This window comes from Lolium perenne, chromosome 3 (assembly GCF_019359855.2).
Source record: "Lolium perenne isolate Kyuss_39 chromosome 3, Kyuss_2.0, whole genome shotgun sequence".
NCBI lineage: Eukaryota > Viridiplantae > Streptophyta > Magnoliopsida > Poales > Poaceae > Lolium > Lolium perenne.
The window spans coordinates 228959522-229103700 of NC_067246.2; the positions used below are offsets into that span (position 1 = coordinate 228959522).

At 45.6% G+C, this 144179-nt stretch overlaps 1 protein-coding gene across 3 annotated transcripts; it reads right to left on the minus strand.

The window, feature by feature from the left end:
- Positions 1-12535: 12535 nt before the first annotated feature.
- Positions 12536-112141, minus strand: LOC127339853 (uncharacterized). 3 transcript variants are annotated; one of them, XM_071828363.1, is made up of 3 exons: positions 111061-112141; positions 13199-13290; positions 12536-12677 (listed from the first exon to the last, which is right to left on the minus strand). In XM_071828363.1, exons 1-2 carry the CDS (start codon positions 111713-111715, stop codon positions 13247-13249), a joined length of 699 nt encoding a protein of 232 aa, XP_071684464.1. In that variant the 5' UTR covers positions 111716-112141; the 3' UTR covers positions 12536-12677; positions 13199-13246. The 3 variants fall into 3 exon arrangements, with proteins under 3 accessions (XP_071684464.1, XP_071684463.1, XP_071684462.1); XM_071828362.1 differs by lacking the exons at positions 12536-12677; positions 13199-13290 and adding exons at positions 104291-104595; positions 110183-110274; XM_071828361.1 differs by lacking the exons at positions 12536-12677; positions 13199-13290 and adding exons at positions 104291-104600; positions 110183-110274.
- Positions 112142-144179: the final 32038 nt, after the last annotated feature.

Consider the following 144179-nt stretch of genomic DNA (forward strand, 5'->3'; position numbering starts at 1 on the left):
GGAAGACCATCGAAGGCATGTTCAAGACCGCTGCACGCTCCAAAGTTCAACAAATTCGCAGCGAACTGAATGACACAAAGAAGCTTCAGATGACTGCTGATGAGTACTACACCAAGATGAAGGGGTTTGCCTCTGAGCTTGCTGCGGTTGGAAAAAGTCTTGATGATGATGAGCTGATTGGCTACATGCTCCGTGGTCTGGATGTGGATCACTACAATGCTCTCATTACAAACATCAATGGTAAACCAGAAACAACACTCGATGAATTTTACAGCCAATTGTCTGCCTATGGCATGCGCAACACACCCAAGGAGTCTCCAGAAGGGTTCACTTCCTCTGTTAATCTTACTCACCGTGGTGGTGATGATCGTGATGGTCGCTACCGTGGTGCACGAGACGGCCGCAGCCCCGAGCGTGGGTGTGGAGGAGGAGGTGGATGGTCTCGTGATCGCTGAGACCGCCGTGATGGACCTTGGAGACGTGATGACCGCCCATGGCAGGATGGTGGTGGTGATCGCCCACGCCGTCGTGATGATGATGACCACCGCCGTACTGATGGTGGCAAGGGACGCCGCCGCTCTGACCGTGCTCCCACGCCCTTTGTTGACACCACCTGTCAAATCTGTACTATTCATGGCCACCCTGCTAAGGATTGTTCGTGGTGCTATGAGGATGATGATGATCGTGGCAACAAGGGCGACAGGGTGCAAACTTTGCATCCTATGGTGTAGACACCAATTGGTACTCTGACGCAGGTGCCACCGACCACATTACCAATGAGCTGCACAAGCTCTCTACACATGAGAAGTACAATGAAAATGACCGTGTTCGCACAGCTGAAGGCACAGGTATGCACATTAGCCATATTGGTCATTCAAAATTTGCACACCCACATGGTTCCTTTGATCTCAATAATATTCTTCATGTTCCTAATGCATCAAAAAATCTCCTTTCTGTACATCGTTTTACCCTTGATAATCATGTGTTTATTGAGTTCCATCCTTTCTTCTTTTTGATTAAGGACCAAGCAACACGAAGAGTTCTGTTTAGAGGACCCTGTCATGGTGGTCTCTATCCCTTGCTTCCCATGTTCAATGAGACCTCCAAGCTCGCCTTCATCGCAATAAATCCGCCATCCTCTACATGCATCGGCGTTTAGGACATCCATCTTCCTTTGTGGTTCAACAAGTTCTTAGGAGAAATAAAATAGCTTACACCCCAGAAAGCACACCATATGTTTGTGATTCTTGTCAGTTAGCCAAGAGTCATCAACTACCATATCCCATATCCACTAGTGTTTCTACTGCTCCCGTGGAGCAAGTGTTATCTGATGTATGGGGCCCTGCTCCTCTTTCTGTGGGAAAACATGCATACTATGTAAGCTTTATTGATGATTTTACTAAATTCACATGGATATATTTGCTCAAAAAGGGCTCTGATGTTTATCAAGTCTTTCTTAATTTCAAATAGTATGTTGAGCGCAAGTTTAATAGAAAAATTGTTACCATGCAAACTGATTGGGGAGGAGAGTATGAAAAATTGAATGGTTTCTTTCAGAAGGTTGGCATTACACATCATGTTTCTTGCCCTCATGCTCACCAGCAAAATGGTTCCGCTGAAAAAAAACATCGCCACATTGTTGAAGTTGGTCTTGCATTGCTTGCTCATGCATCCATGCCTCTTAAATTTTGGGATGAAGCCTTCCTTACCGCCTCATTTCTTATCAATCTTCTCCCAAGTAAAGTTCTTGATTTTGAGTCTCCCACTGAGCGTCTCCTTAATGTGACACCAAATTATGATGCCCTTCGAACTTTTGGTTGTGCTTGTTGGCCCAATCTTCATCCATATAATAAACGAAAACTCGCTTTTTGCTCCAAACGGTGTGTTTTTCTAGGCTATAGTCCTCTCCACAAAGGTGTTAAGTGTCTTGATATTTCTACAGGTCGAGTCTATATCTCTAGAGATGTTGTGTTTGATGAGAATGTTTTTCCTTTCTCCACATTACATCCAAATGCCGGCGCTCGCCTCAAACAAGATATCTTGCTTCTTCCATCCTCCACATCTTGCTCTCCCATGGATGATGCAAATTTTGATGATCATATTGTGCCTGTTGTGTCCTCTAATACTGTGTCGTAGGATGGGGAAGCTGCAGGAGAAAATGGAACTGAAAACGGAGCTGAAATGGCGACAGAAACGGAAGAAAACTACACATTATCGCATGCTGCAGAAGAAGACGAAACCAGCGCTAAGCTCGAGGAGGAACATTCCTCTGCTCCGCCTGATCCCGAGGCCAGTGATCCCGAGGAGGATACGCTGTCAGCCCCAGCACCTGCGGCAGGCGGGGCAGGTGGTCCTGCTGCTGCTGCTCCTCCTTCGCGTTCTGTGCACATGCACGGCAGAGAGGAGGAGATTCCCTCCTCGGGTTCCACGCCAACGCGTGCTCGCCACACGCCTGCCAGCTCTGCGCCCGACAGCTCCGCCACACGTCAGCCGTCGCCTGGACAAGGATCCTCTGTGCCAGAATCAGCAGCTTCTGGTGGATCTTCTATGCCACATGATTCTGTAGCACATTCTACACCCAGCTCGTCACAACCTGCTGGTTCGGCGTCTGCTTCGCCGGTGCAAAGTGTTGCACCACCGGCACCTCCATCTCCTCCTCGCACTCGTCTACAGAGAGGTATAACAAAACCGAAAAAATATACTGATGGTACAATCCGCTATGGTCTGTTGTCATCCACAGGTGAACCATGCACATTGGGAGAAGCTCTAGATGATGAAAATTGGCGGCTGGCTATGGAGGAAGAATACAAAGCATTGATGCAAAACAAGACTTGGCACCTTGTTCCTCCAAGCAGAAATAAAAAATCTAATCGATTGCAAGTGGGTTTATTGAATCAAGAGAAAAGCAGATGGTACAATTGACAGATATAAGGCACGTCTGGTTGCAAAAGATTTTAAACAAAGGCATGGCATTGATTATGAAGATACTTTCAACCCTGTGGTTAAAATTGCTACTATCAGAATAGTTCTGGCTCTTTCTGTTTCTCGTGGCTGGAGTCTAAGGCAGCTAGATGTCAAGAATGTGTTTCTTCATGATATTCTGGAAGAGGAAGTATATATGAAACAACCTCCAGGTTTTGATAATTCTCACACTCCACACTATATTTGCAAACTTGATAAAGCATTATATGGGTTGAAGCAAGCTCCTCGAGCCTGGTATTCTAGACTGAGTTCTAAGCTTTGTGATCTTGGTTTTGTACCTTCAAAGGCTGATACCTCATTGTTCCTTTTTCACAAGTCTGGCATTACAATGTTTGTGCTAATATATATTGATGACATCATAGTAACAAGCTCTTCTGATCATGCTAATTCTGGTTTGCTTAAAAATCTTAATAAGAATTTTGCTATCAAGGATTTGGGAGATTTACATTATTTTCTTGGTATTGAGGTTACAAAGACACATAATGGTTTGCTCCTGACACAGGGAAAATATGCTAAGGTCCTGCTTCAGAAAGTCGGCATGCATGGTTGCAAGCCATCCCCAACATCATTGTCATCCACTGAACAGTTATCTCTTACAGCTGGTACACCTCTAGGTTCTGATGATAGTATTCAATACAGAAGCATTGTTGGAGGACTACAGTATTTAACATTGACAAGACCATATTTGTCATATTATGTTAACAAGGTTTGTCAGTATCTTCATGCTCCAACTACAGAACACTGGACAGCTGTTAAATGTATCCTCAGATATGTACAAGATACCTTACATACTGGAATTACTTTTGTGAGATCATCCTCTGCACTTCTTAGTGCCTTCTCAGATGCAGATTGGGCAGGATCTCTTGATGACAGAAGATCTACAGGAGGTTTTGCTATATTCGTTGGACCAAATTTGGTCTCCTGGAGTGCCAGGAAACACGATACAGTATCCAGGTCAACTACTGAGGCAGAATATAAGGCTTTAGCAAATGCTACAACTGAGATGATATGGGTTGAAAAGTTACTTGATGAACTTGGTGTTAGATTGAAGAGCAAGCCATGCCTTTGGTGTGACAACTTGGGTGCTATTTATTTATCTGCAAATCCAGTTTTTCATGCTCTCACCAAGCAGATTGAAATTGATTTTCATTTTGTTAGAGAAAGAGTTGCAAAGAATTTGCTAGCTATCAAGTTCATCTCAAGCAAAGATCAAGTTGCTGATGGTTTTACAAAGTGTTAGATGTATTTCTGTATGCCTGTACGTCGTAGGTATGGAGGATTCCTCCACCCTACCGTACTCTCTCTTGTATCGATGATGCGCTTAGTCCCAATATATAAACACGTAACCGTGTGAAGTCCAACACACGTTCAAAGCCAAAACCTAATACTCACGTGACCCAAGTGATCCAAATGACCATCTACGGGTAGTTTTGATGTCGCAGGTACGGACGTCCTTGTCCGCCTAGTTCGTTATGTTCCTATATATACACTGTTGTGGTAATGAATTAGCAACAATCAAACATAGGCTATCGCTTGGAAAATTCGAGGAACATATAAACCAGACACAAGCAGAATTGTAGCCGGTGACCATAAATTTGTATTGTCGCGGCGTGCCTGGAGTGTCAAAGAGTTTAGTTTTGAGCCTTTGACAAACAAGAACCATGGTAAACTCCGTACATACAAGAACTGGTCGTTTCATACCATCGAAAAAACCATACTTGACATCATGGTGGCACCCGGGTTGGATGGTTTTAATGGCAAATTTTTCAAAGCTTGTTGGAAAATTATTAAACTTGACATCATGGCGGTTATACAACGCTTCTCCAACCTCCACACCAAGAATTTACACTGGCTTAACACAGCTAATATTTTCCTTATTCCGAAGAAAGAAGGGGCGGAGGACATCACCGACTTTAGACCCATTAGCTTCATCCATGGTTTTGCAAAGATAGTGGCTAAAATCCAATCCCGCCGCTTGGCCCCTCACATGAACGACATTGTGTCCCGTTCCTAAAGTGCTTCATGAGGTCGAGGAGCATACACGACAACTTCATGTTTGTTCGCAACTACGTGAGATGGCATCACCGAAGAAAGAAGGCGACACTTCTCTTCAAGCTTGACATCAAGAAGGCTTTCGATCATGTTCGTTGGGACTACTTCCTTGATCTTCTTCAACGCCTTGGTTTTCGTCCCCGCTTCCGTGATTGGCTCACTGCCCTTCTTTGCACCGCTTCATCGAGAGTTCTCCTCAATGGCATCCCTCGGGATCCTATCAAGAATGAACATGGACTACGACAAGGGGACCTGCTCCCCCCTTACTTTTTGATATCATGATTGACCCTCTCCAACGCATCCTTCAAGTGGTCACCGGCCACGGCTTTCTTAGCCGCCTCCCCGGAAGTGGGGAAAGGTTTCACACATCTCTATACACCGACGATGCGGCCATTTTTATGGCCCCAACCATGCGGAGGTATCCAACCTTGCGCATATTTTGAACAACTTTGGCAATGTTACCGGCCTCTTCACTAACTTTGAGAAGAGCCTTGTGAAACCTATCTGATGCAATGAGGTGGACCTTGTGCATGTTCTACAAGACCTTCCGGCTACCACCATGACCTTTCTTATGAAATACCTTGATCTCCATCTTGCGGTGAAGCACCTTAAAACATCATATTTCCAATACATCAAAGATAAAGCAGCGGCGCGCATTGCTCCCCTTCATGGAAGATATTTCAACATCGCCGGGAGGAAGGCACTTGTCAAATTGGTTCTTTCCTCGCAAGCCATCTACCCTATCACAGCCCTTGAGGTCCCCATGGAGCCCCTACAAGCTATCATAAAGCTAATCCGAAGCTTCTTTTGGGCGGGCAATGAAAATGCCACCGGTGAAAAGTGCAAAGTCAATTGGACCGCGGTTTGCCGCCCTACCTACCTTGGCGGATTGAGTATTCTTAACATGGATAAATTTGCGATAGCATTACGCCTACGTTGGCCATGGCTAGCTTGGACTTCACCGGATAAGCCTTGGGTTGGAATGGAGAATCCTTGCAACAAGGAGGACTTGGATCTTTTTTGTTTGTTGACCAAAGTCACCATTGGTGATGGAAATAAGGCTAGCTTTTGGGATGATCCTTGGGCCGATGGCCTATGCCCAAGTGTATTGCACCTTCCATCTATGCTATCTCAGCTCTAAGAGGAAAACTTGGAACATCCGAAAGTCAATCAACAACGATGCTTGGATCCTCCATCTTGAAGTATCTGCGGGCCTTTTGGTCCAAAACCTCCATGAATTTACCTTGCTTTGGCAACATACCTCGCAAATCGCTCTCCAAGATGATGTGCCAGACTCTGTTGTTTGGAAACTCACCGCGTACGGGGCATCTCTTGCTCATCGGCCTACAAGGCGAAATTCGTCGGAACTATCCGCTCCTCCATGGAGATAGTCGTTTGGAAGGTTTGGAAGGTTTTGGCTTATCATATAAAACCGGGTTTGGATGGCGGACCGCCTTGAGAGACGCGGGTGGCCTAATGGGAGGATTTTCCTCTTTGTCGTTGCCATGACGAGTCGGCGGCCCATCTTTTTTTCAAATGTCGCCTGTACATTTGTATTTGGACTATGATTAGGGATTGACTTCACATTCACGACTTTGACCCCGCCTCTTGGAGTGAGCTTGATATGGTGGAACTTTGGTGGGCTTCCAAGGTTCTTGCTCATGGCGGAAGAAGTAAAGCTATGAACTCTCTCATCATGCTAGTCGCTTGGGAGATTTGGAATGAGAGAAATGCGAGAACCTTCAAAAACGAGAGCACTATGCCAACCATCATCTTCGATAGAATCAAGTATGAAGCTAGAACTTGGGTTATAACCGGTGCGAAACATTTAGGTCTTTTGACTGCGGAAGAGTAGGCTTTTTTCCTCGCTGTGGTTGTAACTCTAAAGCTTGGTTCTACGACTTCTTCTTATTTAATGAATTAAGGCAAAAAATTGCCTTTCTTTCAAAAAAAGGCATATTTATTCAAAGAGTATCCGCTGAATACTAGCTACAATCTTTTATTTTCGTTTATTGACAATGGTCTATTAGTCCCTACAGAATTAACAATAAAAAAGCGTCAGTTAGTATGGAACATTCTTTTCGCTTAGAGCATCTCCACCGGCGTCCCCCAAATAGTCGCCGGCAGAGGCGTCGGCACCTCCGTATGGGGTACGCCGGCACTGCATCCTCTATTTGGGGAGTTGTTTCCACACTGACGTCCCCAAACCGGCGGTCCCAATAGATGTTTTGAATTAAAATCACAAATAGAAGCATAGAAAATCAAATAAAGAGAAAAATATTCCATTCCACAAATTAATACATAATTGGAAACGTGGTTTATACGAAGATATAGTTTGGAACATGGTTTTCCACAAACTAATACACAGTTTGAGCCATGGTTGACACAAATATAAAATATTGAAAAAAAAACCTAACTAGGCCGATCATTTTTGCTGCCAAGAAAGAACACTCAAGGGCACACCCAGTCACCCACACTAGAAAATCCAGTTGGCGAGGGTGCCCTGTTGGTTCTTTCGATGAAGAACATCCAAAAACATACTTGCCGATATTCGCTGCGAAGAAACAACACTCAGTCGTCGTCCTCCTCGGCACTGTCGCCGTGGTAGTGGCGGCGGCAGCGCGTCTCGTCGAACACCTTGACTCTCATGTCCCTCTCGCCAAAGTAGGAGAACACGAGCACGAAGCCGGCTTCGAGGCGGTGGTAGCGCGTGAACTTCTCCCAGCCGATGTGAAGGTACATCTTGCCGCGCGCATCGTAGATCACGTCGACGATCCACTGGCAGCAGCCGCAAGCAGCCTCCCGCAGATGCAGCGAGCCCAGGCGCCCGTCGCCGGCGACGAAGTCGGCGAAGGTGTCCAGCAGCCTCTGGATGGCGTGTGGGTCGCCCTTGAGGATGACGACGAACTCGAACAACACTGGCCCCTCCTCGTCCTGCATGTCCGACGATGAAGACGACGGCGTCGCAAGCGATGGCGAGCGTGCAGCTCTGCCGCGACCACTACCACGACCACGGCCGCGACCTCAGCCTCGACCAGACATGGCGTCGTCCCTTCAGATGGTGGCGGCTAGGGTTGGGGAGAGAGTCGCTAGGGTCTGTGTGTGTGAGGGACGATGAGAGGCGGCCCTTTTTATAGACCGGAGGGAGGCGGGGGAGCAGTGGCGCTCATTAACGCTGGCACGAAGAGCAAGGCGCGACGGGACGGTTCGCTGCGCCTCTGCGGAAACTGCACCGCCGCTGCGTCCCAATAACTCCCGTCGCGAGGTAGGCGACGGTTAGGTTAAAATTGAATGAGCCGCTGATGCGTCGGCCCTGCCACTCCCCGCTGGCGTCGACTTTTGGGATGTGTGGCTGACACGTGGCTCCCACGCCCAAAATTTTCAACCTCGCGAGGGCGCCGGCGCGCCTGATTCGTGCTTTTGGCGAAGGAGCCGGCACGGGGTTGCTGGTGATTCTATTGTGCTCGAAAATTAGCCGGCGCCGTTTGGGACCGGTGCAGGCCCATTTTCGCTCCCGGCCCGAAATCGCTATCGAAACCGCTATGGGGGACGCCGATGGAAATGCTCTTACACGCCTCATGTATACTGAGTAAAACGTCTTCTATAGATATGACTCTAGTAGCTGGGTAAGATGCACGAGGCAAGAATATATCATGCAACAGCAGCATTGTTGGCTCTCTGACGATGGAATGGTTCCGAGAACGAGATGACGAGAGAAACAAGATGTTGAATATTGATATATTGTCTAGCCATTTTGATAAGTTTGGACTTTAATAGTACTACATCAATTGTATGACTAACTAATTCTCCTACAGCAATTGTATATGTTATCAGAATCGAAAGGTCTCGAGTTCTATGCTTCTGGATAGCATTGACACCAGGGACATCGCTAGTGGTATTCGTAGGTACCAATGATTTTGACGATGTTAGCAAAAACAGTGACCATTTTGGCAAAATAAATACCAAGTTGGAATTTCATAGAGCTGCCATTGATTGACACGGGCGACTATGATCAAGGAACGAGAAGATACACTTGCCTAGTAACCATCAAAGTGATCGAGAGATCCACTTCAGTCTGTCTGGAGTGAAATACAAAAAGTGGCTGGGCTGGTCTCCCACAAAGACGAGCACTGAAGCTACCGCAAGTCCGTTAAAAAGAAAGCTACTGCAAGTAGAATCAATCGTCCGAAGAAGCTGGAAAACATTTCAATCTCCATGGCTCGTATCAGTGCTCCGACGCCTTTTCGCCTGACGGCGACGTGGGTTCCTTTCTGCCGGGCTTCTCGTAGCTCGCGGGTGGAGGGGAATAGTCTTCTCACGGGTCCGCCCAAGCACGTGCGCACCGATCGATCAGGATGAGGGTCGCAGAGCATCTCTAGTCACCTCCCCAAACCGTTCCCTAAATATATTTAGAGCGTGTCGGACAAAATAAAATTCTCAGCCGCGTGCCCCAAAGGCTTTTGTCCTGCGCGACTCAATACGGTGTCCGGCATTCTGAGTCCGTCCCCGCTATACAGGGGACGCTCCGGCCTCCGGGCACGCCGGACATAACGAAATGAGAGGCGAGGAGACGCGGGCCCGACGCGTCAGCAGCTCGAATGCTCAACTGCCGCCTACATAGCGATGGTGCAGTTGCCGGGAAGCGGTGGCAACCGCGTCAACCGACGCGCCAACCGCTGAAATGGAGCGCGGACTCCTCGACACCGCTCTCTTCGACTTCTGCGCCACCGTTCATCCGCGTTCAATAAGGCCCGTACGTAGATGCTTTCGGATCTTAAACCATCCGCCATTCATCCAAGCTTCCATCCGACACCTCCAGCGATGATGAGCTACATCTCTCAGCTTCCATCTGACACCTCCAACGAGGGCAAGTCTGCTGGATGGCGCCATTGGTGGGGCAGAACCCGGACGCCCAGCGGCGACGACGATTCCCCGCCGGCAGTTGACAACGAGGAGGAATGGCTGGGCGTGAAGGAGGACGCGGAGGAGGAAGGTTAGAGGAGGCGGCGGCGGCCCGTTCAAAGGCGGAGGCGGACGCGAAAGCGAAGGCCAAAGCCAAGGCCAAGGCGCAGCCGGCGAGCACCGACAACGAGGAGGAGGACACTAGTTCCTCTTCGGAAGATGAGACGAGCAGGAAGCGTCACCGTGATGACGACGACGAGGCGGGGCCATCATCGAAGAAGAAGAAGAAGAAGTAGTAGTTTAAAATAATTTATATGTAAGTTAATTATATTTTTTGAAGTTTTATGTGTAATTTGTTTATGTTGAACCGATTTGAATATTAGTACAGAATTTTCTTCTATCTATTTAAATTAGTTTTAATGTTTGGGGGCGGTGTTTGGGAGACGCGGCTGGAGAGCGACATCCTCCAAACGCGGCACGAATAAAACACGTCCCCCAAACGCTCGATCCGGCGTAGTTTAGGAGACGATTTGAGAGACGCGACCGGAGATGCTCTCAGTCCGCTGCAACCTACCGTTTTAGTACTATACTACTATCTGTAACTTTCGGCCAAGATCTTGTTTCCCAATTCGTAGATTTCGTCTGCTTGCTTGCATGTGTAACTGGCTGACTTCCGGTGGTCGCCGTCTCAGTACTATCTGTAACTACATGGCAGAGAAGCATGCCGGTATACTAATCTAGTGGACCTTACGAAAGCTGCCTCGATTCGAAAGCCTTCCTCCCACCACCGTTTCCGAACCTTCTAGCTACCGCCTCAGCAAGATCCGGGAAGAAGGGTATGTATAATAAGCCTCATGCGATTCCGCAAGACAGTATCTCTATCTCTAACCACCATCAGCGTCAGCGTATCTTACTAGTCTTTGGCTTCGCCATCGAATTCTGAACTAAGCAATGCAACAAGTGCAAATATTATTGGTTTGGTGAAGCTACAGCGAATATGAGGATACGAATATGACACCAAGATTACCACAAGTCAGCTGACAACTTCCGGTTGTGCTGTGTTGTGTTGTGCCAACTTGGTCAGAGCAAGTTGACTATTTCGGGTATCACTTGTCAAACCAAAGCTTAAGTCGAAGACAAGCTTGATCTGCTAGGTGTTTGTTAGTGGTCAGAGCTGAAATCTCAACAAAAGTTAAGCATGTTACCTTGGAAGAGAACACACATATGGTCAGAATGAACAGCGCTGCCCCTTGTTCAGGAAAAAAAGTACTACTCCTATCCAAACTGTTTGAGGAGTTATCAACGGTGCAACCTAACCGCCGTCCAATATGCTGGCTCACTAGCCAAATATATCCACACATTTACACTTTGCGCAGACGAGAAATGGACCACAAATGCTCATGAATCATCTTGGACATGGAGAACCAATATGCTTGCGACATCAATTAGTTAAGTTATTACAGCTGACCGAATATGCTGAGGCTTGGGCGATTGACTGTTGAGAGAATGAGAGGTCATAATCCTAAATTGTATCAGTAGGACCACTGCGTACTCTTATTGCCCAACTGAAGAAACATGGCTCCTCGTCAGTATTCATTCAGTGTACCCAAACCATAGTCACCAACTTTTTTTTTTTTACCGGAACCATAGTCACCAACTATCTTACAGGGGATACAAAAGCGAATTAACTGGCTGCACAGGTACCCTAGTGTACATCATCAAACCAAAAGGAATGCCCAGCATCACTTGAAAAAATATCACATACAGTAGGCAAAAAACTGGAAGGGACAAAGATAACTACTCCCTCCGTTTGAGATTATAAGGCGAGAGAGCCAATTCACTAAGACCAAGAGAATCAATAACTTTCCCTCATTAATTACGGAATGCACCAATTGTTTCAAATGCACGAAGAGAGAGAGAAAAAAATTAACATGCATTGGGGAAGAGAGGACAATAAGTGAGAAATGCCTTATAATTCCTAACAATTATAAAAAGCTCGCTGCCCTTATAATCCCTACCGGAGGGAGTAACTACTAGCATACACATCCGCCTCTCTGTTCAGTCTCAGTGATAGGATCTACAACTGTTTGGAAGTAGCTGAATGTCAGAAAAAGAGCTTGTTAACAAATAAAAATACAACATTAATAGGTGCAGTGTAGCATCTGTTCCATCTATGTTGCGCCAAGGTAATGGTACAAAATAAAACAAAAGCTAATGGTAAAATCTTCAAAGAAGTGCAGATCTACATTGCACCAAGGTAATGGTACAAAAGAAACAAAAGCTAATGGTAAAATCTTCAAAGAAATGCATTCTTTTAGTCCAGATGTGTCATCATCATACGAGAATTGCTCCGTACGAAAATTCAAGCAACATCAATAACATAAAAGATATCACCAAAATAAGATTTCATCTAAGTACTACCATGCAGAGTCTTAAGGTTAAGAAAACAAAGTTAGAACCAACGTGAAGCTACGAACACAAGCTTATAAAATCATACTACAAAGTCTAAGACCACCAGAAGCCTTACACATGCCATCTATACAATTTTCCAAATAGAAGTTGCCCACAAAGAATAGATGAAGAGTGCAGATACCCAAGGTACGAAAAATTATTCAAGAAAGACATCATCACGTATTCACGGGATAGGCTTAGTCTAGAGTATAAAAAAAAGAATGCAGATAACATGTTAACACTGCCGACCGCAATAGACTCGTCGAGAACTGCAGCAGCCATCCCTTCATCTGGAGAAACAAACTCATCATCAGCTCAACAACATGGAAAGGAGCTCTGTAGCAGATATCATATGACGGTCTGTAGCTCATAGGAACACGATGACAACCGAATAAACCTGTCAGTCATTTCACACAAATTTGTTGTGCAAATTGAATGATGTGACTGATGTCTGTAGTAACAAATAGGACACTTATATATTGCTTTCAACTTAACAATTATGAAACAGCTAAACCAATAGAGAACTCTGGGCATGGCCTAGGCGTGAGGACATTCCAACATCAACACCTACAACATTTGGATGATATGGAATCATTTACAATCTAATCTAGAGAGTATCTTCTTAGTTTTTACTTGGTATCACCTTCATTTTAATTGTTTGCCTCGGTCATTCATATACGTGAATCCATATTGCCGAATGAAATTAGTTTGAGGGTGCATGCTACCCATATTGGTGGCCAAGTATTTTCCAAAAAAAAAAAGGATCACACATGACAAATCTCACAAGCTATATTTAGAAGATGTTCCTTACCTTCAGACCATTTCAGCACATTAGCACACCAAACCAGACATAGTCGTCCTATGGATCGTGCAACATGTCAGCTTCGCCACCTTCGTGAATCTCTGTGCCAAGAAGCATAACAAGTTAGACAATTCACAGTTTTGCGGAAAAGACAAATGGATACGAGAAGTAACATTGAGTCAGTCACATAGATGAGCTGACAAATAAAACTTGAGCCAAACAACTCACTTTTTAACTCATACTTTATAGACAATCTATATTTCGCTTTTGATACTAGCAATAGAAATCAAAACTACATCTATTGTAAAATGCAAGCCATATTTCTGAAAGTATTATAGTTAGCTACCTCATAATGACGAATTTAGCTGATAAGAAAAAAAGGACTCTAGTATAAACTATCCCCCTTAATGTCAGGCAGACAAAATTAAAACATGGCAAAGCTAATAAACTCGAGCAATAGAAGACCTTGGGCATTCGATTTAAAATACATGGACCTTAATTCAAGAGAAGAAAAACCATTAATTTTTCAGGATCTTCATCAAGTGACAAGGAAAACAATTATTTCAGAGGGTATGGATTCAGTGAAAGTAGAAAGACTAGAGCCGATACAAGTAATGGATAAAATAATACAACTAGCAATGAGATTCCAAACATACCAACCAAGTTATTAATTGACATTTGATTTTATATCTTTACTCATTTGGCATTTCATTTAGATCTACCATGAATAATACAACTAATAATAACATATAAGAATACAGTTATAAGTTTGATTGTCTAGCAAATCGATAATTGCTGATAAAACTTAAGTTGTTAGTGACTTGAGAAGCACAATGAAGGTATCCGAGCAATCATGTAGAAAACATAACCATACTAGGTTAAGCCTACAATTTATATAAGGACTAAAGATGAGCAATCACCTGGTGTGTAGAAACTCTTGAAAGGATAGTAGGGATTGACACCATTGGACTCATAAAGTTTCCTGGACTGCATCAACTTTAGTTGAACCCCATAGACATTGGCTCTCACAAGTAAAAATATTTCATCAGTATCCTCATCATACCCCAGCAACCATCCCAACACTGGCCCAATCTGAGAAGGGAGTCCTAGAAATGTATGCATGTCAATGGTCTTCGAAGGCAGCCATATGGCAACACCATGACCATTGACGTTCCTCTGCCACATTTGTAAGCAAGGATAAGACAATATGGTGAAGCCAATGGCGCCATCCTCAGCCTGGATAACTAGACGGTTTAGATCGTAGATATCATCTGTAACAGGAGGCACACTAATCACAGCTAGGATGTGCTCATCCAAATCAAACTTAATCATGAAATCACTCGAGGACAACCAGTAGAGCACGCTACCGATAAGTGTCGGACGAACACCGGTATAAAAAAACTGACATGGAGCCTGTGCTGAGATGATATTGCCCCATCTGGCAGTCTCCGAAGAGTAAACACAGGCGAGGGGTTGTTTATCACTTCTAACCGTGGACACCAAGACCACCTTGAAGGGGTTCGGGTGGCAGCCGCCCTGGACGTGGCCATGGTCACACGCAGCGCAGAGCACCGCCCCTCTGAGGTCGCCCTTCTGTAACTCGGACGGAACAGCCAAGCAGCGGTGGTGGCCGGTGATGGGGTCGCACACAACAACCTGATTCTGCGTGAATGTTTTGACGAGGACGAGACCGTGGCGACAATCGAGCAAAATGTAATGGCGGAGCAGGCTGATGCGTCCAAGGTTGAGCCGGTGGGAAGGGATGCAGTCAGGAGGGTCCAGGATGGGTTTGAACGCGATCCACCCGTTGCGGAACTGGAATAGGCCGAGAAGTGGGGGCTTCCCGTGGTGAGCGCGGAACTGGCGGTGGAACTTGGGGTCGGTGACGAGTCCTCGCCAACGCTTGCAGACCGCGGAGGCGCGGGGTAGGGAGGACGGCTGCGGGGGAAGACGGAGGAGGATCTCCCGCAGCATATCGTCGTCGTCCGGCAGGGATGCAGACTCCACCGGCGAGGTGCGGGTCAATCCGGCGCCATCCTCGCTCGCGTGGATTTGGGGATGAAGACGCGGGCTGCTGCGGTGGGCTATTCCGCCGCCCTCCTCAGTCGCCTGGATTTGAGGATGGAGGCGCGGGTTGCGGCGGCGGTCCACTCCAGCTCCCTCGTCTCTCGCTTGGATCTGGGGATGCAGGGGCGGGCTACGGCGGCGGGGCATTCCGGCGCCGTCCTCCATCGGCTGGATTTGGGGCTGGAGATGGCTAGCGGGCACAGGGTAGTGAAGTGGGATTTGCGCTTGCTGTCGACAAGGGTTTGGTGGCTTGGGGCTACACTAGAAGACGCATTTCGGCGCATTTGGGGCTGTAGCGAACGTGGATTTTCAGTTTCGTCAGGCTATATGGAGTTCAGTAAGTGCCCACCATCTGAAAAACGGAAGTTCAGTTTTCCGAAAATTAATTTTCAAGCGTACTCGAAGGTGACACAGAACAACACCCGTGTTCAAAACCGAAAAAACAAAATTTAAATATGGCAGTAGAATTGATCATCGCAAACAAACTGAAATCGAACTGCATAGGTGCATAGTTGCGATCGCAGAATGCATTTACATATAAACTGCCCCGGTCGTGCGACCTAATTTTCGGCCCTACCAGGACCTCTACGCGTGGTGGAGGACGCCGCCGTTGGTGACCTACTCGGAGTCGAGGTCGATGACCTCCTGCTTCAAGCAGCGGATAGCGGCCTCCTTCTGCGCCTCCTCGCGGCGGAAGCGTTCGCGCCTCGGCCTCCGAAATGACGGCGACCTATTTGGATCACCGTTGCCTCCTCCTCGTTGTTGAGGATGTAGTCCGCCGAGTTGAAGACGGTGTGCGCCGGCGCCGCCTCCTCCTCCTCCTCATCCTCCTCGTCGTTGTTGTCATCGATGGGCGGCGCAAGGGCACGGCCCGACGCGCCGGAGGAAGAACCCTCGCCGCTATTGGCGTAGCGGGCGAGCTTCCCCGGTGGCGTCAGCCCCCAGTTTGTCCACCGGCGCGCGCTTCGCTTCCGCGTGCCCTCCGAGCGATTCCATTTCCGTTGTTGGGCCTTCGAGCGGAAGACGGTGGCGGGGGTGGGGGTGCCGGCGAGTTGCTGCCGCCAATCCGCTCGTCTCCCCTCCCGCCGCTGCCGGTGCCGGCCATACGGTCGTGGTGGAGGTCGCGGAAGAGATGATGCGGCGGCGGCAACGACGGGATTTCTCGCCAGAAGTGGAAACGCACAGACGGCGGAGGAAGCTGATGCGGCAGCGGTGAGTAGGGTTTTCGAGCCCTACTCCACTCCGCTCACCTTCTCGAGCCCCCGAGAAAGTTTTACGGGACGGACCTCCGATTCAGGCGCTGTTCTACGACGTTTTCGGCCCGAACTCGTAAATCCGCTGGAAAAAATCAGTTTTACGGGCTCTGTTAGAGTTGCTCTTAGAGCATCTCCATTCGCGACCCCAAAGGTATTTAGAGCATGCCGGACATTTTAACCTCCCCAGTTGCGCGTTCCAAAGGCCGCTTCAGTCCGAACGTGCCCCAAATATGTCGGGCGTCCCCAGCCCATCCTTGTGTATAGATGACATAGGCATCCCTAATGGGCCTGCCGAAGATGGTACCCGAGGTCTATTGAAGGCCCACGACCCGAAGGATAAGGAGAATTCGGAAGCCCAACTTGCTAGTTAAGGAACGCTAGAGTTGTATTAGGAGAGAACACTTGTAATATTACGGGAGGAGTTGGAAACCTTCCCGGACTCTGTAACTTGTACATCACGAATCCCTCGGCTCCACCTCCTATATAAGGGGGAGTCGAGGGACAAAGAAAGCATCGATTCATTGTCTCACAAACCTTAGTTTTCATATCGTCGAGTACTTTTCGGCTGAAACCTTCGAGATCTACTTGCCCTCTACTTCTAACTAAACCCTAGTCTACAACCCGTAGTCATTGATAAGTTAATCCCTTGCCAATTGGCACCGTCTGTGGGAATTAGAGGCGTCAAGTATCTGATCTCGATGGCACGTTCAAGATCGTCGACTTCGTCAACAGCAAGCAACGCGATGGATCGAGGTAAACAGATCGCAACTGGTCCTGTCGATTTTGTTCCTCACCCGCCCTCCCGTTTGGATGCATATGCGTATCTGGAGGAGCCTATGGAGATGACGTTCGGAAGATTCCACTTTCGCGTCGAGAAGGAGGGAGCGTATCGTCTCGAAATTCCGATCTCGTCGGGATTATCGGCGGTCGATTCCGATTCGCACTCAACATCATCAATCGAGTCAGGCGAAGAGCAGACTTCATCGCCATGCTTCATCAGCACCAGGGCAAGCGAAAAGCTCGCCAAGATATTCAGCGACATGTCTTTCGAGTCATCCGCGGACTCAGATATAAGCGATGACTCGAATAGCTTCGACAGCTTCAACTTCATCGACAGATCCACTACCATTGGCGAGGTCTTCACCAATCTCTATGATGGTGTCACCAAACCCAACATGGTTCAGTATCCAAAATATCATCAGATCTATGCAATCGGAGATCCGAGTCGCCCACAAGAGGAGACATCAGAGAACTTCGACGAGGCAGGAAATCCATATGTCGATCCTGCAGATCTCACGAGAGGTCTAGGGACAAAATATATCGGACCAGGGACACGAGAGATGGTGCGATTTCCACAAGAAGTGTGGGATCGAGTCGCAAGAGCTATTAATGGTACAGAGCCAATGACTGTAACGGCGACACCTGAGGAGTTACAAGCATACCAATATAGGCTCGCACGTACCAGGCGGGAGCTCGAGAAGCAAAAAATCGAGTTGGACAGAAGGCAGGAAGCAGCCTCCGCATCAAGCAGGCGAAGGACGGAGTTAAGTCGACACTCAGGAACTTCGGGAGATAGCCACAGGGAAGCTCGGAACAGAGCAAGATCAAGGCTGCAAAACATATCTGAGGGAGAAAGAGAGCACTTGGTTCAAAACCTCGACATGTCTTTTACGTCGATAGACATGAGAGGGAACATTATCCCCAAGACACCAGAAGCTGGGTATATGACGACACATGCCTTTATCCTTGCATCCAGGCCACCTCCCGTAGATTCAAGAGAGGCATTGTACAACATGGCGATGGCAGGAGTCGGGGTCATGGGAACGGCGTTTGCAGCAACACCTCCCGAAGGAGCAGCAAGGCAAAATAGTCCACGGCCTGCGGCAGCAGCACCAGTTCCCGAAAGAACAAGTGGAGCAAGAGACACAGCAGCGCAAGCAAGGGTGGACAGAGCACGACAAAATAGAAGGGAACATCAGCATTCCCCAGAGCTAGATGACGAGGATATGTTTGGGCTGCCGTGCTTCAGAAGGAGGGTCCGAAAAACTCGAGTTCCTTCGGGGTTCAAACTACCCGATAACTTCAAAAAATTCGACGGCCTGCAAGATCCAGAGGATTGGCTAGTCGATTATCTCGAGACAGTGAAGCTGACAGGAGGAACCAGAGCAACAGCTATGCAGAACATCCAGGTACATTTGAGTGGAGCTGCGCGATCTCGGATAAAGAAGCTTCCTCCAGGATCTATCGACAACTGGGATAGCTTTGAGGATGTGTTCGTCAAAAATTTCCGGTCCACTTGCAAAAAACCTGCATCACTAGAGGAACTAAGGGCGTGTCGACAAAAGCCAGATGAATCAATGCGAAAGTACATCCAAAGGTGGAATATCATCAAAAACTCGGCAGAGAATATATCTGACGAGAGAGCGATAGATGCGTTTGTCGCAGGAATCAGGCGGGAGATTTTGTCGAAGACTTGGGAAGAACTAACCCAAAGACAGTATCCGCATTAATGGAAATAGCAAACAGATGGGCAGATGGAGAAGATGTTGTTCACAACAAACGGCATAGGTCACCAGAGGAGGACCGCGGTCGAAATTATCAAAATAGGCGACGATTTCCTCGGCAGTACTCGAGCTATGATGCTCCTGGACAAATTTCGGCTGACTTTCGGGCAAGCGCTGGAGGAAACAATAGAGATGACTATCAAAGGAGCAACGAGCAGCAAGGCGACAATAGAGATGACTCCCGAAACAACAGGCAAAATAATGGGCTAAGGTTTCAGAGACCTTTCGTGTCCCCCGAGGAGATGATGAACGGGCCGTGTCAGATGCATTTTTATCTCGACAACAACGGAAAGAGACAGTCAGGACACTTGCAAAAGGATTGCCGAAATTTTCAGGCAATGTTAAGGTGGGCAGGGCACGCCAATGCTCAGGCGACGCATAGAAACCCTCAAGGGCCTAGGAGTGAGATCCACTTGCCACCTCCTCCCGCAATTACGGACGAAAATCGACACCAGCTCAGAATAGCGGCAGCACCTGCACCACCACCTTACGTTGATCCCAATTCCAACGGAGCGATCTCGATGATTCAGAAAGGCAGGCCATCCAATAGAGATCAGAAAGTAATCTCGCGACAGGTGTTCATGGCAGAGAAAATGCCTCCACCAACGGTTGAGTACCTTAATTGGTCAGGGCAAGACATTGGCTTCACAATAGCGGATCATCCACATCAAGTTCCTCGACCAGGGCAGTCAGCACTTGTCTTACCAGCAGTAATTGCAGGATTCGACGTATCTCGAGTATTCATAGATGGAGGCAGCAGTTTAAACCTTATGTATGCAGATACACTAAGGAAGATGAATATATCTCTAGCAAATCTGAAACCAACTGACACACGTTTCCATGGCATCACACCGGAGAGTCCAAGTTATCCGTTGGGGAAGATCAATCTCGACGTTCAGTTTGGGACCCGAGAAAACTACAGAATAGAGAGGCTGAAATTTGAAGTCGTGGATTTCCCATCACAGTACCACGCTTTGTTGGGACGACCAGCATATGCCAGGTTTATGGCGGTACCACATTACATGTACCTGTTGTGGAGGATGCCTGGACCTAAGGGACCAATCACAGTCAAAGGAAGCTTCGCGCTAGCCGATAAGTGTGACAAGGATTTTCATCGACTATCAGAAACCTTCGGGATGCAAGCAGAGTACATGGCGTCAAGGCTCACGACTGATTATGATGTGCTGCCAGATGTAGGAAGGCCCAACAAAAAATCAACCTTTAACACTAAGAAAAATTCTAAGGAGGTGCAGATTCACCCGACAGATCCAAAAAAGACGACGTCCATTACGACAGACATGGACCTCGCATAGGAAAACGCGCTCGTCGAGTTCCTCCGTAAGCACTAGAAAATCTTCGCATGGTGTCCAGCTGACATGCCAGGAGTACCCAGGGAACTTGCCAAGCACCACCTAAACTTGGATCCACTAGCGAGACCAATCAAACAACCTTTGCGACGTTTTTCGGAGCCAAACCGCAAAGTTATGCTGTCAGAAATTGATCGACTGAGAGAAGTTGGTTTCATCAAGGAGCTGCATACAGAGGCCACGTGGGTAGCAAACCCAGTGTTGGTGTCGAAGAAAAACACTAAAGTCCTTCGCATGTGTGTCGAATTTACGTGTCTCAATAAACATTGTCCAAAGGATCACTTTCCCCTCCCGAGGATCGATCAAATTATCGACTCCACGGCAGGATGTGAACGTCTTTCCTTTCTGGATGCTTACTCTGGTTATAACCAGATCAGATTGAAAGAAGAGGACGAGGTCAAAACAGCGTTCATCACACCTTATGGCGTGTTTTGCTATCGAACAATGCCTTTTGGTCTGAAAAACGCGGGAGCAACATATCAGAGGATGATGCAGAAGTGCTTAGCAACACAGATTGGGAAAAACGTCGCATAAGTGTGACAAGGAGGCTCTATCAGGGACACTGGATACATTTTTTACACTTGCTTTTTTTGCTTGGAAGTCACGTTTTGGTGGACGCGGCTGGAAACGGGAGCACCAAAATGCGGCACCATGTTGCAGGGTCCCCCAACTAACTAATATGGCGCTTCTCCTAGAGGGTCGTTTGAGGAACTAGTTGACACTCCGCACGTTGCTGCGGAAATAATAGATGATTTTTGTATATACACAAAATGTGGTACTATCATTCTGAAATTTCGAAGATATGAAATGACCTTTGGTTAGCATACAAGAATGTAACAATCATTTGGTATGAAGATATGAGTTGCTGGAAGAAGGGTATAGTAGGCACTACAATTCTAGGAGAGCATGACAATTCTTTAATCATGGTAAACAACCCATGTAAAGTGTATCTTTTGGCAACGCAGAATACAGAGTGACGGTTAGAAAACGTGCGTAGAAGACATACACTTGGAACATACTTGTTGGACCAAACAAATTAACTGATGTAGACATGTCGACTGCTAGAAAGAAATACACCTAAAACTACTACAAACAGAGCTGCAGAAAATACACGGATGATTGCTTATAAGGAAAAAAGTAGGGACACATGCATGTAAAAAGCTCCCAGAAACATGATTGCTTATAAGGAAATTTTCTTACCTTCCACCTAGGCCACAACTCCAGAACCCATGCATTGTTGTTAGGGCATGTACAGCGGGGGCGCCAAGGGCAGACGCTAGGATCTAGGATCTATTTCCAGGCCAACGAACAGTTACATCGTACGATCCCAGGCTGTGGGCGCTTAATTTCTTGCCTGGACGCAAAACGATGCACCGGCCGCTTAGATAGGATTTTGCCTCCCGCATAAAAATCAGGATGGTTCTGTTGGAGAAATAAGCACCTCAAACTAGTAGGCCTGCGTTGGAGATTTGGACCGTCTCGATAGACCCCAGGATTAATCTCTGTTATTTCTCCACCTAAGCGTCTACTTAGGCGCCTGCCATTGGACATGGTCTTAGCCTGTTCTGATTATTTTCCGGTGTCAGCCCTGGTGGAAAGGTAGAGAAACAAAAAAGAAAAGTCTTTATCTGGAAGTTCTACCGCTCCAGGAGTTCATGGGGGAGATCGTTGGACTGGTGGTAGCTGCTCCTGCATGTGCATAACAGCGTGTCCTTCATGTTCGAGTTGGCGCTGCACTTTTGCCAGCTGGATCTCTTCCCCGACCAAACAGTGGCCAGGTCCAATGCATACGCCGCTCTTTCCATGGATCTTCTGTCCTTCTACTCATGGAAGCAATTCCAACAAATTTGACGATGTGGAGAGAAGACAGAAGAGCAGGCTTAGAGTCCGACTCCCAGGTTGTCAAAGAGAGGATTAAAAAGGGTGTGGGGCTGTTGTTTAAACCCTCGCCCTGCCCTGCTCAAAATAATTTAGACAAGTGTCACTGTTAGACACCGCTGTCAGTTTCGTCAGTTTTGTCAGTTAGGGAGTAGCTAGTCGATTTCTGTTATCAGCTGCGCTTTGCACGGCGCAGGACCAAGTCTAGATCGTGTAGCACGAAGCTCGGATCATGGGATGGCATGATCGGTAGTGGAGCACGTTGCTCACCACGTTTTCCCTTTGCATGAATAAAAGGAGAGAAACAGAAAAGCTGCAAGCAGTTGAGCGCAGCACAAAATTCTCTGTGTGTTCGTCGAGTTCATCCTCCTTCTCCCTTAATCTCTTCCTCTGATCGAGTTAGGAGTTTAGGGAAACAATTGGTATCAGAGCGTTGCGATCTTGCGGCCATGTCAAGCGGATCACCGCACCAGTCACGGACCCCTCCACCCGCGGAGCGACGGCGATCGCAGAGCCGCGGAAGGGACCGGTCGCGACGCGGCGGTGGCGAGGTGGTGGTACAGCAGGTAGTGCGCGAGTCCGGCGGCGGCTCCGGCGCAAACCTGCACTTCCCGATGCTGACCCGGGGAGGGTACACGACCTGGGCAATGGTCATGAAGGTCAACCTTCTGGCGGCGTCTCTCTGGGACGCCATCACGGATGATCACGTCGCGCGCGTCGACGACATGAAGACCCTAGCGGCGCTGCTCCGATCCACGCCGGAGGACATGCATTGCATGCTCATCGGGAAAGGATCGTCCAAGGCAGCGTGGGAAGCGATCCGCACCCAGTTCCAGGGGCCAGATCGCGTCCGCGACGGGCGCCTCCGACGGCTCCGCACGGAATTTGAGACAGTGTCGTTCAAGAACGGGGAGAAAGTCCAGGACTTCTCCCTCCGCCTCTCCAACCTCGTCGCCGGACTTCGCTCACTGGGCGACACCGTCGCCGAGGAAAAGATCGTCCGTAAGTTCCTGTCCATCGTCCCATCGCAATTCATTCAAATTGCCTTTTCCATGGAGACCCTCCTCGACCCTGCCACAATGACTGTCGAGGAGGTGACCGGGCATCTGCGAGCGATCGAGGAGCGCCTGGATGGAGATCAAGGGAGCGACGCGCCTGGCGGCCAGCTCCTGCTCACTGAGGAGCAGTGGGAGGCGCGCAAGCGCCAGCCTCGCGGTGGCGGTGGCTCTTCAAGCAAGGGCGACGACCGTGGGAAGAAAGGCGGTAAGCCACCGCCCACTGGGGCGGGCGAGCCCGTCGACAGGGACAAGTGCCGCTACTGCGGCAAACCCGGGCATTGGGCCCGCGACTGCCGGAAGAAGAAGCGCGACGAGGCCGCCAAGCGCAAGGCGGCTCCGGCGGCGGCGAACCTCGTCGAAGCCGAAGAGGAGGACGGGCCAGCGATGATGATGGCATGCGTCGAAGAGATCGTCGAGGCTCCCACCGTCGTCATGACGGAGGCACCTCGAGCTCACGAGGGCGCACGCATCTTCCTCAACGAAGAGAAGGCCATGATCACCCCCTCGCGCGTGGACGGTCAAAGCGGCGAGGTCTGGTTCCTCGACACAGGGGCCACGAACCACATGACAGGCTCCATCAACGCCTTCGCCGATCTGGACCGTTCGGTGTCTGGAAAGGTGCGCTTCGCTGACGGCTCAGTGGTGGACATCCACGGACGCGGCACCGTCGTGTTCGCCGGCAGCAGCGGTGATCACCGTGCGTTCACGCAGGTGTTCTACATCCCCGCGCTCAAGAGCAGCGTGGTCAGCCTTGGGCAACTCGACGAGAGCTGGTTCGACATCAAATCCGCCGTGGAGTCCTGACCATCCACGACCAGCATCGACGCCTCCTGGTCAAGGTAAAGCGATCTCAGAATCGGCTGTACAAACTGACCTTCACCCCTGTACATCCAGTGTGCCTCGCCGTAGGTGACGTGTCCGAGGCCTGGCGCTGGCACGCCCGGCTCGGGCACCTGCATTTCGACGGGATGCAGCGGATGGCTCGCGGCGGACTCGTGCGTGGTCTACCTCCAATAGATCACGCCGACGAGCTCTGTGACGCGTGCCTCGCTGGGAAGCAGCGACGCTCTCCGTTCCCGCAACGGGCGAAGTACCGGGCGGAGAAGCCCCTCGAGCTCGTCCACGGCGACCTGTGTGGCCCGATCACGCCACAGACGCCAGGAGGGCGCCGATACGTGCTGCTGCTGATCGATGATCGCAGCAGGTACATGTGGGCAGAGCTGCTCGCATCCAAGGACCAAGCAGCACGGGCCATCGTCAAAATACAAGCGGCGGCAGAGGTGGAGTGCGGGCACAAGCTGCGCGTGCTGCGCACCGACCGCGGCGGCGAGTTCACCTCCGCCACATTCTACCAGCACTGTGAGGAGGCAGGCGTGCAGCGGCATCTCACAGCTCCGTACACGCCGCAGCAGAATGGCGTCGTGGAGCGCAGGAACCAGACGCTCCTCGGCATGGCCAGAAGCATGCTCAAGGCCAAGCGGGTGCCAAACAGATTCTGGGGAGAGGCCGTCCTCACGGCCACGTTCATCCTCAACAGATGCTTCACCCGCAGCGTCGACGCCATGACACCGTACGAGGCGTGGCATGGGAAGAAGCCGGACGTGCGCTTCCTCCGCGTCTTCGGCTGCATCGGCCACGTCAAGGTGACGCGCCCAAACCTTCAGAAGCTGGAGGACAGAAGCCACCCGATGGTGTTCGTCGGATACGAGACGGGCTCAAAGGCGTACCGCCTCTACGATCCCTCCACCAAGCGCTTGCACGTCTCCAGAGACGTCGTCTTCGACGAGGGCGCCTGCTGGAACTGGGACGCGCCGGGGGAGCCGCCGGCGAGCAGCGTGTTCACAGTTGAGCACCCTGTCTACGTGACACGCCCAGCTACCGGGGGAGCTGGGTCACCGGCCTCGAGCAGCGGCGCGTCGACACCACCCACGCCCCTCTCAGTCTCGACGTCGACCACGCCATCACCGACACGCGGCGGAGGAGCAACTGCGACACCCACGGGCGGCACGCCGTCTTACTTCGTGTCGCCACCATCGGCACGCTCCGCATTATTCGACGCGGCGGACAGTGCCGACGCCCCTCACCGTTTTCGCCTCGTCTCTGACCTGGTGGGTGGACCTGCTGGCCCGGCGCAGCTGGCACCGCGCCCACAATCTGCGGAAGATGAAGAAGAGGACGATGAGGCACTGCACCTCATGGTCGGCGAAGAACCAACGTCCTTCGCAGAGGCTGAGAAGGAGGGCTGCTGGCGTCGAGCGATGCTCGACGAGCTGCAGTCCATCGACGAGAACGAAACCTGGACGCTCACCTCCCTCCCTGCAGGCCACCGTGCGATTGGCCTCAAATGGGTCTACAAGGTGAAGAAGGACGAGAACGGGCGCATCGTCAAGCACAAGGCCCGTCTTGTCGCCAAGGGATACGTTCAGCGTCCTGGGGTGGATTTTGAGGAGGTGTACGCGCCAGTCGCTAGGCTCGAGTCCGTGCGGCTGATCCTTGCACTGGCGGCGCACCGCGGCTGGGAGGTGCACCACATGGACGTGAAATCCGCGTTCCTGAACGGTGAGCTCGAAGAGGTGGTGTATGTGTCACAGCCACCGGGCTTCACCGCCGATGGACGTGAACATGAGGTGTACAAGCTCCACAAAGCTCTGTACGGGCTGCGCCAAGCTCCGAGAGCATGGAATGCCAAGCTAGACGCAAGCTTGGTGTCTCTAGGCTTCAGGCGCAGCTTGTCAGAGCACGGCGTGTACGCAAGGGGCAGTCATGGCACACTGCTCATCGTCGGCGTGTACGTCGATGACCTGGTGATCGCAGGAGCAGAACAACAAGAGGTGAACAAGTTCAAGCAGGAGATGAAGAGCTTGTTCTCCATGAGCGACCTTGGTGCCCTCCGTTACTACCTCGGACTCGAGGTGAGACAGGGACAAGGGCGCACCTCTGTGTCACAGGGAGCTTATGCAAGCAAACTACTGGAGCGGGCTGGCATGGCGGACTGCAACTCCACACGCACGCCCATGGAGGCTCGATGCCAACTGAGCAAGGACAGTAAGGAGGCGCCCGTCGACGCCACCTTCTACCGCAGTATCATCGGCAGCCTCAGGTACCTGGTGAACACCCGCCCTGATATCGCGTTCGTCGTGGGCTTCCTCAGTAGATTCATGGAAGCACCGGCGGCGGATCATCTGGCGGCAGTGAAGCATCTCCTGCGGTACATCTCAGGCACACTGAACCACGATTGTGTGTACAACCGCGGTGACGACGAGACGCTGATCGGGTTCACTGACTCCGATCACGCCGGCGACATTGACAGCAGGAAGAGCACCTCAGGGGTTCTGTTCTTTCTTGGAAGCAGTCCTGTCAGCTGGCAATCTCAGAAACAGTCGGTGGTGGCAACATCGTCCTGCGAGGCGGAGTACATCGCGGCGGCGACAGGAGCTAGCCAGGGCGTGTGGCTTGCTCGTCTGTACGGCGAACTACTGAATCGAGCAGCAGCGCCGGTCACCATCTACATAGACAACAAATCTGCAATATCCCTGTGCAAGAACCCAGTGCTGCATGACAAGTCCAAGCACATTGATCTGCGGTTCCACTTCATCCGTGATTACGTGGAGAAAGGCATGATCAGGGCAGAGTTCATCGGCACAGGAGAACAGAAGGCAGACATTCTGACGAAGGCTCTTGGTCGTGTTCGATTTGAAGAGCTTCGCGGCAAGATTGGCATCATCAACACTCAGGGCATGAGCTCGGGTTGAGGGGGAGATTGTTGCTTAAACCCTCGCCCTGCCCTGCTCAAAATAATTTAGACAAGTGTCACTGTTAGACACCGTTGTCAGTTTCGTCAGTTTCGTCAGTTAGGGAGTAGCTAGTCGATTTCTGTTATCAGCTGCGCTTTGCACGGCGCAGGACCAAGTCTAGATCGTGTAGCACGAAGCTCGGATCATGGGATGGCATGATCGGTAGTGGAGCACGACGAAGCTCGGATCATGGGATGGCATGATCGGTAGTGGAGCACGTTGCTCACCACGTTTTCCCTTTGCATGAATAAAAGGAGAGAAACAGAAAAGCTGCAAGCAGTTGAGCGCAGCACAAAATTCTCTGTGTGTTCGTCGAGTTCATCCTCCTTCTCCCTTAATCTCTTCCTCTGATCGAGTTAGGAGTTTAGGGAAACAGGGGCATCCGATAAAAGAGAAATAATTGCAAAGAGTTGGGTCCGTTACAGGAAATAGAAGGCCGGAGTAATATGAGATCGTAAGGGAGTGGAATGCTCTTCCAATTCATGGGGGGGGGGGGGGGGGGGGGCTCTATGGTTGGTTGGCCGTCCCTGTGCATGTTTGGTTCCTAGCTAGTAGTATAAGAATCGATGGCTGGTATCAGCCCAAGACTCAATGTAATGGTTAAGGCTAATTAGCTGACGTGGATACCTTGTATGTGTAGCTTGCAAACATTAAATGAATATAGTGAGGATAAATTTTATAGATATTATAGATAAGACTGGAGATGCTCTTACTGTCACCTGTGTTTTATTTAATACACGTGGATTAGCCTTTGTAACCCAAGTAAGCTCATGACTTTCGATTTATGTTTGTAGTGCCAACTTGGAGAGCAAGTTGAATGTTTTGACTTTTAAGATATCATTTGTCAAAACAAACTAAGAGCATCTCCACTCGTCTCCCCACAGAGCCCCCCACGGCCACTTTTTTTCATCCGGACGGCGAAAAACGGCCCAGTCAGGCCCCCGGTTCCTCGTTTTGGTCCGGATTTGAGCCTATTTTCGTCCGGACTCCCCATGCCATCCTCGGTTTCCCGGGGGTCTCCCGGGGACTCCGGATGAAGCTAAACCAACCGCCCACGCCCACGTGTCTCCTCTTTCGTCCGGATTCCCCGAGCCATCCTCTTTTTCCCCGAGAAACGCCGCTTGGGGAGCACACGACTGGGAAACTACTCCTCCCCACGCCAAATCTTCCTCCAATCCGGACGAAAATTTCGCCGGATTTAGGCGTGGGGAGCGCCAACGAGTGGGGATGCTCTAAAGCCATAAAGTCACGCTTGATCTCCTATAGGTTAGAGTATCTCCAGTGGCATCCACCAAATTGTTCCCCAAAAATATTTGACTGACGTCAGCCGCGCTCTTCAAAGACTGATATGGTTCGGTGCGGCTGAATAAAATGTCCGGCGCCCCGAGCCTGACCCCACTACATATGGGTTATTGGGGGGCGTCGGACGCAACATTGTGTCATCGGTACTGAACCGAAGCGCCATAGCTTTTCCTTAATGCTGGCGACGATTTACGAGGCGGAAGCAGGCAAGACGTCTCGTCGGCGCTGCCCCTTCTTCACGCGTCGCCGCAACCCGCATGTTCCCGCCCTTTTCCCTACTTCTTTCCGCCCTTTCACCGACTCTTCCTGTGCCGCCTCCGCCTATAAAAACTCAATGTTCCTCTCTAGCGGCATCACAGCCCGCTGTAGTTCTTCCGCGCCAGCCTCCACAAAATGTCGCGCCTCCATGCCACAACCTATGCTATGCTCGGCCTCAACGGTCGCGGCAGACCGCCATGTCCACCTCCACCGCCACCTCCCCTGGCCGAAGAACTTATGCCGCCCCTCGAGCTCAAGTTCGACGAGCCCGGGTTCGAAGAGTTTGAAGCCGATGATGGAAATGACACGTAAGAGTACGGGTAGATGGACGCGCAATTCTTGGTTGACACGGAGGAGGGGCGCCCGCCGAGGGAACGATGGAAGCGACGGTAGACGCGAAAGTGGCGACGGCAACGGAGGAGGCAAAGGCGGACGACGACGGCCTGGAGAGATGGAGCGACACACTAGACCCGGAGGAGAAGGCGGCGAAGCAGAGGATCATTCTTGAGTCTTATGAGACTCTGAAGAAGGGGCAGGCGCCCACGCCTGCAACGAGGCCTTCGAGGAGCAGTGGCATCACATCATTGGCATCTCCATCGAACAGGCACCCATTGAGGGGACGCGCTGCCTCATGGAAGATGAGCGGCGACGACTCCACGAGGAGGAGCGTGAACACCGGTCTCTTGCGTCGGCAATGCGGAAAGAGCGGCGGGCGCAAGAGAACTGAAGGAGGGAACCGGAGTGGGACCATCGAGCACACCGAAGGATAGCGAGTAGGATACAGGCTACTCCTAGTTTTCATTCAACTTGTAATATATAACCACAATTTAATTGAAAACTTTAATTCCATCATATTTTAGTGTTTTGGGGCTGCATTTAGGGGACGCGCTGGAAACAAACGTCCCCTCAAGACAGCACCACCAAGCGGCATCTCCCATCCAGTCTTTTGACGGGCGTTGTTTGGAGACCCAACTGTGTTCTTAGCTAGTAGTCAGAGCTGAAATCGAACAAAATTTGCATTTATATTACCTTGAAAGAGAACACAGAAACAGTCAAAATAAACAGTGCTGCCCCTGTTCTAAAAAGGCTAACATTTCTATATGTTACTCTAAAAGAGAGCACAGAAATAGTCAGAATAAACAATGTTGCCTCTTGTTCTAAAAAAGGCTAATATTTTATTGTTGGCAGCATTAACTTGACCTTCTTTAACATCCTTTTATACGGTCGATACAGGTTTCCAAGCTGTATTCTGGAAGAACATTTCGGATCGGAGGTAATCTTTGAGGTGTTCAATCAACGGTGCAACCTAGCCGCCCTGTGTATGTGAAAGAGAAAAAGTGACTGAACTTACTGGATTTTCGGTCTGCGGTTGGTTGGTCCAAAAAATATGCTGACCCACTAGCCAAATACACCAGCACATTACATTTCACGTAGATTAGAAACGGATTAACAATGTTCATGAATCATTTAGGACATGGAGGACGAGACTGAATAGAATGAACTCGGCAACATATGATCCGGCGTGAACTCGAGGTTTCATTGGTCCAGCTCAGTCCAACAACATGGGTGGGGTCTAGTGCCGAAAGATGTCTTTCCCGTATAAAGTGTTAATTTTTTTTTCCAAACGATCCAAAAGGATCGAATTTTCATTATCAGCAGATAACGAAAATACACCAGATTCTGAAATAAAAAACGGCGAGGGATCGCCGCCTAATGCTAGCGTTCAGGCGAAAAGCTAGAACAAGTTTATAGGGGAGACAAAGCATAAGGCCCCTGCCTATTACAAAAGGGATAGTAACCAGGACAAAAGCAAAACAGCTAGCCAACAGGAAGCTAGGCAGCAACTTCAGATTCTGTAATCCATCGAGGAGGGACTTCTTAACGATTTCCATCAGCATTTCTGTCATCAGGGCTCCTGTTCTCCAGGCGAAGACGATTTCCATTTCTAGCACTTCCAGAAGAAGCTCCATCTGTTCCAACAGACGCAGCAAGGCCATCAGCACCAGCACGAAGCTCCAGTGCATCTTGTTCTCCATGAAGACCTGACCAATATTTCATAAAGACAACAACATAATTGATTAGTTCAGCAGGCGAACTAATTAGTTTTTTTCTCAAAGCAGGCTCTGTTCCTAAGCTTCCAGATGGACCAACATATAGCTGCCAGCCCAGCAATTTGAGTGTTGCGGCTAGCAGGAACAAATTGGGGAAACCACCAAAAAAATTGGGAGAAACTCCCAGGACGCGTGGGAGAATTAATGGCAGTAGCAACAGTGCTCCAGACAAACTTGGCAGCAGAGCAACCAAAGAAAATATGATTGATAGTTTCCTGTTCATTGCAGAACTGGCAAGTTGGATTACCAGACCAATTTCTTTTGAGCAGATTATCTTTTGTAGCAATGGCATTATGCCAAATTAGCCAAAGCCAGATTTTGATTTTAAGGGGTATCTTGCTTTTCCAGAGATGCTTAAAAGATCTATCCAAACCATTCCTGCACAAATGCTTATACACAGACTTCACAGTAAACTCTCCACTTTTTGACCACTTCCACCGGGGAGAGTCTTTTTCCTGTGACAAGTTGATCTGACTCATCAAACGAATCAGACCAGCCTCCTGGATGATCAAATCAGGTGTCAGCCATCTTCTGTAAGTGAATCTCCAGCCCATACCAGCTGCCTCAGCAACAGTAACACTTTGATTATTGCAGACATCAAACAGAACTGGGAACATATCCTTGAGAGGGCTAATACTACACCAAGAATCACCCCAGAAGCTAGTCAGCTTACCATCCCCAACTCTCATTCTCCTGCCACAGAGATAAATACTCCTAACTTGCAACATGTCAGACCAGAGTGAAGAGTCTCCAGGTCTATGCTTAGCATAGTACACACCTTTGCCTCTCAGGTACTTTGCTCTCATGAAATCCTGCCAAGGACCAATATTCTGTTCCAGTTTCCACCACCATTTACACATCAGGCTGATGTTGAATTTGAACAAGTCTTTAACTCCCAAACCACCTTTCTGTTTAGGTCTGCAAATCCACTTCCATTTTACAAAATGATACTTTCTCTTATCAGCACTACCAGCCCAGAAGAAGGATCTAATTGGTTTGTCAATTTGCTCTAAATTTGTTTTATGCAAAATTCTCAGAGACATCTGGTATACAGCAGTACTGGAAAGACATGCATCAATCTTGACTAACCTCCCACCAATAGACATAGAGTTGCCAATCCAACCACTCATTTTTTCTTGGTTTTTTCTCCCAGAAACTTCATCTCAGAAACAGAGGTTCTCCTGGCACAAACAGGAGTTCCTAAGTACTTAATGGGCCATGTGCCCTTCTGGCAATTGAATAACTCAGAATAGAAATTCTGCTTGTCAACATCTTCCAGAATCATCAACACCTCACTTTTTTCAAAGTTGATTTTCAAACCAGACATAGCCTCAAAAATATACAACAACAATTTCAAATTCACAGCTTGTTGAGCAACATCCTGAATGAGAAGAATGGTGTTATCAGCATACTGAAGGATTGCAGTACCATTGGTCACAAGATTTTCTGCCAGACCTGTGATCAGACCATTGGATTGAGCCAACTGAACCATTTTTGCTAAGCTGTTGGCTGCCATATTAAACAGGAATGGGGCAAAGGGATCCCCTTGCCTAACTCCCTTATGACTAGTGAAATATGGGCCCACTGTGTCATTAACTTTGACACTGAGGGTCCCACCAGCAACTGCTTTTTTAATCCAAGTCAGCCAATTGCTACTAAAACCTTTTTGTTTACAGCAGTCAAACAAGAATCCCCAATTTACCTTATCATAAGCTTTCTCAAAGTCAATTTTCAGCACCACACCTTGGTTTTTCCTAAATTTCTCTTCTCTCAACACCTCCTGAAGCAGCATCACACCATCTGTGATGAATCTCCCCTTGATGAAGGCTGTTTGGCATGGCAGAAGAAGCATGTTCATAACAGGATTTGCTCTAACAGTCAAGGTTTTTGTTACAATCTTGAAAAAGACTTGCAACAAACAAATGGGTCTAAACTTCTGAATGATATCAGCATCATCAGACTTAGGAATTAGAGTAACAACTCCATAGTTGATTCTGTCAAGATCAATATTGTGATCAAACAAATCATTGAAAACATGCATGATATCAAACTTGATGATTTCCCAGCAAGATTGAAAGAACTCAATGGGAAAGCCATCAGGACCAGGTGCTTTGTTCTTCTCCATATGATCAATAGTTTCTTTAATTTCCTCCAACGAAAAGTGTTTATCCATAACAGCACAGTCAAGGTTATCCAGTTTTTCATCAGCTGTCCAGACATCATCTCTCAATCTAATACATGTATCAATCACAGGACCAAATAACTCTTTATAAAAAGCAGTAGCATGTTCCAGAAGAGCTGCATCCCCTTGAATAATAGAATGACCTTTTCTCAAAGAGAAAATGGTCCTTTTCCTTTTACAGCCATTAGCTGCTCTATGAAAGAAAGCAGTGTTACTATCACCCTGAAGAAGCCAGTTTTCTCTTGATCTCTGTCTCCAGAAGGACTCCTCATTCTCCAAGACTTTCATCAATTCTTGCTGAAGGTGAATCTTCCTATTCCTCTGGGATAGGGATAGAGGCCCCAACTCCTCCATCCCTTCCAGCTCCTTCAGTTCATTGGAAATGTCTTTTTTCTTTTTAATATCAGCACCTCTCAAATTGGCACCCCAACCTTTTAAAGATTTCTTGACATTTTTAAGCTTTTTCAATAACCTATCCAAACTATCTTTGGCAAACACTTGCTGCTCCCAGCACAACTTTACTTTATCAAGGAAGCTGTCCTCTGCTAGCCACCTTTTCTCAAATCTGAAATCCCTTTTTTAAATTCTGATATCTAAAGTATCAAGAATTAACACTACAAGAAAAGTTGCCATGGCCGACGAAGTTGAAGTCGCGCCGTGGTTGCTGGTGTACCATGGCCGACGATTTTTGGTCCCTCCGTGGTGCATGTCAAAACTTTTTTTTCTCGTTTTTGAGGCCACCTAGCCCGACGAAAGCGGCCAAAACGTTGCGTATGGTGGCCCGGGACGTGGTGCATCTCGAAATCTCGGGTTCGCCGGCCGAGTCAACGCAAATCCGCACCGCCGAGGGATGTAGGGCCCAGATGGCAGCCTCTCTGGCATTGTTTTATTTCTCGATCGCGCCATCTCGTTCAACGTTCTCCGATCGAGCCGTTTACGATGCAGGATCATGGGTCCCGCATGTCATCCTCTATGAACCAAAATTCTTTCTATTCTTGGATTTTTTTGACCCCCTGATTTCTGGCTACTTCCTTTTTCTTTTTATCCCTTGCCGCCTTGGAAACGTTGAGACCGCTGCTGCTAAATGGGACCCGCATGTCATCCTCTATGTGCAATCAACTTTCTTTTCTTGGAGTTTTTTTTGGCACCTCAAATTTGGTCACTTGCCTTTTTCTTTCGATCCTCGCCGCCTCTCAAACGGTGATACCGCTGTCGCTTAACTGGGACCCGCATGTCATCCTCTATGTACTATATAACTTTCTTTTCTTGAATTATTTTTGGCACCTCATATTTGGTCACTTACCTTTTTCTTTCGATCCCCTGCCGCCTCTCAAACGGTGATACCGCTGCTGCTAAATGGGACCCGCATGTCATCCTCTATGTACTATAAAACTTTCTTTTCTTGAAATATTTTTGGCTCCTCATATTTGGTCACTTGCCTTTTTCTTTCGATCCCCTGCCGCCTCTCAAACGGTGATACCGCTGCTGCTAAATGGGACCCGCATGTCATCCTCTATGTACTATAAAACTTTCTTTTCTTGAATTATTTTTGGCTCCTGATATTTTTTCACTTGCCTTTTTCTTTCGATCTCATGCCACGTTTGAAACGTTGAGGAACCTGCAGGCTCATGGGACCCGCATGTCATCCTCTATGTACTATAAAAGTTTATTTTCTTGGTTTTTTCACCCTCTGATTTTTGGCAATTTCTTTTTTCTTTTGATCCCCCGCGCTCTCAAACGGTGATACCGCTGCTGCTAAATGGGACCCGCATGTCATCCTCTATGTACTATAAAACTTTCTTTTCTTGAATTATTTTTGGCTCCTCATATTTGGTCACTTGCCTTTTTCTTTCGATCTCATGCCACGTTTGAAACGTTGAGGAACCCGTCGGCTCATGGGACCCGCATGTCATCCTCTATGTGCTATAAAAGTTTATTTTCTTTATTTTTTTTTCACCCTCTCGATTTTTGGCTATTTCCTTTTCTTTCGATCCCCCGCCCCCCTGGAAACGTTGAGTAAGCTGCCGACTCATGGGACCCGCATGTCATCCTCTATGTACAATCAACTTTCTTTTTCTTTTGATCTCAAGCCGCATTTGAAACGTTGAGACCGCTGCTGCTAAATGGGACCCGCATGTCATCCTCTACGTACAATAAAGTTTCTTTTCTTGGATTATCTTTGGCTCCTGATATTTTGTTGATGTCTACGTTCCCCCTCCTTTCCTGTAGACAGTATTGGGCCTCCAAGAGCAGAGGTTTGTAGAACAGCAGCAAGTTTTCCCTTAAGTGGATCACCCAAGGTTTATCGAACTCAGGGAGGAAGAGGTCAAAGATATCCCTCTCATGCAACCCTGCAACCACAAAGCAAGAAGTCTCTTGTGTCCCCAACACACCTAATAGGTGCACTAGTTCGGCGAAGAGATAGTGAAATACGGTGGTATAAATATATATGAGCAAGAGTAACGGTGCCAGAAAATAGCTTGCTGGCGTGTAGTTGATGGTGGTAGTATTGCAGCAGTAGTAGCGTAGTGAAACAGTAAACAAGCAGTAGTAACTCAGCAGTATTTAGGAACAAGGCCTAGGGATTATACTTTCACTAGTGGACACTCTCAACATTGATCACATAACAGAATAGATAAATGCATACTCTACACTTTTGTTGGATGATGAACGCATTGCGTAGGATTACACGAACCCTCAATGCCGGAGTTAACAAGCTCCACAATTTGTTCATGTTTAAGTAACCTTTAGTGTAAGATAGATCAACAGATTAAACCAAGTACTAACATAGCATGCACACTGTCACCTTCATGCATATGTAGGAGGAATAGATCACATCAATATTATCATAGCAATAGTTAACTTCGCAATCTACAAGAGATCATGATCATAGCATAAACCAAGTACTAACACGGTGCACACACTGTCACCTTTACACACGTGCAGGAGGAATAGAACTACTTTAATAACTTTGCTAGAGTAGCACATAGATAGTAGTGATACAAAACTCATATGAATCTCAATCATGTAAAGCAGCTCATGAGATTATTGTATTGAGGTACATGGGAGAGAGATGAACCACATAGCTACCGGTACAGCCCCGAGCCTCGATGGAGAACTACTCCCTCCTCATGGGAGCAGCAGCGGTGATGAAGATGGCGGTGGAGATGGCAGCGGTGTCGATGGAGGAGCCTTCCGGGGGCACTTCCCCGTTCCGGCAGCGTGCCGGAACAGAGACTCCTGTCCCCCAGATCTTGGCGTCGCGATGGCGGCGGCTCTGGAAGGTTTCTGTGGTTTTCGTCGAACGCATCAGGGTTTTCGCGACGGAGGCTTTATATAGGCGAAGAGGCGGCGCAGGAAGGCTGAAGGGCTGGCCAAACCATAGGGGGGCGCGGGCCCCCCTAGGCCGCGCCAGGGTATGGTGTGGTGGGCCTGTGCCCCCCCTCTGGTCCCTCTCGTGTGTTCTGGATGCTTCCGGGGATTCTAAGATCTTTGGCGTTGATTTCGTCCGATTCCGAGAATATTTTGTTACTAGGATTTCTGAAACCAAAAACAGCAGAAAACAGGAACTGGCACTTCGGCATCTTGTTAATAGGTTAGTTCCAGAAAATGCACGAATATGACATAAAGTGTGCATAAAACATGTAGATAACATCAATAATGTGGCATGGAACACAAGAAATTATTGATACGTCGGAGACGTATCATTTGTCACTTGCCTTTTTCTTTCGATCTCATGCCGCCTTTGAAACGTTGAGTAAGCTGCTGGCTCATGGGTCCCGCACCGCATGTCATCCTCTACGAACAATAAAAGTTTCCTTTCTTGGAGTTATTTTTTACCCCTAATTTCTGGCTATTTGCCTTTTTCTTTTGATCTCCTGCCCCCTCTGAAACGATGAGGACGCTGTTGGCAGGTCGGTCCCACATGTCATCCTCTATGAACAATAAAAGTTTCCTTTGATGGATTTATTTTAAACCCCTAATTAATTTCTGGATATTTCCCCTGCCGCCTTGGAATCGTTGAGGATGCTGCTGCCTCATGGGTCCCGCATGTCATCCTCTCAGAACGGTAAATGTTTATTTTCTTGGATTTTGTTGACCAAACGATTTTTGGCTTATTTTTTCTTTCGATCACCTGCAGCCTTTAAAACGTTGAGGACGCCGCTGGCTCACGGGTCCCACATGTCAACCTCTATGAACAATAAACGCTGAGGATGCTGCTGCCTCATGGGTCCCGCATGTCATCCTCTCGTAACGAAAATGTTTCTTTTCTTGGATTTTTACCAACAGATTTTTGGTTTATTTTTTCTTTCCATCCCCTGCCGCCTTTAAAACGTTGACGACGCTGTTGGCTCATGGGTCCCCGATGTCAGCCTCCCCGTACAAGAAACATATGATATCTTGATTATTTTGCAGACAATAAACAATGTATTTCGCTCTGAGCTATTTCAAACGGATAATTAAATATTTATTTTTACATAAACAAACTTATATGTTGAATCTCCTTGTTTTTTTGTCTTTGCGAAGCATAGGACTTTCCTGTTTTTTTAGAAAATTCGGAACTTTCCTGTTTTGGAGTGGGCTGAAATTGTACGAGTCAAAAGGCCAAGCAGGATAGTTCGAAAGCCCAGATGTCCAGATGCAGCCCAATTGAAATCTTTCTTCTTGGATTTTTTTCACCCCGATTTCTCGGCTACTTCATTTTTCTTTTGGTTCTCAGGTCCGCCTTGGAAACGTTGAGATCGCTGCTGCAAAATGGGACCCGCATGTCATCCTCTACGTACAATAAAATTTCTTTTCTTGGATTATTTTTGGCTCCTGATATTTGGTCACTTGCCTTTTCTTTCGATCCCGTGCAGCCTCTCAAACGGTGATACCGCTGCTGCTAATTGGGACCCGCATGTCATCCTCTATGTACAATCAAGTTTCTTTTCTTGAATTATTTTTGGCTCCTGATATTCGGTCACTTGCCTTTTTCTTTCGATCTCATGCCACGTTTGAAATGTTGAGGAACCTGCTGCTAAATGGGACCCGCATGTCATCCTCTATGTACTATAAAACTTTCTTTTCTTGGATTATTTTTGGCACCTCATATTTGGTACTTGACTTTTTCTTTCGATCCCTCGTCGCCTCTCAAACGGTGATACCGCTGCCGCTAAATGGGACCCGCATGTCATCCTCTATGTACTATAAAACTTTCTTTTCTTGGATTATTTTTGGCTCCTGATATTTGGTCACTTGCGTTTTTTTCTTTCGATCTCATGCCACGTTTGAAACTTTGAGGAACCTGCTGGCTCATGGGACCCGCATGGCATCCTCTATGTGCTATAAAAGTTTATTTTCTTTGGTTTTTTTTCACTCTCTGATTTTTGTCTATTTCATTGTTTCTTTTGATGCCCCGCCGCCTTGGAAACGTTGAGTAAGCTGCTTACACATGGGACCCGCATGTCATCCTCTATGTACAATCAAGTTTCTTTTCTTGAATTATTTTTGGCTCTGATATTTCGTCACTTGCCTTTTTCTTTCGATCTCATGCCACGTTTGAAACGTTGAGGAACCTGGGCTCATGGGACCCGCATGTCATCCTCTATGTACTATAAAAGTTTGTTTTCTTGGATTTTTTTCACCCTCTGATTTTTGGCTATTTGCCTTTTACTTTTGATCCCCTGGCCCCTTTGAAACGTTGAGTAAGCTGCTGGCACATGGGACCCGCATGTCAACCTCTATGTCCATCAACTTTCTTTTCTTGGATTTTTTTTTGACCCCCTAATTTCTAGCTACTTTCTTTTACTTTTGATCTCAAGCCGCATTTCAAACATTGAGACCGCTGCTGCAAAATGGGACCCGCATGTCATCCTCTATGTACAATAAATCTTGGATTATTTTTGGCACCTCATATTTGGTCACTTGCATTTTTTTCTTTCGATCTCATGCCGCCTTTGAAACGTTGAGTAAGCTGCTGGCTCATGGGTCCCCCATGTCATCCTCTACGAACAATAAAAGTTTCCTTTCTTGGAGTTATTTTTGACCCCTAAGTTCTGGCTATTTGCCTTTTTCTTTTGATCCCCGCCCCCTTTGAAACGATGAGGACGCTGTTGGCGTGTCGGTCCCACATGTCATCCTCTATGAACAATAAAAGTTTCCTTTGGTGGATTTATTTTTTACCCCTAATTAATTTCTCGGCTATTTCCTTTTTTTTTCTTTTGATCCCCGCCGCCTTGGAAACGTTAGGATGCTGTCGCCTCATGGGTCCCGCATGTCATCCTCTCGTAACGATAAATGTTTTCTTTTCTTGGATTTTTTTACCAACTGATTTTTAGTTTTTTATTTTATTTTCGATCCCCCGCCGCCTTTGAAACGTTGACGACGCCTTTGGCTCATGGGTCCCCGATGTCGCCCTCCCGTACAAGAAACATGTGATATCTTGATTATTTTCTAGACAATAAACAGTGTATTTCGCTCTGAGCTATTGCAAACGGATAAATTAAATCTTCATTTTTACATAAACAAACTTATATGTTGAGTGTCCTTGTTTTTTGTTTTTGCGAAGTATAGGACTTTCCTGTTTTTTTTTTTGAGAAAAAACCGAACTTTCCTGTTTTGGAGTGGGCTGAAATTGTACGAGTCAAAAGGCCCAACAGATAGTTCGAAGGCCTGGATGTCCAGATGCAGCCCAATTGAAATCTTTCTTTTCTTGGATTTTTTCACCCCCGATTTCCGGCTACTTCATTTTTCTTTTGGTCTGTGCAAAATGGGTCCCACATGTCATCCTCTATGTACAAAATTTCTTTTCTTGGATTATTTTCGGTCCCGATATTTGGTCACCCGCCTTTTTCTTTCGATCTCATGTCGCCTTTGAAACGTTGAGGAAGTCAGCTGGCGCTTGGGTCCCGCATGTCATCCTCTATGAACAATAAAAGTTTCCTTTCTTGGAGTTATTTTTGACCCCTAATTTCTGGCTACTTCCTTTTTCTTTTGATCCCCGCCGCCTTTGAAACGTTGAAAACTTTCTTTTCTTTGATTATTTTTGGCACCTCATATTTGGTCACTTGCCTTTTTCTTTCGATCCTCGCCGCCTCTCAAACGGTGATACACCGCTGCAAAATGGGACCCGCATGTCATCCTCTATGTACTATAAAACTTTCTTTTCTTGGATTTTTTGGCTCCTAATATTTGGTCACTTGCCTTTTTTCTTTCGACCTCCCGCCGCATCTCAAACGGTGATACCGCTCGCTAAATGGGACCCGCATGTCATCCTCTATGTACAATAAAGTTTCTTTTCTTGGATTATTTTTGGCTCCCGATATTTGGTCACTTGCCTTTTTCTTTTGATCCCATGCCGCCTTTGAAACGTTGAGGAAGTTTGGCTCATGGGTCCCGCATGTCATCCTCTATGAACAATAAAAGTTTCCATTGTTGGAGTTATTTTTTACCCCTAATTTCTGGCTACTTCCTTTTTCTTTTGACCCCTGCCGCCTTTGAACGTTGAAGAATCTGCTCGCTAATGGGTCCCACATGTCAGCCTCTATGGACGATAAACCTTTCTTTTCTTGGAGTTATTTTGACCCCTAATTTCTGGCTATTTTGCCTTTTTTTTTGGATCCCGTGCTGCCTTGGAAACGTTGAGGATGCTGCTGCCACATGGGTCCTGCATGTCATCCTCTCAGAACGATAAATGTTTCTTTTCTTCGATTTTTTACCAACTGATTTTTGATTTATTTTTTCTTTCGATCCCCTGCCGCCTTTAAAACTTTGACGACGCTGCTGGCTCATGGGTCCCGATGTCAGCCTCCCCGTACAAGAAACATGTGATATCTTGATTATTTTGCAGACAATAAAAAGTGTATTTCGCTCTGAGCTATTGCAAACGGATAAATTAAATCTTTATTTTTACATAAACGAACTAATATGAATCTCCTTGTTTTTGTTTTGTTTTTGCGAAGCATAGGACTTTCTTGTTTTGGAGTGGGCTGAAATTGTATGGGTCAAAAGACGTCCAAAGAGGTTAGAAGGCCCAGATGGCCGTGCAGCCCCAATTTATATCTTCCTTATCTTGGATTATTTTTTGATCAAAAGACCCAGCAGGGGTACATCCTTTTTCTTTTGGTCCTGTGTGCCGCCTTGGAAACGTTGAGGACGCTGTTGCCTCATGGGACCCGCATGTCATCCTCTATGAACTATGAACTCTAAAAGTTTCTTTTTTCTTGGATTTTTTTCACCCTCTCGATTTTTGGCTATTTCCTTTTTCTTTTGTTCCCCTGCTGCCTTGGGACCCGTATGTCATCCTCTATGTACAAAAAACTTTCTTTTCTTGGAGTTTTATTCCCCCTAATTTCGGGCTACTTTCGTTTTCTTTTGATCTCAAGCCGCATTTGAAACGTTGAGACCGTCGTCGCAAAATGGGACCCACATGTCATCCTCTATGTAAAATAAAAGTTTCTTTTCTTGGATTATTTTTCACGCTACGATTTTTGGCTATTTCCTTTTTCTTTCGATCCCCCGCTGCTTGGAAACGTTGAGGATGTCTGCCTCATGGGTCCCACATGTCATCCACTATGAACAATAAAAGTTTCTTTTCTTTGATTTTTTTCACCCTCTCGCTTTTTGGCTATTTCCTTTTCATTTGATCCCCGCCGCCTTGGAAACGTTGAGGATGCTGCAGGCGTCATGGGACCCGCATGTCATACTCTATGTACAATAAAAGTTTCTTTTCTAGGTTTTTGGCTCCCGATATTTGGTCACTTGCCTTTTTCTTTCAATCTCATGCCGACTCTCAAAGGTACAATAAAAGTTTCTTTTCTTGGATTATTTTTGGCTCCTGATATTTGGTCACTTGCCTTTTTCTTTCGATCTCATGCCGTCTTTGAAACGTTCAGACTGCTGCTACAACATGGGACCCTATGTCATCCTCTATGTACAATGAAAGTTTCTTTTCATGGATTATTTTTTGCTCCTGATATTTGGTCACTTTCCTTTTTCTTTCGATCTCATGCCGCCTCGGCCCTCTGAAACGACGAGTAAGTTGTTGGCTCATGGGACCCGCATGTCATCCTCTATCTACAATAAAGTTTTTTTCTTGGATTTTTTACCCCCTGATTTTTGGTCACTTGCCTTTTTCTTTCGATCCCGTGCCGCCTTTGAAATTGTGGACGCCGCCGGGCTCATGGGTCCCACATGCCAGCCTCTATGAACAATAATATTTCTTTTCTTGGATTTTTTTACCCCCGATTTACGGCTATTTGCCTTTTTCTTTGGATCCCCGACCGCCTTTGAAACGATGAGGACGCCGGCGCATAGCTCCCACATGTCACCTCTAAGAACAATAAACATTTCTTTTCTTGGATTTATTGTTGACCCCTAATTAATGGCTACTTCGCTTTTTTTCGATCCCCAGCCGCCTTAGAAACGTTGAGGACGCTGCTGGCTCATGGGTCCCATATGACAGCCTCTATGAAAAGTAAAACATTTACTTTCTTGGATTTATTTTTGACACCTAATTAATGACTACTTGGTTCTTTTCTTTTGATCCCGTGACGCCTTTGAAACGTTGAGGGCCCCGCTGCTCATGGGTCCAACATGTCACCTCTATGAACAATAAGAGTTTCTATTGTTGCATTTATTTTTGACCCCTAATTTCTGCTATTTGCCTTTTTTCCATTGCTCGCCACCTTAGAAACGTTGAGGACGCCGCTGGCCGGGTCCCACATGTCACCTCTTTGTACGATAAAAGTTTCCTTTGCTGGATTTATTTTTGACCCCTAATTTCTCGGCTATTTGCCTTTTTCTTTCGAACTCCACCGCCTTTGAAACGTTGATGACGCTGCTGCAAACTGGGTACAATATGTCAGCCTCTTTGTGCGATAAACCTTTCCTTTCTTGGATTTTTTGGACACCTGATTTCGAGCTACTTGCCTTTTTCTTTCGATCTCCTGCCCCCTTTGAGAAACGTCGAGAACGATGCTGGTTCGTGGGTCCCACATGTCATCCTCTCTGAAGGATAAATGTTGAGGCCGCGGCTGCAAGATACGTCCCACATGTCAGCCTGACTGTTGAATAAACGTTTCCTTTCTCGAATTTATATTTGACCCCTGATTTCTGGCTACTTTGCCGTTTCTTTCGATCCACTGCATGTCTGCTACTCCACCGAAAAACAGACCGGCATGTATTCATCACAATACTGGTAGCTAATTTAGGAAAAATGTGTTCATCACGGGATTCAAACAAAGATCTTCATCTCTGCTAAATTTTGATTTCACCAAAAACCGAACAGTGTGTGTTCATGACTTTAAGTTCACAAACACTATGGTTTCTCTATAAAATAAGGTCACCATCCGTTCCTTTATTGAAGGCATTTGCGAAAAGTGTCTTTGGCTAATGGGCACCAAGGTTTCTCATTGCTTTAAAAAAAAATCAAATATCATACATATTTGTTTCAAAAAAATCTGAAAATGAATGTAGACATAATAAATAAAGTAACCTACAAGCGTGTAAAATTTTAATATGACATTCTTTATATTGTAGACTACACAAAAAAGACAAAATCTGTTGAAATTCGGAGATTTGAAATATGCATACCCAGATCCACACGTTTGTTACTTTTGTGTAGCACAGAATTTTTTGTATTTGAAACTGAAATTTTGCACGTTTATGGGACAATTCATTAGCTACTCCATGATTTTTTTTTTCTAATTTTCTGAACAAATAAATATATTTTTTATTTTTTCTAAAATAGCAGGAGCACTGGTGCCCAAGAGCACCAAATCTCTTAATAGGCATTTGCGCCTAATAGCGTGAGCTTAGCTAATTTTTGAAGAAAAAAATATGTCCATTGTGGTATTCAGGACAAAGATCTTCATGTCTGCTACTGCACCAAACAACAAACCAGCATGTATTCATCACAATACGGGTAGCAAATTTGTGAAAAATATGTTCAGCACGGGATTCAAACAAAGATCTTCATCTCTGCAAAATTTTGATTTCAGCAAAAACCGAACAGCGAATGTTCATGAGGTTAAGTTCACGAACACTATGTTTTCTCTACAAAATAAGGTCACCATCTGTCTCTTATTTCTCAAGGAAAAACAGGTGAAGTGTTGGGACGAACCACATGGGTGCTTCGGCTCTATGTTCAATCTTCTCTTTTTTGTACTGCAATCTTGAGCCTATGGCAGGACCTCCATTGACGTGCATTCTGCACCAATTTGGCCTTGGACGTATCCATGTATCACGGGCGCGATTGTGGGTAGCAAAGACACAGTCAGGTTTGAACAATTGGAAATCTGGTTCTGCAGCCTCTGCGTCGATTGGCGGGGGTAGCATGAAAATTGGGTGATTGAGTCCAAGAAATAAAGAACGCCCCTTCAAATTGTTCAATCTTTCCCACCTTGCCTCTTCTACAGGGTCCAAGGTATGGGCAGATCTCAAGAAAACGTAGCACCGTACCAAAGGATAAGACCTCAGCTTGTTACCCATATGTAATATTGAAGGACCGAGGATGGGCCGATAACCTTTAACCTGAATCCACGCGAGATTAGATTCACCAGTAATGGACTCTGCTCTCATTGGTGCCAGGAACCAAGTGCGCTGGTCAGAAAATCCAAGAAATACATCTTCATCTTCATAATTATGATTATCACCATCATCATCTAATTCTTCATCATCTAATTCTTCATCATCGAATTTGTCTTCTTCTAATTCTTCTTCTTCTAATTCTTCTTCATCAGCATCATTATCTTCATCGGCACCTCCATCGCCTTGAGCCACATTTGCTTCATCATCTTCCATGACAGCATCTCCCTCGATTTGAGCGAAAATTGCAGCCACTTCTGCTTCTTCATCTTCAATGACAGGGGTGTCAATGAGACGCGGGGCTGCATGTGTCCCTGCAATGCACAAAGATCAACCACAATGCAGCAAGTAGGAACTACACTGAAAATTATCTCTTCTATCTTCTATTTTCTACTACTATAAGGCACCAGTTTTTAACAAGACATGTAGCAGCAATTCCAACTGTTGGTGTCCAAAATCTAAGGGTTAGGATTAGAGGTATTCGCGTGAAAAAAATACCACACCAGTGTCCACTGTTTCTAGAACCGTCATGTTTCCATTATGAAGAAAAATCAGAGCAGTCTCACACCGATATCACACGTCCCACTTGATAGTGATTAAGAAAGGTTCCAAATTTTTGTTCATATTTATAAACTGTATGCTCACACTTATTTTGATGGTATAACCAAATTATTAGTTGTATTGAAAGTTTGAACAACATTTAGAACGCAACTTTTATACATCAGTATTGCGAATCGTAATTGGTCCAACATGTGCAGCATGCCATTTACTAGTTAAGACATAAAACAAAGACTCACCACAGGTATATGGTTCCCAAACCAGAACATCTCCATACGGATATGTAACTGCGTATACACGATGTAGGTGTGAACTTGTACCATATCCAGGAATGCCCATGGCATCGACATAGCTGTTTCTATCAAAGAATTCAGGGTTTCTCAGGATATTCCACTCCTTTTCTAGGGGCGCTTGTAGGATAGCGATCAATTCGTCAAATACAACGATTACCTCGTAATGCCATGGCCCTGCTAGATCATCTTTGTACGGCCTCTTGACGATCCGTACTTTGAGCAGTTCCAAACTTTTATCTATTTTGTATTTGAACAGGAATGGTGGGCTGCCATGCCACCATTCACCAGTGCATGGGTCCATGTCCATCCAGTTCCTCCTTGGTATGGATAAATGCTGGAACTGTCGGCTTGTCTAATGGCATCAGCAACGCGTGAATGCCCTGCAAATAGGATTTGTTTCAAAATTGTCTATGCATGCAAGGTATTCGACAGAATGAAGAGCGGATTGTGCAGAACTGAAGCACAGATGTAATGGATAAATAAAGCAATTCCGAAGAGTACATGTGCATAGTGAAGGCAGCAAACCTTACAGTACTCCCAAATCAGGTGATGATGTTGAGTCTAAATTCATGCATGATGTTTGGCAATAAGAAAAGTTGATTGAAAAAACACAAGCTGAAACGAGATGAGTAAATAAATAAATACTCTTACAGTATTGTCGCGGTCGTCTGGCCATGTCTCGGGGTCGCAGTGGAGCAGGCTCGGTAAACCGAACGGAACCTTATGCGCTCCGCGGATGGCATGCCGCATGCCGATCATGCCTCGAGCGAGGCGACCAGTGCTGAGGATATCCGCCCGCTCGGCTATGTTCTCCACCAGTGGGTAGTGGAGGTTGCCCCACCCCATGGACTGGTGGTAGCAATCAGGAATCTTCTCAACCTTACGCTTCTGCTTCATTGGAGTCAGTAATCTAATGCAAGGGAGAGAGGGGTGAACGGGAGAAAGAGACAGAAGAGGTTTTTTTTAGAAGATGCAGTAGTAGTACTACGATACTAGGAGGTGGAGATGCGGGGCATGTTTCCGGGGGGAGAGGAACCACTATTTCCCTTTAAAAAAATAACAGCACTTGCGCATTAGAACTTGGGGCGGGGATATAGCGGTAAGAGGTATTGACCAACTTTCCCTCACCTTGACCCCACGTGGTTGTGAACCCGAGATAATTCTTTTTGATGAACCCGATATACTTATTATAGTACTAAAATAGTACAAGTATATACCTTGTACTCCTATATACTAACATTACTATTTCAAGGACTTTTGTTCCATGAGCAACAACTTCCCCCACTCCGCTCATCCGAAATCCTAGCCCCTCCAACTTCAAGGACCAATCAACATAGCTATGGCCTTCTAATTTGGCTCAAGTCGCCGCACACATAGTCCTCCCGCCGACAAGGAATAGGAGCATCAGCCCTTTCGTCGCTTGTTGTTATACATAATCATATACAGTACCATATATATTTCAAATTTCCATATCAAAAAATAGTTCAAATCTGAATTTTAACATCTCAAGCTAAACCCTCGCTTGCTCTTAAACATAAGCATACCATAGTTCTACTTTTGTCTTCACCGAACAACAGAACACAATGTGTTCATCACAACATAGCCAACCGGAGTACCTAGTAATGTAACTAGAGAAGTGAACCTATAGTTGATCAAGCCTTCAACTTTAACACAATAATACCCCCACATTATGTGTTGAGGAGCCACACCCATATATTTAAGAGTACCATCATGTAGACCACAAATGCATCAATGAAGAGAGGGGTATACTTATAGACCACCTCTTTACAAAACAGTTGTAATTAGTAGACCACAATTGCCTCGTTCATTAGCTATGAAATTACATACTATCAGTAGCTACAATGGCTGCAGGCCTGCTTTGAAATTAAACATCACACTTGTTCCAATCCGGGGCGTTGGCGAAGTTTGGGATGAACCAAAGCGGTGTCTTTACCAGGTACCTATCTTTTTTGTTTTGCATGTTTTCTCCAAGGCGTTGGTTTGGAAACCAACGGCGCAATCTTCACGATTCAGACTGAATCGGCATATTTCAGGCAGCTGCAAATTGCGAAGCCATGCTTCATTCGGCAAGGTGTACACACAATTTCTTCTCGTCAGACATCCTGGGACAACATCTGCACCGCCTAATGGCAGCATAATCGGATAGTTCACTCCAAGGAAAAGAGAATATTCTCCAAGGTCATCAATCTTTTCCCATGGAATACCTTCATTTAACTTACTAGTGTCCTTCGTGAACACCAGGCAACCAAACCCAGAAGCATAGTTGCCAACAGTGCGACCATGATGAACACGACGATCAGAAGCAGTATGGCAAACTTTACAGGAATATTCCCTTTCATCAGCAATGCCCAGTGTATGGATCAGAAGAAGTCTAGAACCATCTATAGATCTTGCTAACCACCACATGCCATAATCGACCTCGTGATCATGGCCAAGAGCATCATCAAGTGCACACCGCCATTCAAACACAATGGGCGGTGGCTCTACGATCAGCGAAGGACCTGCTTGAAAACGAAATTACTGTTAAGAAGGGTATGTTTGGTTTGCACAAATCTGAAAACGTAAGAATTGGGAAAACGCATTAGGATTCAGATGGGATGATATAATGGCATTTCCATTCAATAATACAGCATATTGGTGTATTTGAGTACATCACATGGGAAACCAAAGGATTCATTTCAAGAAGTTCAAGTAGAGGTCAAAATCCAACATAATTCAATCTGAGAATAAAACTCCTAATTATACAATCCTCAAATTTTTCTATGGTAATCATCTCGAATAAAAAGTCTAAATACCAATGAAATTTCATCCGAAGCAAATATGCCCCAAGCCTCCAAGTCAGATCAGTCAGGTTCGAAAATTAATAAGTTTGTGCATTAAAATTATCTTTACAGCCATGAATAATGAAGCTCATCATACACTACGTCCGGAGGAAAATTACCAGCTTGCTGAGGATTCCATGCGTGAACAGTGCCAGTATGAGTTGTGGCAAACACAAGCCCATTGTGGAGAATTGCATCGCTGTAATTGTAAAAGATGTGGGACTTGGGCTCTGTAAGAACTGTCCATCCAGAATCTTCGCCGCAAAGGAGGGCAACTCTGATGTCAAAAACAGCAACAAGAGAGAAATTTTTGTACCCCCCAAAGAAATGTGGTAACTTGGCAAATATATATCTTGTGAAATATAATAGCACGAAGGTTGTGGTGGTATATATTTGGAATGTGGGTGGTTTCAAACGGAACAGGGAGAGGAATTTCACGGCGAGTGTAGACGTTGACAAGTTTCCATTTGCAAGCAGGAAAGCCAGTGTCAACCATGGCAACCCAATCTCCATTGGCACCTACCCACTGCTTACCCGTACCGTCTGGCATCACAGCGTCGGAGGAGAACCTGTCCAGCGGCGTCAGCTTGCAATCCCGTGCTACCTTCGTCGGGTGAGAATGAAGAACACATGGCAGGCCAAACGGGAGAGAAAAAGATAGAGTTGCACTATCATTTGCAGAGTCGAAAAATAGTTTGGACGAACCGACGAGGCTCGCGGTGGTGATGACGTCGCATCTTGTTATGAGTTCTTCAAGGGGACCTTCGGAAAAGACCTTCTGAAATAGTTCAGAGTCATCATTTTCCTTGTTCGATGCCGCCATCGCAGGGCAGGGGGTGGGTCTATGAGGTTTGGGTTCAACTGATTGGAGTTTAATTTGGGTTCGATGGCGGCAGGTGGAGGGGAAGATGAAGAACGGAGGCTCTCAAACTGGGCGGTGGAATTGATTCTAAAGCTGCATGGCGGCGGCACTGGCGCGTGCTATGGAAGGTGGTCGATTGGTGCGGGCGGGGGCGGAGGTAGACGATGGAGGTGAACCGAAATAGGGCAGGTGGGGGCGGGGCGCTTGACTTCGCTCCTCTACACTCTACAACATCTCCTCCTGTTTCTTGGAAAGTGTATAGACCCATAATAAAAAGTCACTGTTCCCTCTGAAAAGGTGAAGAACAAGTCACTGGTCTAACGTGCAAATTTGGACATCCCAAGCTATGTGTTGTCATGTCAATTCAATGTCCATGGCAGTATTTTGAATTTTGCGTGACCAAAAGAAGTACGCCTTTCACAATCGGGGTTTCTTTAGAGCAAGAACAATAGAAGAGCCAACAGCTGGCAAAAGTACCACGTAGGCGGGCTATAAGCGCCCACTATTGTCCTACTTCCTCTTGGCGTGATACTCCCTCCGTCCACAAATAAGTGGACGTGCGGGATTTTCAAGGTAAATTAGTAAAAGGAAAGAAAAAAAAGCATTGGAGCACTCGTATCTTAAGAAACACATGTACTCAACCACGGTTGTAGATTTTCTCGGCGCAAGACTTTTCCCCAGCAGTTGTGGCTTTCAGTTATTCGTGGGTGTGGGGAGGAGCTCCGCCGCATCGGTAGAAAGCAAAGAGGGACGGCGGCTCTCGATCGTGCGGTGTACTCGTAAATCACGTGCGACCCATGCCCTAATAATTCACAATGCATTTATGAGGGCTATCACTTCATCATCCAATAAAATGTACTTAGTAACTATGGTAATAATATTGTCTTCTCGCAAAAAAATGGTAAAAATATTGTCTCTTAAGCCATGTACTAGTACAGTGCAAGATGCTTTAGAGAAATAAACCTATATTTTATTGCTACTCCGTAATACACATGGTTATTTATTCTAGGCAAATGCCTACCGAAAGATGTAGGAATAGGGAAATGTAGGATTGCAATGTCATGTCCACTCCAATCCTATAGGAATTCATAGAATCCAAACTTTGTTTGATTCCACCATAGGAAAAGTAAAGCATTCTTAAAAAGAGGCATGAGTAGATGTTTAATTTTCTATGGAATCTGTGCAAAGAAATCCTTAGGAAAAATTCCTATCGGAAACAATCCTACAAATCAAACAGCCAAGGATTCAATTGTACCAATTTCCTATGCAAATCCTTGGTGTTCACCCAATCCTCTCGAATACTCATCCAAAAAATGCACTAATACTTTGATGGGGAGTTTTTGTATTCTAGGCAAGAATAGAGGGTTTATGGGATCACTTGAGAAGTGTATTAACCAAAGAAGGCATAAGTAATACACCAACACACACTAACATGCCCTTAATGGATGTATCTCCATAAACTCCCTCTGTTCTTTATTACTACTACTAGTTTATGTACTTCTTAACTAATATGGGATAATCATGAAATATATTTTCTAACATTCAGCCAAAATATAGTGTTTCGACTTTTTAAAATACTGAAAAACTAGTAATTAAAAATATTTGAGCTATCAAATCTAGGAAGTTTGAAAATATTTTGTATTCCGTTCGAAAGTTGTGTTACTTGGTGTAAGATTCACACAAAAATGATGAAAATATCAAACCTTCAAAAAAATTGTAGTAATTCAAACGTTATGTGCGTTTCATAATTTTGCAAAATCGATTCTATTTGCAATTAAAACTATAGTAGTTGGTGGTCCCCGATCATCTGATTTGCTCTTAAACAGCTCAATCCTAAATTTGAACCTCCTCGCAACAGAACACGATAGTTGGTGGTTTGTGCGGAAAAAAATTACAGTTTAAAAAGTGTTTTACGCAACGAAGGCAGCAATAAGCGGTAGTTTGTGCAATTTCCTCGTGTAAACAACATGTAGCGTCGAAGTAATAGTACTAGGAGTACATAAATCTTGTGTAATTTCTAGTTCTACATATTACTAGTGTCCACTGTTTGAGAGTTGATGGTGAATGGGTCTAATTTTCAATCGAATGAGAATTAGCAAATTGATTTTTATGACAAAAGCATACAAAGGGAGTAAAACAACATACCCGCATTCGCCGCTGCTACCAGCATGCGATGCCTCCACGAGTGCATTGACGGCTGCTGCAAATCCTCGGAAGGCATCTAGGTTTTGCAGATCGTCGATTGCCGCTGTCTGGCTAAGCTTAACCAGCATAGGTGCCGCCAAGATATCTCGGATTTGGACCACAGGCAGAAGCTGATTGGGGTCGAAGGATTGCCTGATTCGGAATTTGAAGTACCAAGCCCTCGGCTCCGATGATGGAAGTTTGGAACTCGGCCCGCCGTAACCTCCCAAATCTGTGTGTGGCATTGGATGCCCATCGGCATCCCCAATGCTGCCGACGTCGTGATGTGGTCGGTCGCACTTTGGTCCCCACTAAAGGCCGGGGCTGCAAGACGTCGCCGCCGCCCCGACGTCCCCACGACGGCAACGCCATGGACCGAGGCGCTGAGTTTGTTGGCGAACCCGAAGCCCTGGATGGCAAGTGCTTCTTCACAATGGAAGCATCCTCACCCGGCGAGGTTCGCCCCCGGCGCATGCCTATGCTCCGACCAGCCCACTTTGCCGCCGTCGCCCGGGCTGCCGCCGATACCTGGGCCACCGCCGCTTCATGGGACCCCCCTCCCTCCTCTCCCTCTCCTAGATCAAAGGGCGCCAGGAGTCTAGCCACAGCAAGACACAGAGCCGCCTGCTTCATCGCACACCAAAGGCACACAGACATTTGCGAGCTTTTAGCGCACACCCCTCCGAGGCTGAGTCGTGGAGCCTGGGTGCACGGGGCTATGGCTGGAGGATTCGCCATGGGACGAGGGGTGTCGAGTGCTCGGGTAAGTACGGGAAAGGCGAAGTTTTGCATAACCTTATATGATCACATCAATGCTTCTCAAGGAGCCAAATACTGTATGAGAAACCGGAAAAGTTTGAATGTTTGAAAACTTTGCCGGCATAATGCATCCTTCCAATGCACGCCTACTAAGGTAGAAAGCCAACTCAATTGCTACTTTGTTGGCAAAATGTACCATGGCTCAATCTTAGGTCACACACCCATGAAGCCAAGTTAACACATCTATCAATTGGTATATTTTGGTCATATTAAAAAATTTACTTGAAACTTGTTGGTCATGCCATTCTACTACTCGCCTAACACTTCTTCTACGCGGGAAGGAGGGGGGTATGATGCTACCCTGAATTTTTATGCCCATTTGTATCTTGGTCAAATCCTAGGTTTGACCAAAATTTAAAACATGAAAATGAAAAATTAAGCCTGGATCCACTACAAGAAAAGTTGCCAAACTTTTCTTGTAGTGATCCTTCTTAATTAGTAACTTCAAAATGAAGCTTTTGGAAGGTTTTTGAAATTTCCATGTCTGAAACCCAAAACACCTCTTCATGATTGACTTCATAAGACAAATCGAGTTTAGGGTTAGGGGTAGATACATGATTTTTCTAGTTTGAATATGTCTAGACCAGGGTTATCAACTTGAATGCTTAGTATATGACATAAGAAGATGTACTATGTGCATTGGTTTTTCATTTATTTGATTTGTTTTGAAATTTTATGCCGAATCAAATTTTGGTCAAATCATAGGTTTAACCAAGATTTAAACAAGTTTAAAACATTAAAATGAAAAATTAAGCATGGATCCTTCTTAGTCACTCCAAAATGAAGCTTTTGGGAGGCTTTTGAAATGTCTATGTTTGAAACCCAAAACCACTTCTCTTCATGCTTGACTTCATAAGACAGATGAGTTTAGGGTTAGGGGTAGATACATGATTTTTCTGGTTTGAATAGGTCTAGACCTTGTTATCAAGTTGAATGGCTTACTATGTGACATAGGAAGACTATGTGCTTTGGTTTTTCATTTTTTATTTTTTCGATTGTTTTTATGCCCATTTGAATCTTGGTCAAATCCTAGGTTTGAACAAGAATTTAAACAAGTTTAAAACATGAAAATGAAAAGGTAAGCATGGATCCTTCTTAGTCAGTCCGAAATGAAGCTTTTGGGCGGTTTTCGAAATTTCCATGTTTGAAAACCCAAACCACTTCTCTTCATGCTTGACTTCATAAGACAAATTTAGGGTTAGGGGTATAGATACATGATTTTTCTTGTTTGATATGTCTAGATATTGTTTATCAACACTTGAATGCTTACAATATATGTGACGCAAGAAGACTATGTGTTATGGTTTTTCATTTTTGGGGGTTTTTTCGAATTTTTTATGCGCACTTGAATCTTGGTCAAATCCTTGCTAGCTAGGTTTGACCAAGCTTTAAACAAGTTTAAAACATGAAAATGAAAAAGTAAGCATGTATATATCCTTCTTAGTCACTCCAAAATTAAGCTTTTCGGAGGTTTTTGAAATTTCCATCTTGTAAACCCAAAACCACGTATCTTCATGTTTGACTTCAAAAGACAGAGTTTAGGGTTAGGGGGTAGATACATGATTCTTCTTTTAATATGTTTAGATCTTGTTTTATCAACTTGAATGTTGACTGTATGACATAAGAAGACTATGTTTTTGAATTTTTTATGAATCTTGGTCAAATCCAAGGGTTGACCAAGATTTAAACAAGTTTAAAAAATGAAAATGAAAATGTTTCAAGTTCACCTTTGGTTCGATCTTTCAGTAACCAGGCGCATATATATATGGATGCAAATTGAGATAATTAATTCGTGAAACATTGGAAATGTCCATCGTGTGTCATGTTTCCCCCTCACATGAAAATTGGATTGGTGGCAGAGACAAGTAAAAGCACATTTATGTGCGACAACCCAAAATGCACATATTTTGCTGAGTTTTCATGCATGCATTAAAAGTTGTGAATATATACATAAAATGCATGTGGGTCATGATTGAAAAGTTTGACATGTATATGGTTCTTGTGTAGTAGTACTATAGTAGGTACGCAAACTCCCAGCCATCTTCTTTGTCAAGAGAAGACGCGCACCAGGATGCGTAGTGGAAGTCGTCTCTGGATCCTTCTGTTGTCCCTCTCACGGAAAAGAAAAAGAAAAAAACATCTCTCTCATTCTCGGCCTCGCTCGACTCGCTCGCTCGCAGCCTCGCACCTCCTGCGCATCGACAAACGCTGCACAACAACAACATCACCGTAAAAAGATATACACCATAAATAATAAGAGGGGCCCCGTGACTGCTATCCCTTCTTCTCCTTCCATGTGATCCCTCTTCCTCCGAGTTTCACTGGACGGGCAAACACACATGTGCTGCATAGTAATAATAAAAAAGTAAAAAATCGACCTATGAATCTATGATTAAATAGGTAAAATCCTGGGTTTTATCAAGGTTTAAACAAGTTTAAAACATGAAAATGAATAGGTAAGCATGGATCCTTCTTAGTCACTCTAAAATGAAGCTTTCGCGAGGTTTTTGAAATTTCCATGTTTGAAACCCAAAACCATTTCTCTTCATGCTTGACTTAGAAGACAGAGTTTAGGGTTAGGGGTAGATACATGCTTTTTCTGGTTTGAATATGTCTAGACCTTGTTTATCAACTTGAATGCTTACTATATGACATAATAAGGCTATGTTCTTTTGTTTTTAATTTTTTCTTTTTTTTTCTGATTTTTTATGCCCAATTAAAAAATGGTCAAATCATTGGTTTTACCAAGATTTAAACAAGTTTAAAACATGAAAATGAAAAGGTAAGCCTGGATCCTTCTTAGTCATCGTAAAATGAAGCTTTTGGGAGGTTTGTGAAATTTCCATGTTTGAAACCCAAAAGCACTTCTCTTCATGCTTGACTTCATAAGACAGTTTAGGGTTAGGGGGTGTAGATACATGATTTGTCCGGTTTGAATATGTCCAATTCTTATTTATCAACTTTTGAATGCATGCTACTCTCTCAAAGAAAAACTTTTGAATGCTTACTATATGACATAAGAAGACTATATGCTTTTAAAATTCAAACATATGGTAAGCATTCTTATGTCATATAGTAAGCATTCAAGTTGATAAACAAGCAAGGTTTGGACATATTCAAACCAGACAAATCATGTATCTACCCCCTAACCCCTAATTAAATTGTCTTATGAAGTCTAGCATGAAGAGAAGTGGTTTTGGGTTTCAAACATGGAAATTTCAAAAACCTCCCAAAAACTTCATTTTAGAGTGACTAAGAAGGATATACAAGCTTCCCTTTTCATTTTCATGTTTTAAACTTGTTTAAATCTTGGTCAAACCTCTAGGATTTGACCAAAAGATTCAAATGGGCATGGAAATTCATAAAAAATCAAAAGAATGAAAAACCAAAGGACATAACATTATTATGTCATATATATATAGTAAGCATTCAAGTTGATAAACAAGGTCTAGACATATTCAAACCAGAAAATCATGTATATATCTACCCCTAACCCTAAACTCTGTCTTATGAAGTCAAGCATGCATGAAGAGAAGTGGTTTTGGTTTCAAACATGGAAATTTCGAAAAAACCTCCCAAGAGCTACATTTTGGAGTGACTAAGAAGGATATATAGATGCTTAATTTTTCATATTCATGATTTAAACTTGTTTAAACCATGTTCAAACCTAGGATTTGACCAAGATTCAAATGGGCATAAAATTTTAAAAAAATCAAAAAATAAAAAACAAGTCGCATAGTATTCTTATGTCATATAGTAAGCATTCAATTAAGTTGATAAACAAGGTCTAGACATATTCAAACCAGGAAAATCATGCATCTACCCCCCTAACCCTAGCTAAACTTTGTCTTATGAAGTCAAGCATGCATGAAGAGAAGTGGTTTTGGGTTTCAAACATGGAAATTTCAAAAACCTCCCAAAAACTTCATTTTAGAGTGACTAAGAAGGATATACAAGCTTCCCTTTTCATTTTCATGTTTTAAACTTGTTTAAATCTTGGTCAAACCTCTAGGATTTGACCAAAAGATTCAAATGGGCATGGAAATTCATAAAAAATCAAAAGAATGAAAAAACAAAGGACATAACATTCTTATGTCATATATATATATAGTAAGCATTCAAGTTGATAAACAAGGCCTAGACATATTCAAACCAGAAAATCATGTATATATCTACCCCTAACCCTAAACTCTGTCTTATGAAGTCAAGCATGCATGAAGAGAAGTGGTTTTGGTTTCAAACATGGAAATTTCGAAAAAACCTCCCAAGAGCTACATTTTGGAGTGACTAAGAAGGATATATAGATGCTTAATTTTTCATATTCATGATTTAAACTTGTTTAAACCATGTTCAAACCTAGGATTTGACCAAGATTCAAATGGGCATAAAATTTATAAAAAATCAAAAAATAAAAAACAAGGCACATAGTATTCTTATGTCATATAGTAAGCATTCAATTAAGTTGATAAACAAGGTCTAGACATATTCAAACCAGGAAAATCATGCATCTACCCCCTAACCCTAGCTAAACTCTGTCTTATGAAGTCAAGCATGCATGAAGAGAAGTGGTTTTTGGTTTCAAACGTTTAAGCCAAAAGCCCTTTTCAAATATTTCAAACTTATTCAAATTTGGTTCAAATATGAAAGACATACAAGTTATAGCACACATAGTGCATACATTTTCACACATACTGCACTAGATGCTAACCCTATAGTTTGAGGCCATTTGGGTGACCTAGGTCGAAAAAATTCTTGGATTAGAATCGTGTTGTTCGAACCCCGTAGTTGGATTTTTTTGAACCCTTGATCTGTAGAATTGGGCAAAACCCTAGTTTAACCTATTTAATTACAGATTCGTATATCGATTTTTCTACGAGTACTACCTTTTTATTATTACTATGCAGCACATGGGTGTTTGCCCGTCGAGTGAAACTCGGAGGAAGAGGGATCACTCGGAAGGAGAGAAGAAGGGAGAGCATTATGGTGTCTCCCCTTTTTTGGGTGATGATGTTGACTTTTGTGCAGGGTTTGTCAGTGAGCAGGAGGTGCGAGCGAGCGAGCGAGCGAGCGAGTCGAGCGAGGCCGAGAATGAGAGAGATTTGTTTTTTTTGTGAGAGGGACAACGGAAGGATCCAGAAGGACCCACAGACTTCCAATACGCATCCTGATGCGTCTTCTCTTGACAAAGAAGATGGCTGGGAGTTTGCATACCTATTGCACGTGACTTGTGCTCACTGAAGTGTGGGACCTCAAGCGTGGGCACCACACGTAAGTGACAGACCTGTTGGTGTAAAAACTCGATTGATTATTATAGTGCATTAGAACAAAGTTTCCTATGGATTCAAGGGTAGGAAATCCAAGTTAACTCATTTACATGACATTATTATTTCCATGAAGCAAAGTTAACACATCTATCGATTGGTACATTTTTGAGTGACTAAGAAGGATCCATGCTTACTTATTCGTTTTCACGTGTTAAACTTGTCTAAATCTTGGTCAAACCTAGGATTTGACCAAGATTCAAATGGGCAGAAAAATAAAATAAAAAACAGAAAAATGAAAAACCAAATCACATAGTCATCTTATGTCATATAGTAAGCATTAAAGTTGATAAACAAGGTCTAGAAATATCAAACCATACAAATCATGTATCTACCCCCTAACCCCTAAACTATGTCTTATAAATTAAGTCAAGCATGAAGAGATGTGGTTTTGGGTTTCAAACATGGAAATTTCAAAAACCTCCCAAAAACTTCATTTTAGTGTGACTAAGAAGGATACACGCTTCCCTTTTCATATTCATGTTCTAAGCTTGTTTAAATTATCTTGGTCAAACCTAGGATTTGACAAGATTCAAATGGGCATCAATATTGAAAAAAAATTAGAAAAAAAGAAAAACCAAAGGAAATAGTTTTCTTATGTCATATAGTAAGCATTAAAGTTGATAAACAAGGTCTAGACATATTCAAACTAGACAAATCATGTATCTATACCCCCTAACCCCTAAACTCTGTCTTATGAAGTCAAGCATGTGAAGAGGAAGTGGTTTTGGGTTGCAAACATGGAAATTTCAAAAACCTCCGAAAAACTTCATTTTAGAGTTTCTAAGAAGGATCCATGCTTACCTTTGCATTTTCATATTTTAAACTTGTTTAAATCATTATCAAGCCTAGCATTTGACCAATATACAAATGGGTGGTCACAAAATTCAAAAAAATCAGAAAAATGAAAAACAAATTAAAGCACATAGTCTTCATATGTCATATCGTATGAATTCAAGTTGATAAACGAGGTCTAGGTATATCCAAACCAGACAAATCATATATCTACCCCCTGTCGATCTTATGAAGTCTAGCATGAAGAGAGAAGTCGTTTTTGGTTTCAAACATGGAAATTTCAAAAACATCCCAAAAGCTTCATTTTAGAGTGACTAAGAAGGATACATGCTTCCCTTTTCATTTTTATGTTTAAACTTGTTTAAATCTTGGTCAAACCTAGGATTTGACCAAGATTCAAATATATGGGCATAAAATTCAAAAAAAAAACAGAAAAATTTAAAACCAAGGCACATAGTCTTCTTATGTCATATAGTAAACAATCAATTAATTAAGTTGATAAACCAGGTCTAGACATATTCAAACCAGGAAAATCATGTATCTACCCCCTAACGCCCTAGCTAAACTCTGTCTTATGAAGTCAAGCATGCATGAAGAGAAGTGGTTTTTGGTTTCAAACGTTTAAGCCAAAAGGTAAGCATGGATCCTCCTTAATTAGTCACTGTAAAATGAAGCTTTTGGGAGGTTTGTGAAATTTCCATGTTTGAAACCCAAAAGCACTTCTCTTCATGCTTGACTTCATAAGACAGAGTTTAGGGTTAGGGGGTGTAGATACATGATTTGTCTGGTTTGAATATGTCCAAATCTTATTTATCAACTTTTGAATGCATGCTACTCTCTCAAAGAAAAACTTTTGAATGCTTACTATATATATGACATAAGAAGACTATATGCTTTTAAAATTCAAACATATGGTAAGCATTCTTATGTCATATAGTAAGCATTCAAGTTGATAAACAAGCAAGGTTTGGACATATTCAAACCAGACAAATCATGTATCTACCCCCTAACCCCTAATTAAATTGTCTTATGAAGTCTAGCATGAAGAGAAGTGGTTTTGGGTTTCAAACATGGAAATTTCAAAAACCTCCCAAAAACTTCATTTTAGAGTGACTAAGAAGGATATACAAGCTTCCCTTTTCATTTTCATGTTTTAAACTTGTTTAAATCTTGGTCAAACCTCTAGGATTTGACCAAAAGATTCAAATGGGCATAGAAATTCATAAAAAATCAAAAGAATGAAAAACCAAAGGACATAACATTCTTATGTCATATATATATAGTAATTAAGCATTCAAGTTGATAAACAAGGTCTAGACATATTCAAACCAGAAAATAATGTATATATCTACCCCTAACCCTAAACTCTGTCTTATGAAGTCAAGCATGCATGAAGAGAAGTGGTTTTTGGTTTTAAACATGGAAATTTCGAAAACCCTCCCAAGATCGACCTACATTTTGGAGTGACTAAGAAGGATATATAGATGCTTAATTTTTCATATTCATGATTTAAACTTGTTTAAACCATGTTCAAACCTAGGATTTGACCAAGATTCAAATGGGCATAAAATTTTAAAAAAATAAAAAAATAAAAAAACAAGGCACATAGTATTCTTATGTCATATAGTAAGCATTCAATTAAGTTGATAAACAAGGTCTAGACATATTCAAACCAGGAAAATCATGCATCTACCCCCTAACCCTAGCTAAACTCTGTCTTATGAAGTCAAGCATACATGAAGAGAAGTGGTTTTTGGTTTCAAACGTTTAAGCCAAAAGCCCATTTTCAAATATTTCAAACTTATTCAAATTTGGTTCAAATTTGAAAGACATACAAGTTATAGCACACATAGTGCATACATTTTCACACATACTGCACTAGATGCTAACCCTATAGTTTGAGGCCATTTGGGTGACCTAGGTCGAAAAAATTCTTGGATTAGAATCGTGTTGTTCGAACCCCGTAGTTGGATTTTTTTGAACCCTTGATCTGTAGAACTGGGAAAAACCCTAGTTTAACCTATTTAATTACAGATTCGTATATCGATTTTTCTACGAGTACTACCTTTTTATTATTACTATGCAGCACATGGGTGTTTGCCCGTCGAGTGAAACTCGGAGGAAGAGGGATCACTCGGAAGGAGAGAAGAAGGGAGAGCATTATGGTGTCTCCCCTTTTTCGGGTGATGATGTTGACTTTTGTGCAGGGTTTGTCAGTGAGCAGGAGGTGCGAGCGAGCGAGGCCGAGAATGAGAGAGATTTGTTTTTTTTGTGAGAGGGACAACGGAAGGATCCAGAAGGACCCATAGACTTCCAATACGCATCCTGATGCGTCTTCTCTTGACAAAGAAGATGGCTGGGAGTTTGCGTACCTATTGCACGTGACTTGTGCTCACTGAAGTGTGGGACCTCAAGCGTGGGCACCACACGTAAGTGACAGACCTGTTGGTGTAAAAACTCGGTTGATTATAATAGTGCATTAGAACAAAGTTTCCTATGGATTCAAGGGTAGGAAATCCAAGTTAACTCATTTACATGACATTATTATTTCCATGAAGCAAAGTTAACACATCTATCGATTGGTACATTTTTGAGTGACTAAGAAGGATCCAGGCTTACTTATTCATTTTCACGTGTTAAACTTGTCTAAATCTTGGTCAAACCTAGGATTTGACCAAGATTGAAATGGGCAGAAAAATAAAATAAAAAATAGAAAAATGAAAAACCAAATCACATAGTCATCTTATGTCATATAGTAAGCATTAAAGTTGATAAACAAGGTCTAGAAATATCAAACCATACAAATCATGTATCTACCCCCTAACCCCTAAACTATGTCTTATAAATTAAGTCAAGCATGAAGAGATGTGGTTTTGGGTTTCAAACATGGAAATTTCAAAAACCTCCCAAAAACTACATTTTAGAGTGACTAAGAAGGATACATGCTTCCCTTTTCATATTCATGTTTTAAGCTTGTTTAAATTATCTCGATCAAACCTAGGATTTGACAAAGATTCAAATGGGCATCAAAATTGACAAAAAATCAGGAAAAAGAAAAACCAAAGCAAATAGTTTTCTTATGTCATATAGTAAGCCAATTAAGTTGATAAACAAGGTCTAGACATATTCAAACTAGACAAATCATGTATCTATACCCCCTAACCCCTGAACTCTGTCTTATGAAGTCAAGCATATGAAGAGAAGTGGTTTTGGGTTTCAAACATGGAAATTTGAAAAACCTCCCAAAAACTTCATTTTAGAGTGACAAAGAAGGATACATGCTTCCCTTTTCATATTCATGTTTTAAGCTTGTTTAAATTATCTCGGTCAAACCTAGGATTTGACAAGATTCAAATGGGCATCAAAATTGAAAAAAATCAGGAAAAAGAAAAACCAAAGCGAATAGTTTTCTTATGTCATATAGTAAGCCAATTAAGTTGATAAACAAGGTCTAGACATATTCAAACTAGACAAATCATGTATCTATACCCCCTAACCCCTAAACTCCGTCTTATGAAGTCAAGCATATGAAGAGAAGTGGTTTTGCTCCCAAAAGCTTCATTTTAGAGTGACTAAGAAGGATCCATGCTTACCTTTGCATTTTCATATTTTAATCTTGTTTAAATCATTATCAAGCCTAGGATTTGACCAAGATACAAATGGGTGGGCACAAAATTCAAAAAAATCAGAATAATGAAAAACAAAAGCACGTAGTCTTCTTATGTCATATCGTATGCATTCAAGTTAAACGAGGTCTAGGTATATCCAAACCAGACAAATCATGTATCTACCCGCTGTTGATCTTATGAAGTCTAGCATGAAGAGAAGTCGTTTTGGGTTTCAAACATGGAAATTTCAAGAACATCCCAAAAGCTTCATTTTAGAGTGACTAAGAAGGATACATGCTTCCCTTTTCATTTTCATGTTTTAAACTTGTTTAAATCTTGGTCAAACCTAAGATTTGACCAAGATTCAAATATATGAGCATAAAATTCAAAAAAAAAATGAAAACCAAGGCACGTAGTCTTCTTATGTCATATAGTAAGCAATCAATTAAGTTGATAAACAAGGTCTAGACATATTCAAACCAGGAAAATCATGTATCTACCCCCTAACCCTAGCTAAACTCTGTCTTATGAAGTCAAGCATGCATGAGGAGAAGTGGTTTTTGGTTTCAAACGTTTAAGCCAAAAGGTAAGCATGGATCCTCCTTAGTCACTGTAAAATGAAGCTTTTGGGAGGTTTGTGAAATTTCCATGTTTGAAACCCAAAACACTTAAGACAGAGTTTATGGTTAGGTGTAGATACATGATTTTTCTTGTTTGAATATGTCTAGACCTTGTTTATCAACTTGAATTGTTTACTATATGATATAAGAAGGCTATATATGTGCTTTGGTTTTTCATTTTTTGATTTCTTTTGAATTTTTTATGCCTATTTAAATCTTGGTCAAATCCTAGGTTTAAACAAGTTTAAAACATGAAAATGAAACGGTAAGCATGAATCCTTCCTTACTCACTCTAAAATGAAGGTATTTGAAAATTTTATGTTTGAAACCCAAAACCCCAGTTCTCTTCATATGTTTGACTTCATAAGACAGAGTTTAGGGTTAGGGGTAGATATGATACATGATATTTCTGCTTTGAATATGTCTAGACCTTGTTTATCAACTTGAATGCTTACTATATGACATAAGAAGGCTATATATGTGCTTTGGTTTTTCATTTTTTTTGAATTTTTCTAAATTTTTACTCCCATTTGAATCTTGGTCAAATCCTAGGTTTGACCAAGGTTAAAACAAGTTTAAAACATGGCAATGAAAAGGTAAGCATGGATCCTTCTTAGTCACTCTAAAATGAAGCTTTTGGGAGGTTTTTGAAATTTCCATGTTTGAAACCCAAAATCACTTCTCTTCATGCTTGACTTCATAAGGCAGAGTTTAGGGTTAGGGGGTAGATACATGATTTGTTTGGTTTGAATATGTCTAGACCTTGTTTATCAACTTGAATGCTTGCTATATGACATCAGAAGACTATGTTCTTTGGTTTTTTTCCGTTTTTTTTTTGAATTGTTATACCCATTTGAATCTTGGTCAAATCCTAGGTTTGACCAAGATTTAAACAAGTTAAGAAATTGAAAATGAAAAAGGTAAGCATGGATCCTTCTTAGTCACTGTATAATGAAGCTTTTGGGAGGTTTGTGAAATTTCCATGTTTGAAACCCAAAACCAGTTCTCTTCATATGTTTGACTTCATAAGACAGAGTTTTTATCAACTCCAGTGCTTACTATATGACATAAGAAGGCTATATATGTGCTTTGGTTTTTCATTTTTTGATTTTTTCTGAATTTTTATGCCCATTTAAATCTTGGTCAAATCCTAGGTTTGACCAAGGTTTAAACAAGTTTAAAACATGAAAAGAAAAGGTAAGAATGGATCCTTCTTAGTCATTCTAAAATGAATGAAGCTTTTGGGATGTTCTCACAAATCGATCTAGTCTACATGACTTTGATAAATTTTAATTAAGAAGCAGCAACTTAACAATAATTACCCAAAATCTAACAGCTGGTTCGACAACAACCTGGACGTTACGCTAAAATGAATCGAAAAAACAACGAACGACACTTTTGTAGTATCGTACTCGGTACTCCGTACTTGCTCCAGAGATAATCCCCATTGCTTCACTACTACGTAGTATTGTACTACCCTGGCTCGCATTCATTGTTTCCCCGACTATTCGAGCTTTGGACGTCCATCGAGTTGTACTCCAAAGAGTACAAGATCGCTAGCTCGATTAATGGCGTGCTATAAAATTCTATACTAGCCGACAGATGTCCATTCCTCGGGTTGCGCGAGAGCCTTCGAAGAGAAGGTAGCCGCTGTCTCCGTTGATTTATGGTGGACGGACAGGATACTCCGGACCGCTCTCGATTCATTTGCTTCTGCTCCCGCGTCCCGACCTTTCATGATGAGATCCAGTGACTTCACTAAGAGAAGTCACCATACGACTTTACACACGTGAGCCATTCGATCAAGATCCAACGCTCGCGGTTGATCCAAATTTCGAACTTAAACTAAACTAATATTTTAAATGGACTGGAACTTTCCGAGAATACGTCTTAATGTAAAGTTTTTCTGTTTTTTCTGAGCTACATAAATTTTAATTTCAAATTTTAGATCGACCATGTTCGTTGGATCTTAACTCGATGGCTCGTATAGGTAAAGTTCATGGTAACTTCGTTGGGTAAAGTCACCGGATCTCAGCTTGTAAGGGAGCCCTCTCGGCCGTTGATTTAGGATGGGCGGACCAGGTTGCTCGAAGCGAGGGCAGGAGACGGTTGTCTGGTTTTAATAGGGGGTACTTCTTCCATCCCCTTCTTGCTTCACTTCCGCCTCCTTCCACTTCCAGCGATGCCTCCGAAGTCAAGGCCACCATCTCGCTTGAAGAAGCACCATCTAGTGTTGACCAAGGACGCGGAGAGTTCCCGCCGGCGGTCTATCCAGATGCTGGCCGCGAGAAAGGGCCCGCCGAAAACGAAGGCCTGCTTCGCGCTCGTCTCGGAACGGCGTCGCCGTGCGGTCGAAGATTCCTGGTTGGTTTCCATCGCCATGTTTCTTGATTCTTCCTGGCCCGGAGGTCCCAACTCTTTATTCCGTATTAATCCTTTTTATACATATCTCAGTGCCCCACGACGCACCCTGACATCTTCTCATGATGACTTCAACCCCTGTCTCCTGCGCTTAGAGGTTACCACTGATTGGACATTTTCGTCTTCCTCTCGTCACTTTGTTTGATCGATGATATTGCCATGCAGAAGCATCGGCGTGTTTCAGAGATGAGCTTAAAACTCTCGTGGAACTCGCCTCCAACTTTCGCGATGATGTCGATACTTTGAAGGACGAGGTCACCGGCCGGGGCAAGCTGCATGATGTGAGCGTTCCATCAAGTGAGGAAACGAAAACTGTCATCAAGAAGCTCAAGGGCGAGAATTTGATGCTTAAGATCGAGTGCGGCTTTCTTCGCGAAGAAAACGTCGAGCTATCAAACAGGTGCGTTCAAGCTCTCAACGGGAGCCTCAACACCCAACATGATGCGGTGAAGAAGATGATGGATGACAGCATCTTGAAGAAAAACAATATGGTGGAGGACACGCGCGGGATGGTCGATCCAATCCAGGCACCGCAGAAGGAAGTCGATGCGCTCCGAGTCCAGCCACCTTTGCGTAGGTCGCCGAGGCGCCCTCGCGCAGGTCACTGAGGAGCGCACGTCGCCGAGTAGGCTGGGGGATAAGGAATTCCAACGAGAGAAGCGGAATCACCACCTGTCCTGATGGAGGGCCACTCCGCCAAGTAGGCTGGGGGAGAGAAACACTGCCTCTCATTGTTCTTTAGCTAGTCGTCCGATCCATATTACTTGATGTTAAAATGGATGTATCTACAACTAAAATATGTCTAGATACATATATTTTAGTATCACAAAGTAAGTATCAACGTTTATATTGCCCAAGTCTTATTATCCATCCCTAAGGTGGGTCGCTTTTGTAACTACTGATTGTAGATTCGACTCTTCTGCAGACCGAAAGATTTTTAGAGTGACTAAGAATGATTCATGCTTAGCTTTCCATTTTCATGTTTTAAACTTGTTTAAATCTTGCTCAAACCTAGGATTTGACCAAGATTCAAATGGGTTTAACAATTTAAAAAAATCAGAAAAATGAAAAACCAAAGCACATAGTATTCTTATGTCATATAGTAAGCATTCAAGTTGATAAACAAGGTCTAGACATATTCAAACCACACAAAACATGTATCTACCCCTAACCCTAAACTCTGTCTTATGAAGTTAAGTATGAGGAGAAGTGATTTTGGGTTTCAAACATGGAAATTTCACAAACCTCCCAAAACCTTCATTTTAGAGTGACTAAGAAGGATCAATGCTTACCTTTTCATTGCCATGTTTTAAACTTGTTTTAACCTTGGTCAAACCTAGGATTTGACCAAGATTCAAACGGGCGTAAAAATTCAAAAAAAATAAAAAAAAAATGAAAAACCAAAGCACATATATAGCCTTCTTATGTCATATAGTAAGCATTCAAGTTGATAAACAAGGTCTAGACATATTCAAACCAGAAATATCATGTATCATATCTACCCCTAACCCTAAACTCTGTCTTATGAAGTCAAACATATGAAGAGAACTGGGGTTTTGTGTTTCAAACATAAAAATTTCAAGTACCTTCATTTTAGAGTGACTAAGAAAGGATTCATGCTTACCTTTTCATTGTCATGTTTTAAACTTGATTAAACCTTGGTCAAACCTAGGATTTGACCAATATTTAAATGGGCATAAAAATGAAAAAAATGGAAAACCAAAGCACATATATAGCCTTCTTATGTCATAAGCATTCAAGTTGATAAACAAGGTCTAGACATATTCAAACAAGAAAAATCATGTATCTACACCTAACCAAAAACTCTGTCTTAAGTGGTTTTGGGTTTCAAACATGGAAATTTCAAGAACATCCCAAAAGCTTCATTTTAGACTGACTAAGAAGGACACACACTTCCCATTTCATTTTCATGTTTTAAACTTGTTTAAATCTTGGTCAAACCTAGGATTTGACCAAGATTCAAATAAGTAAAAACATGAAAATGAAAAGGTAAGCATCGATCCTTATTAGTCGCTCTAAAATGAAGCTTTTGGGAGGTTTTTGAAATTTTCATGTTTGAAACCCAAAACCACTTCTCTTCATGCATGCTTGACTTCATAAGACATAGTTTAGGTTTAGGGGTAGATACATGATTTTTCTGGTTTGAACATGTCTAGACCTTGTTTATCAATTTGAATGCTTACTATATGACATAAGAAGGCTATGTGCTTTGGTTTTTCATTCTTACGATTTTTTTCTTAATTTTTATGCCCATTCAAATCTTGGTCAAATCCCAGGTTTGACCAAGATTTAAACAAGTTTAAAACATGACAATGAAAAGGTAATCAATCCTGGATCCTTCATAATTAATAAGTTAGTCTAATTAAAATGAAGCTTTTGGGAGGTTTTTGAAATTTTCGTGTTTGAAACCAAAAACCACTTCTCTTCATGCTTGACTTCATAAGATAGAGTTTAGGGTTAGGGGTAGATACATGATTTGTATTATTTGAATTGTCTAGACCTTATTTATCATCTTTTAAATGCTTACTATATATATGACATAAGAAGACTATGTGCTTTAGTTTTTCATTTTTCTGATTTTTTAAATTTTATACCCATTTGAATCTTGGTCAAATCCTAGGTTTGACAATGATTTAAACAAGTTTAAAATATGAAAATGAAAAGATAAGCATGGATCCTTCTTAGTCACTCTAAAATAAAGCTTTTGGGTGGTTTTTGAAATTTCCATGTTTGAAACCCAAAAGCACTTCTCTTCATGCTTGACTACATAAGACAGAGTTTAGGGTTAGGGGGTAGACACATGATTTTTCTTGTTTGAATATGTCTAGACCTTGTTTATCAACTTTAATGCTTACTATATGACATAAGAAAACTATGTGCTTTGTTTTTTCATTTTTCTGATTTTTTTGGAATTTTGATGCACATTTGAATCTTGGTAAAATCCTAGGTTTGACCAAGATTTAAACAAGTATATAACATGAAAATGAAAAGGGAAGCATGTATCCTTCTTAGTCACTCTAAAATGAATTTTTTGGGAGTTTTTTGAAATTTCCATGTTTGAAACCCAAAACCATGCACTTCTCTTCATGCTTGACTTCATAAGATAGAGTTTAGGGGTTTGCGGATAGATACATGATTTGTCTAGTTTGAATAAGTCTAGACCTTGTTTATCAACTTTAATGCTTACTATATGACATAAGAAGACTATGTGCTTTGGTTTTTCATTTTTCTATTCTTTTATTTTATGCCCATTTGAATCTTGGTCAAATCCTAGATTTAACCAGGATTTAGACAAGTTTAAAACATGAAAATGAAAAGGTAAGCCTTGATCCTTCTTAGTCACACTAAAATCAAGCTTTTGGGATGTTCTTGAAATTTCCATGTTTGAACCCAAAACGACTTCTCTTCATGCTAGACTTCATAAGACAGAGTTTAGGGGTTAGCGGGTAGATACATGATTTGTCTAGTTTGAATAAGACTAGACCTTGTTTATCAACTTTAATGCTTACTATATGACATAAGAAGACTATGTGCTTTGGTTTTTCATTTTTCTATATTTTTATTTTATGCCCATTTGAATCTTGGTCAAACCTATATTTGACCAGGATTTAAACAAGTTTAAAACATGAAAATGAAAAGGTAAGCCTTGATCCTTCTTAGTCACACTAAAATGAAGCTTTTGGGATGTTCTTGAAATTTCCATGTTTGAAACCCAAAACGACTTCTCTTCATGCTAGACTTCATAAGACAGAGTTTAAGGTTTAGGGGTATAGATACATGATTTGTCTGGTTTAAATATGTATAGACCTTGTTTATCAACTTGAATGCTTACTATATGGCATAAGAAAACTATGTGCTTTGGTTTTTCATTTTTCTGATTTTTTTAAATTTTGATGCCCATTTGAATCTTGGTCAAATCCTAGGTTTGACCAAGATTTAAACAAGTTTAAAACATGAAAATGAAAAGGGAAGCATGTATCCTTCTTAGTCACTCTAAAATGAAGTTTTTGGGAGGTTTTTGAAATTTCCATGTTTGAAACCCAAAACCAGTTCTCTTCATGCTTGACTTCATAAGACAGAGTTTAGGGGTTAGGGGGTAGATACATGATTTGTATGGTTTGAATATGTCTAGACCTTGTTTATCAACTTTAATGCTTACTATATGACATAAGAACACTATGTGCTTTGGTTTTTCATTTTTCTGATTTTTAAATTTTAATGCCCATTTGAATCTTGGTCAAATCCTAGGTTTGACCAAGATTTAAACAAGTTTAAAACATGAAAATGAAAAGGGAAGCATGTATCCTTCTTAGTCACTCTAAAATGAAGTTTTTGGGAGGTTTTTGAAATTTCCATGTTTGAAACCCAAAACCACTTCTCTTCATGCTTGACTTCATAAGACAGAGTTTAGGGGTTAGGGGGTAGATACATGATTTGTATGGTTTGAATATGTCTAGACCTTGTTTATCACCTTTAATGCTTACTATATGACATAAGAAGACTATGTGCTTTGGTTTTTCATTTTTCTGTTTTTTTTTTAATTTTCTCATTTATTTGAATCTTGGTCAAATCCTAGGTTTGACCAATATTTAGACAAGTTTAACACGTGAAAACGAACCGATAATCCCATTTGTTGACTCATTTAACTAGTTAATCCCATTTGTTGACTCTCTCGTTGACCAGGCACTTGAGGTAAACCGAGTATATTGCACTAGCCGCATTAGTACTCAAGGGAAAACCGAGCACACAAAAAATGCTACAAGTATAAGACTCGAGAGTATATCTAAATTTCCAGGGTTAGACTCGAGTACGCGTGTTGCGGTGCGAAGTGGAAGACGTGCAATTGTTGACGGCATCGACGCGAGTCGCGGTGCAGAAGTCGAAGACGTGCAATCGTGGACGCGTGTCGCGTTGCGTAAGCCCAAGACGTGCGGACGTTAAATGGTGGACGCGTAGGACGCGGGTCGCATTAACCACCCTCGCCTTTATAGACGCCTCCTCGCACTATCTCTCGTCACTCTCACTCGCTCATGCAACGCCGCCTCTCACGTCCCATCATCTTCTCCAAAGCAAAACCCTCTCCCTCTCTGCAGGCGAGATGGACATGGAGAATGCGAATCCCATCGTCCATGACGCCGTCGGCTCCAAGCGCGACGCCTCCCTCTTCGACGTCGTCCCCTCAAAGGCCGTCGCCGCCGCCGGTGGCGGTCGTATCCCGCCGGGATGGGACCCCTATGAGCCGGTGCCGTACATCTCGCCTCCGAACCCCTACGACACCTGCATGGACGACCCATGGAACGAGGTAACTATGGTTTGCTCCCTTTTTTGTTCCCCATTCCTTTTTGAACCCTATTTTTGCTGGTTCCCTTGTAACTATTAGTGCCGATCTGTAGATGGTTGAGTATTGGGTTAATATTTGCGCCGATTTTATTCCATTTTGCTTTGATCCCTTCTTGATTTCGTTTAAGATTTGGAGTTCGGCCGTTCGGTTAATTTATGCAAGTAATAATGGGATCTCAATCAGTTAATTTATGGGATCTCAGTCTGTTATTTTATGCACGAATCAAAAGATATCAACCGTTTAATTTTGCAAATATTCTGGAATCTGTTCAAAATCAGATCTGGAATCTGTTTCTTTGCCTATGATGAATCTTTGGGCACAAATTTTTACAGAGTGGGTTCAGCGAACCATTGCTGTGTACAAATCTGTTGTGCATGAGCTATGGGTCGCTGACTCCATCCCTCAGACATATAATCGTGTCCACTCTAACTGAGGCTGGCTCTATTTTTCCTTACTTTGTTATCATGCACGTTAGTCATCGTTGCATCTCATTCACTAATAGTTCCCGTTTGATATGGATCAGCTGTCTGGCAGCGACGTCGGCAGCGACGACGAGCACCATGACGTCAAGACTCGCCAGGTGTTGCGGAGGCTGCAGGTCGGCCAGTACGTCTCCTACTTCGCCAAGGGTGTCTACAGGTGCCCCTTCTGCACTAGGAGGCTCGGCCGCACTGACTTCAATCGCCTCCTCACGCATGCCGAGAACATCGGCAACACCAACCCCAAGGTCGGCGCGTCGGTGAACCCCCACTCCTTCCGCGCCAAGCACATGGCGCTCGGCATGCACCTCCGCAGCATCCAGCGGGTGGAGATCTCTGCCGAGCGCATGCCTCCGCTCAAGCCCAAGGCTCCCAAGGGGAGCAACAAGTGGAGGCAGAGGCAGATGGGGTAGGCGGAGTCCTGGACGTGTGCTGCTGCTGCAAAGCAGCTTCTATTTTGTTGTTAGCTAGGGATCCCTTGTTGTTATGTTGTTAGTATGATGGTGTTGTGAAGAACCTCGAACCTGTTGGCTGCTGTGTATGCAACTTATTATCTAGGGAGGGATCCCTATTATCTATCCCTATTCTACTGGAGTATATTTTGTTGGCCCTACTTTGTTTTCTCGATTTACTATTACTGTGAATTTGTCGTACGGAGTACATTACCCTGGAGATTTGCTTCTAGATTTAACTACATACATATGGACCAGAGGGAGTACTAGATTTGCTGCCATATTGGGCAAACAACGAGGGCCAAAAGGCACAAATAATTGAAGAAAGACAGAAATGCAAGCTTCTCTAGATTTGATACTAATTTGGTTAATAAAGACAAAGAGACAGAGGGGGAAAAGGTGCTCTTAAAAATGCCAATTCGCGCCGAGAGAGAACCCAGCTCCGATCACGTACAACCAAACGCGGTCTCGTCCCGTCCCACGCGGTCCCTTTCTACTAGCCCCACACGTCGGCACGGAACGGTCAACTAAATCGGAATCCTCCCGTCCGAGCTCCTTCTGCGGGTTACAAATAAGGGCTTGGCGAAACCGAGGAAAAACATAAGGCAATCTTATTGACTAATATAGCTGCTTAATTAATAAAAGGATTAGCTACAACGTGCTCGGTTTGCCCATTTATTAAGGTATAAGATCGGCAGAGAGAAAGTAATCGCTAGTTTCCTCATTTTGCCCCTGCATGCTCGCACGATTAAAGCTCCTTCCGCACGCGCTGGACTCCTCGTTTCCTTAAACCTCCTCGTTTCTCGGGATAGACCAACAGTTTTTCAGGATCTTGGGTTTTTTTTTTTGACAATCAATACCACATATATTCATAGCAACAAATAGTACATGGTAGAGATACATGAACTGACTCCAACGATTACAAAATAAAGTCTAAAAGATAGTAACAAATCTTCGAGGTCTTCAATTTTTTCTTCTTCCAGAACACAATCTTGTACTTTTCTGAAGGCAGCCAAAAATAGATAACTAACCATAGACCTGTAGATACCGATTAAAGTTCTCCCATAATTTTTTGAGCCGCAATGCCAAAGCTGCGTGCACGCACGCAACCATTAAAGCAGTCATACAACATCGGCAAGAGTACCAACACCAAGATATCGTGGAATAATAACCGACTAGCTTTGTCATCGTCGATGGAGAGCCAAGAGTACGAATCACCATTGTCGAGGACGTAGCAGCCGGGACAAAAACTACGAGGATAATCCTCCCCACGGCAACAAAGACAAAAGATCCAAAATCGATCTGGCGAAGCAAGATCCAAAGGCCCATACCTAGAAAATTGTGATCGTTCAAGACCACCATTGACGCCGGGAAGAAGATCTCATCGCCGAACGAAAGGCCGAAGATCACTTATTGCAGACGATGCCATATCCATTGAGGGGAAACCAACAAGAAGGCGGCTACCAAAATCCTAACATAATCTAATATAATCTAATGAAAACAATACTTTTATTCGAAACTCCACGCATAGATCGGGTTCCCCACTCCTCCTGACACCGGCGAAGCCAACCGGAGGAGGGGGAACCAATCTATGGAGGAGGAAGAACTGGAGGCGGCTAGGGTTGAGGCGGCGGCTTCAGGATCTTGGGTTAATGTGGCCAGGTTTCGACTTTCGACTAGTGGAAACGGGAAAGCAGGTGCAAATTAGGGAGATAACTGAACCACAACCACCTGCGCCTTAAGCATCGAGTAATATCGGGAAAAAATGCGCCTTTTGGCTATGATTACGATTTGACAAGGGCTCCCATCAGTATGGGGTGAACAAGCCCTCCCATCAGTATATCAGAGGAATTTGACAAGGGCTACATGACGACTAGATACATCACCAAAAAAGGTGATGCATGTCTCCTTCACCAAAACAGCTGAAACAAGTACATGAACGCAAGTACACCACCATAATAATACTACTACATTAACACAAGTACGAGTAATAAAGTAAGAGTACTACTCCCTCTAATCTAATTTAAACCAAAATAAAACTTAAACTTCATCCTAAATTTGAACTAGTGCCTCGTCCTCGTTCTTCGCTCATTTTCTGATCCAAGATGGCGCAGAGTGCCAGAGTGCATGGCACGGAACTCTTTATCGGTGGCATGCCATGGGCATGTCACCGGATGCATGATTTTTTTCGCAATGTTTTAAATTTGAATTTAGGCCGCATGTCACACGGTGACATGCAAAAGGTGCATGTCACCTGGTGGTGGTAGGCAACTACCCTCATTTACGGCGGCGTAGGCGACTGGATGCCGCGTGGCCAGTCGCTGCCTCGTGGCCGCCTCGGTTTCCACGCAGGAGACCATTAAACGCCGACGACCAACCTTCCCGCGTCACGGTTAGCGACTATGACTATAAGGGCAAAACGCTAAACTCTCTCGTTCCATTCACTTTCTTCCTCTCTCCACCTAACAAACATTTGTTCGTCGCTCTCTCCTCTAGCAATGTCTTCAAAATTCAGGTCGTCGGCGGTCAAGTACGCGGAGAAAAAACGCCGGCTCGAAATTTCGAGAGACGCTTCCAGAAACCAAGTGGGCTCGCCGTCGCCGCTGCCGCCGCCGAAACGCGTTCGTGCTGTGCTCACCGGGTTAGTTTCCTTCGCCGTGTACTTTTGTTTCTTTCGTCGCTCTCTCCTCCAGCAATTAATGTGTTCAAACTTCAGGTCGCCGGCGGTCAAGTACGCGGATAAAAAACGCCGGCTCGAAATTTCGAGAGACGGTTCCAGAAACCAAGTGGGCTCGCCGTCGCCGCCGCTGCCGCCGTCGCCGAAACGCGTCCGTGCTGTGCTCACCGGGTTAGTTTCCTTCGCCATGTACTTTCGTTTCTTCTTGCCCGGGCTCAAGCTCTTTAAGAGTCTCTATGGTTATACATCTTAAAGGGTTGGAAGTTCCAACGACGCCCGTACTGCACCAACTTCCACGACCAAGGAATCGTCGTCGTCCGATGATTTCAACCCGGCCCTACCCCGGCGAAATGAGGTAGCACCAAGCACTGTGAGTTATCTTCTTCTTCTTCTTCCTTTGCGCTTACTTGCTACCGATGATTTCGCCCTGAAGGAAGCGGCGCCGACTATCGACACCACTGTCGCCATCTTGATGGAAAACAACGAGGAGCTCAGCTTAGAGTGTGATCGCCTCCGAGACGATTTGGCTGCCAAGAAGAAGAATTCGAAAACTCTTGTGGAGCTCATTTGCAGCCTTCGCAATGAGCGCGATATGTTGAAGAACGAGCTGATTAAGCAGAAAGAGAGGAACATTGCATCAGCGGAGAAAGCCAAAGAAAGATACTCAAGACTGTGTGCCTCGAAAGAGACAAGTCTGATATAGAGTACAAAATCCTTCTTCAGGATAAAGTACAGCTCCAAAAGTTGAACCTTGAATATGCTGACATCGCCATCCTTGCCCTTCTCGAGAGGCAGAAGGCACAAGATAAGTTGATGCACCTGATGTTGGAGAGCTGCAGTGAAAGAGAAGAGACATTGAAAGAAGTGAGCAGTTTGGTGGGATACATGAGTGACGTCGGGCGAACTTCGCAGAATCCGCCCCGGCTGAGCTCAAATTCCAGCGGAACCAGCTTTCAGCAATGCATGTTATGCGCACCTACAACTTCTACTCATTGATTAGAGGTCGCACGACATGGCATTTTCCCTCGAAATAGTAGTACTGTACTAATAGTTGTACTACTTAATATGTACCTTTTTGTAAAATAATTTCTTACATGTATTAGAAACTACCCCTCTCGTTTTTGGATGCACCCGGGACATTGTCATCCGGCCCTCTTCTGGACAAACCCCCTCGGGAAGGACGGTATATTTTGCACATTTCGCTACTAGTACTTCTAATTCCACCGCTTATTTTTCTAATCTGTTAAATCGTTAATTGGATGACCAACTGATGGAAGCTGCGATAGATTAGACCAACAAGTGGTGAATTGTGCAAAAGATATGTCCGTGTTTTATGCAAAAGAGTGATATGGGGATCTGGTGGAATCTTGAATTTCCTCTTCAGTGGTAGGCATGCTTCACTTATAGCTGGAGTACATTGCGGACCTGGTGCATTTCGTCAGTACCGATCAGCTATTTTTGCTTATCCGGGAAGAAAAGGTAGTACTAGCCTTTTCTGTGAGATGTCTTTTCAGTGCTACGGAGTTGTCTATTCACTGCTTGCTTTGTCTGTCGGTGACTTTGCCAAGCTGACTTTGCCATGACTTTGGGTGACTGATATGTGGACCACAGTTGTAAGTTCTGACGGTTTCTGAATTATGTACTCCGTACAAATTTTGTAATATTGGTCAAACTAGTTTTGACCAGGGTTTGTGTAGGGTGGTTTTTTTTGGTTGGTCCAAATGGTGTTGTGTGGTCCAAATGTGATGTATCATCACACCACCATGTGCCCCCTCCCCCCACCCCACCCCTAGGTTTTGGTAATGCCATTCTGATACATGCTTCTTAGAAGGAGTACATTTTTTCCGTTAGGGCATGACAATTTTGAAAAATTCAAAAAAATGGGAAGACAGAATGGTAACATCATTTTCCATGTGATGATGCACCCCTGTGCCAAATTTTGGTTCATTTTAAGAATGTAAGGTGACAAATTACTCGAGGAAGCTAGTTGGAGTAGACGGGCATGATCGGATTGGCATAGGGGATTTATTTTTTGAAGGATGTTATTTTTCATAGACAATATCTGACACAAAAAATAAAATGTTAAGGTCTCATATTATTCTGAATGATTTTGAATTACTTATGCCGTTTGGAAGTATTGGTATACATGAGTCCCACATGAAGTTAAATGGTCCAAAAAAAAGTTTCGTACACGTCTCCCAGAAAGTGGAAAGTCGAGTACATGCATGATTTCACGCGTCCACTACTGGATACAGAGAGTCAGAGGCTATAACATAATCGGCCTCATCATCTCTCGCGAGCTCGTCCTCTCCACTCCCCCAACTTGCCTCCCCCACACTGTGAAAACCCCCCATCCACTCACCGCACCTCTGAGGCATCGACTTTCCCGTTTCCAACCGCAGCAGCATGAAGATAGGTATTGCATACGAGGCGGAGCAATAGGCGACCGCCCACGCAGAGGATGCCTCTACGGTAGTGGCCGTCGCGGTGGGTGAGGCTTCACCGGGCACCCAGGCCGCTCGTCTCCTTTGCTTGTCGGATTCTTCGACCTCGGTCGAAATGGGCGTCCTGGCCATCACGACGGGTGAGGCTTCACCGGGCACCCATGCCGCTCGTCTCCTCTGCTTGTCTGGTTCTTCGACCTCGGTCGAAACGGGCGTCCTGGCCGTCGAGCAGAAGGTGGATACCAATGTTGTTTATCCCGCCGAAGATGTGCACGGCGTTGCAGGCCACCACGGCGAGGTCTTCCTAGGCCCGATGCTAGACGCGAACCTCGACCCCTTCGACGATTTCGGCCCAAACGTTCAGTTCCAGGAGGATGTTGAGGGTGATGACGAGGAGGTACTTCTCTTTTACCGAAACTGTCCCAACCCTCTTTGTGTCATATTGCTGTTCACATGGTTTGCACGAGCCTGGTTCTTGATTGATTTGATATCCTACCTTGTTCTTGTAGATGTAATTGATTCTACGATTCGTAAGATCAGATTCTAGTTTAATTTCGACTAATCTGCCATGTAGTCATATAATCAATTTATGTGTTCATACTTAGTGGACTTGCAATTGTTGTGGCTTATGTTCATGGTTGTTCATAGGGTTTCTCATGATTTATTACGATTTCTTCTGCCATTTACTTGTTCTACACATTTAATTTTAGGGTTTCTAAGGTTTGATTATGTTAGTGGAGTATTTATTCGATCTGTCATAAAAAACCTGATTATGTAGTACTTAATAATTCATAGGAGTATTCTGATGACATGGACAACAACAAGGTGCGCAGGGACCGGAAAAGCCGCTATGTTCTCAAGCGGCTGAAGGATGGTGAAATTGCTTTCGCATGCGCGGGGAGCTATTTTGCCCATTATGTGGCAAATTTCTCTAGAAGGACATCCACACTGATCCAACATGCGATGGGTGTAGGCCTAAGTACATAGGGGGAAACACCGCCCGCAACCAAGGCCAAGCACGCATCATATGGCCTCTTCCTCCAGAATTACGTCTTGCCTAGCTTGCTCCACGTCAACGCCCCTGCTGCTGGCCCTCATGCTCCTGGTCATGTTTAAAGTTCATATGTGTAATCTTAATCCCTTTGGAAGTTCAGCATTAAACTCTACTAGTACAACCGTGGTGGTCTTGTGATGTAGTACTCTTTTGATGCATCTGTGATGTAATAGTACTTTTTTTGAAATGATATAGTACTATCTAAGAAAAGTACTCCCTCCGATTCACATTCATTTCACATCAAGAAATATGGATCAGAGCGAGGGAGTAAATTAAACATGGCATCTCGTGCATGAAGCTTGACATATCGATCAGGTTGGCTAGAATAGCAATACAATGCTGCTCATTAGGCAAATGCATGCCATGTACGATAGTATACATCCAAAGTAAAGAAGTCTATACCGACATCAAAAACTACTTTGGGGATGAGAGTCAATTGGGGCATCTACAATATAGAAAATCTTGCTCGTAGATGATTTTGGCTAAGAGGGTTTTACTCACATTACACGTGCCACTTTCCTTGTCTGCAAAACAAGTTCCAATAAAGGGAGAGGAAAGAAGAGGGTATTGTGGGCGAGATTGAACACCTTTTTTATGTGTTAAGCTGAGGCCTCGTTTAGATGAGGATTTCGACTTATGCCTAACAGCTCAACACACCCACAAATAATTCTGCTTGCGCGCACCACCGTTCATTAAAATAACAATATTAGCTCGCAAGATTAAGAACGAAGTGAATTTAAGTAACTTGGTAAGCTTTTCAAGCAATATATTCAGAGAAAGAGCACACATGTTCGGCTCAAAATAATCATAAGAGAAGAACAATAAATCTAAGGCACCACATGGATTCATACCTTGAGTCGACGCTGGCTCGTAGAAGGGCGGCCGCGCCTCGAGGATGCCGGGGACGTCTCCACCTCGGTCTCACATGTGACTGCTTATCGGCGGGTGGTGCGCCGCGCCATGTAGAAGATCTACCAAGAGAGGAGAGCCCGATGACGCTACCGACGCCTCAACCTTGATAGCACCGACCTGTTGCTCCGCACCGAGATGCGCCACGTGCAAGATTTAGTGGATGCACCAATTTTAGAGATATGTCATGATCATTGTAACAAATTTCAACGTGATGATGATTTGATCTTGTACTCGGCCTTGAACATAAGAACTAGTACAATCTCACTTTTTTTTATCATTATCCTTTGCGAGATTTAGCGGATGCGCCAAATTCAGAGAAATATCATGATCATGGTAACACAATTTTCAATGTAATGATGATTTGATGTTGCACTCGACCTTGAACATAAGTACTAGTACGGTCTCACAAATTTGTATCATTATACTTTGCAAGTTTTAGTGGATGCGCCCATTTTCAGAGGTAGATCATGATCATGGTAAGTTGGTAACAAATTTTCAACGTGATGATGATTTGATTTTGCACTCGGCCTTGAACAGAGGTACTAGTACGGTCTCACAATTTTTTATCATTATACTTGGACGGTGGCCAAATTCAAAATCTCATAGCGGCAAAACTTCCCGCCCACAAAATACAAAAATTTCACACGCTTCCAAATTCCCATTCTACCCCTGTGGAGATGGCAGCAAAGTCGGTTGGTGGGGGGGTCTGCCCGTCATTTTTTGGATCACCACCTCCCTAGCCCGGAAACCCTCCAAAAAAAAATACATTTCCTTCAGACCACCCACCGGAACTTCCCAAGTCCCTCTCTCCCACCTCCACGACCACCGCACCGGAACATCCCCGCCGGACTTCCCTGGCCTACCCGAGCCCTCGCGATCCTCGTCATCCGGCTGCCTACCGGAGCCGCTTCATCGACGCCGTCATCAACCGGACCGGATCATCCCCGCCGTACCTCGAAACCATATGCTCATCCAGCAGTCTACCGCAGTCGCTTCAGCTGCGGTATCGTCCACCCCGCCGGAGCCGCTTCGCCGGATCCGTCGTCCACCGCATCGGATCTTGCTCACCGACACCGCTGTGCATGAACCGGATCTGCTTCACCGGCGCCTTGCATGATCTAAACTCTTCTACTGTCGCTTTTCTATTGCTTGCCTGCAAGTTCTTGTTTAATCTTGGGGGAACCTGTTTGTGCTAACGACGCGCCGTTACGTTTTTGCAGATGAGATGAGTAATCATGAAGTGTAATGGCCGTCTCTCCAACCCCAAGTAGCACATGTAGCATACTTCATCACCGGATCTATCAACCCCAGGAAGATCTGCTGTGACTCCCACAGAGTGCTTCTCCTAATGTAAGTCCCTTGTTTTAGCGCCATGTTCTGGGTTCAGATGCTTGTTTGTCTGAAGCTCTTTTAGTTCATTCCTAGCTATGACCGTAACACGTTGCTATTTTCTACTTCATTGCTAACTTTAAGCGATTGAACATTTTGGTTTGCATTCCCTGCTCTGTAGATGTAGCCATCATAACTTCTATCTTGCTCAGTCCTTGTTACAAAAATTATAGGTATTATAGTAACATCCTGCTATTATTTAGTTCATGGCCAATTTTAAGTAATTGCACATGTTGGTTCGCATTCCCTGCTCTATAGCTTTTGGCATCGTAACTTCTATATTTGGTTTACATTCCCTGCTCTGTAGATCTAGCCATCATAACTTTATCTTGCTCAGTCGTTGTTACAAAAATTATGGCCTGCTACTATGTTGTTTGTGCCAATTTTTTACTCCATGAACATGTTGGCTTGCATTCCCTGTACTACAGGTGATGCCATTGTTTTGTATCTAGTTCATTGTAAGCTAACAAAGTAAGGACTTAGTTTGGCATGCTATCACTCTGCTATCTAGCCTGTAGTACAAATAAACTTGTCGTACTACTAGATAATAATTTTGCGTGCCATCTTGTTCTTCAAAATCTGCATTATTGACTTGTTTCTCTGACTTGGCATGACGCTCACATATGAAAACCTGAACATATTGGTTTGCATTCCCTCTTATACAAGTTCACAGGTGATCCCACTATATTCTGTATCTGGTCCATCCTAAGCTCCAGCATTAACTATCCTCTATGTGTTGCTCATTACAAGTTTATATCCCGAAACATCTTGATTTGCATCCCCTTCACTATAAGTTCAGGAGTATTATTTAGTTCATGGCCAAAATGAAGTAATTGCACTTGGCACATGTTGGTTCACATTCCCTCCTCTTTAGCTTTTGCCATCGTAACTTCTATTTTTGGTTTACATTCTCTGCTCTGTAGATGTAGCCATCATAACTTCATCTTGCTCAGTCGTTGTTACAAAATTTATAGCCTGCTACTATGTTGTTCATGCCAATTTTGTACTCACTGAACATGTTGGTTTGCATGGGACTCGACAGTAGTAAGTCTGCTGTTTCATTCTAACATGCTCTGTTATATTGGCTGTTGGTATGCGGCATGCACTCTTTGTTTGCTTATTGTGCGCATTACAATGATCTTGTTATAATGACGAAATGATGAGTTCCAAATTCTTTGGCAAACAATATTGCAGTGTCTTTGCGTTTCCATTGTTGCTGTCTTAACTTGTAATGTCTTTGTTTCAGATATAGGTGCTGCATGGACAACTTAAAAGATTGCCGGATCGCTTCATTGTATTGCTAGGTTTAATTACCATTCAATTTCTCTCGGGTTCTGTAATATTTTTCAAAGCCTTGCACCGATGTAATATTTAGTTAGTTTTTATAGTTCTTTCGCGCATTTTTCTTTTGGTGCTTGTGGTAAGTGAGGCTATCCGACGTAAATCAATGCTGCGTAAATATTCTCAAGATCTAAATCACGAATTCCTATCCCTTAAACGGCCCAATTAAGCGAAATCACATACGTGCCGCCCGCAAAATCCTAAAGCGCCTTTTACGCCGGCATATAAACAAAGAACTAAACGGGCTAGCCCACTTACTTATTGGGCCAGCCCACTTGATTTACTGTGGACCCCACACTCTAATTGGGCCGGCCCACTTGCTTTAAGGTGGACCCCACCCACTACTGGGCCGGCCCACTAACTAGTTGGGCCAGCCCAATTGCTTTTGTGGTGGACCCCGCATACTAAACGGGCCGGCCCTTTAAGACGAAAGTGGGACCCACCAGTGTTTTTGGCCCGGCCCACTATCTTGGTGGGCCGGCCCACTTGCTATATGGTGGACCCCACATACTAAACGGGCCGGCCCTTTAAGAGGAAAGTGGGACCCACCTGTGTTTTTGGCCCTACCCACTAGCGTGTTGGGCGGCCCACTTGCTATATGGTGGACCCCACATACTAAATGGGCCGCCCTTTAAACAGGAAAGTGGGACCCACCTGTGTTTTGGCCCGGCCCACTATCTTGTTGGGCCGACCCACTTGCTATATGGTGGACCCCACATACTAAATGGGCCAGCCCTTTAACTGGAAAGTGGGACCCACCTGTGCTTTTGGCCCGGCCCACTATCTTGTTGGGCCGGCCCACTTGCTATATGGTGGACCCCACATACTAAATGGGCTGGCCCTTTAACAGAAAGTGGGACCCACCGGTGATTTTGGCCCGGCCAACTGGCTTGTTGGGCGAGCACATTTGATCATTTGGGGACCCACGTACTAAATGGACCGGCCCGTTAGCAGGAAAGTGGGACCAACATGCTAATTGGGCCGGCCCAATAACTTCTTGGGTCGGCCAGCTTGCTTTAATGTGGACCCCGGTTTGTAAATGGGCCGGCCCGATACCAGAAAGTGGGTCCCACATGTCTTGTGGGCCGGCCCTTTTGCCTCGTTGGACCGGTCAAACGAGTGCATTCGGCCCTACCACATGCTTAGTGGGCCGGCCCATTAAAGTTTTGACCATCAACCTTAGAGGTTAGGCCCGGCCCACATAACTAATGGACCAGCCCAGCTATATAGTTGACCGGTCAAACTAAGTCACTGCCCGGCCCGCAAACTTAATGGGCCGGCCGCTTAAGACGTGGCAGCCTCGTGTGGGCCTACCATCTACCACGGGGTTTCAGCGGTTAACGCCGTTAATCGCGCTAACGGCTGCCGCCACGTGTTAGTTTGCATGACGTCGCAGTCAACGGGCTCCTGAAACACTTGGGCAACGGTCCGATTTTCCGTGGCGGAAGGGCGCCCAAGCGCGACGGACCGAAAAAATCGTCGTAGGACTTTGCCTGACGCAGTTTCCACAACAGAACCCATATCGTCGGGTTAGGCCCATAGGCGACGAAAAATACCCCTTAGCGGACGATTTTGAGACGTTGTCTATCAGAACTTTTCTTGTAGTGTAAAGGATTATGGTCAGACATTTCTCTGACCAATTTATGGACAGTAACAAGAGGGAAAAGCATTTCCCAGGAGCTGCTCATCAAAAATCTATCCAACTTTTCTAAGGTGGGATCAGAGTGATTGTTGGACCAAGTGTATTGGCCACCAGACATATGAATCTCTCTCAAAGCACAAGTGTTGATAATAGAATTAAAAATATCAGTCCATTTACTATGACTCATAACTTTATTTTTCTCATTGGAAAATCTCAGCAAATTGAAATCTCCTCCTACCAAAATTGGTAGAGTCTGATTACTGCAAATGTTACCAAGTTCCACCAAAAAATCTTCCTTGTCATTGATTTGAGCAGCACCATAAACAATGATAAAGCACCACTTCTCATTTAACTTCAAATCAAGCAAGGTCACCTTGATGTGAAATCTGCCCACAGAAGTGTCACAAATGGTAAACCTGGATAGCCTAAAACCACCCAGGATACCTCCACTCCTACCAACTGAGCTGATCCATTTCCAGTCAAACTCCCCTCTAGGGTCAAATCTCCTGAGAAAAGCAGGAGAGAAATCTTTTTTGATAGTCTCTTGCAGGCTAATGAAATCTAGCTGTTGATCTCTTATTAAATCTGCCAAGAAAGTACTCATCCCTTTCTTGCCAACCCCTCTGCAGTTCATAGAAGCACCAATCATAAATACTTTGGGTTTTTTCTTCTTCTCCTGGTTCCAGCTACAATGCCACTCAAAGGGTGATCATTGTAAGCCTTCACCTGGGCAGCACATGATTTTGATTGTGCCCCCAAGGTAGCATCACCTGATTTTGAATGTGATCCACCTCTCCCAATTTTACAAGCTGATTTTTTGGCTCTTCTTTTCTTTCTAGACAAAACAGGAGTAAAATCTTCCTCTCCCTCATCACTATGATTTTCACTCTGATCATTGCCAAGCCCCAACAACAAAATTTGATTTGTATCTTCAACATTATTATTAACAGAAGAAACATGCATAGAGGTAATATTATGTCTAGCAATTTCTAAATCTTTCAGATAACTAACTTTCTCAAGATTAAAGGAAGCAGAGCTAACTCCCACTTCAAGGGCCTTATTCAGAATTTCCTCATCAGCTAACAAGGAAAAAGAGTTGTGAGTATTTAAATTTGTACCTGGGATGTTTCTGGCTTCAGTATTCTCCATGGCTCTGACATCAATCCTTGAATTGTGAGCACCAATAGCTTCAATCCTGGAACTCATCCTAGGAGCTTGTTGCTGTTGTCTTCCACCAGAAGTAGGAGGGATATCACCACCTGAAGATTCATTGTCAATGGGAGGGGTATCAACCTGAGAAAGAGGGTCCTCTTGAGTATCAGGATCAGCTTGAGGGCCATCTACTGGGATAACTACAGCAGTTCTTTCATCACGAAGGGAGGGACCAGCCAAGGCAAGAATTCCTTGCCCCTGAGTCAGAAAAGGACCATCAGAGTCTTGTGAATTATCACTGCTGCCATAATCAACCATTTCATCAGAAGGATCATTGTCTTCATCTTTATTTTCAACAATGGGGTCAAGAAGCCCTTTGTATTCCTTCTGGATAGTGAAAGCTTTATCACTGTTGGACCTTGCAAGTGAATTGAGGAACTGCTTGTAAGAATCAGCAGCCTTCTTGGAGGGAGAGCTCACACCAGAGTGAGATGGAAGAGAGGCAAGGGCTTCAACAACCTCCTTATGCACTTCAGGAAGAGAAGTAGGTATATCAGGAGCACAGGGTAACTCCATTTCACACAATTTCCTTTTACCAGAATCTTTGTTTCTTGCCTGAGGGGATGTGTGTAGAGAGGACTGCTTGTGAGAGCCAGTATAGGTGCCAGAAACTTTAGGAGGAGCAGACTGAGACCCAGCATCAGAGTCTTGGAGGCCCACTCTCTGTCTCTTTGGAGACCCATGATCACCTTCATTCCCAAGATTATCAACAGGGATAGCAGACTTGTTGCCAGTGTTAGAGGTAGGGTCAAACAGCTCTCTAGAGTATTGGAACTCATAAAAGCCCTTCTTGATTTCAGCAATCCTAGAATTAGGAACCAGAGCCAAGTCTTGGCTACCAATCTTCACCCTCACATATGCAAAGTGCCTGAGATAATTCTTATCAAGGGCAATAGGCTTACCAACAAGACTTGCAGCATAGAAGACAGTGGATTTGTTCCTAAACTTCATGGGAATGCCTTTTATCCTGAACCAAGCTTCTTGCATGTTGGAGATAGGCTCAATGTCACCAGCCCCCTTCTCAAGGCTGATAATAGCTCCAGGCACAGTCCTCATAAACAACTTACCAAAGTGTGCAAGTTCTTCAATAGTCTTGGCTGAAGGGAATCTGGTTCTGAACTCAGTAGCAGAAACTTCTTTGGCAAAGAATCTCCAATTGATTTTCATAGACTCTGCCCAAACATTAAACTCATGCTCTATGTTCCTGCAATTCACTTCTCCTTTCTCTACAGTAATATGAGCATAATTGAGCTGCTCAACCGGATAGTTGTCTTCATCAGGAACGGGGATGGAATAAAAACCAGAGCCGAATTCCTCACTGCCGAAGAAAGGGGCCTTGTAATCCCATGGTTCACACTCTTGACAAACAGAAATATGGTGATCACCACCACAGACCAAGCAGGCGAGATTACCATTAACTCTACGAGGAACATCACTTCTATTTGCAAGAGGCAAGGAGGCAGGAGCTGACGGAGGTACAGAGGACCCCGCCAACTCCGGTAGAGAAGCCAGGGACTGCGAGCTATCAGCAACAGTAGCAGATCTAGGTACAGGCACTACCGGAGGAACAACCGCAAGCGCATCTGCATCTACAGCATTAGTCGGTGGCAGAGAGGAGACTATGGGACTTACATCATCGGATCTGGTAGAGGTGGGGTTGGAAGAGGCTCCAGGGGCCATCTCAGAGCGATGAGCCCAACGATCGCGAGCACGCTGCTCCCCTTGTTTGCGATTCCTCTCGGTAAGAGCACGCTCACGCGCCGCTCTCTCCGAGATCCGCGTTGCTTCACGCTGGCGCTCTTCATCAAGACGCCTTCGCTCTTCAATCCTTCTGCGTTCCTCAAATCGAAGACGCTCCTGATCTACATGGCGCCTTTCTTCATCACGACGACGAATCTCATCTTCGCGACGCCATTCTTCATCACGGCGGCGTTCCTCTTCCCAACGCCGCTGTTCATCTCTTCTATCAGCGTCAGATCCAGCCCTAGGCCGGTAGCCGAAGTAATTGTTTCTTCTGGTGGGGGATCTGCGAGCACCTCCAAATCGCCGATCCATCCTTGGGAGGGAAGCGATCTGCGCAAAGGATCTGTTGTCGCCGGCGATCGTCCCAGACCAACGGCGCGGAGGAGGAGGATGTGTGAGATCTGATCTGGGGGAGGGAGGCGATGTGACGAAGACAACCGCTCCAGTGGCGAATGAGGTAGGGTTAACCCTAAACTGTCCCGCAGTGCGGGCTAAAACCGTGGCGCCAAGAACAGTGTTGGGCTGAGGCCCAACAGCAGCCGCCATGGAAGAGTCCGAGAAAACTCCGGATCCACCATGCGAGGAGGCAAACTCACATCTCTTAGCGATGTGTGATCGAAGGCGTTGGGCTCGACCCCAAAAAATTCGGTCCAACCCACTACCAATCTTCGGGCCAAACAAAACTTGAATGCCTCCGATCTCCCGCGCGAAGCCAGAGCTAAAATCTGAAACCCTGAGATCAGAGACAGATATGAGCTTGCGATCCAAATCAAAGAAACGAGATCCAGCGGAATCCCAGGAAGCAAATCCGGGAGTGCGGATTATCAATCCGTCACGCACAAAACGGAGGATCACGGCCGCTCAAAAAGCGGATCCGGATCTCCAGGGACGGCGTCGCAAATCACGGAAGAGGCGGCGGAGGATGACGACGACGCTTGGTTGCATGGGATTGACGGCGGCGCGAAGTTGCCTGGGGGCGGCTCGGGGTTGCTTGGGGGCGGCGCGGGGTTGCTTGGGGGCGGCGTCATTTCCAAACCAGAAGGAAATGCCCAGAGATAACTAACACTACCCATAAAGTGTTAAAAAATGGAACATAATACATATGAGGGGGACCGCTTTGAGGAGAGAGATAACATTTGTTGTCTTCTTCTCCCTCGACGGCTCGAAGCTGCACCGGACGTGGTCAGTACGTTCCATTAATGCTGCCGTGCAGTTCTTTGTGGAAGCTGTAGAGAGGAGAAATCGACGGTCAACAGCAGCGAGGCACCAGAGATGTCTACGCTAAAGCCCGGCCGTGTCGGAAATTCAATAGGAATAAGGACTGCTGTTTTGAGAGTCGACTTCAGAGCCTCGCTTCTCTCCCCCTTCTCCTTCGCCGGGGATGCCGGCCGGAGCAAGGAAGGAGCTGTAAATACTAGTGGTAGGAGTAGGTCTAGACTACAGTTTTTACTTGGTGTCGGCCTTGTGCTGGACTCGAGCTTTCTTCCTGCGTCCTCCCCCGGCGCTTGGACAAGGCCTTCTTCATCTCTGGGTTGCTGTCCATGGAGGACGGCTTCTGCTAGATCTGGTTTGGGCGGAAGCTCGGCAAATAAATCGGGTGGAGTCCCTGATTTGGAGGATCATCAGCAGCTCTGCTTCTTCTTCTCTCGCCATCGTGGGGATGGGGACGAGGAGGATTCTTGGTGGAGTTCCAGATCTTGCCGATTGGGTTGGTGCAAATCATCACCGGCGTTATGTGGAGGGTTGTGTTCCTCCCCCCGGTGAATCTTCTGGCCGAAAGGCGGCCTGTTGGTTGCAATTCACTCTCATCGATGAAGCCGTTGAAGCGACGCCGCCTGCTGTGTTCCTTGGTGATTGGCGGTCGATTGGCGGTCTCCTTTTTGGAGCTACGCCGCCTGCTGATTCCGGCGAGCGTCAGCGGTCGAAGGGCGGTCTTCTCGTTTTTGTTGGTGACCCTGGTCGATAGGCGGCCGATTGATGTGCTTGCGCTTGCAAGCACCTTCTCTTCCTCCCGGCGTGATGCCTTCGGGGAGGCAGTGCTGCTGCGATGTGGATTCTGGCTTCCTCTTCTTCTGGAGCTGGGGAGCTGGCGTGCCGGCGGTCCCAAGTGGTTCGTCCCCGGCGACGGTCGGGACGTTTCCCCATCGACGCAGCGTCTTGGACCCAATCGTAATCACAATTTTTATTTTAGGGTCCTCCTTGTTATCTCAAGGGACTGGTCTGTATTTTCTTTTCTTTTGAGTCCTTATCTGAACTTTGTACCGCCGCTGTTGCTTAATCAATAGAAGTTCTGGGTCCTTCGGGACCCAACCAGTGTTCAAAAAAAAAAAAAAAAAAAAAAAAAGCCCAGCCGTGTCTGGGGTCACGGGAGAAGCAGAATGCGGAGACTAGGACAGCGTAGGTAGAAGATAGCGGAGGAGCATGCTGTGTGCGCTTCCGCAGGGACGACCACGTCGCTGGCAGTGGCACACAGCCTTAGCGTTGAGATCAGCCAGTGCCCAGGATTGAGTTGCTCGGGCTCTTGCAGAACAGCGTCACAACGCCATATGCGTGGAGAAATTTTAGAGAGAGAGAAACTCCGAAAAAGCTTCAGACGCCGCAGCAGCATCCGGCCTTGCTTTCGTGGACAAGTTTTCGCTTTGAATTAACTAGAGAGAAAGAGAGTGGACACTACAGGAATCGCGGTAGATGCCGACGGCCTTCGACCCTCGGCGTAGCACGCGCTTGCCCTCGGCGTACGATACGCCGACGGGCCCCCTCGGCGTAGCTCCTCGGGGAAGATAGGCCTCGGCAGAGCACACGCGGCCCTCGGCGTAGAGGCCGCCGTCGGCGTAGCCGCAGAGGGCCGACGGCTGGAACCGCTCGTCGGCGTCGCAACCCTCGGCGTAGCACGGTGGCCGGCGCCGTCCGGCTAACGTCCGTTTGGGCTACGCCGAGCGGCGCCCCGTCGGCGTATGGAGCCACGTGGCAGGACCTGGGCTTCCCTGGGCGACGCTACGCCGAGGGGCGCCCCGTCGGCATACGCCCACACGTGGCAGGACCTGGGCTTCCCTGGGCGACGGTACGCCGAGGGCCTCCCCGTCGGGTTACCTCCACACGTGGCGCGGCCTGGGCGTCCCTGGCAACGGTACGCCGAGGGCCTCCCCGTCGGGGTACCTGCACACGTGGCGCGGCCTGGGCGTCCCTGGGCGGCGGCGCTACGCCGAGGGCCTTACCGTCGGGGTAGGGGGTGCAATTTGGTCCATTTCTGGACGCGTGGCGCGCCCTGGTGGATCCTGGGAGCTACCCCGAGGGTATACCCGTCGGCGTAGAGGGTGCAATTTGGCTCATTTTTTTCGTTTTTTGCTGTTTCGCGCGTTTTCCAGATTTGACAGGATACACAAGCACATATAATTCACATGAAATTCATAGGCATGAAGTGCAAATACATATAACATCAAGTGCATACATAGTGTCATAGTACCATAGGTTGCATACATAGTGTCATAGTGACATGGGATGCATACATAGTGCCATAGTGTGCATACATGCATGGTGCCATAGTGTCGATAAGAGATACAATGCGACAACTAGAGGAGCTCGTCGCCGCTAGACACCGGCCCGGGCCGATTCCTTCCGGTAGAAGCTGCGGAAGAACCACCGGGAGAAGGACCGGGAGAAGTACCGGGAGAAGTACCGGGTGTAGCACCGGGAGAAGGACCACCATGATGAACCGGTGTGATCTCCCTCCCACCACCCTGGTTTCCGGAACATCCCGTTCCCTACACACATGTTCCCGAGATGTTAGCAATTTGCGAGGCAAAGGAAAGCCGTAGTATTCGGTTTGGCGAAGAACTTACCGTTGTTCTCCCATAGTACTCCGCAGCGAAATTTTCCTTCGATGGCATGTTTGGCGCCGGCCCCGGAAAGGGAGGCATCGGCCCTAAATCCATCGTCTGTCCGCTTTGATTGGCCACCATCGACGCCTGCAAGATAGTTTACATGTCAGTCTTTGAAGAAATGAAGCATCAAACTAGGGGAAAGTGGGACTTGTCATCATTTGCGAAAACAAAGGTTGGAACTTACATGTATATATGCCATGTACTCCATGAAGTGCTGCTGGTGCTGGTTGAAGGCCACCTGATATTCTTGATGAGCGACCACGTAGGCCGCCTCGAAGTCAGGCTACAATTTCACAAATTCATGTCTCGTTAGCACTTAGCAATGTATGAACGAAAGTCGGAAAGAGGATGGAAATGAGGGAAACTTACGTCGTATGCGGGTTGTTGCCGAGCCCGGCGACGAGGCGGGAGAGGGGGGCTGTCCTTGGTGAGTCCCGCCTTGAGACGCGTGAAGGTCGTGGTGAGGGTATGCTTGACGGCCTTGTTCAGCATGGCGAGACGGCCATGCGGCAACCCTCCGGACGACAGGACCAACGACTCCTCGTCGACCTCCGCGCTCATGGGGTCATCCACCTCCGGGTGACGATGCCTCACCATCTCGCAAGAGTTCTCGACGTCCCCGGCGTAGGTGCCGAAGTACTCGGGAGCGAGGGCTGAGGCTGCGAGAGATCGGGCTTCTTAAGCCGCATCTTGTTGTATATCTCGAGGTCGACATCTCCTCCTCGGGTCCTAACGCGGCCCTCTCGCATCGCGAAAGGAAATGTTGTGAGTACCAACTTTGAACCTGAAGGAAAATAAAATGTATACATACCGTCTTCCCCTTGTAGCGCTCGTAGCTGAGGTTTCCCCCACAGTGTGTGCCACCGTCGCCTCGGTTCTCCGCGTTCCGCCTCGCCACGGCCGCAAAGTCCTCGTCCATCTTGAGCCACCTCGTCCTAACCATCTCCTCCCATGCCTCGGCATGCGGCTCGGCCCAATCGGGATAACCTGAAAATGCAATACTCAACTCAATCTAATGCAATCGCAACTTAGTAGCAATGTAGAATCTCATTGACATTTTACTCACCGACATGTAGTCCTCCACCGTCATCTCGTACTCGGCCTTAGCATTCTTACCGACAATGTCCGCTTATGGACCCTCTCGCCTCTCTCGCCCGTAAGTGACCCGCGGACGTGATCCTTTGGTTGTACCACACCTGCGGTGTCAACCTCTCACAAGTCGCCCGCAAAGTCCTGTTCGCGGCCGCCTCCTCAACCTCGGGCGCCACACGATAAAAACACTTCAATCATGCAAAAAACAATTGTGAGATTCATGAGTTAGAACATTGGGGTCATCAAATATGAACGAAGCTCGAGAAAATATGTCTTACCCAAAACTTTCTCATCACGGCCTCAGCAGCCGTCGGGAAGCCTACGCCAGGGGCACTCTCGTAGTCCGTCCAAGTAGTGGCTAGCTTCATCTCGCCACTGGGACAGTGCCGAGGGATAGTACTTGCCCGGCCAGAACTTCCTAAGCAAAGCTCCAATCATGCCGCTAGGCAGGCGCCCCTTGACCCCCGGAGGAAATATCCAATTGCTGCACATGAAAATCAAACATTAGCACATGAAAATCAAACATTAGTACATGAAAATCAAACATTAGTACATGAAAATCGAAATTGCCAAATTAGTACACTTACTCAGTGCCAGCAGGAATTATAAGGGTCTTCGCCTCATGGGTCTTAGGCTCCTTCCTCTCGTCGGGACTCTCGCTTCCCCACGAATCTTCGTTGCCTTCGGCCGCCCATCCTCCTCCGGAGTCTCAAACCCGCGGCTAGAGTCCTCCTCGGCTCTAGACTCCGTCTCCGCCTCCTCTCTAGACGTCCCCTCCAAAAAGAACCCGAAGCAACGTCGCCTCGAAGCCGAGGGTGGTGGCTCAAAGTCCGGTCCTCCCCAGCCACCTCCACCTCCACCTCCACCTCCTCCCAAGCCACCTCCAGCTCCACCACCTCGTCCCCGTCCTCGTCCTCGTCCTCGTCCTCCTCCTCCTACCGCAAAGTCCTCGTAACGCGGATTGCGACGCGGTTCCCTCTCACTCCTTCTAACATTGTTCTTGCGTTGTTGCATCTTCTTAAGCAAGCTCGACGAGTCCTCCTTGCCGCCGCTCATATTGTTCAATCACCCGCATTGAGAAAGAGAAAACAATTAAGAAGCATGTTGAAAAATATATAAATAGTAAGCATAAAGACACTAAACAATTAAGAAGCATGTTCAAGAATATATAAATACTAAGCATAAAGATACTAAGCAATAAAGAAGCATGTTGAAAAAAATATAAATACTAAGCATAAAGATACTAAACAAATAAGAAGCATGTTGAAATATAAACACATAAAAGACCCTCACCAGCCGTCATCAATCTCATCGTCAATCTCATTTTCTTTCTCCTTGCCACTATCACTATCACTATCTTTTGAGTAGTAAGTTGGATTTTGATAGACGGGTGGAGGCTCATCATCGCTATCATCTTCCACTTGTAACTTCTCGAGCATATCTATGTCCTTTAGATCCACCACTGACTCACCACGAAGTTTCGCATCGTTCCCGAGGTCCTCTTCAAGAACACATTCTAACTCAAAGTGCCCGAAGTCCTCTTCCTCTTGATAGAAAATTCCCTCGTATGTTACAGGGGTCAATGTTGTTGTAATCGTCCTCGGAGGGAATCGGTAGGTTACCATGTGGCGATACTGGAACACGACTTCCCAGCCGTTGAGGGCCGCTTTCGGCATGGGTACGGCAAATAATAAACTTGCTTGGCTTGGTGAGCAACAATATAGACATCGGCTCCGGTATAGGTGGTGGAAGGCTTAACTTCAACTAACCCAATGGACTTGGTAATTCTCCGTCCACCTCTTGGGTCGAACCAATGACACTTGAACACAACGAGATTGAGTTGTTTGTTTGTACGGTTGAAGGTCAGCTCGTATACATTCTCTAACCTCCCGTAGTAATCAAAGGTATCGGATCCTTTAGTGAAGACACCAGTATTTATCGTTTTTGGATTCGCCCGGCCCTTCTGGTGTGTCTCTCGTATGGAATCGAAACCCATTCACGTCATACTTCTCATACTTCATGACGTCACGGTTACAACCTTGGGAAACACATCTCAACTCATCTCGTCATCTCAACGTTTGCATCAGCTCCCTACAATCACGGTTCAAATTTGTTGTGTGCATTAGTTACGTGGAATAACAGGGACAAGTCACATATTGGTAGGTAAGAGGGACAGCTTAGACATTACTTTTTTCATGAACCAAGACACAAAGTTTATTTTTACTTCGGGAGCACCCTCTTTCGCAGAGTCTCCAACTCCGCGCCCGTGGGATCGCGCGGAAGCCACCACTGTTCATCCGTGAATTCGCTGAAAGGATACAATAAGCATTAGACCGAGTTGAGTGTAGGTGATCGAAACTAGATACAATAAGCATTACACCATGTTACCTAATGAAATCGTGACCGCCATCGCTGCCGTCCCCCCCCACCACTTCCTTCATGTTCATAAGCACATAGAGCATTATGCAATCCTTCTCTTCCCTCTCCAATCTATATTTTTGTCCTTTACCAGCCTTGCCACCGGGACATTGGAATAGTTGAAGCTTGGGGTCATTCATGGGCACGTCGACATTGTAACGAGAGACCGGGGTATGCAGAGTGGGAACTTCATCAGATAGTACGTTGTTGCGGCATCTGCCATCTCCCGAAGGCACGTTGCCTCAGCTATGCATGCTTCAATCTTGGCTTTGTTTCCGCTTATCTTCCGAATATACTTGAACTCTCTCTCAATACAAAACTGCCACCGAAATCGCACTGGGCCACCCAATAGTGCCTCGTTTGTAGGTGCACAATGAGATGTGCCATCGGAGTAAAGAAGCCCGGCGGAAAGATCATCTCCAAATTGCATAACAACTCCGGCACTTGAACTTGCAGCTTCTCAATAACCTTAGGACATATCCGCTAGCACAGAGCGTGCGGAAGAAATGGCTCAACTCCGCGAGCACTCGCCATATTTTCTCGGGAGATACCCTCGAAGCATCACCGGCATCAGCCGCTCAATCCATATATGATAGTCGTGACTCTTGAGCCCGGTGACTTTTCCCGTCGAAAGATTGACTCCCTTGCTCATATTCGAACAATAACCATCGTGGAACATCACAACGTATTTTAGCCACTTGAATGCCTCCTTCTTTTGGATGGAATCAAGGCAGAAGTCGGCGTGCGGCTTGAACCAATTCTTTCGACGGCCGCAGGACGTTGCATGTGTAATTTCTTACTATCACAGAGCTTCTCAACATCAACTCTAGCCTTGACATTATCCTTTGACTTCCCGGGAATGTTTAGGCACGTGTGAAATAAGGACTCCGCGACATTCTTTACGGTGTGCATCACATCGATGTTATGGGGCAGTTCGAGGTCCTTGTAAGACTCGAGCTTCGTTAAGGCTGCCTCGTGAGTCCAGCTTGTGCGTTACACCATATCCCTCAAATTGATGGCCAGATTCCGATGCCGCTGGCACGAGAGCACGTAGCTCGGCATCAACAGCTATACCATCGAACTTTGGCACCTCTCGTTACTTCATGCACAACTTTGCCTTTCTTGAAGTTCTTTTTGTCTTCTCTCGAACGGATGCCTCCGTTTGAGGTACTGCCGATTCGTGTCAAACGCAACATACTTGCGACCCTTATTTAGCCAAAGGAACTCAAGTCGATGCCTCGCACACCGGGCATGGCCATTTACCACTGTACACCATCCACATGTTAGGGCGTACCTGTGCATGTCATGCATGGTATACCGCAACCAAACTTTCATGCGTAAGTTTGTCTTCGATGCTCTGGTCGTACGTCAACGTCCCGTGGTGCCAAGAGTGGTTCAAATCTTCCACAATCGGCTGCATGTAGACACTCAAGTTCTTCCCGGGTAATGGGGCCCCGGAATGATCAGCGACAAACATGGTCTTCCTCGTCATTAGGACTCCGGGAGGGAGATTGAGCGGAATTACAAACACGGGCCAACAACCGTAATTGGAATTCGACATACCATATGGATTGAAGCCATCCGTAGCTATCGCAATTCTGACATTCCGAGCATCCGCTGCCATATGGGGGTATTTTCTATCAAAGTTCTTCCATGCATTGCCATCGATGGATGTCCCATCTTCGTCCGCCTGATTGTCCTTTATTCGAGTCCCCATCTTGTGCCACGTCATCCGTTTGGCGGTCTCCTCAGTCAAGTAAAGCCGCTGGATTCTTTTTATGAATGGGAGATACCGAAGAATCGACTTTGCGATCTTTGACTCGCCTCACCCGACCATCCTTTCCCGTTACCTCTTCATACCTAGAGGCCTTACAAATGGGACAAGACTTGTCCTCCGCAAACTGTTTCCGTAAGAGAACACAGCCATTTTCACAACAGTCTATCCTTTGATAATCCATGTTGAGCGCCGACATGAGTTGCCTCTGCCTCGTGCAGGCTTTTAGGCAGACAATGCCCTTTGGGCAACATGTTACCAGTTGTTTTCAGACTTGCTTCGAAGCCGTCACGGTGGTGTTGTACCGGGTCTTGTCGGCTAGACATTGGGAGATGGCATCGAGCCGAGAAATCTCGGCGCCATCGTACAGAGGCGTCTTAGCAGCGGCTATCATATCATAGAAGGCCTTCGCGGCCGGCTCTGGTTCCTCCGGTTCTCGGAGGTTCCTCCGGTTCTCGGCGGTTCCTCCCGTGAAGGTGGCGACTCGGCATGTGGGCATCGACAAGATCATCTAGAAAGTCTCTAACCCCATCGTACTCATTGCCATTGAGCCGCTGCCGCATCACCTCACCTCCGTCACGTTCGTGCTCATCAAAGTCGATCTGCGTGACGTAACGAGGCATATACCCATATTGCAGAAGGTGTTTAAACATGTCATCCTTTCCACGACGGTGATGCTTCAAGCAACGATTGCACGGGCAAAGTGGTCGAACCTTCTGTTTTGTACCACGCGCCAACTCCTTCACTAAATGCCAAGTCTTCCTTATCCACTCATCTGCTTTTATTAGTCGCACTAACACGGCCGGTGTACATCCATCCATTATCAGCCATCCTCTCGCTCTATTGGAAGCCAAACGACAAGCATAGCATTTATATCAAATAGGAAAATGCATCATATTTTAATTTTTTAACAGTAAAACGAATGCATCAACCTACATCTCTACTAGGTGGGCTCCTAGCAGCCGCCGGATCCGTAGATTTAGTACGGTCTCCATGCTCTACTGTCCGAGTCAAAATTTCGAAGCACCTCCTCGCTGCTCTCCCGATACACGTCTCGCCAAAAGACAAGAGGATGTGCATCCGGAGAACAACGGTGAGGCGCTGCCGAAATCCCGACTCGGACCGGAGCAGAGCATGGAGAACGTACCCAACTACGGATCCGCCGACTGTCCCGTAGAATGCCGCAAGCGTTACGGTTGAAAATATGCCGACCACTAATGCATATTTATCCACGTAACGCTTGAGGACGGGAAGTGACACCTAGGTTACGCAACTTGACTTGGAAAATGAATCTAGTGACATAAATAAAATGCGGAGAAGAAGTTCGAAATTTTGCTCACCCTCGGCTGTAGAGGAAGTAGTGGAACAACCGGCGAGAAGCGCGTCAAGATCCGGGATCGTCACGCCGGGGTGCTCACGAAGAGGCGGTCACGGCATGGCCTATTACAAATTCACCAAATTCACATTATTAGACATATTTCTACTAAACAATCCGGTGGCGGCTAACAAATTAACTAAGCAAAAAAATCCTAACTAACTCGGGTAAGATATGAATTCGGGCCAGTCTTAGTATAATTTGGAGCAAACCATGTACTGTAGTAGTAGCGAAGAAGCTAACATACATGGATGTGTTCCTTGTAGCTACTACATCGTAGAACCTCCCGTTAATGCATTAACTAAGCAAAAAATCCTAACTAACTAACTAACAGCTAACAAATTTCTATTTCTAACTAACTAACTAACTAACAAATCCTAACTAACTAACACTAACTAACTAATCCTAACACTAACTAACACTAACATATACCTGCGGGAGGAGATCGATGGCCGGGGTGGCGCGGGAGGAGAGGGCCGAGGGCGCGGTGGCCTGCGAGAGGAGGGGCTGGGGGCGGGCGGCGGCCGGCGGCGGGCGGCGGGCGGCGGCTGGCGACGGCGGCGGCTGGCGACGGCAGGAGGGGCGGGGACGGCGGGTCGTGGAGGGGCGGGCGGCGGCCGGGCGGCGGGTCGGGCGGCGGCCGGCGACCGGCAGGGAGGGGCGGGGACGGCGGGTGCCGGCGGGTGGCGGCGCGCGCGGCGGCTCGGGAGGCGGGCGGCGCGGCGGCTCGGGAGGCGGGGCGGCGGCTGAGGGAGGAGCGGGCGCGCGGGAGGAGGAAAACGCGAGCGGGAGGAGGAAAACGCGAGCGCGCGTGCGTGGCCGACCAGGTGCTTGTTATCCAAATCCCCAGATACGCCGAGGGCCACCCTCGGGTTACCCTGTCGCGCCCATACGCCGAGGGCCACCCTCGGGGTAGCTGTTTCGCCCGGCCGACTGTGTGGACCCCGGATTAATGTTGGGGTTGCCAGATACGCCTAGGGCCCCAGATACGCCTAGGGCCCCCCTCGGCATAATGATTTTTTTTAAATTTTTGTTTTTTTTTCTTTCATTGTTTCTTCTAAGTTCTAACAATAATATACTAGTAGTAAAATAATTATAGCATCTTACCTGCAGATTCCCTCTGGTCCATTTATTGAGCGAAGGAAAGTGTCGCCCCAGTTCAAATCCGGACAGCCTACGGATTCGGCGGGGCACCGCGGGAAGCGGGTGGGATTCCTGATGGCTTCCGCGCGCATATGGCATGTGATAGGTGGTGCGTAGGAGGTATCCTACCGCCGCGCGAGGTCCCGCGCGACATCGAAATGCGCGCCATGTAGCCGCTTCACAAAAAAGCCCTTCGGCACCCCGAAAATGGAAAAACCGTCGCTCGTGGTTCGGATTGGAAATCCGCGACCGGGGCCTTGCTTCCCATCCTAAGGCCCACGCACGTGCCAAATATGGCCTCGTTCCGACAAACTATGTGGTGAAACGGGCCGTTTCCTACTCATTTCCCCTAAAAGCCATAGAACTCCGGACGAGATAGCCCTGTTCGTGAAGGGTTCTCCAAGATAATTGCCGTATCCCACTTCCGTCTTTTGCAGTGGTCACTAGGACGCATAAAATGACGCCACGCGGCTCCGCTCGATTTTTTGGCTCCTTTTGCTTTGCCAATCGCGCAAAAACGGGCCGCCGGGACATGCGGTATGGCCGCACCGGCGCGCTGCGTGCACCCGTCCGCCAACGCGCGAAACGGAAAACATTTAGCACATAAAATGACGCGTCCTAGACCTAAAAACATTTTTCCCTCCATTTATTGAGCGAAGGAAAGTGTCGCCCCGCTTCAAATCCGGACGGTTTCCTACGGATTCGGCGGGCACCGCGGGAAGCGGGTGGGATTCCTGCATGGCTTCCGCGCGCATATGGCATGTGATAGGTGGTGCGTAGGAGGTATCCTACCGCCGCGCGGAGGTCCCGCGCGATACCGAAATGCGCGCCATGTAGTCGCTTCACAAAAAGCCCTTCCGCACCCTCGAAAATGGAAAAACCGTCGCCCGTGGTTCGGATTGGAAATCCGCGACCGGGGCCTTGCTTCCCATCCTAAGGCCCACGCACGTGCCAAATATGGCCTCGTTCCGACAAACTATGTGGTGAAACGGGCCGTTTCCTACTCATTTCCCTAAAAGCCATAGAACTCCTGGACGAGATAGCCCCGTTCGTGAAGGGTTCTCCAAGATAATTGCCGTATCCCAGTTCCGTCTTTTGCGGTGGTCACTAGGACACATAAAATGACGCCACGCGGCTCCGCCGATTTTTTGGCTCCGTTTGCTTTGCCAACTGCGCAAAACGGGGCCGCCGGGACATGCGGTATGGCCGCACGGCGCGCGCGTGCACCCGTCCGCCAACGCGCGAAACGGAAAACATTTAGCACATAAAATGACGCGTCCTAGACCTAAAAACATTTTTCCCTCCATTTATTGAGCGAAGGAAAGTGTCGCCCCGGTTCAAATCCGGACAGCTTTCACGGATTCGGCGGCACCGCGGGAAGCGGGTGGGATTCCCGCATGGCTTCCGCGCGCATATGGCATGTGATAGGTGGTGCGTAGGAGGTATCCTACCGCCGCGCGGAGGTCCCGCGCGATACCGAAATGCGCGCCATGTAGCCGCTTCACAAAAAGCCCTTCCGGCACCCCGAAAATGGAAAACCGTCGCCCGTGGTTCGGATTGGAAATCCGCGACCGGGGCCTTGCTTCCCATCCTAAGGCCCACGCACGTGCCAAATATGGCCTCGTTCCGACAAACTATGTGGTGAAACGGGCCGTTTCCTACTCATTTCCCCTAAAAGCCATAGAACTCCGGACGAGATAGCCCTGTTCGTGAAGGGTTCTCCAAGATAATTGCCGTATCCCACTTCCGTCTTTTGCAGTGGTCACTAGGACGCATAAAATGACGCCACGCAGCTCCGCTCGATTTTTTGGCTCCTTTTGCTTTGCCAACTGCGCAAAATGGGGCCGCCGGACATGCGGTATGGCCGCACCGGGCGCGCGCTGCACCCGTCCGCCAACGCGCGAAACGGAAAAACATTTAGCACATAAAATGACGCGTCCTAGACCTAAAAACATTTTTCCTCCATTTATTGAGCGAAGGAAAGTGTCGCCAGTTCAAATCCGGACAGCTTTCCAAATGGATTCGGCGGGGCACCGCGGAAGCGGGTGGGATTCCCAGATGGCTTCCGCGCGCATATGGCATGTGATAGGTGGTGCGTAGGAGGTATCCTACCGCCGCGCGGAGGTCCCGCGCGATACCGAAATGCGCGCCATGTAGCCGCTTCACAAAAAAAGCCCTTCCGCACTCGAAAATGGAAAAACCGTCGCCCGTGGTTCGGATTGGAAATCCGCGACCGGGGCCTTGCTTCCCATCCTAAGGCCCACGCACGTGCCAAATATGGCCTCGTTCCGACAAACTATGTGGTGAAACGGGCCGTTTCCTACTCATTTCCCCTAAAAGCCATAGAACTCCTGGACGAGATAGCCCTGTTCGTGCCGGGTGCTGCAAGATAATTGCCGTATCCCGATTCCGTCATTTGCAGTGGTCACTAGGACACATAAAATGACGCCACGCGGCTCCGCTCGATTTTTTGGCTCCGTTTGCTTTGCCAACTGCGCAAAACGGGGCCGCCGGACATGCGGTATGGCCGCACCGGGCGCGCGTGCACCCGTCCGCCAACGCGCGAAACGGAAAACATTTAGCACATAAAATGACGCGTCCTAGACCTAAAAACATTTTTCCCTCCATTTATTGAGCGAAGGAAAGTGTCGCCCCGCTCAAATCCCATGCTTTCCAATGGATTCTGGCGGGCACCGCAGAAGCGGGTGGGATTCCCAGATGGCTTCCGCGCGCATATGGCATGTGATAGGTGGTGCGTAGGAGGAGGTATCCACCGCCGCGCGGAGGTCCCGCGCGATACTGAAATGCGCACCATGTAGCTGCTTCACAAAAAAAAGCCCTTCCGGCACCCCGAAAATGGAAAAACCGTCGCCCGTGGTTCGGATTGGAAATCCGCGACCGGGGCCTTGCTTCCCATCCTAAGGCCCACGCACGTGCCAAATATGGCCTCGTTCCTACAAACTATGTGGTGAAACGGGCCGTTTCCTACTCATTTCCCTAAAAGCCATAGAACTCCTGACGAGATAGCCCCGTTCGTGAAGGGTTCTCCAAGATAATTGCCGTATCCCAGTTCCGTCTTTTGCAGTGCTGGTTACTAGGACACATAAAATGACGCCACGCGGCTCCGCTCGATTTTTGGCTCCGTTTGCTTTGCCAATCGCGCAAAACGGGGCCGCCGGGACATGCGGTATGGCCGCACGGCGCGCGCGTGCACCCGTCCGCCAACGCGCGAAACGGAAAACATTTAGCACATAAAATGACGCGTCACACATGTAAATATATGTTAGGGTCATATGCAAGTTTTCCAACAATTCTCACGCGCCGGAGATCTCGCTCATGGGACACCCGAGGCCGGGGACCCCGTAGATCTACCCCTATAGCTTTCTCCGTGCGAGAGTTTACCAATGTAATTTTTTACTTGTTTTGGTTTATTTAGGACATATGTACATGGAAACCATAGGTTGGGCATACTTTACCATAAAATAGGCTCCATTTTAGCCGTGTGGCGAGAGTTTCCACATACAAATCCCGGATTTTACCAAGTGTTCGCCCATGTATGCGGAAATCGTCAACGACGGGTACATCCAAGGTTAGACAAACCTTACATCACACTTGTACACATATGTTATGGGCATATGCAAGTTTTCCAGCCGATTCCGACGATCCGATAGTCTCGTATCTTGGGAAACCCTAGGGCGGGGACCCCGCAGATCTACCCCTATAGCTTTTTCCGTGCGAGGGTTTACCAATGGATTTTTTTATTTTCTTTGCTTTGTTTAGGACATATGCACATGGAAACCATAGGTTTGGAATAAAATAGGCCACAGATGAGCCGTAGCAGGAGTTTCCACATACAAATCCTGGATTTTACCAAGTGTCGGCCCATGTATGCGGAAATCGTCAACGCGGGGTACATGCAAGGTTAGACAAACCTTACATCACACTTGTACACATATGTTAGGGACAAATGCAAGTTTTCAAGCGATTCCGACGCTCCGGTGATCTCGTATCTTGGGCAACCCTAGGGCGGGGACCCCGCAGATCTACCCCTATAGCTTTCTCCGTGCGAGGGTTTACCAATGGATTTTTTTATTTGCTTTGCTTTGTTTAGGACATATGCACATGGAAACCATAGGTTTGGAATCAAATCGGCCCCGGTTGAGCCGTACCAGGCGTTACCACAAAAAAAAGCAGGATTTGAACTAGTGTCGGCCCATGTATGCGGAAATCGTCAACGCGGGGTACATGCAAGGTTAGACAAACCTTACATCACACTTGTACACATATGTTAGGGACAAATGCAAGTTTTCAAGCGATTCCGACGCTCCGTGATCTCGTATCTTGGGAAACCCTAGGGCGGGGACCCCGCAGATCTACCCCTATAGCTTTCTCCGTGCGAGGGTTTACCAATGGATTTTTTTATTTTCTTTGCTTTGTTTAGGACATATGCACATGGAAACCATAGGTTTGGAATTAAATAGGCCACTGATGAGCCGTAGCAGGAGTTTCCACATACAAATCCTGGATTTTACCAAGTGTCGGCCCATGTATGCGGAAATCGTCAACGCGGGGTACATGCAAGGTTAGACAAACCTTACATCACACTTGTACACATATGTTAGGGACAAATGCAAGTTTTCAAGCGATTCCGACGCTCCGGTGATCTCGTATCTTGGGAAACCCTAGGCCGGGACCTTGCAGATCTACACCTATAGCTTTTTTTCGTGCGAGGGTTCACCAATGGATTTTTTTAATTTCTTTGATTTGTTTAGGACATATGCACATGGAAACCATAGGTTTGGAATGTAATAGGCCCCGGATGAGCCGTAGCAGGAGTTTGCAGCGATTCGGACGCTCCTGGTTTGTATCTTGGGAAACCCTAGGGCGGGGACCCCGCAAATCTACCCCTAGGGTTAGGGTTAGGGTTAGAGTTAGGGTTAGCAATGGACTTTTTTCCTTTGTTTTAGGTCATGTGGTGGCAAGTATGGATCCATGCTATCTAAGGTTTTCCTCCTGCTCACCCCACCTGGTGAGTTCTCGCCCTATACGTCCGTGACATGCCTATGCCGTCGCGCATGTGCGTGTAGCCGAAAGACCCCGGGGGTACAACATTAGACAAACAACACCACACCATGCTGGTGGTGGTGTTTTGTTGGAGAAGAACACATGGGTATATATAGGGAGGCGAGGGGCTGAAACGGCGAGAAAAGCTGGCGGGAGAAAATGGCGGGAAAAATTGGCGGGAAAGATTGGGCGGGAGAAATGGGCGGGAAAAAGGAAAAAAAAGATGGATGCTAAGCCGACGGTGCCCCTCGGCATAGGCTAGACAGCTGACGTCATTTTGGCGGGAGGGGCGGGAGGATTCGGCGGGAGAAATTGGCTCAGCTACGCCGACGGTGGCCCTCGGCATAGGCTTCACGCCGTCAAGGTTCAGTTAGGGCATGGCCGCGGGGCGACGGGACGGGGTCGCACCCTCAACCTATGCCGAGGGCCGCCGATACGCCGAGGGCCACCCTCGGCATAGCGTGTCATACGCCGAGGGGCGCGATACGCCGAGGGGCGCTTCGAGCAGCTGGGCTGACCGGGCAGTACGCCGACGGCCCCGACATTTGGCCGTCGGCGTACGCCACGGCCGTCGGCGCAGCGCAGCATTCCTGTAGTGGGAGGCTCGATGAAACTCATGCGCCGCCGGTAATGAGACAGGGTCATAGCCTCATAGGGAGAGGCAGTCTCGCCGCCCGATTTGAGGTTTCGTCAGCGCTATCTTCCAGAGCGCGGTGACAGATCGAGCACAGCCGACGACACGAGTGGGCAGAAGAAGTTGGCACTATGGCAACCCGTGGTGTCCCTAAGCGAGGGGAAAAGCGGCGCCCCTGTACTTCCTGCGCAGGACAAAGTCGGACGGATTCTTGCTGTTGGGGTGTTGGAGGGGGCGCCGAACGCGAACGGCGTGCTCTCGGCCACCTCCTCCTGTACCACCATCACGTCCTCCTCTCGTTCCTCCTCGGAGTCCTTGTCGAACTTCCGGAACGCCGCCTCGAAGTCGTCATCGGCCGCGGCGGCCTTCCGCTGCTGCTTGCCCTGTGACCAGAGGTGACCCGCCGTGACGCACCGTGCCGGCGCCGAGGCCAACTCGTTCGGCACGCACGCCATGCAGCTTTACCTCCACCCCCATCGCATCCTCTCCCCTCCGTTCCCACGCGTCGCCGAAGCAGCTAGCTCGTTGCCATGGCCTCCCTCGCCACCGCCTTCGCTTCCACGACACTCCTCTCCGCCTCCCTCGGCTTCTCCACGGCCGCGAGTTGCGGAGGAGTTCCTGGGGTGACGTCGCGAGTGGACTAGGAGGGGTTGGGCGCGGCCGCGGCGCACGCCGTTGCGGCGTCCCTGCAGCTGGAGCACGCCGAGGAGAGCAGGCGCGGGCGGCATGTGTGGCGCACAGGAGGACGGGCGTCCAGGAGCGCTGCCGATAGTCAGTTTCGTCTGGTTCGTGTTGGCAGACGCACGAACACGCACGAACACAGCATGCAACACTGGTTCGTGTTGGCAGACGCACGAACACGCACGAACACAGCATGCAACACGAACTCTCCGGGATCTTGCTGCACAAGCTGCACCGCATGGTCGCCGAGGTTGGAGAAGAAATAGAGGAAGGCGGCGCCGACCGCGCAGACCAGAGCGGCGCTGCGGTGGGGAAATTCTTTCCCAGCTACTGTATTTCTCTCTTTGGTCCCACGTGATAGCATTGATTGCGGGTCCACTAGTGGTATTCTCGTTTGTATTTGGGGATATAAAAAAAGATCTGTTTCGCTTGTAGGCCCAACAATCTACAGCTGGACCAATAGAAGGCTGATTTCCGGCCGGTGCAGGTGCCGCCCGGTTCAACCAAGACTTTCCCCATGGAGGACCAATATGCTTGTCACAACAACAAAATTAACATCAATAAGTAAGTTACAGCTGCCCGAATATGCTGAGACTTAGGCGATTGAGGTCATAATCCCAGATTGTATCACTAGTACCACTGCGTACTCTTATTGCCCGACTGAAGAAACAAGGCTCATCATCAGAATTCATTCAGTGTACCAAACAATAGTCACTATCTATCTTACTGGGGCTACTAAAGCGAACTGATTGGCTGCACGGGCACACTAGTGTACATCATCAAATCAAAAGGAATGCCCAGCATCACTTGAAGAGAATATCACATACAGTAGGCGAAAACTGGAGGGGACAAAGATAGCTAACTAGTAGACGCACATCCACGTCTCTGTTCAGTCTCAGCAACATGATCTGTTCTGGAAGGGAAAAAAGGTTGTTAACAAATAAAAATATAACATTAATTGCTGCAATGTAGTATCTGTTCTATCTATGTTGTACCAAGGTAATGGTACAAATAAATAAAACATAATGGTAAAATATTCAAAGATGTGAAAACTTTTAGTCCAGATGTGTCATCATAGGAGAATTGTTCCGTACGAAAATTCAAGCAACATCAATAACATAAAAGATATCACAAAAATAAGATTTCATCCAAGTACTACCATTCAGAGAGTCTTAAGGTTAAGAAAACAGCTAGACGCAATGTGCAGCTACAAACGAAAGCTTATAAAATCATACTACAAAGTTTACCGTTTCAAAAACATATACTACAAAGTCTAAGACCATCAGAAGCCTTACACGTGTCATGTCATCTATACAATTTTCCAAATAAAAGCTGCCCACAACAAATAGATGAAGAATGCAGATACCAAAAGCATGAAAAATTATTCAAGAAAGAGACATCATCACGTATTCACAGGATAGGCTTAGTCCAGGGTAAAAAAAAAGAATGCACATAACATGTTAGAGCATGTCTAACAGACCCCTTAAATTTCTGCCCCCTTAAATTTCTGCCCCGTATCGGGGCCCTGTATTCGTTTTACACCGGCCAAAAACGCGCCCAAGCTAGCAGAACCTGTAAACTCACCTGTAAAATGAAATATTCACAGAATATGCCAAATTGAAAAAAAATCTCCTCCCATCTTCCTCCTCTAGCCAACTGCTGGCCTAGCCACCGTGCTCCCCGCCCCGGCCATGGCTGCACCGCCCCCGGCCGCCCTCGCTCGCTTCGCCGCCGGCCTCTGCCGCTTCGCCCCACCCTTCGCTTCCCGATCGCGCTGCCTGCCCAGCGGCGCGCTCAGCCCCGCCTCACTCCGGCCAGCCCCCGCCTCGCTCGGCCAGCCAGGCGCTTCGGCCAGAGCTGGTTGCTGCCTCGGCGGCGCTTCCCAGCTTCGCTCGGCCAGAGCCCGGCCAGGAGCTTCGCCAGCCCCGCTCCGCCGTGCTCGCGTCGCCGCTTCGGCCGTGCTCGCGCGCTCGCTACCGGCCGCGCGCGCTCGGCCAGTAGCTCGTCGAATTTAGCCGGATTCCGGCGAGGCGAATCGCGAAAGCAGTTAGATTTTCTGAAATTTCAGCCCGCCACGACTGAGGGGTTGGCCCTGTATTTGGCCTCCTACCTTGTACTTGTAAGGGGCGAGGAGCCGAAACTGTAAAAATTCAAGACGGGGGGCTGATTTATGGGGTATGCTAGACGGCCGGGTAGAGCCCTACCCCGTATTTCGGCGGTTATTTTACGGGGTTGGGTGTTTTAAGGGGTCTGTTAGACATGCTCTTAACACTGCCTACCACACATTGTCAGGGACTAGTAGTGCTATGAAGTAGTGGGTTATTAGCTGTAAGGGTAGTATTGGTATTCCACCTATGTTGTCATGTTGTAGTTGGTTAGGTCTATATAAGCCTACCCTTTGCATCCCCTTGCAATCAATCAAGAAATATAAACCCTAATTTTATCTTACTTTCTTTGCAATTTACCTTTTATTTAATTCTTGCAATTTATCCATTTTCTACCAAATCCCTCTCAAATCTCTATTCTTCTTGATCCCAATTCGTCAGATCCACCGAGATCCTGACAAAGTGGTATCAAATCCATCGGGATCTTGACAAAGTGGTATCAGAACGAGCGATTCACGGCCAAAAAAATTCCCCGGCGGCTTCTATCGCGATTCATCCATGGCGACCGCGCCTAACCCCATCTTCCCCACCACCATGGTTCCCCCGCCCCCGTGTGGCTGCGGAGCGCCGCCGTACGCCCCCTGCAGCTCTTCCATCGCCGCCACCTATCCACCAACTCCTTTTCCCGGCGGCTACGCCCCCTTCCCCTTTCCCTCCACCGTCGGCTACCAGCACCCCTGTCCCTTCGGATTATATCCCACCTACGCCTACGGGCCGCCCGCTCCAGTTTACCCCACTCCCTAATGGCTTTGGAGCACCAGCCATGGATCCCTTCGGCGCCTGCACCACCAGCCTCGTCGGAGCCCCCGCGTTGGATTTCTTCCCCGCTGCTGCCAATCCTTCTACCCCTCCTCACCCACTCCAATTTGGGATCACCCCCAACCCCAGAGCTGCCACACGCTGGAACTCCGGCCACCTTGGTATCTCTCCTCCCCCGAGGCCTACACGCACGGCCAGCCAATCACTTCGCCTCCTTCGACGATGAGCGAGGCAAGTGGCCTACTAGAGCTCCCCAACCACGACACGCAAGACCCCTGGTCAGCTCAGCCCGCGCCGTCGGACCTGACATCCATCCCCACTCCAGGGTACTATTCCTCCACCTCCCCCTATGATTCCTCTTGCCAGATGCGGGAGGCATCCCAAATCCTCACCCACGTTGACCCAAATTGGTCACCAACTGCTCCCACCCCAATCCATGGCGACCACCACCACCAGTTCTCGCCCGAGTACCACGCCGCCACACGCGTTGGCTCCTCTGCTGCACCTCTGTTGGAGTTCCCTGACGCCAACAGTCCGGTCCTCATGGAGGTGGAGCCCGTGCTCACTACCTCAACTGCCCAGCAGAACACATTGTCTGTTTCGCCCACGCCAGGGCTCTTCTCAACATCCACTGGTCCAACAACTAAGCCAGTAGCAGAAGCACAGGCTCGTGCAAAGGCTGCCATCAGCAAGAATATGCCCAGTGTGCTCTGCGATATCAATCAGCGATTGGATGAGCATCAAACCCAATCACGGCGTTATTTTGCATCCTTGCAAAGTGAGCTCTCCAAACTGATGGACATGGCATTTTCTCTGAACAATTCCATGGAGAAAGTCATTTCCATGGTACCCTCGTCCAGGTCACGCACTGCCACTACCCCGACACCATCAGTCGGTTTTGCATCGTTCCATGGAAGCACAATGATGGATGCATCTGCTCCCGCAGTGTTCTGTGCAGTTCCTAGCTCTACAACGACGAGTGCTACAATAGTGTCTGCAGCTCCTCCTTATGTTGCCTCCCAGGCGTTCACTGAAATTCCCCAACCTTATGGTTTTAACAATCTCAATCTCCAAACTGTTTTCCGAGCTGATGGTACTAAGCACAAATATTTTACTCTGCCGGCGAATTATCCCCTAGAGCGAGATGTTCCCAAGCCAGTGTTCGTTGTCTCTGATGACGAGTCAGATGGATGCTCAGTTGAGTCTGTTCAGGTGTTCGCCGAAGAAAAGCAACATGAAAGTCGTCAACTTGTCGAGCGTTTCGGCAAGGCACAAGAAATTGAACAAAAAACCGCTTGTATGAATTATATCTCTGATGCCTTTGGTTTCATTCTTGATCTGCAACAACAAGATGATGAGATGGCAGGCAATTGTTCAGTCCTAAAGGCCTCTAATTCATTTGTCACATGGTCCAGCCAGCTCAGTATTGACCATAGCCTGAGAGAACTGAGGCTGCTATGGGATCCAGGAGCTACCAAATTACCTATCATGTTCATGACTACTGCTGGTGCTACGAAATTGCCGTGTGTAGATATCTACAAGCCTACAATGGTACAAATACTAGCTGTGCAGTTTTGTGCAAGAAGGGTATCCATTTTTGGATCTGCTATGAAGTGTTCCTATGCTTTTGGTCTGGGATGGACAGAAGTAAACTTACAGCAGCTAAGAGACCCATCGTTGAAGGTGTTGGTAACTCATGAGAGTAGAAAAGAATGGGATCCAGGAGACAAAACAGTTTCGAGTTCAGCACTGAACAGAGATACTGTAGTTGTTCTTCAAACCTTAATGCTGACAACAAATGGAATTTTTACACTCCCGTATGTGATCACAGTGAGAGTCCAGTTTGGATTGCCCACTTCTGTACCACAACAAAGCTGCTATGGCAGAGTGCTATACAGCCAAGAAAATTATGGAATTCAATTCTTATGGGATCCAGGCATTTTGAGATGGAGGACCATTTCAGCACAGCATATTCTTGAGTCAGGCACTATCTTCTCAACTGAGCGCATGTTGCCTTGGAATCAGGAATCAGGGTATTCAATATTGCTTCTCCACCATTTCTTGTTGGAGTTCTCGATGGAGAGGGTGCTAAGCAAAAGTGCGGTGCTAAATCTGATGAACCTGAAGCGTTTCTGCGCTCAACTGTCGTTACAGTGTCATTCTTGGTGCACTATTCTGGATGTTTTACTTCATGTACAGTATTATTGCTTGCCGATCGTTTTGGACTGCCTATATCCAGAACCAGTCCAACAGCTAGTCTGCTCCTCTAGCCTATTCAGTTCGACTGCAATGTCTATGTCAACTGCTACTACCGTGGACATGAGATTGGTTTTATGTTCTGGAAAAATATCTCAAGAAGGAAGAGATGCAGCAGTTTTGTACAAAGTCTTAAAAATTCTATTACCAACGAGCAACACCGCTCATATTTGGGATCCTGGTATTGAATCATTCCCTTTTCCAAACAACCGGCTGAATATAACAGAGCTTATTCAAATTTAGGGCTGGACCAGTATAACATATAATGGCATCTTCTTGTCTGAATATCCATACATCTTGATCTTCCTTCATGAACAATGGGAGTTTCTACATCAACATGGTGTTCAGAAGAATTACAATGCAAAGAATCTGCTAGCTCCACAGAAGTATCCGCAGATATGTGAAATGGATATTATCTTCATTACATTTCTCCCTCCTTGATAGTGAATGCATTCGGAAGGATAATTTACAAATGATAAAAGTTTTTGAAGAAACTTGTCCATTGCTGAGCAATGGTCTTGAGGGGGGAGTAATGTCAGGGACTAGTAGTGCTATGGAGTAGTGGGTTATTAGCTGTAAGGGTAGTATCAGTATTCCACCTACGTTGTCATGTTGTAGTTGGTTAGATCTATATAGGCCTACCCTTGTATCCCCTTGCAATCAATCAAGAAATATGAACCCTAATTTTATCTTACTTTCTTTGCAATTTACCTTTTATTTAATTCTTGCAATTTATCCATTTTCTACCAAATCCCTCTCAAATCTATATTCTTCTTGATCCCAATTCGTCAGATCCATCGGGACCCTGACACACATCATCAGCCCAGCAACATGAAAAGGAGCTCTGTAGCAGATATCATATGACTGGCTGTAGCTCATAGGAACACGATGACAACAGAATAAACTTGCAAGTCATTTCACACAAATTTGTTGTGCAAGTTGAATGATGTGACTGATTTCTGTAGTAACAAATATGGCACTGATATATTGGTTTCAACTTAACGATCATGAAACAGCTAAACTAACAGAGAACTCTGGGCATGGCATAGGCTTGAGGACATTCCAACACAAATTGTTGCAACATTTGGATAATATGAAATCATTTACAATCTAAAGGGTATCTTCTTAGTTTTTACTTTTTACTTGATATCACCTTCATTTTAATTGTTTGCCTCGGTCATTCATATACATGAATCCCTATTGCCAAATGAAAGTAGTTTGACGGTGCATGCTACCCATATTGTCGGCCAGATATTTTTCAAAAAAAAAAAAACGTGACAAATCTCACAAGCTATATTTAGAAGATCTTCTTTACCTCAGAACCATTTCAGCACATTAGCACATCAAACCAGAGATAGCCATCCTATGGATGGTGCAACATGTCAGCTTCATCACCTTCGTAAATCGCTGTGCCAAGAAGCATAACAAGTCAGACAATTCACAGTTTTGAGGAAAAGACAAATGGATACAAGAAGAAGCATTTAGTCAGTTACATAGATGCGCCGCCAAATAAAACTTGAGCCAAACAACCCACTTTTTAAATCATACTTTATAGATGATTTATATTTCACCTTTGAAAATAGAAATTGAAACAAAACTACAACTGTTATAAAATGCAAGTCATATTGCTGAAAGTATTATAGTTAGCTACCTCATAATGACGAATTTAGCTGATAAGAAAAAAAACAAGACTCTGAAAGAATTACAACATGGCGAAGCTAATAAACTCCAGCAATAAAAGACCTTGGGAATTCGATTTAAAATACACGGAGCTTAATTTAAGAGAAGAAAAACCATTAATCTTTCAGGTTCTTCGACTTCATCAAGTGACAGGGAAAACAATTATTACAGAGGGTATGGATTCAGTGAAAGTAGAAAGACTAGAGCCGATACAAGTAATGGATAAAATAATACAACTAGCAATGAGATTCCAAACATACCAAACCAAGTTATTAATTGACATTTGATTTTATATCTTTACTTATTTGGCATTTGACTTAGATCTACCATGAATAATACAGCTAATAATAACATATAAGAGTACGTTTGATTGTCTAGCAAATCGACAATTGTTGATTAAGCTTAAGTTGTTAGTGACTTGAGAAGCACAATGAAGGTATCCGAGCAATCATGCACAAAACATAACCACACTAGGTTAAGCCTACAATATAAGGACTAAAGATGAGCAATCACCTGGTGTATAGAAACTCTTGAAAGGATAGTAGGGATTGACACAACTGGTTTCATGAAGTTTCCTGGACTGCATCAACTTAAGTTGAACCCCATAGACATTGGGTCTCACATACACAAATATTTCATCAGTATCCTCATCATACCCGAGCAGCCATCCCAACACTTCACTAATCTGAGAAGGGAGTCCTAGAAATGTATGCATGTCAATGGTCTTCGGAAGCAGCCATGTGGCAACACCATGACCATTGACGTTCCCCTGCCACATTTGGAAGCTAGGATAAGACAATATGGCGTAGACAATAGTGCCATCCTCAGCCTGGATGATCCGACGGTTTCGATAGTAGGTACCATCTGTAACGGGAGGCACACTAATCGCAGCTAGGATGTGCTTATCCAAATCAAATTTAAGCATGAGATCACTCACGGATAACCAGTAGACTGCGCTACCGATAAGTGTCGGAGGAACACCGGTATCACTAAACTGACCTGGAGCCTCTGCTGACATGGGATTGCTCCATATGCGAGTCTCCGAAGAGTAAACACAGGCGAGGGGTTGATCATCACTTGTAGCCGTGGACACCAAGACCACCTTGAAGGGGTTTGGGTGGCCATGGTCACCAGCAGCACAGAGCACCGCCCCTCCGAGGTTGTCCATCTTTAACTCGGACGGAACAGCCAAGCAGCGGTGGTGGCCGGTGATGGGGTCGCACACAACAACCTGATTCTGGTTCAGGTCTTTGACAAGGACGAGACCGTGGCGGGAATCGAGCAAATCGTAATGCCAGCGCTGGCTGTAGCGTCCAAGGTCCAATCGCTGGGAAGGGATGCACTCAGGAGGGTTCAGTAAGGGTTTGAACACGATCCGCGTGGTGCCCAACTCGAATATGCCGAGAAGTGGGGGCTTCCCGTGGTGATCGCGGAACTGGCGGTGGAACTTGGGGTCGGTGACGAGTCCCAGCCAACGCGTGCAGACCGCGGAGGCGCGGGGTAGGGAGGACGGCTGCGGGGGAAGACGGCGCAGGATCTCCCGCAGCAAATCGTCGACGTCCGGCAGGGATGCAGACTCACCGGCGAGGTGGCGCGGCGGCTCGCGTGGATTTGGGGATGAAGACGCGGGCTGCTGCGGCGGGCCATTCGGCCGCCGTCCTCTATCGCCTGGATCTGGGGATACAGGGGCGGGCTACGGCGGCGGGGGCGGCGGCGGCGGCGTGGATCTGGGGCCATTCGGCCGCCGTCCTCTATCGCCTGGATCTGGGGATACAGGGGCGGGCTACGGCGGCGGCGGCGTGGATTTGGGGCCATTCGGGCGCCCTCCATCGGCTGGATTTGGGGCTGGAGACGGCTAGAGCCTAGAGGGCACAAGGGAAAGTGGGATTTGCGCTTGCTGTCGGCGAGGGTTTCGTGGCTTGGAGCTATCGAGTTCAGTTTGTTCACACTAACTCTACAGGCTATACGCGAGATGGGTTGGTTAGAGCATCTCTAAGCGTGCGTTTGGTTGGTGACTTGAGAGGGATGGGATGGATCATCCAGATTTTTTGGGGATGGGATGGTTCATATTAGGTGATCCCATATTCTGTTTGGTTTGAAGATCTGAGTGGGATGAGATGAAGTGTATTTATGTTAGGATACTAATAACAATTCATTAAAAAATTCATCTTCATGAGCCGCCTGTCGAGCTCACGCACCGACGATGCTGCTCCTTCATACCAACGAGCCGCCGCCGGGCCGTGCGCAACCACCGCCGCCGGGCCGTGCGCGTCTGCCGCCGTCGCCCGACCGTGCGCAGCTCGCCGTCGGCCGTGCTCACCTGGCCGCTCGCACATGGCCCAGGCTGCCCCGGCCAGGGTTGAATCGCCGCGCCGCCTAGGGCCGAGGCCGCCGCGCGCCGCCAGTGGCGCCGCGATTGCCCAGGGCCGAGACCGCCGCGCCGCCGTGCCGCCGCGCGCCGCTCAGCCGCCGCGCTTGCCTGTGGCCGAGACCGCCGCGCCGCCAAAGCCGCCGCGCCTGCCTAGGGCCGAGACCGCCGCGCTCGCCCAGGTCGCCGCTCTCGCCGTCGGCGACGTCGCCGATGCTTTCTCTGTCCACTGCAGGCAAGCCGGAGGTGGGCAAGACGTGGTGCGCAATCAGAGAGGAGGGAGATGGATTAAGCAACGGTCCACGTTTTTAGGAAAAGATGGATTGGGAAGTTCGGTCGATTTGGAGGGACGGGTTGATTCATGATTTTCAAGAAATATTCCTTTATGGGGATGGTCCCATCCAACTTAATCTGTAACCAAACATATCAAGAAAGAGGATCATCCCATCCCATCCATGTTTTGGTCCAGAACCAAACACACGCTAACAGCCTGTAAATCACACGGAACCGTATTTTTCCGACGATTTACGGTTTCGGGTCGAAAGTGACGCAGAATAGAGACTGAACTCGCTGCGTGGCTTGAAATTTTTTCTCAGAGCCCCGGAAAATTTCACACTCGGCCCGTACTAATACAGACCGAAGGGCGGTTTACAGGCCAAAACTGAATGGAATTCTTCAGGGCCGCCCTCCGTACAACCGACTCTAACCACCAATTTCTAGCTGCTCTGCTAAAATTGTGCAACCAGGCTAAGCTCACCGCTGCAGGCTGGACGTCCGGTGGGCGTGCACGGCAAGCCATGGCGCGAGGCGGTGGCGGGCAGTAGCGGCCAGCATCTAGCAGCGGCAGAGCTCCACGCAGCGGCCGGAACAGCAGCTAGGAGCGGCCGAACAGCAGGTAGCACGTCCTAGCTCCACACGAGCTAGAAGCTAGCAGCAGGCGTGCGGCACGGTGGCCTGGTGGCCTGGTTGCATGCGCAGCAACGCGCAGCAGCATCACGCGGCCGCGTCCGGCCGCGCTGCCTGCTCCTGCGTCCAATCGGCTCCTCCCGCGCTCGGCTCTTTCGTGTGCGCGATCGTCCTCGCCTAATCCCCAAGCTCGCGGCTGCAACCAGGGGCGCAGGCGGCGGCCGCATGGAAAGATCTATGCAGCGTCGCAGATAGTTCTTGCGAAGAAGATAATGACTTTTCGAATATTTCGTTTTCGGTTTTAGTTTACGGGGTCTGTTCTGCGCCAGCCGTTTTGTGACCCGTAAACACGTTTTCGGAAGATTGAACTCGAGTTTTTGGGTTTGCACTTTTACGGGCTCTGCTAAAGATGCTCTTAGAGTATCTCTAGTAGAGCCCGAAAAACGCAAACCGAAAAGCGCGAGTTCAGTTCACCGAAAACGCGAGTTCTGATGAAATTCGCAGTGGCGCAGAATAGAACACGTAAAATGGAACTGAAAACAGGAATTCAAATTGGCGCGGGTAATTTTAGGCATGATCATAGTTTATAGATGAAATAGAATGCTCCGATTGAGCATCGATACTTACATAGTCCGTGCAATTGACATTACTACTGGTACACCGGCAACCTAACCTAGCTAATAAGCAAAATGCGGCCTACTTCGATCTATGGCGCGCGCGGTGGTGCCGGTGCTGGCGGAGATGGTCGGCGGCGTGAAGTATTCACGCGTCCTCCTTGTCAAGCTCGACTATTTCGAACTTGACCTTGCGGACGCGGGCCTCCCGGCGGGCCGCCTCGTACTCACGTACCTGGCGGACGTCGTCGGCCTCCTCCTGGCGGAAGCGCGCCCTCGCCTCCGCCTCGCTAATGGCGAAGGTCTGCGCCATCACCGCATCCTCCTTGTCGTTGTCGTGGACGTAGTCCCTGGCGGAGAAGGTTGGCGAACGAGCGGGGACGAGGTTTTCCTCCTCGATGCTCGCCGCCACGGGCAGCCGCGGTGTGCGGCTCGACTGCCCGTAGGAGGATCCCTGATGCGTGTAGTTGACACGTCCGTTGGGAACCCCAAGAGGAAGGTGTGATGCGCACAGCGGCAAGTTTCCCTCAGTAAGAAACCAAGGTTTAATCGAACCAGTAGGAGTCAAGAAGCACGTTGAAGGTTGATGGCGGCGGGATGTAGTGCGGCGCAACACCAGAGATTCCGGCGCCAACGTGGAACCTGCACAACACAAACCAAGTACTTTGCGCCAACGAAACAGCGAGGTTGTCAATCTCACCGGCTTGCTGTAACAAAGGATTAGATGTATAGTGTGGATGATGATTGTTTGCGTAAAACAAGAGAACAAAGATTGCAAAGAGATTGTATTTCAGTATAGAGAATTGGACCGGGGTCCACCGTTCACTAGAGGTGTCTCTCCCATAAGATAAACAGCATGTTGGGTGAACAAATTACAGTTGGGCAATTGACAAATAGAGAGGGCATGACCATGCACATACATATTATGATGAGTACTGTGAGATTTAATTGGGCATTACGACAAAGTACATAGACCGCTATCCAGCATGCATCTATGCCTAAAAAGTCCACCTTCAGGTTATCATCCGAACCCCCTCCAGTATTAAGTTGAAAACAACAGACAATTGCATTAAGTATTGCGTAATGTAATCAAGTAACTACATCCTCGAACATAGCACCAATGTTTTATCCCTAATGGCAACAAAGACATCCATAATCTTAGAGATTTCTCGTCACTTCCCTGCATTCACGGAGACATGAACCCACTATCGAGCATAAATACTCCCTCTTGGAGTTACAAGTATTTACTTGGCCAGAGCATCTACTAGTAACGGAGAGCATGCAAGATCATAAACAACACATAGATATAAATTGATAATCAATATAACAAGTATTCTCTATTCATCGGATCCCAACAAACGCAACATATAGAATTACAGATAGATGATCTTGATCATGTTCGGCAGCTCACAAGACCCGACAATTAAGCACAATGGGGAGAAGACAACCATCTAGCTACTGCTATGGACCCATAGTCCAGGGGTAGACTACTCACACATCACTCCGGAGACGACCATGGCGGCGTAGAGTCCTCCGGGAGATGAATCCCCTCTCCGGCAGGGTGCCGGAGGCGATCTCCTGAATCCCCCGAGATGGGATTGGCGGCGGCGGCGTCTCCGGGAAGGTTTTCCGTATCGTGGCTCTCGATGACCGGGGGTTTCGCGACGGAGGCTATTTGTAGGCGGAAGGGCAGGTAAAGAGGCGGCACGAGGGGCCCACACCATAGGTCGGCGCGGCCAGGGCCTGGGCCGCGCCGCCCTAGGGTGTGGCCACCTCGTGGCCCCACTTCGTCTCCTCTTCGGTCTTCTGGAAGCTTCGTGGCAAAATAGGACCCTGGGCGTTGATTTCGTCCAATTCCGAGAATATTTCGTTACTAGGATTTCTGAAACCAAAAACAGCAGAAAACAAAGAATCGGCTCTTCGGCATCTTGTTAATAGGTTAGTTCCAGAAAATGCACGAATATGACATAAAGTGTGCATAAAACATGTAGATATCATCAATAATGTGGCATGGAACATAAGAAATTATCGATACGTCGGAGACGTATTAGCATCCCCAAGCTTAGTTCCTGCTCGTCCCGAGCAGGTAAACGATAAACAAAGATAATTTCTGGAGTGACATGCCATCATAACCTTGATCATACTATTTGTAAGCATATGTAGTGAATGCAGCGATCAAAACAATGTATATGACATGAGTAAACAAATGAATCATATAGCAAAGACTTTTCATGAATAGTACTTCAAGACAAGCATCAATAAGTCTTGCATAAGAGTTAACTCATAAAGCAATAATTCATAGTAGAAGCATTGAAGCAACACAAAGGAAGATTAAGTTTCAGCGGTTGCTTTCAACTTGTAACATGTATATTTCATGGATATTGTCAACATAGAGTAATATAATAAGTGCAATATGCAAGTATGTAGGAATCAATGCAAAGTTCACACAAGTGTTTGCTTCTTGAGGTGGAGAGAAATAGGTGAACTGACTCAACATAAAAGTAAAAGAAAGGTCCTTCAAAGAGGAAAGCATCGATTGCTATATTTGTGTTAGAGCTTTGATTTTGAAAACAAGAAACAATTTTGTCAACGGTAGTAATAAAGCATATGTATCATGTAAATTATATCTTACAAGTTGCAAGCCTCATGCATAGTATACTAATAGTGCCCGCACCTTGTCCTAATTAGCTTGGACTACCGGATCATCGCAATACACATGTTTTAACCAAGTGTCACAATGGGGTACCTCCATGCCGCCTGTACAAAGGTCTAAGGAGAAAGCTCGCATTTTGGATTTCTCGCTTTTGATTATTCTCAACTTAGACATCCATACCGGGACAACATGGACAACAGATAATGGACTCCTCTTTAATGCATAAGCATGTGGCAACAATTATTATTCTCATATGAGATTGAGGATATATGTCCAAAACTGAAACTTCCACCATGAATCATGGCTTTAGTTAGCGGCCCAATGTTCTTCTCTAATAATATGCATGCTTAACCATAAGGTGGTAGATCTCTCTTACTTCAGACAAGACGGACATGCATAGCAACTCACATGATATTCAACAAAGAATAGTTGATGGCGTCCCCAGAAACATGGTTATCGCACAACAAGCAACTTAATAAGAGATAAAGTGCATAAGTACATATTCAATACCACAATAGTTTTTAAGCTATTTGTTCCATGAGCTATATATTGTAAAGGTGAATGATGGAATTTTAAAGGTAGCACTCAAGCAATATACTTTGGAATGACGGAGAAATACCATGTAGTAGGTAGGTATGGTGGACACAAATGGCATAGTGGTTGGCTCAAGTATTTTGGATGCATGAGAAGTATTCCCTCTCGATACAAGGTTTAGGCTAGCAAGGCTTATTTGAAACAAACACAAGGATGAACGGTGCAGCAAAACTCACATAAAAGACATATTGTAAACATTATAAGAATCTACACCGTCTTCCTTGTTGTTCAAAACTCAATACTACAAATTATCTAGACTTTAGAGAGACCAAATATGCAAACCAAATTTAGCAAGCTCTATGTGTTTCTTCATTAATGGGTGCAAAGTATATGATGCAAGAGCTTAATCATGAGCACAACAATTGCCAAGTATCAAATTATTCAAGACATTTTAGAATTACTACATGTAGCATTTTCCAATTCCAACCATATAACAATTTAACGAAGAAGAAACTTCGCCATGAATACTATGAGTAAAGCCTAAGGACATACTTATCCATATGCTACAACGGAGCGTGTCTCTCTCCCACACAAGGAATGCTAGGATCCATTTTATTCAAACAAAACAAAAACAAACCGACGCTCCAAGCAAAGCATATAAGATGTGACGGAATAAAAATATAGTTTCAGGGGAGGAACCTGATAATGTTGTCGATGAAGAAGGGGATGCCTTGGGCATCCCCAAGCTTAGACGCTTGAGTCTTCTTAGAATATGCAGGGGTGAACCACCGGGGCATCCCCAAGCTTAGAGCTTTCACTCTCCTTGATCATATTGCATCATACTCCTCTCTTGATCCTTGAAAACTTCCTCCACACCAAACTCGAAACAACTCATTAGAGGGTTAGTGCACAATCAAAATATACATGTTCAGAGGTGACATAATCATTCTTAACACTTCTGGACATTGCACAAAGCTACTGAAAGTCAATAGAATCGAAATATCCATCGAACATAACAAAACTGGCAATGCGAAATAAAAGGCAGAATCCGTCAAAACAGAACAGTTCGTATTGACGAATTTTATCGAGGCACTAGACTTGCTCAAATGAAAATGCTCAAATTTAATGAAAGTTGCGTACATATCTGAGGATTACTCACGTAAATTGGCATAATTTTCTGAGTTACCTATAGAGAAAACAGCCCAGATTCGTTACAGCAAAGAAATCTATTTCTGCGCAGTAATCCAAATCTAGTATGAACTTTACTATCAACGACTTTACTTGGCACAACAAAACACAAAACTAAGATAAGGAGAGGTTGCTACAGTAGTAAACAACTTCCAAGACACAAAATAAAAACAAAGTACTGTAGTAAAAACCATGGGTTGTCTCCCATAAGCGCTTTTCTTTAACGTCTTTCAGCTAGGCGCAGAAAGTGTATATCAAGTATTATCGGAGGGTGGTGCATCAACCTTACCTTGGGCTTTACCCTTACCTTTCTTGTTGTTTTTCTTTCTCTTTGATTTAGGAAATATATGATTCCCCCCCCGGTATAGAGGTGAATTCCAGGGTGCCTTCTCCCACATCTATGACTGCTCCCAATAGTTTTAGCAGGGATCTTTCGAGTGTGATTTTTCCTGTCCCTACACATTCAATAACAAGATAATCAATGGATATTGTTCTTCCAAGAATGGTTGTATGCACACCTGCGGCTATTCCCTTAGGAATTATAACAGAGTTATCAATGAGAGTTATTTCTTCTCCTCCTTCATCAACTCCCCAAAGTTTTAAAGATTTATAAATGCTCTCAGGTATAAGGCAAAATTCAGACATAATATCACAGTTGGCACGAAGAGTTTGATCACCGATAACAATTTTAACAGTAGGATCCCATAATGAAGGTTTAGAGTTCACTAAAACTTGTTCAAGACGATTACGAACATGGTGATAGTTGTCATCCAAGCGAGATGTACTTATCTCGAGATTATTTAATCTATTATAAATGCTAATAAGGGCTGAATCAAAGTTATTAGCTGAATCATGTGATGCAACCAACTTCTTTATGGCATTAAAAGCTTGATCCCCATTGCAATGAAGGAAATCTCCTCCCACTAAAGCATCCAAAGCATATCTATAACGAATCATAAGACCAAAATAAAAATTACTAAGGAGCAAACTTAGAGTCATTTGAGGTTCAGTTTTACGATAAGAAGTAAAAATTCTAGACCAAGCATCCTTAAAACTCTCCTCATCCCCTTGTTTAAAAGTGAAGACTAATTCTTCAGGCGAAGAAGTAACAGGTTCAGAGCTAGACATGGTAACAAAAGTAACTAATTTTTTTGTATTTCTAATATAGAGTGCAAGACAGTAAATAAAGCAAACTAGATAAAGTAAATGCAAGTAACTATTTTTTTGTGTTTTTGATATAGCAAACAAGATAGCAAATAAAGTAAAACTAGCAACTATTTTTTTGTATTTTGATATAATGCAGCAAACAAAATAGTAAATAAAATAAAGCAAGACAAAAACAAAGTAAAGAGATTGGGAAGTGGAGACTCCCCTTGCAGCGTGTCTTGATCTCACTGCAACGGCGCCGAAATTTGCTTGATGCGTGTAGTTGACACGTCCGTTGGGAACCCCAAGAGGAAGGTGTGATGCGCACACGGCAAGTTTCCTCGCAAGAAACCAAGGTTTAATCGAACCAAAGAGGAGTCAAGAAGCACGTTGAAGGTTGATGGTATGGATGTAGTGCGGCGCAACACCGTAGATTCCGGCGCCAACGTGGAACCTGCACAACACAAACCAAGTACTTTGCCCCAACGAAACAAATGAGGTTGTCAATCTCACCGGCTTGTCAGTAACAAAGGATTAGATGTATAGTGTGGATGATGATTGTTTATGAAAAACAAGAGAACAAGATTGCAAAGAGATTGTATTTCAAGATAGAGAATTGGACCGGGTCCACCGTTCACTAGAGGTGTCTCTCCCATAAGATAAACAAGCATGTTGGGTGAACAAATTACGCTTGGGCAATTGACAAATAGAGAGGGCATGACCATGCACATACATATTATGATGAGTACTGTGAGATTTAATTGGGCATTACGACAAAGTACATAGACCGCTATCCAGCATGCATCTATGCCTAAAAAGTCCACCTTCAGGTTATCATCCGAACCCCCTCCAGTATTAAGTTGAAAACAACAGACAATTGCATTAAGTATTGCGCGTAATGTAATCAGTAACTACATCCTCGAACATAGCACCAATGTTTTATCCCTAGTGGCAACAGCATATCCATAATCTTAGAGATTTCTGTCACTTCCCCAGATTCACGGAGATATGAACCCACTATCGAGCATAAATACTCCCTCTTGGAGTTACAAGCATTTACTTGGCCAGAGCATCTACTAGTAACGGAGAGCATGCAAGATCATAAACAACACATAGATATAAATTGATAATCAACATAACAAGTATTCTCTATTCATCGGATCCCAACAAACGCAACATATAGAATTACAGATAGATGATCTTAATCATGTTCGGCAGCTCACAAGACCCGACAATTAAGCACAATGGGGAGAAGAAAAACCATCTAGCTACTGCTATGGACCCATAGTCCAGGGGTAGACTACTCACACATCACTCCAGGTGAATCATATATGAGTAACAACTCTACCTTGTAAGTAGACATATATTATTCCTATCTCTCTTCCTTACCTCCCATGATTGACTCATCATGGTCTCTACTACCTCATATAACTTATATTCATCCCTTACTATCAGTTGTTATACAAGCTTGGATAATTTACTTACCCATTACTTGTATCAGTTTACACCTTCTAGTAGGCTATCTTCTTACTATACTTATCTTTAGCACTTGATATTACTCCTATTACAGGTCTGGATAACTTTTACTTAATCATAACATATGTTGGTACACATCTTCCAATAGGATAGCTTCCTTATGGTTGTATCCTCTCTTTGGACTACCATGTATTGTATACCAACTGTGATCTACTCACCTAATGTTTGAAGGACTTAATGGTATGCTACAAGTTTGGGATTAGCTAACTAACTTAGGAAAGATAGGGAAGAAATGTTGACTCAAGTGTGTCAGGATTATTCTCAAGTGAATATCCATCTCAAGTCATAAGAAGTATTTGGTTTACCTAGGACAACTTCCTATAGACACTACCAATCCTATAGGTCTCCTTTAAAGGGTTTTAATCCTAAGGTCAAAGCATTTGCTCTGATACCAACTGTGGTGACCCAGCATACCACTGCATGGTGTAGTATGCAAGTCTGATATAACACCAATGAAACACAGTTCCACTAGTATTATATCGCTCAGAGTGGTACAACAGAAACATATGCGGTTCCAAGGCATGTCTATAGAATTACAACATCAACTCTGTTACATAAGATCATCATAGCCTCCTACTTTACAATGAGGTAAAACTGCAAATAAACTCCAGAGGAACGACTCGTAGTCTAGTCTTATCACGAACTCTATTTGTAGAGTATTTCACTAGCTACAGAGGCTAAGAATAGATTCTAGCTAAATAGGAGCTAGGTTTAGGAAGCTAGTTCCCTTCTATGGCTAAACTAGGTTTTCCCTTGTTGGCTGTGATATCTGACTCCTCTGACAGGGTCCTGTCTCTTGAAGTAGTTGTTGACTCCTTGGTCTTCGAGTTGAACTGTAGATCCACCTTCGATGCCTCCATATCTAAGTAGGGGATTTAAGAGTGGGATGAGTACGAGCGTACTCAACAAGTTCATTATAGGAAAGAGGTGTTTAATGCACTAGCTACAGCATTAGACCAGAGAGTCTAATACCAATGCAGGTTTTCATAACCATTTCTTCAAAAGGTTGCTTTTATTCAGAAGAACTATGTCCGTCAGCCTTCACCGGTTTACTAGAACTTCATGGAGCTCCTTTCCGGCTGCGTTCGCAGTTCCTTATCCCGGAACAGGGAGTGACAGGTCACGGTTCTTTACACTCTGCAGAGGTGTGTTGCTTTACCCATAAGAGATCTTATCCTTGTTGCCAACCGAGCTTAAGTTCTCGTCCACACTTCCTTTGGTGTGAGGCCCGGTATAAGGTCATAGCCAATCATATTCCTCCGCTACCTCGCACACCCACCCTTTGTTGCATGCCCCGACCCTGGGTCCACGCCGGTCCCATTATTCCCGTAATTTCAGGGTGGACCCCGACCACGACGACAGTGCTGGGCTCTACCATACACTCCTACGCCGGTAGCTGCAACCCATCATAGACCGCATTACCGTGGGGAATTAGAGTGGGATCCCCACCCTCCGGTTGTTCCGCAAGACACAACTGCTACGGCAAGCAATGCTTTACCGTGGGGAATTAGAGTGGGATCCCCACCCTCCGGTTGTTCCGCCAGATACAACTGCTACGGTAAGCGCATCCGTTGATGTACAAGAGGTGGAAATACGATTGACTAGTCCGTCCCATTCCAGATCTTATGGTTAACACGGGTATTACGGCACAAGAATCACTGGCGACATTTGTTGTTTAATCCTAGATGGATATAACCCTTGCAATGGAACCTCCACCATATCAACACAATCCATGGTTCCATTGCCCACCACGTAGTCATATTCATAGTTATGAAAATAGTGGTTTTGGTTTTTATGCAATAGTGATAACCATAATACTTTGCAAGTAATTTGATAGAAATACTCAAATGACATGAGCAAGTGATGAACTTGCCTTTCTTGACTGCAAGATTATGCAGGCAAGGTCTTCGATACGCAATAACTCCAAATTCTGAAATAGCATCATCGTCCGGTAAGGACGATGTTTAAAAGATTGGCAAGGATGCAATAATGCATAAGAATGAGATGCAATCGCTCTAAACGTGTCCTAACCCCGATGATTTAGGATTAGTGAGTGGTAATGATTAGTTCAGGGTGTGTTGCACTTTTAGAATGATTCTCATACAAGGTTCTTATTAGGGTTGGTGATATTAATAGCATAATCAAGTAATATAATGTATTATAACAAGCATACACATAAAGGAATATTGATTGCATAATAAATCAAGAGTAGTTGCCCATTTTAAGTTCTACAGGACATGGTTGATGATTGTTTATATTATACTTTAAAAGAATAACTTTTGAAGAACATATTCTTTAATGAAGAACAAGTATAATAATTAGGTTTGTGGGTTCTAGGGTTTAACTATGGTTTTTATCTGGTTTCTAGGGTCAGTATTAGATGGATCCCAACCATGTTGGTTTCATTAATAGCTAGAGCTTGTGGGTTTGAGTTGAGCCTAAGCATCTTGAGCAATTTATTATAATTAATCGTTATCAAGGTTGATATACCTTGCTGGTGATAGCTGGTTATTGGCTATAGGTCCTATTAGGCAGAATTGACGATGATTCCTTATTTTCTTCAAAAGAATAACTTTTGAAGAACATACTTCTTAAGTAATAAGAAGTATTACAATTAAGGTTGAGGTTGCCTAGGGTTTACATTTGAATTCACTAAGTAAGGACTGGTTGGTTCCTAAATAGGATGATTCATAATTATCTAATACTAGTAGGGTTTAGTGGAACAGGTTTATGTAGTGCAAAAAATAGTAGATATGGTTGCTATTAGGGTTCATTACCCTGGTGTGATGCTAATTAAAGTTAATTAAGGTTTATATCCCTAAGGATAGGAACTAGGGTTGTTTCTATTTGATCATCTCGTTCTTATTTGGATGAGTTCATGTAATAGCAACTTATAAGTACTATGGCTTCTATTATTTTATGAAGACATGGCAAGTGTTTAGTTGCTACTATGGAGCTATGAATGAAATTAAAGTATCATGACCCCATGTTCTAGTCTAGGGTTTAGGTTTGGAAGCAATTTAGGTTTCTCATATAATACTAGAGTTAGGGTTTTAGGTTTTCACATGAAATGATAAGATCATGGCTTTAGCTGATATGGAATTAGGGTTTCCTATTTGTGATGCATTTCTTAAGGAAATAACTTGATAATCAAATTTAAGTTACTAATAACTTTGGATTAATGAAGTAATGATGTATTAAGTATTTTATTAATTTCTTGATGGAAAAATAGAAACAAGAAAATTATATTTTTAGTATTCAAGTCTTAACAATTCAAGATTGAAAATTGGTCTTCTGAAATCTAGAGGAAAGATTCATATTATTATTATTTAAATTTTACAGTATTTGTTGCTGGTTTTGTTTTGTTTATAATTTTCTTCTTGTTCAGAAGTTATTTATATTTGATTTTTTTTATGTCACTTTATTTATTTAAAGAATTGTTCTAAAAAAAATGGCTAAATAACTAGAGCCCAACTGGTCCAACCGGGCCAAGTTGGTCTGGCCCAAATGGCCAGCTCGGTCGGTCGGGCTCGGGTCAAATTCGACCCGACCCATCCCCTTTCCTCCATGCTCTTCTCGTCCTCTCTCGCTCACGCCTCACGCGCACGCATACTCCCGAGCTCCTCATGTCCTGGCCGCGCCGCCGTTCTCTCCTAGCCGCCTCCGGCCCTCTCCAGCGCCGGCGTGATGGGGCTTTGCTCCGCCTTGCTGCTCTCTACCGCCTCCTCCCGGTCGATTAGATCCTCGAGGTCTTAATCACCCGTCCCCAACCCCGGAACCCTACCTTCTGCCGGCTGATTTGGCCATCGCCGGCCTTGTCTGGTGCTGCCTAACGCCACCGCTGCTCCGCCCTTCTCTCCTCTGGCCTCGGCCCCTCGCAACGTCGATTGATTTGGTTTTTCCCGGCCGAGTTTGCTCGCCCACGACTCCGAGAACCCTCGCGGTGACCGGTCGATTTGACCGCCTCCGGTCGCTCCTGTCCTCGCCGCCGGTCGACACGAGTTCCCCACGAACTCCTCCGCCAACACTCTCCGCCATGACGCCGTTCTGCGCCCGCACACAGCTCGGTGGCTAACCCTAGCTTCATCTCCGGCTAGCCCGGCCATCGCCGGCCTTGCCTGTCGTCGCTGGCAGCGGCATAGCTCCGCCTTGGTGTTCTCCGTCCTCCCTACTTTCGGCCTCCCCTACACTTTCTCCCACTGCCGCTCAACCACGTCCCCCTCTCTGGCCCCTGGCTGTTGTAATCGTGGTACAGGAGATGTGGTGCTGGTAGTGGTGTGATTGACAGCGTGGTCGTGCTGGTGGTGGTTGATGTACTGGTGGGGCGGTGTGACGATGTGGTGACTACTTCTTCCTCGACGCCGGCTGGACGGTGCCGCGGACGCAACCCCGGCGTCGCCTACCTCGCTACCTCCTGTACTGCACAGTGAGCTAAACCCTTCCCCAGTCTGCTTATGATCATCTATTGTTGTGCTCATGTGCTGTAACGATATTGCTTAATTCTCTATTGTCTTGATGTTGTGTTGGGGCTAAATAAATCATGCCCTGGTAGTGGAGGTAAGATTCATTGTTCTCCGTGAATTGTGGCCTGATCTAGTAATTCTTTGTCACTGCCATGTGCTATGGGTGTTGCTTTGGTTAGTGAAGCTTTGGATCCACTGATATATATGTACTAGTCTTGCTATGGTGTCTCGGTTGAGATGATTAACTATTCTGGCATGTGTGTGATCTGCTGTGACTTAATACTGACGAAACTGAACCTGGATAGTTCAGTCAACTGTAATAATTCAGTTATACCCATGTGTAGCTTATTATTAAATATGGGAATGTGAGAGACATTTAGATTTGCTTGCAGATTGATGCTTTGTTTGGGTGACTTGCTTATGAGCCTGTATACTTATTTTTGGTGGCTTTACTACTGGCTATATATATATTTATATATATATGATCCATTGATCTCCAGGAATTAATCCAGGAACAAGTTGATGTTACTGTTTGCTATCTATCTGTGATGCCCCTGTTTGGATGAGTGATTCATCCAGGCATATACACTGATGGTGTTGCTTTTACTGAAAGGATGCATTCTATATTTACTTGATGCTTGGTTAGGCAATTTGCTTGATGGCTTGCTGGGTTAGCTTGTATGCTAGCCTCTGATTGTTGCTATGGTGCTACTTGGTTGGCCTGGGTAATTTCCTGGACCCCAAGTAGACCACTGTAGATGATGAATTTATTGGTGAAAGATGTGTTGTGTAAAATCTATAAGAACAGATGCTGCTACTTGATTCTTGGGCCCTGCCTGTGATGCAAAGGCTGAGGCTTTAATTAATTCTAAGAACAGATACTGCTTGTGCCTTTTTATTTCTCAGTGATGAGACTGGCATAGCATTTCTATGCCATTCTGAGAGAAATCCTTCTCTCAATCCTCCTAGGTGAAAACCTAGTAGAAGGGTAGTGAGATGGTTTATTTTTAGATACTCCCCTTATTCCCCTGGTGTGACTATGCAAATTAAGAACAGATATTGCCTGATCTATCTTGTATTTCTGATAAAGTTCTACCTGTGGCACTTATGTAGTTTCATGACTGGTTCTTCTAGCCCTTCAGATATCCTTCTTCTTGTGGAGGGCTAGCTCCTCCCAGCTTCTGGATCTGCCTCCTATTGTTGGTTTTGCAGCTCTTGATCTGTTGGTGGGTTCTGATATGATGTGTTTCTGCAGTTCCTTATGAACTGCAGATGCTCAAGTGGTGTACGCTCTGGTGAAGATTTAGCCAAATGGTTTGGCTAGCTGTGGTGCTCTTGCTTTTATATTACTGGGCTATTGTCTGTGTGAACGACAACACATAGTTGCATGTGTGGTGTGTGAGCTGCTAAGTAGGCTGCTTCCCCTCCATGTGCATGTTGCCAACTTGACTTTCCTTGCCTCACGTGCAAGCCATTGCTCAACCTTGTACTTATCCTATTATGCCTATCTTTGGTACTGTTAAGTGAAAATACTCCTGTTGGCTGCTGTTTCTATATGGCTTTAGTTAATGGCCATTTTGCTTAGCTAAGTGTGGATTTAAATTCAGTCCTGCTTATGTACATGTGGTTATTAACTAGTGGCTTAGGATCATACTGACTTTTCCATGTCAGTAATGATCCATTAAAACAACTTTGTGGTGCCTCACAGATTCTAGCTAGATTAGAGGGAACAATATATTGCCTTTATTTAGTGGAGCATCATGTGTTGCCTTGTCCCTCAGAGATGGATCATCTAATGATACCTTGTGTCCCTGGTTGCCTTCTTGATCACTGGTTTTTTCTATGATAATGCCTCGTTGATGCCGAATTCTGATTTACTCCCTCTAATCACAATTTGGGAATCAAGACTAATTTTTGACTCCCAATAGCTAGTTTCTAAAACTAAAATGTCTCCCGAAATGCGGAGACAAACATTTTAACCTTAACACAACATTTCTTTGTCTTTGTTGTTTCTTTTGCAGGGAATGAAGAATAAGGAGATCAAGATTAGATTTAGGGATTCTTTTTTATTTCTTTGTAATCTCCTATTTCTTTTGGAGCTTGTAATTGATTAAGTTATTATAATTCTTAATGTAATATATATTTTCTTTCTTTATCTATTTATAAATCTTCAATTGTGTTTTATATATTTGTTTGGAATTCAATTTCCAATTCAAGTTTTATTTGAATTCAAGTTATTCATATTTGAATTCAAATTCAAACTCCTTCCCTCAAAAACATAATAATTCATCAAAGATCATGTCGAAATTTATTGCACTAGTGTCGATGACCTATATCAATTCACTCGACACATGGGAAACCTCGACATCTTTGTGTTTTAAATGAACGCGCGAAAATTCCCCGGATTTTCTATGCATGAATGCAATGCACACATCTGTTTCCTCTATTTTTTTTGTAACCCCAAATACTGGGATATTACAGACTAATGTTTGCATTAAGTTATATTTGCAGGAGTTGTCCATAGGCAATGCTTGAACCATATGTTGGCTTCAAGGTTGCAATAAGAAGAAATTGATGAAGCATATTGATGGCGTGTAACTCACACGTTCGTTGGGAACCCCAAGAGGAAGGTATGATGCGCACAGCAGCAAGTTTTCCCTCAGAAAGAAACCAAGGTTTATCGAACCAGGAGGAGCCAAGAAGCACGTTGAAGGTTGATGGCGGCGGGATGTAGTGCGGCGCAACACCAGGGATTCCGGCGCCAACGTGGAACCTGCACAACTCAACCAAAGTACTTTGCCCCAACGAAACAGTGAGGTTGTCAATCTCACCGGCTTGCTGTAACAAAGGATTAACCGTATTGTGTGGAAGATGATTGTTTGCCGAAAACAGTAGAACAAGTATTGCAGTAGATTGTATTTCAGTATAGAGAATTGGACCGGGGTCCACAGTTCACTAGAGGTGTCTCTCCCATAAGATAAACAGCATGTTGGGTGAACAAATTACAGTTGGGCAATTGACAAATAAAGAGGGCATGACCATGCACATACATATCATGATGAGTATAGTGAGATTTAATTGGGCATTACGACAAAGTACATAGACCGCCATCCAACCGCATCTATGCCTAAAAAGTCCACCTTCAGGTTATCATCCGAACCCCTCCAGATTAAGTTGCAAAGCAACAGACAATTGCATTAAGTATGGTGCGTAATGTAATCAACAACTACATCCTTAGACATAGCATCAATGTTTTATCCCTAGTGGCAACAAGACAACACAACCTTGGAACTTTCTGTCACATCGTCCCCAGGTGTCAATGCAGGCATGAACCCACTATCGAGCATAAATACTCCCTCTTGGAGTTACAAGCATCTACTTGGCCAGAGCATCTACTAGTAACGGAGAGCATGCAAGATCATAAACAACACATAGATATAACTTTGATAATCAACATAACAAGTATTCTCTATTCATCGGATCCCAACAAACGCAACATATAGAATTACAGATAGATGATCTTGATCATGTTAGGCAGCTCACAAGATCCGACAATGATAGCACAATGGGGAGACGACAACCATCTAGCTACTGCTATGGACCCATAGTCCAGGGGTAGACTACTCACACATCACCCCGGAGGCGACCATGGCGGCGTAGAGTCCTCCGGGAGATGATTCCCCTCTCGGCAGGTGCCGGAGGCGATCTCTGGATCCCCGAGATGGGATCGGCGGCGGCGGTGTCTCCGGAAGGTTTTCCGTATCGTGGCTCTCAGATCGGGGGTTTCGCGACGGAGGCTTTAAGTAGGCGGAAGGGCAGGTCAGGAGGCGGCACGAGGGCCCCACACCACAGGGCCGCGCGGCCAAGGGGGGGCCACGCCGCCCTAGGGTCTGGGCACCTCGTGGCCCCACTTCGTCTCCTCTTCGGACTTCTGGAAGCTTCGTGGCAAAATAGGACCCTGGGCGTTGATTTCGTCCAATTCCGAGAATATTTCGTTACTAGGATTTCTGAAACCAAAAACAGCAGAAAACAAAGAATCGGCACTTCGGCATCTTGTTAATAGGTTAGTTCCAGAAAATGCACGAATATGACATAAAGTGTGCATAAAACATGTAGATAACATCAATAATGTGGCATGGAACATAAGAAATTATCGATACGTCGGAGACGTATCAGCAACCCCAAGCTTAGTTCTGCTCGTCCCGAGCAGGTAAAACGATAACACAGATAATTTCTGGAGTGACATGCCATCATAACCTTGATCATACTATTTGTAAAGCATATGTAGTGAATGCAGCGATCAAAACAATGTATATGACATGAGTAAACAAGTGAATCATATAGCAAAGACTTTTCATGAATAGCACTTCAAGACAAGCATCAATAAGTCTTGCATAAGAGTTAACTCATAAAGCAATAATTCATAGTAAAAGCATTGAAGCAACACAAAGGAAGATTAAGTTTTAGCGGTTGCTTTCAACTTGTAACATGTATATCTCATGGATATTGTCAACATAGAGTAATATAATAAGTGCAATATGCAAGTATGTAGGAATCAATGCACAGTTCACACAAGTGTTTGCTTCTTGAGGTGGAGAGAAATAGGTGAACTGACTCAACATTGAAAGTAAAAGAATGGTCCTCCATAGAGGAAAAGCATCGATTGCTATATTTGTGCTAGAGCTTTGATTTTGAAAACATGAAACAATTTTGTCAACGGTAGTAATAAAGCATATGTATCATGTAAATTATATCTTATAAGTTGCAAGCCTCATGCATAGTGTACTAATAGTGCCAGCACCTTGTCCTAATTAGCTTGGACTACCGGATCATCGCAATGCACATGTTTTAACCAAGTGTCACAAAGGGGTACCTCTATGCCGCCTGTACAAAGGTCTAAGGAGAAAGCTCGCATTGGATTTCTCGCTATTGATTATTCTCAACTTAGACATCCATACCGGGACAACATAGACAACAGATAATGGACTCCTCTTTTATGCATAAGCATGTAACAACAATTAATAATTTTCTCATATGAGATTGAGGATATTTGTCCAAATCTGAAACTTCCACCATGGATCATGGCTTTAGTTAGCGTCCCAATGTTCTTCTCTAACAATATGCATGCTTAACCATAAGGTGGTAGATCTCTCTTACTTCAGACAAGACGGACATGCATAGCAACTCACATGAAATTCAACAAAGAGTAGTTGATGGCGTCCCTAGTGAACATGGTTATCGCACAACAAGCAACTTAATAAGAGATAAAGTGCATAATTACATATTCAATACCACAATAGTTTTTAAGCTATTTGTCCCATGAGCTATATATTGCAAAGGTGAATGATGGAATTTTAAAGGTAGCACTCAAGCAATTTACTTTGGAATGGCGGAAAATACCATGTAGTAGGTAGGTATGGTGGACACAAATGGCATAGTGGTTGGCTCAAGTATTTTGGATGCATGAGAAGTATTCCCTCTCGATACAAGGTTTAGGCTAGCAAGGCTTATTTGAAACAAACACAAGGATGAACCGGTGCAGCAAAACTCACATAAAAGACATATTGAAAACATTATAAGACTCTACACCGTCTTCCTTGTTGTTCAAACTCAATACTAGAAATTATCTAGACCGTAGAGAAACCAAATATGCAAACCAAATTTTAGCATGCTCTATGTATTTCTTCATTAATGGGTGCAAAGCATATGATGCAAGAGCTTAAACATGAGTACAACAATTGCCAAGTATCACATTACCCAAGACATTAATAGCAATTACTACATGTATCATTTTCCAATTCCAACCATATAACAATTTAACGAAGGAGAAACTTCGCCATGAATACTATGAGTAGAAACTAAGGACATACTTGTCCATATGCTACAGCGGAGCGTGTCTCTCTCCCATATAGTGAATGCTAGGATCCATTTTATTCAAAAAAAACAAAAAACAAAAACAAACCGACGCTCCAAGCAAAGCACATAAGATGTGATGGAATAAAAATATAGTTTCAGGGGAGGAACCTGATAATGTTGTCGATGAAGAAGGGGATGCCTTGGGCATCCCCAAGCTTAGACGCTTGAGTCTTCTTGATATATGCAGGGGTGAACCACCGGGGCATCCCCAAGCTTAGAGCTTTCACTCTCCTTGATCATGTTGCATCATACTCCTCTCTTGATCCTTGAAAACTTCCTCCACACCAAACTTAGAACAACTCATTAGAGGGTTAGTGACAATAAAAATTAACATATTCAGAGGTGACACAATCATTCTTAACACTTCTGGACATTGCATAAAGCTACTGGACATTAGTGGATCAAAGAAATTCATCCAACATAGCAAAAGAGGCAATGCGAAATAAAAGGCAGAATCTGTCAAAACAGAACAGTTCGTATTGACGAATTTTATTAGGCCACCAGACTTGCTCAAATGAAAATGCTCAAATTGAATGAAAGTTGCGTACATATCTGAGGATCATGCACGTAAATTGGCTTAATTTTCTGAGCTACCTACAGGGAGGTAGACCCAGATTTGTGACAGCAAAGAAATCTGGAACTGCGCAGTAATCCAAATCTAGTACTTACTTTACTATCAAAGACTTTACTTGGCACAACAAAACACTAAACTAAGATAAGGAGAGGTTGCTACAGTAGTAAACAACTTCCAAGACACAAAATAAAAACAAAGTACTGTAGTAAAATAACACATGGGTTATCTCCCAAGAAGTTCTTTCTTTATAGCCATTAAGATGGGCTCAGCAGTTTTGATGATGCACTCGCAAGAAATAATATTTGAAGCAAAAGAGAGCTTCAAGAGGCAAATTCAAAACACATTTAAGTCTAACATGCTTCCTATGAAGAGGAATCTTGTAAATAAACAAGTTCAAGAAGCATAATGCAACAAGCGTAGAAAGATAAAACAAGTGTAGCTTCAAAAATTTCAGCACATAGAGAGGTATTTTAGTAACATGAAAATTTCTACAACCATATTTTCCTCTCTCATAATAACTTTCAGTAGCATCATGAGCAAACTCAACAATATAACTATCACATAAAGCATTCTTATCATGAGTCTCATGCATAAAATTATTACTCTCCACATAAGCATAATCAATTTTATTAGTTGTAGTGGGAGCAAATTCATCAAAGTGGCTATCATCGTATATAGGAGGTATATTGTAATCATAAAAGAAAATTTTCTCCTCAATGCTTGGGGGACTAAAAAGATCATGCTCATCAAAGCCAGCTTCCCCAAGCTTAGAATTTTCCATAGCATTAGCAACAATGGTGTTCAAAGCATTCATAGTAATAACATTCCCATTAGCATGCATATAAAGTTCCATGGGTTTTTTAATTCTCTCTTCAAACACATCATGTCCTAATTCAAGATAAAGTTCATAAAGATCTCTCATATTTTTGTTGTTTTCCATTATGCTTAACTAGTGAAATAAAAACATGCATGATATTAAGTAAAGTAAAACAAGTAACTAATTTTTTTGTGTTTTTGATATAGCAAACAAGATAGCAAATAAAGTAAAACTAGCAACTAATTTTTTTGTATTTTGATTTAGTGCAGCAAACAAAGTAGTAAATAAAACTAAGCAAGATAAAAACAAAGTAAAGAGATTGAGAAGTGGAGACTCCCCTTGCAGCGTGTCTTGATCTCCCCGGCAACGGCGCCAGAAAAAGAGCTGTTGACGTGGGAGTTGAAAATCTTTGTGGTGGAACTTTTCTTCGATCCCCGGCAACGGCGCCAGAAAAAGAGCTTGATGGCGTGTAACTCACACGTTCGTTGGGAACCCCAATAGGAAGGTATGATGCGCACAGCAGCAAGTTTTCCCTCAGAAAGAAACCAAGATTTATCGAACCAGGAGGAGCCAAGAAGCACGTTGAAGGTTGATGGCGGCGGGATGTAGTGCGGCGCAACACCAGGGATTCCGGCGCCAACGTGGAACCTGCACAACTCAACCAAAGTACTTTGCCCCAACGAAACAGTGAGGTTGTCAATCTCACCGGCTTGCTGTAACAAAGGATTAACCGTATTGTGTGGAAGATGATTGTTTGCGTAAAACAAGAGAACAAGTATTGCAAGAGATTGTATTTCAGTAAAGAGAATTGGACCGGGGTCCACAGTTCACTAGAGGTGTCTCTCCCATAAGATAAACAGCATGTTGGGTGAACAAATTACAGTTGGGCAATTGACAAATAAAGAGGGCATGACCATGCACATACATATCATGATGAGTATAGTGAGATTTAATTGGGCATTATGACAAAGTACATAGACCGCCATCCAACTGCATCTATGCCTAAAAAGTCCACCTTCAAAGTGTTATCATCCGAACCCTCCAGTATTAAGTTGCAAAGCAACAGAGACAATTGCATTAAGTATGGTGCGTAATGTAATCAACAACTACATCCTTAGACATAGCATCAATGTTTTATCCCTAGTGGCAACAAAGACAACACAACCTTGGAACTTTCTCATCACTGTCCTGTGTCAATGCGTGCATGAACCCACTATCGAGCATAAATACTCCCTCTTGGAGTTACAAGCATCTACTTGGCCAGAGCATCTACTAGTAACGGAGAGCACGCAAGATCATAAACAACACATAGATATAACTTTGATAATCAACATAACAAGTATTCTCTATTCATCGGATCCCAACAAACGCAACATATAGAATTACAGATAGATGATCTTGATCATGTTAGGCAGCTCACAAGATCCGACAATGATAGCACAATGGGGAGAAGACAACCATCTAGCTACTGCTATGGACCCATAGTCCAGGGGTAGACTACTCACACATCACTCCGGAGGCGACCATGGCGGCGTAGAGTCCTCCGGGAGATGATTCCCCTCTCCGGCAGGGTGCCGGAGGCGATCTCCTGGATCCCCCGAGATGGGATCGGCGGCGGCGGCGTCTCTGGAAGGTTTTCCGTATCGTGGCTCTCGGTACTGGGGGTTTCGCGACGGAGGCTTTAAGTAGGCGGAAGGGCAGGTCAGGAGGCGGCACGAGGGCCCCACACCACAAGGCCGCGCGGCCAACGGGGGGCCGCGCCGCCCTAGGGTCTGGGCACCTCGTGGCCCCACTTCGTCTCCTCTTCGGACTTCTGGAAGCTTCGTGGCAAAATTGGACCCTGGGCGTTGATTTCGTCCAATTCTGAGAATATTTCGTTACTAGGATTTCTGAAACCAAAAACAGCAGAAAACAGCAACTGGCACTTCGGCATCTTGTTAATAGGTTAGTTCCAGAAAATGCACGAATATGACATAAAGTGTGCATAAAACATGTAGATAACATCAATAATGTGGCATGGAACATAAGAAATTATCGATACGTCGGAGACGTATCACATATCAAGTGCCAAGTATGTCTTGAAGATGAAGTGAGCCCTCAAAGTTAACTTCAAGACATCAACGAAATGTAGTGCAAGTTCAAGATGAGCCAACTCGAAGAGATCATATGCTTGAAGCTTGCCATGAAGAAATGAAATGCAAGTTCAAGATGAGCCATCTCAAAGAGATCATTTGCTTGAAGCATGCTCTCCATATGGTGCTCGTGGATATGTGAAGATGTGCCGAAGAAGAAGCTCTCCCATGATGGATTATGGGGGAGCAATCTACACGACTTCGTCAAGCAAGCACAATCAAGAAAGGCGTTCCATCTTGTTGCAGTCAAGATCGTCATCATTGAGCTCAAGTGGAATGCGCAAGTATAAGGTTTGCTCTTGATAGGGTTTCTTTCTCACCGGTTGCATAGTGTAGTTGGAGACCGGTCTATAGTTTAGTTGCCGTACTATCAAGAGGGCTCTCGCGTGAGTAACTCGGTCGTATCGTTCGGAGAGAGCTCAAACCTTTTCATCCTTGCATCATCTTTCTTGGTTGTTATTTAGATCTTATCCATGCGATGTTTTAGAGCTTGTGCTTATTCTCATGACAAGCTCTAGTTTATCGAAAACGGATTTTGCATAGATCACTTGTTGCGGTTTCGAGTTTGGTGATTTTCTCGGTTTCTCATATTGAGGTGTTGCACCTCTAAAAATAATAGAAAATCACCCCCACTGGTTTCCGTGATCCCTTTTGTTGGGTAGCTCTTGTCGTCCTCTTTCGAACAAAATTGGTTTCACTCTATTCGGAGCTACCAATCTTTAGATATTGATTTTACAAGTTTGCTAGGCCGGATAATTCGGGCCGGATATTTATCCGGCCCCCAAAAATCGGCTAAGGACTTTCTGGCAAGGCTCTCAGTACTCCCCTGGATCCAAGCCAGACTTTTGCCCGGATTTTTCGAGAGGCCGGATTTTCCGGGGGGGGGGGGGGGGGGGGATTTTCCGGCCCCAACTTACACCGGATTATTCGGCCACTGATATCTCCCAACGGCTCGATTTTTCGGGGGGGGGGGGTGGGTATAAATACCCCCCTTCTTCCTCCTTGGGCTGGTGCTTCTCCCACTCTCTCTCTCCTCCATTGTTGATCTTGAGAAGCTTGCCCTATCTCTCTATCCCTCCATGATTCTTGCCCCCTTTTGAGGGAAAAGAGAGAGGAGATCTAGATCCACACTTTGACCAAACCATATCATCTCTTTGTGAGTGAATCTTTGGGATCTAGATCTTGGAGAATTTTGTGTTCTCCTCATTGCTCTTCCTCTCTTATTCCCCCAATAGTTTTTTTAGCTTTGTTGGAATTTGAGAGAATAGAACTTGAGCATCTTTGTGGTATTCTTGCCATTGCATTTGGTGCATAGGTTTGAGTTCTCCACGGTGATTCGTGGAAGTGAAATCAAGAAGGTTGTTACTCTTGGGTTCTTGGAACCCTAGACGGATTCTAGGCCTTTGTGGCGATTTCTTGGGAGCCTCCAATTAAGTTGTGGATGCGTGCCCCAAGCTTTGTGTAAGGCCCGGTTTCCGCCTCAAAGGAAATTCCTTAGTGGAACCTTGACCTAGGACTTTGTGGCGAGTGTCAGCGGAGAATAAGGTGAGGCGCCTTCGTGGCGTTCGGTGTGTGGTGTGAGTACTGCATCTTGGGGTGAGGCATTTGCGGCGTTGGCGTGCATCGAGAAACCACACCTCAATGTGAGGCCTCTTGTGTCGTTCGGGAGCACTAAGCCACCGCACCTCTCCAAGGGAGATTAGCACTCGCAAGAGTGTGAACTTCGGGATAAATCATCGTCTCCCGCGTGCCTCGGTTATCTCTATACCTGAGCTCTTTACTTATGCACTTTACTTTGTGATAGACATCGTGCTTGAAGTTATATATCTTGCTATCACCTAGTTGCTTATATTGCTTAGCATAAGTTGTTGGTGCACATAGGTGAACCATAGTATATAGGCTTTGGGCTTGACAAAGTAAACGATAGTTTTATTCCACATTTGTTAAGCCCATCTCGTAAAAGTTTTAAACCGCCTATTCACCCCCCTCTAGGCGACATTCGTGTCCTTTCAGAATCGCCGCCGCCAAATCCCGCGGCACGGCCCTCCGAACCTCCACGGGAGGCCATCGCGCGGCGGCGGGCGGAGGATCGGTGTCTGGCTAAGCGTGGATTGCTCGTCGGAGCGCGCTACTGGCGGCGGTGGAGGGAAAGGAGACGGCGGAGGGGAGTAGGGTTTGCGAACCGAACTCCCCTCCGCGATCCCTTTTGTTGGGTAGCTCTTGTCGTCCTCTTTCCAAGAAAATTGGTTTCACTCTATTCGGAGATACCAATCTTTAGATATTGATTTTACAAGTTTGCTAGGCCAGATAATCCGGGACGGATATTTGCAAAATATCCGGCCCCCAAAAATCGGCTAAGGACTTTCTGGCGAGGCTCTCAGTACTCCCCTGGATCCAGGCCGGACTTTTGCCCGGATTTTTCCAGAGGCCGGATTTTCCGGGGGGGGGGGGGCGGATTTTCCGGCCCCTACTTACACCGGATTATCCGGCCCCTGATATCTCCCAACGGCTCGATTTTTCGGGGGGTATAAATACCCCCCTTCTTCCTCCTTGGGCTGGTGCTTCTCCCACTCTCTCTCCTCCATTGTTGATCTTGAGAAGCTTGCCCTATCTCTCTATCCCTCCATGATTCTTGTCCCCTTTTGAGGGAAAAGAGAGAGGAGATCTAGATCCACACTTTGACCAAACCATATCATCTCTTTGTGAGTGAATCTTTGGGATCTAGATCTTAGAGAATTTTGTGTTCTCCTCATTGCTCTTCCTCTCTTATTCCCCCAATAGCTTTTGTAGCTTTGTTGGAATTTGAGAGAATAGAACTTGAGCATCTTTGTGGTATTCTTGCCATTGCATTTGGTGCATAGGTTTGAGTTCTCCACGGTGATTCATGGAAGTGAAATCAAGAAGGTTGTTACTCTTGGGTTCTTGGAACCCTAGACGGATTCTAGGCCTTTGTGGCGATTTCTTGGGAGCCTCCAATTAAGTTGTGGATGCGTGCCCCAAGCTTTGTGTAAGGCCCGGTTTCCGCCTCAAAGGAAATCCCTTAGTGGAACCGTGACCTAGGCCTTTGTGGTGAGGGTCACCGGAGAATAAGGTGAGGCGCCTTCGTGGCGTTCAGTGTGTGGTGTGAGTACTGCATCTTGGGGTGAGGCCTTTGTGGCGTTGGCGTGCATCGAGCAACCACACCTCAAGGTGAGGCCTCTTGTGGCGTTCGGGAGCTCTAAGCCACCGCACCTCTCCAAGGGAGATTAGCACTCGCAAGAGTGTGAACTTCGGGATAAATCATCGTCTCCCGCGTGCCTCGGTTATCTCTATACCCGAGCTCTTTACTTATGCACTTTACTTTGTGATAGACATTGTGCTTGAAGTTATATATCTTGCTATCACCTAGTTGCTTATATTGCTTAGCATAAGTTGTTGGTGCACATAGGTGAACCATAGTATATAGGCTTTGGGCTTGACAAAGTGAACGATAGTTTTATTCCGCATTTGTTAAGCCCATCTCGTAAAACTTTTAGACCGCCTATTCACCCCCCTCCAGGTGACATCCGTGTCCTTTCAGAATCACCGCCGCCAAATCCCGCGGCACGCCCCTCCGAACCTCCACGGGAGGCCATTGCGCGGCGGCGGGCGGAGGATCGCTGTCTGGCTAAGCGGGGATTGCTTGTCGGAGCGCGCTACTAGCGGCGGTGGAGGGAGAGGAGACGGCGGAGGGGAGTAGGGTTTGCGAACCGAACTCCCCTCCGCGATCCCTTTTGTTGGGTAGCTCTTGTCGTCCTCTTTCCAACAAAATTGGTTTCACTCTATTTGGAGCTACCAATCTTTAGATATTGATTTTACAAATTTGCTAGGCCGGATAATTCGGGCCGGATATTTGCAAAATATCCGGCCCCCAAAAATCGGCTAAGGACTTTCTGGCGAGGCTCTCAGTACTCCCCTGGATCCAGGCCGGACTTTTGCCCAGATTTTTCCAGATGCCGGATTTTCCAGGGGGGGGGGGATTTTCCGGCCCCTACTTACACCGGATTATCCGACCCCTTATATCTCCCAACGGCTCGATTTTTTGAGGGGGGGGGGGGGTATAAATACCCCCTTCTTCCTCCTTGGGTTGGTGCTTCTCCCACTCTCTCTCCTCCATTGTTGATCTTGAGAAGCTTGCCCTATCTCTTTATCCCTCCATGATTCTTGCCCCCTTTTGAGGGAAAAGAGAGAGAGATCTAGATCCACACTTTGACCAAACCATATCATCTCTTTGTGAGTGAATCTTTGGGATCTAGATCTTGGAGAATTTTGTGTTCTCCTCATTGATCTTCCTCTCTTATTCCCCCAATAGCTTTTGTAGCTTTGTTGGAATTTGAGAGAATAGAACTTGAGCATCTTTGTGGTATTCTTGCCATTGCATTTGGTGCATAGGTTTGAGTTCTCCACGGTGATTCGTGGAAGTGAAATCAAGAAGGTTGTTACTCTTGGGTTCTTGGAACCCTAGACGGATTCTAGGACTTTGTGGCGATTTCGTGGGAGCCTCCAATTAAGTTGTGGATGCGTACCCCAAGCTTTGTGTAAGGCCCGGTTTCCGCCTCAAAGGAAATCCCTTAGTGGAACCGTGACCTAGGCCTTTGTGGCGAGGGTCACCGGAGAATAAGGTGAGGCGCCTTCGTGGCGTTCGGTGTGTGGTGTGAGTACCGCATCTTGGGGTGAAGCCTTTGTGGCGTTGACGTGCATCGAGCAACCACACCTCAAGGTGAGGCCTCTTGTGGCGTTCGGGAGCACTAAGCCACCGCACCTCTCCAAGGGAGATTAGCACTCGCAAGAGTGTGAATTTCGGGATAAATCATCGTCTCCCGCGTGCCTCGATTATCTCTATCCCCGAGCTCTTTACTTATGCACTTTACATTGTGATAGACATCGTGCTTGAAGTTATATATCTTGCTATCACCTAGTTGCTTATATTGCTTAGCATAAGCTGTTGGCGCACATAGGTGAACCATAGTATATAGGCTTTGGGCTTGACAAAGTAAACGATAGTTTTATTCCGCATTTGTTAAGCCCATCTCGTAAAAGTTTTAAACCGCCTATTCACCCCCTCTAGGCGACATTCGTGTCCTTTCAGAATCGTCGCCGCCAAATCCCGCGGCACGGCCCTCCGAACCTCCACGGGAGGCCATCGCGCGGTGGCGGGCGGAGGATCGTTGTCTGGCTAAGCGTGGATTGCTCGTCGGAGCGCGCTACTGGCGGCGGCGGAGGGAGTGGAGACGACGGAGGGGAGTAGGGTTTGCGAACCGAACTCCCCTCCGCGATCCCTTTTGTTGGGTATCTCTTGTCGTCCTCTTTCCAACAAAATTGGTTTCACTCTATTTGGAGCTACCAATCTTTAGATATTGATTTTACAAGTTTGCTAGGCCGGATAATCCGGGCCGGATATTTGCAAAATATCCGGGGCCCAAAAATCGGCTAAGGACTTTTTGGCGAGGCTCTCAGTACTCCCCTGGATCCAGGCCGGACTTTTGCCCGGATTTTTCAGTGGCCGGATTTTACGGGGGGGGGGGGGAGCGGATTTTCTGGCCCCTACTTACACCGGATTATCCGGGCCCTGATATCTCCCAACGGCTCGATATTTTTTTGGGAGGGGGGTATCAATACCCCCCCTTCTTCCTCCTTGGGCTGGTGCTTCTCCCACCCTCTCCCCTCCATTGTTGATCTTGAGAAGCTTGCCCTATCTCTCTATTCCTCCATGATTCTTGCCCCCTTTTGAGGGAAAAGAGAGAGGAGATTGATGACCCACAAGTATAGGGGATCGCAACAGTCTTCGAGGGAAGTAAAACCCAATTTATTGATTCGACACACGGGGAGACAAAGAATATTTGTAAGCCTTAACATCGGAGTTGTCAATTCAGCTGCACCTGGAAACAAACTTGCTCGCAATAGTTTATCAGTAGCAACAGTTTTATAGCAGTAGCAGTAGTGAAATATAAGCAGCAGTGTAATAAAGACAGCAGTAGTGATTTTAGTAAACAACAGGATTAAAATACTGTAGGCATAGGGATGGATGAACGGGCGCTGCATGGATAAGATAACTCATGTAATAATCAAGACTAGGCATTTGCACATAATAATAAAACAATATCCAAGTACTAAACAACCATAGGCATGTGTTCCGTATATAGTCGTACGTGCTCGCAATGAGAAACTTGCACAACATCTTTTGTCCTACCAGCCGGTGGCAGCCGGGTCTCTAGGGAAACTACTGGTAATTAAGGTACTCCTTTTAATAGAGTACCGGAGCAAAGCATTAACACTCCGTGAACACATGTGATCCTCATATCACAGCCTTCCCCTCCGGTTGTCCCAATTTCTGTCACTTTGGGCCTCGGGTTCCGGACAGCAATATGTGTATACAACTTGCAGGTAAGATCATAAAACAATGAATATCATCATGAATCAATAACATGTTCAGATCTGAAATCATGGCACTCGGGCCTTAGTGACAAGCATTAAGCATAACAAGTTGCAACAATATCATAAAAGTACCAACAACTGATACTAGGCACTATGCCCTAACAATCTTATGGCTATTACATGAACAATCTCATCCAATCCCTACCATCCCCTTCAGCCTACAGCGGGGGAATTACTCACACATGGATGGGGGAATCATGGATGGTCGATGGAGATGCGTCGGTGGTGATGATGGCGATGATCTCCTCCAATTCCCCGTCCCGGCAGGGTGCCAGAACGGAGTTTCTGATCCCGAGATTGAGTTTCGCGATGGCGGCGGAGTTCTGGATGTCTTCTGGAAAAGTGGTCGAACCCCCTCGTGTTTTTAGGTCAAGGGCTTTATGTAGTCCAGAGGGGACCGTCGGGGGCTGGCCGAGGCGGCGTCACCATAGGGCGGCACGGCCCAGGGGCCCACCGCGCCGCCATATGGTGTGCGCACCTTGTGGCCCCCCTCCGTCTCGTCTTATGGCTCCGTAAGTCTTCTGTGAAAATAGACCCTTCGCAATTATTTCCGGGGATTTTCCCGAAAGTTCATTTTCTGCACAAAAATAAGACACCAGGGCAATTCTGCTGAAAACAGCGTTAGTCCGCGTTAGTTGTATCCAAAATACACAAATTAGAGGCAAAACAATAGCAAAAGTGTTCGGGAAAGTAGATACGTTTTGGACGTATCAACTCCCCCCAAGCTTAGCTTATTGCTTGTCCTCAAGCAATTCAGTTAACAACTGAGTGCGATAAAAGAACTTTCACGAACACATTTGCTCATATGATGTAAATATTCTCATTATATGGACGAGTACTTAGGCAATTCATAATAAGATAAATGCAAATAAAGTCATCTAATAGTTATGTCAATCATGAAAAAGATACCAACAAACTAATAATAAGCATCATGAAACACTTATATAAGCAGGATTGCAATGCTCATAAAAAGATATGATAAAGTGGTATCTCGCTTGCCCGTATTTGTATAGCAAAACATAAATGCCCAGGCACCTCTGAAGTTCATGGAAAGACTAGAAGTAAAGATTATCAAAGATAAAAGCATCAAAGTCATACCAAAGTTAACCATATTCTGGGACAAACATATTACACTAAGAATGACAATTATGTTCTCAAGAAGGTGCTCAAAGAAAGGATGGTGACTCAACATAAAAGTAAAAGATTGACCCTTCGCAGAGGGAAGCAGGGATTAACATGTGCTAGAGCTTTTCATTTTTGAAACAGAAGTAAAATTGTTTTGGGAGGTGTTTGTTGTTGTCAACGAATGATAGTGGGTACTCGAACTACCTTGTCAACCAGACTTTCAAGAGCGGCTCCCATGAAGGACGTTATCTCTACCAGCAAGGTAGATCATCCCTCTTCTCTTTTGTTTACACATGTATTTTAGTTTCATTATGGATGACACTCCCCCCAACCTTTGCTTACACAAGCCATGGCTAACCGAATCCTCGGGTGCCTTCCAACATTCTCACACCATGGAGGAGTGTCTATTTGCAAATTAAGTTGCTTACTGATAAATCAGGGCAAAACATGTGAAGAGAATTATTAATGAAAGTTGTAATTAATTGGGGCTGGGCACCCCGTTGCCAGCTCTTTTTGCAAAATTATTGGATAAGCGGGTGTATATGCCACTAGTCCATTGGTGAAAGTCTGACTAACAAGATTGAAAGGTAAAACACCACATACTTCCTCATGAGCTATAAAACATTGACACAAATTGAGAAATAGTTTGAAGGTTTTAAAGGTAGCACATGAAAATTTACTTGGAATGGTTTGAAATGCCATGCATAGGTATTTATGGTGGACACTTTGGAATAACTTGGTTTTCAGGGATTTGGAAGCACGAGCAGCATTCCCGCTCAATACAAGTGAAGGCTAGCAATAGACTGGGAAGCGACAATCAAGAGAGCAATAACTGGCATAATCATGCTTGCGACATAATAAAATTAACGGAGGCATAAAAGTGATACAAGAACTCTGAAGAAAAATAAATCATCGAGGCTTAATTGACTTTTTGTTTAGTCATATGCATGCATGAGCATGTGCCAAGTCAATTCAAACGAGTTATTCAGAGGAGGATACCACAATGTCATACCTATCTATGAATAAAACAATGCAAGCAAATATATATGATATGCTACTCATATTAATAAATTGGAGCTAAACATGAGAGATCATGAACTACTAGACTTTCATTAAGTGACATATACCTCACATGAACCAACTAATTATGCTCACATGGATAAGTATATGTACAAAAATGAAAACAAATAGAGTTCATACCAGCCTC

What these genes read in the sequence shown, in the direction of transcription:
- LOC127339853 (XM_071828363.1), bottom strand. Translation starts at nt 111,715, where the DNA reads ATGGACAACCTCGGAGGGGCGGTGCTCTGTGCTGCTGGTGACCATGGC. An exon ending in CAAGAGTTTCTATACACCAG is followed by an intron (nt 13,291 to 111,060) that starts GTGATTGCTCAT and finishes TTCTTGGCACAG; the next exon opens with AGATTCACGAAGGTGGCGAA.